Source organism: Rhinolophus hipposideros (assembly GCF_964194185.1).
Source record: "Rhinolophus hipposideros genome assembly, chromosome: 8".
Lineage (NCBI taxonomy): Eukaryota > Metazoa > Chordata > Mammalia > Chiroptera > Rhinolophidae > Rhinolophus > Rhinolophus hipposideros.
The window spans coordinates 20,184,893-20,329,071 of record NC_138054.1 but is presented as its reverse complement, the minus strand read 5'-3'; positions in this window follow the sequence as shown (position 1 = coordinate 20,329,071).

Sequence of the window (144,179 nt, the reverse complement as noted above, 5' to 3'; positions counted from 1 at the left end):
AAAATTTTTATCAATTCTTTTTTTTTGAGAGGAGATAGTCAGACCTTTAATAATTATAATAAAAAAATAATAAAAAGCTTATGAATAGCAATGCAACATTTTCTCCCACTCATTGATTCTTGTTTTTATTACTATCTGCTTTTATTTTTATCAATTCCTTCTACTTTAAAAATATTTATTTTTTCTAGCTTTTTGAGTTTGTTAATTTGCAGCCCGCTCGATCTCTAGTGTATTTTATTGTCTATACATTTCCTTTGGCTGTTGCTTTAGCCACACTCCATGTATTTCGCTGGATGAAGTTTTTGTGGTTGCTCAGTTATAAACAATTTATAAAGTGAGGTTTGTCTAATCTCAGAGTTCTCCCAGTGACTCTCCTCAGATCTTCTCATGCAAAACACCTTCACCAGATCCTGCTGTCCCTGCTAACGCTACACTTGGAGAAATTGTCCCCGCAGAGGGTCACTCTCCCTGCAGCATCCCCTTGTCCTCCATGACCCTTTTGAAAATAGCAGCAACATCCCCTCTAATTAGGGTGGACAAGGAGTGGAGCTTGCAAATGGGTATGTGTTTGTTAGCTACTGTTGCCAATATGAGAACTAGAGCTCTGAGAAAGACCCCTTGCCAGAACAACTAGTTAAAACAAGAATAGGATTGCATCTAGATTTCATCAGAATATTATGAGGTGCATCATTAAGCAAGGCAGGAGGTGGTTGGACTTGTGTAAATCGATTCTACTCATTTAAAGCAAGGAAGTTCAGGGTGAGCACAGGTGAGCTTCCTAAAGCTTTTGTTTCACATGGATGCCTGCTGGGAGGGTGCTTAAAAAAGTGATATAGCCCATTTGTTATTCTTTCTCTGTTCCCTTTTCTTCTTAAAATCACTTTTTCTTATCAACCTTCCTTCAGGACACTGTGATTTGGCGTTCCCCACATCCGCTTCCCTATGGCAATTTACCCTGAAGAAAGGATCTGGATATAAAAATATAATATGACATCTGTATAATATGTATATATGTATAATATGACAATATAAATGACTGATATTTAATATATTGCCTCACCTCAATTGACATTCATTTTAAAGGGAATGCACACCTTAAGTAGAAGAAAAGCAGCATGTGTTCATAGACTTTTCATCCTTAGTAGTGTGAGCGACGATGTGGATTGGTCGGAGATGCAGACTCCAACGAAGATAGGGGCTGAGCTGCTTACTTACTTTTTTTTTTTTTTTAAGATTTTTATGAAAATACAACTAACATGCAATATTATATTCGTTTCAGGGGTACATCATTGTTTTTCAACATTTATATACCTAAAGAAGTCATCACCATGATAAGTCCAACAACCATCCGACGCCGTGCCACACTATCACAATATTACTGACTATACCCCCTATGCTGTGCATTACAGCCTCATGTGTTATTTGTTTTATACCTGGAGATTTGGACCTCTTATTCCCCTACCACTTCCCCCCCTTTTTAATTACAGTTAACATTCAATATTATTTTATATTAATTTCAGGTGTATAGCATAGTAGTTAGACATGTGTATAATTTAAAAATGATCCCCCTGATTATTCTAGTATACACCTGGCACTATACATGGTTATTACCATATAATTGACTACATTCCCCATGCTTTACTTTTCATCCCCATGACTATTTTGTAAGTACCAATTTGTACGTTTTAATCCCTTCACCTTTTCACCCTGCCCCCAACCCCTTCTCATTTATCACCCCAACAAATGTAGTACCCATCTGACATCATACATAGTTATTACAATATTATTGACTATATTCCTTATGCTGTACCCTACATCTCCATGACTACCATGTAACAACAAATTTGTACTTCTTAATCGCTTCCCCTTTTTCCACCCATCTCCAATTCCCTCCCATCTGGCAACCATCAAAATGTTTTCTGTGTCTATGAGTTTGTTTCTGTTTTGTTTGTTAATTTTGTTCTTTAGATTTCACATATAAACGAAATCACATTGCATCTGTCTTTCTCTGTCTGACACTCTACTCGGCCCAATACCCTTCAGGTCCATCCATGTTATTGCAGATGGCAAGAACCCATTCCCTTCCCTGGCTGAGCAATATTCTATTGTATACAGAGGATGCCAAAAAAAAAAAAAAATGTATACACATTTTAAGAAAGGAATAACTGTATTAAAATCGTAACTCTCTCTCTGTCTCTCGCTCTCTCTCTCAATATATATATTGTTATTGACATATATATATATATCAATAACAACAGATGAATACAAGTCATGTGTATACCGTTTCCCCCTGAAAATAAGACCCAGATGGACAATCAGCTCTAATGCATCTTTTGGAGCAAAAATTAATATAAGACCCAGTTTTATTTTACTATAAGACCGGGTCTGATATGATATGATATGATATGATATGATATGATATGATATGATATGATATAGTACTGGGTCTTATATTAATTTTTGCTCCAAAAGATGCATTAGAGCTGATTGTCCAGCTAGGTCTTATTTTGGGGGCAACATGGTACACTTTTTGGAACCCCTGTATATGTATCACCTCCTTTTAATCCATTCTTCCATCAGTGGACACCCAGGCTGCCTCCCCATCTTGGAGGCATTACAGCATTGTAAACAATGCTGCAATGAACATATGGATACACATGTCTCCTTGAAGTAGCGTTTGGGTTTCTTTAGATAAAAACCCTGAAGTGGGATTACTGGGTCCTTTTTTGTCTCTTGTTATAACCTTTGTTTTAAAGTCTATTTTGTCTGGTATAAGTATTGCTATGCCATCTTAAAAAAAATTTTTTTTTGTTGTTTCCATTTTCATAAAGTATCCTTTTTCATTCCTTTGTGTGTGTCTTTCAATCTAAAGTGATTCTCTTATAGGCAGCATATGTAAGGATTGGTTTTTTTTTCTTATCCATTCAGACCTCCTATGTCTTTTTTGGGGGGGTGTATCCCACTCAGTGGGATTTGCCCCGGTGGGCTCTGGTGCCTATTGAGACCACCTTTGGGGCTAATTGGGTGATACTCTGCTGTCTGAGTCAACCTCCAAGTATGTTGGTTCTGGGACCTCTTGGGAGGGGATCCTGTGCAGGCCCAGGTCCCCCACTACTTGTGACCAGCCGGGGACTACGTGGTGGAGCTACAAAGCGATCTTACATTGTTCACAGCCTATGCTATTCCTGGAGGCACATGGAAGGTGCCACGCTGCGAACCAAGGTCTTCTGCCACCATTACCAGGCATGGGGTAGCTCCGCAAAATGCCAGGACACCCTAAGCCCTGCTGCCACCTGTTGGCTCCCTTAAGGCTCAGCCACTGATAAAACCTCATGTAGTGTTTGAGTTAAGTGAGGCAGGGTGCCAGGGAGTCACTAGAGTGGAAAGGGTTGTGATCACCAGGTTAATGTGGATTCTGGTTTGGTGTCAGGGCTGAGCCTGGAGCTACTCAGCAAAAGTGTCACAGCACAGTGAGGCCAGTCGCCTGGGGCCCAAGGACTCTGATAGTTTTCCAAGAAATTGCAATGCAGGACGGCCTGGCTGCTCAGGGAGAAAGTGCCTCTGGTGTTGGAGGAGTTGGGTGTGGTGGGATCCCAGTGAGTCAGCAGGATGGAGGTGTGGAGCTCACCAGGCCAATCAGATTGAGATTTGGCTGGAAGCGTAGGGGGCGGGCTCAACACAGGAAAGATGGCTCCTGCCTGCCAGCTGGATGGGAGAAGCACCCCACAGAGGAAAAATGGCGACTATCTCTCCTCTCCTCTTCTGAAGCCACAACACCTCAGTCTGCCCCCATATCCCTCTGACATCCCCCAAGTCACTGTCCCTCCGCTGGAGCCCAAGGTGAGTGCCTGAGTGAATGAGTCTGTGCCTGGGCCCTTTAAGAGGACGTCTGGGTTTCCTACCACCTTCCATCTCACCCAGAGGGTCGGAATGCCCACTGTTTTTCACAGCCAGATGTTGTGGGATCTCCTCTACCCGGCACCAGTACTCTGGGTTGGGGAGGCTACTTTACGGCTAGGGTTTCCCACTCCTCTGAGGAAACCCCTCCACCCCCTGCCGAGATATCCCTCCTGATTCTCAACCACCACAGGGAGGTTTGCGTCCTCTTCCGTGTCTCTGCCCCTCCTGCCATTCTGGATGTGGCCTCTTCTTCATCTCCTGAGTTATAAAGCTTCTGTTCAGCTAGACTTCAGGTGGTTCTCCATGTTGATTGTTCTATAATTTAGTTGTCATTTTAACGTGTTCATGGAAGGACGTAGGCACAGTATTTATCTACTCCACCATCTTGGCTCTCTTTCGGCTAATATCTTAAATGAGTGAAGAGGGCTGGATGTATATAAAGCAGTGGTTCTTAGCTAGGGATCTTTTCCCCCAAGGGACATTTGACAATGTCTGGAGACCATTTTGATTGTCCTAACTGGGCTGGAGGGCACTACTGGCATCTAGTTAGATGCAGCTAAACAGCCTACGATGTCCTATGCAGGACAGCTCCCCTGACAACCAAGGATTATCCGACCCAAAGTACCAATAGTTTTGAGGTTGAGGAACTGTCTAATAGAGTGGCATATGCAGTAAGTCTTCACTTGACGTCATCAATAGGTTCTTGGAAATTTTGACTTTTAAGTGAAATGAATTTTACCCTAAGCTAAGTAACAGAAACAAGATTTAAGTTCCTAGGGCATATTTCTGCTCACAGAAATCACCAAACTTCTAAAGAAAGACCCCCAATACTTCCAATATGAAACATTGACATAAATGTGAGCTATACATACATTTAAGAAGGGTGAATAAAAAGAAGTCAGACAATAATTTTCTAATCCACTTATTTCAGTTCAGGGTCCTGGTGGGCAGAGCCTCTCCTGGCAGCTCAGGGCACCAGGCGGGACTCACCCTGGACAGGACACCTTTCATTTGCAGTGTGCATTTGCACCCACACTCACTCAGAATGGCAATGTAGACATGCGAATTTACCTAATTGCACAACTTTGGGATGTGGGAAGGAACAGGAGTCCACAGAGAAAACCCATGCAGACATGCGGAAAATATGCACACTCCCCATAGATGGTGGCCCTGGCCAGAAATAGATTTTTTTTTCTTTCTCATCAATGTTATAACAAGAAGATGTTGAACAAAACAATGTTATTTGAGGGAGGACCTGCTATATTTGCTAATGACACTGGCCCCCTTTTTGGAAAGACAGCAGGGAGAGCTTCAGGATGCCAGCTGGAGACCACCTTCCCTGAATAAAGGGGTTCCCACTGCTCGGCAATCAAGGGTTATTGTCCCACAGTCCAGTGCAGACAGATTTTCTGACTTCCTTGGAAGATTAAAAAATGCAGATTTTTATGTGAAATTACATTTTATCGACGAAAAAACATTCAACGTAAGAGAAAGCTTGTAAGATTTTATTTGAGCCAAACTGACAAAAATTGCCAGGAAGCAAAATCTTAATGGATTGAGAAAATGCTCCGGAAAATGGCAGTTTGCAACTTATTTTATATGTAGAATCAAAAGAGTAGGGTTAGATAAAATCCACTGGTGGTAGATTAAGGGGGTGGAAGAAAGCAAAGCAGGGAAATCTGTGGGATTGGATAAAACTAAATTGGAGAGAAAGGTACTTTTTTCACATTGGTGGGTACAGGATAGTTAATCGTTCACTTTTCATAGCACATAGAGATGGTAATCAGGGGACAAGAATAATAATGAGAGATTCTACAGTTTTCTGCTCTGGTCCAGAAAAAGGGATTACTGACATTCCAAGAGTATGTTATCCTAGATGCAAAAAGACAATAGACAGTCTCATTTAAGGTAGAGATTGACCTTTGTCAAGGAAGCTACAGACTGAAGATGTGACTTCCTACCATGTTCACTTGGTGAACAACATAACTTCCCACTTCAGTTATGTTCAGCTTGTCAGGTTTAACACGTAGCCTCTTTTCCATCCACAGTTTTAAAATATCAGTAATGAATCGAAATGAACTAGTTGAGAGAGCCACACAAGATGACTGTGGGCTGGACTTGGCTTCTGGGTGGCTACTTGAGCTCTGAGCTGGACAGTACTGTTCCGGCAGCGTAGTTGTGGGTTGTAAATCCAGGGCTGAAAGGTAGGAGGACAAGGTTCTGCTCACCAGTCATACTGAGGCAGGCGATACAGTGCTTCTCCAAAAATAAGAGCTAGCCGGACAATCAGCTCTAATGCATCTTTTGGAGCAAAAATTAATATAAGACCCGGTCTTATTTTACTATTTTACTTATCTTTACTATAAGACTGTGTCTTATAGTAAAATAAGACCGGGTCTTTATAATGTAATGTAACATAATATAATATAATGTAATGTAATATAATATAATAATGTAATGTATTATAATTCCGGGTATAATATAATATAAAAGACTGGGTATCATACAATATAATATAGTATAACACTGGGTCTAATATAATATAATATAATATAATATAATATAAGACCAGGTCTTATATTAATTTTTGCTCCAAAAGACACATGAGAGCTGATTGTCTGGCTAGGTCTTATTTTCAGGGAAACATGGTAGAAGAGGTTCATTTCAGCTGCGAGTTTGTGTGGGGAAGTACTGCTGCTCTAAAATTGCTGTAGCACTATTTCATATAGCTTCCCCGGACATTTTTACCTTTTCCTCTTGTAAAAGTGTCTTGGATTCAGTATACACATTTCAGATTCTGGACTTTTCTCTTACTAATTCAAATACTTACCTGACAGAGCTGGTGGAAAGATAAAATTAGATGATATGCATGAAAGTTCATAATGTAAAGTTGTCTGGCACTAAAAGAAATGTTAGTGGACCCTAAATACAAAGATAATCCTTCACTTTTTGAATGGGAGTATAGGTATTTTTTTTTTTTTTTAACTGGGTAGAATTAGTGACCAGCTCCTGGGATAATGAGCTGAGTTCACTCGCTTGAATTTGGAGGGTAAACACATGTTCTTTGTGTCTGGGAGGTATGCTTGAGAGTTCCTTTGTCTCTCCCTGCTTTGGGGAAAAGCAAATTTGGCATGGTCTTTGAATGTCTGCCTCCCCCACACTTCTTTTTAGTATGGAAGCTTTGTATATTTGCCTTTTAAAAACAAGCACCATCTTCATACCTCCTGAAACCTAATTCTCATCCAGAGGCTATGTAATGAACAAAGCGGGTGGTAATACCAACGGGGCAGACAGCCCGGCCCACGCAGGTACACTGGCATGGCTGCACCGGGGAGGGAGGCCCTTTGTAAAGAACCCTTTTTATTGTGACTCTTTCACCTCCCCCAGCCCAGCCTGAGCCATGAGAAGAACATCATTGTCAATGAGACAGGCCAATTTTACCCATCTTACACAATAGTGCATTACAGACTTTCCAAGAAGACGCCATTCAGGGTGAATCACCAAATTCAGGATGAAAAGGTTTTGATTTGCAAAAGCACTCAAGCATTTCTCTTTAGAGCTGGAGATGACAGGGAAGGAACCGAGGTGCCTGCAGCTGCTTCACCTTTGGGCCAGGTGCACTGGCAAGCTCTCCACTGTGGAACAGGGCTAATGCACCCAGCATTCACAAGCGCCTTTGTCACACCCTGGGTGCCTGGGCCCATGAATGCCTTATTTAAGGCGGAAAAGAATGAGAAGGTGCTGGTGATGGTGGGGTATTGAAATGTGTAGAATTGAGTCAAAGCATGCACTGTGGGTTAATGGCAACTACAATTAATGTTACAATTTTCAAGTTCTCGATTGAATTTCATCAACACGGGAAAGAGGTGATGAGAGAGAACGTTAGGCGGAGGATTGCGTTATTTAGGATGACTTCAGCTACAAATAACAGAAAATCTACCTGAAATGACTTAAATCTTTCTTACTCAAAGTTGGGGCTCAGAACTGGCAGCATCACCATCACCTGGGAGCTTGTCAGAATTGCAGAATCCACAGCCCCAGCCCAGAACTTCTGTATCAGTATCTGCCTTTTAAGGCAGGTGGGATTGGGTCCTTTCTAAAGTCTTTTTCAAGAATAGGGTTTTGTAAATAATCTAAGTCTTTTTTTAGGTAGTAATTTTATCTTCAGTACCAGGTCACTTGATTGGAAATGTATATTTTGCAAAGGAAAGGGGTACGTAGAGAAAGGAAACTGTGCTTTAGGAAAGAAACTTATTTTCATGTCCTTTGTTCTCCAACACTCATGCCCCACCTCCAACTCTTACACTTGGAACCCTACACTTGCCATTTACTGTAGATGAGATTCTTTTTCACATTTGGACAGGTTGGTTTCCACTTATTTGTATACACATTATAGTTTGAGAAACACAGCCTTAAACAAGGACCTTTTGTTTTCTTCTTAATCTCAGATAATAAGTAGATGAGAAGTAAGCTATGCCAGGGGTCGGTTAACTCAGCAACTCAGTAATGTCAGGAAGGTCCCGGGTATTGTCCATTTTTCTGCTCTTCTATGCTATGTGTGCCTACTTTTATGGTCACAAGATGGCTGCAGAAGCTCCATCATCTCACACAGCTGAGTGAAAGGGTAAGAAAAAGGAAGCTCCCTCTCACATATGCCTTTTCAACAGCAAAGAAGCATTTTCCAGAAGCTACTTAGTAGATTTCCCCTCATGTTACATTTCTCATATCTAATTATCCAGAATTGTAATCACTTGCCAATTCTTAAAACAATCACTGGCAAGGGGATTCAAATAAAAATGATTAGCTAAGGTCAATGAACCTTTAACCTCTGGGACCAGGTAGGGACCTCGACTCCTTTGAAGGACATGGCAATTAAATATATGAACAAAATGGGATTCTATAACTTGGAAGAAGCAAGTGTGGGTAGGGGAGATAGCTGGTGGGAAAAGCAGCCGTGTGTGTGGCAAGAATTTTTTTGATGTTGTTCACATATATCTTGGGACATTAGCAGTTTCCTCTCGAATATTTGAGAGTTTAAAAAGAACCCTCAATAAGGTTTCCCTCTATGACAGACCTAAGAGATATTGTCCTAGTGACATGTATACCCTCGACAGTTTGTGCTATAGGAAATTCGTAATGATAGAATAGTGCAATGATAATATTTTAGAACTAGACAGTTAGAAGGGACTTTTTACATTAGTGTCGTGCCCTTACTCTACAGATGAACAAAGAGTCTAAATGATCAGTACGCTGGTCAGTTCTGTTGGGGCTGGGAATATAGTCCCCATTTAGGTGCTGTCATCTTGATGGAGGTAGTTCATCCTTTCAATTTGACATCTGGAATTTGAATAAGTAAATCGTTTTACCTTTCTGGATGATTATGTAGGATATATCACATAAAGGCCATTTTAATACCATCTAAGAGACATAGGATTTGATTAAGCAGGTCTTAGGATCCTAAATGCCACTGAACTGTGAGACCGAGTGGTCAGGGCTCTATCTACTGCAGTCTGTAGCACTCGACCCGTGTTTGTAGAACAATGAACAGAGTAGATAAATGAATTAAGTACATCTTGCTTTTACGAGAACTGTCACGTGACCTACCGGTAACATTCTTATGTGGATACACTGTTTTTACTGACTTACTCTGAATGAGTGGCACAGAACCAATAGATCCTGAGTTTGCATTTACTTTGAAAGACAAACTCTTACTTCTAAGGGGCTGAAAGAAAAGGCAAGTACGACATTAGACTGCATTACTAAACGTATCATGTTTAGGTCAAGGGAGGCAGTCTTCACACTGTCCTTTGTGCTGCTTCTGGCTACATTTGGGATGTTTTATTCCTTCCTAGCATCATGTTTTAAGGGAGACACTGGTTAAGTATACAGTGATGGCAATGAAAAAAATTAGGGTCAGACATTATATTAAACACATCTATTTTTTTCATTAAATCATTACAAAAATCTCTGTGAGGTAGACATATCAAAAATGAGAAAACTGAAGCTCAGAAAAATTAATTAACCTAAGGACAGCCACTAAACAGTGGAGCTGGGATTTGAACTCCGGACCATGTAACTCTGAAGTCCATGCCTTTAACCATAGCTAATCTTGTTAAGCATTTATTATACACTAGGCATTGTTCTCAGTGTATCATTTCTTTAATCCTTACAAAAAGACTATGAGGTGGGAAATATTTATTATTTCATTTTACAGGTAAGGAAACCAAAGCTTGGAGAGGTTGAGTAACCTACCTGTATCCTTACAGCTATTCCTGTTAGCCCTGGACATGAACCTGGTATCAGAGCTCCAGGTCTCACCATCATTGCTATTGCTTGCAGATGGTGGAGCACAACATTATATCCTATGTTGTTCAAGACTGCAGAATTAGGATTTAGAAGAACTTCCTAAGATTGAGTCTGTGCCAACAATAGACTTTTCTGCCTCAACTGCAAGGCAACTGGCAAGAGGTAATGACCATCATAGTCAAGGAGGTGTAGCTGAATTTACTGCATATAATTAGAGGAAGGATTGGGTCCTTTCAAAAGGATTTCAAGAATAGGGTTTTGTAAATAGTCTATGTCTTTTTTAGGCAATTTTATCTTCAGTACCACGTCACTCACTTGATTGGAAATGTATATCTTACAAAGGAAAGGGCTAGGTAGAGAAAGGAAACTTTGCTTTAGACAAGAAACTTATTTTCCTATCCCTTGTTCTCCAGCACTCCTGCCTCACCTCTAACTCTTACACTTAGGCCCCTACACTTACCATTTACTGTAGATGAGATTCTTTTTCACATCTGGTCAGGTCAGTTTCCACACTTTCCCTTTTAAGTAAGAGTTGGGCCAATGTTTACCTATAGTCATCACTTCCCCAGACACCAACATTTGATAATCTACATGTTTGTGTCTTAAAACTGAGAGTGAGTGTTGAAGATTCCGTCAATGTGAAGTTTGTGTAACACTTCACTGCAGAAAGTTAGTTGCTAAATTGCTGCAAAGTTGAGATGGTAGTCGATGGAAGCTCTGATCAGTCTTGAGTAATGTGTACAAATTCAATGTTTGCCTAGAGAAACATTTTCAAATATCTTGGTACAGTTTGGCTCCATTCTGGGGAGAAAGAGAATGATGCTTCAGCAACTTGAAATTTTACTCAGTGAAGTAATCCTGTCTTTCAAACGAGTGGGCTGGAGCTCAAAAGGCAAACTTCTCAGGCTAACACCGAGTACTTTACCTCTCTCTCTCTCTCTCTCTCTCCCTCCCCACCCCCATCTGCCTCCTTCTTTTTTTTCTCCTGCATTCTCCTTCCATTGTCTATCTTTTCACTTTGAAAACCTGGCGCTTCAAAATGCATCTGTAGCTGTTAATTTTTCATGTGTCTGATTTTATGGGTTTGTGGAGCTACTGAAATTAAATTAATTTTAAATGGGTTTTAATTACTAATGCTTTGGGCCATTGCCTTTAGCAAAGTCAACAAAACAATTAGGGTTACCTTAGTTTGTCTCTTTGAGGAATGTACTTCTTTGAGCTCTTACTAGACAGAACAGCTTTCTAACTAGAAAAATAAATAAATAAAATAAAACCTCTGCTATATTTGAATGTTTGAATTTAGTTTTCTTTCAAGAACAGCCACCTTTGATTTAGAAAACAGGATTTAAATTGTGGACAAAAGAGTTTTTGCTTGTCAATAACGTCTAGTATTTTTCAAAGTTTAGAGAGGGTCCTAGTAGTAATATTATGCCATATAAATGCTGACACAGAGGCTAAATTATGACCAGGTTTAAATACTGTTCTTAGCCCCATACACAGTGCTTTATATGTAACATTAGAGGAATCAGTTACTTCTCAACACAGTATTCTCTTGTAAATTAAGAGTAAGTAACTCATAGATCAAAAATGAAGGAATAATGCGATAATATTAGAAATAGCCTTTAAGTTTCTACCGATTGAAGGTGAAACAAAATAAAACAAAACATTGCAATGTCTGTGAATATTCCCCTCCCAGGAAGGAAGGCTGCACATGTTGTTCCCAGTGGAATGTTCTGTTCAATCAGAGACCATCACTTGAGTGGTTTGATAATAATCAGCTTAGATTGGCTGCAGATAAAAATGGGAAAGGTTGATTAAGTCATTTAGTCCTTTGACAATTTTGCAAACCAAGCGATTTCTATAAAGATCAGTCTTAAGCTGCCCAATGAATGGACTAGTCAGATAGCCAAAGTTCTGAGTTGCACCTATTGTACCTTCCCCCAGGAAATATTGCAAGACTTGGTGATTATCTCTGAAAATTAATGTCAAATTTCTTTTATCTAAATGTATGCTATTATCGTAAACGATTCTCTAGCAGTCTTTAATCCTCTTTCATCCCTTAGTTGAAAGTGTGGTAAAATACACCCAGGTAATAGAAACACCCATGGTTGCCCACTGGTTAATTCATTAACCAGTTCAATTAATTGTATAGTATGACAGATATAAGAATATTTCTAAGCAGAATATTAAACCTATATCTCAAGGTCAAAATATATTAATGTAAAAGATAATTAGACATGAAACAGGAAAGAGAAAAGTATTTTTTTCCTGCAAAGGTATTTTTTTCTTGCTAGTTTCTCTCTAGAATTTACTTTTCACTCACATTGAAAGCAGCTCCCAACAATCCTATTTAAATAATATAGCGTGTCTAAATGTGCAAGGCCAAATAAAAATACAAGCAACTATTTATTAATAATAATGATATATTATGTTTGTCTAATGTTTTAGTTTCCAAAGTGTTTCAACTCACTCTTCTTTACAATATCTGCTTAGTTTTCTCAAAAGGCTTTTAAAATAATTTATATAATCATCTTACCTTTATAACAGAAGTTATCTTTCATTTACTTAGCATGTGTTGGGGTTGTCTATTTGAAGATTTAAAAGGTAGGTGACATCTAAGAACACTTCTGAAACTCAGATTCCAGGGTTGTGCACAGATTGGGGCATGCACACACACACACACACACACACACACACACACACACACACACACACACACCATATATGCCCTTAGCTTTTTTATCTCTGTCCTGGCTGGTATTCCCAGTCAGAAATGACTTTTCTTTCAAGCCCCCTGATAACTCACATTATATGTACTTGCTTTCAGTGGTTGCTCACCTTTGAGGACTTTTCGTTAAAGGCTAAGCACCTGGATGGAAGAAAAATGAAAGAGCATGAGGAAAACAACAGAAGAAAAAAACATGGCTGTGTAACAGTGGGAAAGGCAAGTGACATCTCTTTTTCTTACGTGGCTGCTTCCAAAACTTGTGTTTTTTCTCTATTATATACAATTTAAGTTCCAGGAGATTCATAGAACTTTGAAATACATTTTGGAATAAAATTTCCTGTTCTGATTCATCTTAAATATAGATCACTATTTGAAAAAATAATAACTGATAACTTGTTTTCCCAAATAAACAGGAACAGTGGAATTGATCATGGGGAACCTTGAAAAGGAAGCAGGGGAGAAGGGTACTAGCAAGGTGAAATAAAGGTATTTGGGAGAGCTTCCCGTTGCTGAAAACGTGGAGGTGCTGGGAGGATTGTGGCATGCCTGGAGAGGGTGTGGAAGCTTCAGACCCTTCCCCTATACCTTGCGCTATGCAGCTCTTCTACCTGGCTGTTCTTGAGTTATAACCTTTTATAAGAAACAGATAATCTAATAAGTACAAAACAGGTGTTTGATAAGGACATAGATATAAGCACTCTTTAGATAGATGGCTTGAGATTACTAATAAATCACAGAACTTTAACAACAAAGGGGAACTCAATTCATCTTTAATTCCTTTGTCGATGCATCTTGGACAATTAAATGCACGTATAGGGGCCTCCAAAGAAAATTTATTCCCAATTATATTTTATCATTGTTGTACCCTTAATCTCCTCATTTTAGCCACACAGACCTTTTTCACTCCCCTAAACATTCAAGATTGCTTGCTGCCTCAGGCCTTTGCACATGATACACTTTGTTGAAACATTCACCAGCACTGACCCAGAACATGTTTGATCTGCCAGAACAACCCATGATACAGCTAGTTCTACAGATGTGGTGTGTGACACTCAGGTGGGCCCCTGGGACATGCTGTCAAGGGGAGTTCAGAGCAAGGCGATTGAATGCCATTGAGGAGGGAACCCTGGTAATAGCCAAGCAGCCAGAGGAGGCGTCAAAGGAGACAGAGAAATAGTCACAGAAATAAAATGAGTGTCAGCTTAAGACAATTTCTTAGGAGAAAGAGAAAGAGTTTCAAGCAAATATATACTACGAGTATTAAACACTGTGCTAAGCACAGTGCTGGCAGGTAGAAAGCACCTCCTGGGGGTTTTTACTCCTATTCACTCATTCATTTATTCACTCATCTATTCTTTCATTCGATTCTTCATTCTACAAATATGCACGTGTAGCTAAGAGTCAGGTGCTGATATCAGAAGTGAACAAACAAACACTATCCCTGCTCCATCATAAAGTTTATATTCTGGGGGAAGAGGAAGTGGGGTGAAGAGAGAGAGAAGAAACAAATTTAAAATAAACATATCATATAATATCAGGTAGTAATAAATGCTATGGAAACAACAAAGCGATTTAAGGGCTAGAAAAATCACATGGTGACATATCGGGGACACCAGGTAGGGAAACCTCTCTGATGGGAGATATGTAAGTGGAGAATAGAATAAAGTGAGGCCTGAGATGTTAGTTGTGCTGATTGATGACATCATGATGATGATGATGATGATGATGATGATGATGATGAGTATGGTGAAGAGGGTGGTGTCAGTGGTACCAAGGATGAGAGAGTTATAAGAAGGAGAAAGTGGTCAACAATTCAAATGCAACAGAGGTGTCAAAATAAAGGACAGGGGAGTGTTCACTGGATTGTTAGATTTGACAAGTGAAGGAGGTTAGTGACCCTAAAGAGAACAGTTGCAGTGACTTGTTTGTAAAGAAAATAAAACTGCGGATGATTAAGGAGTCAGAGAGTGAAAAGAAATGGAGAGATACTTTGAAAGAGTTCAGCAATGAAGGAAAGGGTGGCTATGGGAGTCATTAGACACAAATGATGTAAAAACTAGTTATCTGGATTTGTTTCCCTCTAGACCACTGTTTCTCAACCTTGGTACTATGGGCATTTGGGGCCCAATAGTTTTTTGTTGTGGTGGCTTTTGAGGGGACTGCCCTTTGCAATGTAGGATGTTCAACAGCATCTCTGGCCTCTGCCTCCTAGATCCCCTACACCCAGTTATGAAAACTGAAATTGCCTCTATACATAGCTAAATGAACCCTGGAGGCAAGATTTCCCACAATCAAGAATGACTGCTCTAGACTGAGGTGACCTGTGTATGCTTGAAATAATAGAGCAAGAACGTGGAGAAGGAAAGAAAAAAGCATATTGGAAGGGGAGGGTCTTAATGTGAGGAGTTACAGTCAGGAAGTTCAACATGTTTTCCTTGCAAGTGAGAAAAACCAGAACTACAGGGACTATTAGTAAATGCTTTGTTTTATGAGTTCAGCAACAAATGTCATTCCAAATTAAGAAGGGAGTCTTCAAGCTGAAAATTAAAATAAAAAAATATATTTATTATAACAATTTGGATACCAGCATGCAAACTTTCAAGGAAAAGCAGTATTATTTAAAAAGAGAAACCATTAATAGTAGAATTAAGACAAATGACCACATAGTTTGAACTGGAGAGTCAATCACGTGATTCACAAATCTCCCCTTAGCCTGGGAAGTCCTTAAATTGGGATTGAAGACAGATGTTTCTGACATGACTCATGCAGTTTTACCACTTTCTCATGGGCATGGACTGCGTTTATTCCTCTCTGTCTTCTGGTGATGTCAGTGTCTTGTTTACACAGGATGAGCCTGCCTACGGCAAAACTAGCCCTAAGTCATGTGATTCATGGTAAAAATTCACAGGCAGCCTTCTCTTTAGGTAGAATATAGTTGTAAACTCTAGAAAAATAGACTTGATTTCTGGGTTGAGTATATGAGCTGTAGATATTTGGGGATGTTCTAGAATAATAGAATTTCGGAGTTGAACAGGATTGTCCCAATGAACTTTGCAAACATTTTACAATTTCTCAGGTTGCCATTTCAAGCACTGTACATTAAAAATAAGCAAAAGTTGTGTCTATGCTAGGGAGAGAACAATATGAATACACTACTTGGCAGCTCAGTATTTTTTTCCCCTAAATTAAAGTCAAATGTTAACCTGAAAAGACAACTGGCATTTATTAAGAACCTACTGGAGAGAGAGCCATTGTAGTTATTTTATGATGTGATTTCCTTAAGCCCTCATGACAACTCCTTGAGCCAGGTATTACTCCTCCATCCGAGTGAGCAAAAGTAGCAATCACAAACAAGATCACGCGGCAAAACGCAACAATATATAGAAAACAGCTGTTGTATGTCCAGAGTTATCTTTGGCCATTCTCCCCTCAGTGATTTTTTACCAGTCTCTGATGAGATCTCAACTTCTTTTTTTAACAGTAAATACACAAACTAAACTACTTTTGGACTGATACTCAGGCAATTTAATTTGTCTAGCATATCTCTATCTAGCCACGTTAAAAAACATGATTTTGACTGTTTACTTCATGTCTAGCAGGGTACCTTTCAACCTCTCTAGCAACTCACTATGGAAATGACCCTTTGGAGAGTCATATCAGATGTCACTAAGAGGTAATTTTCTTTGAGATCTGAAATAAAAACTTGGATTTGGCCAGTGGCCTCCAAATGAGGAGATAGTTATGCTCTTTAATTTTGTGAAGGTTTTGCAAGCAAGCTTATTGTGTTGCAAGATTTGTTGGGATTTATTACATCCAAAAGAAAAAAGAACCTCAAAAAATTTGGATATTCTTATTTGGATATTCTTATTTCTTTTAAGTAATTGATTTCCATTACAAGGACCCTTTCCTTGAATGGGTAGTTCTGATCTAATCTATACTTTTTTTTTTTTAACTTTTAGATAACTGTTACTGTGTACTAACTATATATTTACATATATATGTATACTATATGTTTGTGTGTGTGTGTGTGTGTGTGTGTGTGTGTATATATATATATATATATATATATATATATATATATATGTTGTTCCAAATGTTTTGTTTGTTTCCTTCCTTTTCATTTGGCTCTTAAGAGCCCAAACAACCCACAATAACTTGCTGAGTATATTTAGCTGCAGGAAAAAAGGTCTCTGATAAGCTTCACTTCTCCCAAACATTAAAAAGGGACACACTGAAGTGATTAAAACGAAATTTGTGGATGTAAGCTTCAGGATATTCAGTGTAAAAGCATCCTGTGAAACTCTAATCCAGCATCTCACTCAGCTGAACAAGGGATTTCTCCCCAACGTGCCTGTAGATGAAATGATTTGAAGACACAGTTGGGTGGGCCAGTGGGGAAAGATCGATGAGTGGCTTCTGTGTCTGTGAGGTGGTCAGTGACAGAAGCAATTCCCTTCCCCCCACTCCCATGGCTGTATGTGCCACTCTTCCTCTATACAAAGACAATTTGCTTTTCATGTAGTAATGAAGAACAATGTTTAACAGACAAAGGAGCTTCTAGTTTATTATTGTGCTGTCTTTGACTAGAGCTAGATGCTGGGAAAAATGGTAATTCACAGTGTGAATGCTTCTTTTCCAGCCGTATGGGTTATGGCTGAGCGTGTACATTGTATATTGCAGATGGTACAATAGTGAACACTGTGAGAACGAGGAAAGAATGAATTGCAGCTTTTTTCTCCTTTGCTAGCCAAGAAGCCGGGAATTTCCTCACAATGATTTTTATTTATGTCTGTATATATATGGGCGATTCCTTAGCAATATACGCTGCTGGATTCTGATAAATGATTTTTTCGTGTTAGTTTTTAAAAATTCGTGTATAAAATCTACCCCAGTGCTCTTAGAACACCTGTGTTTGCCTGCTTTTCCCCCCCAGTAAACTGATACAAGGCACAGGTGGTGCCTCATTAACATATTTCATGCAAATAAAAACATGTTGCATGATTTCTTCTCTTTAACTATACAATCACTGAAACATGATTGTGCTGATTAATGCAACAAACTTTGGGAGGGGAGAAGTTCAGCACCTTTTGTCAGTTCCCTTATTCTGAAGGGATTTGCAGTCCATGTAAATTGATTTCAATGGAAAAGTAGTCGGAATGTCTCTTTCTTATGTAAGAAATGTATTTTCCTCTACTTAGTCTTTTCTCTATGTAGTAGGACACTCAGTGATATAGAATTGGAAAAAATGTAAGACCAAATTTCCTATGGTGACACAGGAATTAGAAACCCAGACGAGGAACCATCTCAAATAAGCACGCTTCTTTGTTTTGAGTCAGTGTTAGGATATTCTTATCAATAATTTCCGGAAAATGACGATGATTTGCTTTGGAAACAATGATGGAAAAATAGTGAATGTGTACCGGAATGCTTTTAGAGTTCTAAAATCATACTGGAAAATGTCCCTGCATTCCAGCACAACCTTAGACAGTACCATGCTGTACTGGGGGTGAGGGTGGGGGTCGATGGGATGGGGTATGGCAAATCTGTTTTTAAAAGTCTTTTTCAATATTATTTCTATGTTTTTAATTTATTGAATTAAAGCCAGATTTATTCAATTAAGATAATACACTTCAAGGTTAACTGCCATTTGCTGTTCATTTAGGCAAGCTATTGTACAGTTATGTAAATTTCATGAACAGAGACACTACTTGAGTGTCTTAATTACAAGCAAAAAGTGCCATTTAAATATGAATTAAGTGGATAGTTGCCAGTATTTCCTGTTCCTGTATTTTCTATCTTCTTAAAACCGAAGGGCTACCCAATGATCGGTACTATATCCGAAGATTTTTATTTTCCCTGTGAAAGACATCCCCACGACTCAATATTATTTTTAAAAAGTAGAGGAACATGTAAAAATGTCATTATCTCATTAATCATTAATTAGAGCAGTATGTGAATGAGAGAGTGCCAATTTTTCCCACTTGGCCACTGACAGGCATTTTCGGGTTGGTACTGAAATTTGAAAAGTATTCCATCTTCTCCAAGGGGGAATGATTTGCTACACGTGTAATTTGCTCAAAGTCACTATATACATGAATTCATCTTTTAAAAAAATACCCTCTTTTGAACCTACCCATTGATAATGCATGTAAACATTTTGTTTTCAGACTCAAAACACTGGATGTGCATAGTTTTCACTTCTTTATCTTTGTTAAAATAAACTTTTATTTTAAATTTAGAACTGTCACTATAGTTATGTTTAGCAAAAGTGACTCATGACCTGAGACTCTGCTGATTTCTGTGAACTAATTCTCCATGCATCTTGGACTTGATGACAAATACTGTTTTTGTTTGTCTCTATATTTTTGGATGGTTCCTGTGGACAAAAATGACCTAGAGACCAATCTGGCATTAATCACTAAGGAAGGGAAGGATCCCCAATTAGTTAATAAAAACCACACCTCGGTTCTGTGCAGTCCATTCCCAGCTCCTGTCCCAAGCAGAAGGCTGCCGTATGGGAAGATATTCCCAGGGCCCCCCAAGGTAGCTCCTACCCGCTCCCTCGGAGGAGTGAGAAGTTCACTATTCACTCAGTGCTTGCATCATCCTTTCCAACATGTTCCCACTGATACATTAAAGGAATTAATTGCTCATAATGATCTCACCATCTGTTAACAGAGGTTCATACCTACAGGCTGGTGGCATGCGGTGGTTCTATTCAGGGATCAGTCGGCAAAGCTGGGCGAGCGCTTTCCCACATGGCCCGCCTTGACGCGCTGAAAGGGGGAGGAGAGCTCGGTGCCGGCCATCTGCTCCTTGTCTTTCTGTGCAAGACCTTGATGCGGTCCAGCACAGCTCTGATCTGACTCCAGTCCGATTGGAATGTGGCTGATCTGAGAGCCTCTCAAAGCTGTGAAAGTGAGTCAAAAGGAGATGCCCATTGTCCGGCATGGCTGAAAGAAAATGATCACTTTAAAATTCATAACTCCCAGGTGCCTGCCATCTATTCATGGGAAAAACCCTCTGAACTTCTCTTCATTAAAGAGAGAGAGGGGAGTCTTGCTAAAAGGAGAGAAAAGGAAGTCGTTTGTGGGAATGTGCAGGGGATTTTCAGGCTAAACAAATGAGGAATTTGGAATTTTTCATTTGTAGTAAAAAGACTGTGTAGGGAAGGAGAAACTCTTATTTTCAAAAAAGGGCCAGGGGATGCCTTCCTGGGGCATGGCAGCAACGGATGAAGAACATTTTAATTTTCTCCAGGAGAATTCAAAGATCACCCTGCCTTTTTACTTTTATTATCTGAAGCTGAGAAAGTTTTCCCATTTGATTCTGGGTGACATTCTTCATCACTTTTCATCCTTATTCCACTGGGGTGCAATTGGTGTGGGAATTTAGGGGAAGAATAAGAGTCTGTGAAGTTCCTGAATATGGTACAGGACATCAGTGGACAAAGTGCAGTTCGAATATATCATGAGTTTCTCAGGAGGAGTTTATATGCACCCAATGAGGTATCTGTTAGGAGCAGAGTTCGGTCTGTGTCTTGAAAAACAGAAGAGCCACAAAGAAATAGTAAAGAAATAAAAGGAAAATCTCTATGCGCAGGCAACTGCAGATCTAGCTGAGTCCCAGAGCTGTGGCAACCCAGGACTGGTGGTGGCTCTTGCCTGTAGGTCATTGTAGAAAATTGATGTTGCATTAGCACCGCATAGGAATTCAAAGAGGATTGCTGGATTTAGAGCCAAACCAAAGTACAAATAGAGAGGCCTGTGTTCTGCCTCTTGAAAATCTTTTATCTTACAAATGATGACCTTAAGATGCTCAGAGTTATAGTTAGTCAAAAATCCTGTGCTAACACCTTAACTTACTGGCAATTTTCTTTCCACCACTTCATGGCGCCTCCCTTAATAGTGTGGGCTTTACAATTATTTTTGCTCAGCTTTCTCTAATTAAATATACGTCAGTATTACCAACCTTAATCATTCCTTTTAAAATAAATTCTGAGCTCTTAGGAAGATTATGAATACTAATATTCATCACTAATGTGCAAAATAGAAAATTGATCAAGTAGCAATATCACACAGAAAATATTGCAAAAAGGCAGAACCTATTGCTGAAAAATGGTGGTCAAGGCACATTCTCTTGGATCATCAATAACGAAATAAAGGAAGGAGGAGGAAAGAGAAGAACTGGCAATGATCAAAGCAGACTCAGAAAATCACTCCCTCAACAAGCATAAGTCAAAACTTGTGGATGATGGAAAGGAAATAGAAGAATCTAGAAATAACCCAGACTTCTGGAAATGAGAGATAGTATACCTAATAGAATAAGTACTGCTGGTCTTTCTCAACAAACAACGTATTAACCATATTTTTTTCTAGAAATTTATATTCAGTCTGTTGAGCATCTTTATTTTGCTTGATTTTTCCTCTGTGGGAGCATTACTAATTTTCAGTGCAGTGGATGGGAACATAAAATTCTCTTAGTAGAATTGTGACATGTTGTCTTTTCCCTACCCCCAAGAATTTTTTTTTCTCTTTGAAGTCTTTTAAACTCTTAAAAATAGTAATGTTCAGAATTCTGAGTTCAGTAGAGCACTGCTTTTCACCAACTTATCCCCAAGAGCTAAGTAATAGACATTCTGGCAGCATAGCCCAAGTAAGGCCCCAATGATTATTTGTTTTTATCTAGATTTAAGTAGAACAAAAGGTCAATGATAGATATTTTTTTCACTAATTCAATCTGGTTCTTAAGTGACTACTTATTTGACTCTATGCTTATGTCAGGATTGGTGAAACATAGGTGGATCCCCTTCTACCTATAAACAGAACACGTAGACTGATAGTTGGGATAAAGATTGTCAGCAGCCAAAAGGGAGTGGCTAACACTTTCTCAAGTATTTAAGCTTCAGTCTGGAGCTCTTGGGGAAACCCAGAGATTATTCCAGAAAAAGTGAAAAATACAGATAAACCAAAAGAAGAAATGAATGAAAAGTTACCCAGAATGCCCCTTCCAGGGATAACTGCTGCTAACTTTTTAGAGTATACTCTGAAAAGATGGGCATTTCTGACACTACAAACAAAAATGGCAATGTACATAAGGGTCAACTCAAAAGCTTTTCACTCTTCCCTTTTCAGTAAACAGGCATCCAAATCAATTTTTAATGCGTTCATATAGGTTTAGGAACTATCTGCAAGGCTTTCTCTGAAAGTTCTGAATGTCTCAGCTCTCTTCAAGATTGGATTTAGAACTCTGTAGAGATTTCAGAGTAGAACTTAAACAATTTTTGCCAGAGGAATATAGCTCATTAAATATTTGCTTAAAGACTCTTCCTACAGATACATAATTGAAAGCTTGTAGTAGGTTATATTCTCAATTGTTGCACTAAGAGGAATAAAGTTAATGAAAATGAGCCTTAAGAATGAGGTATGCAAAGGGCAACATCATCAAAATGGTGGCATGAGGTGAGCCTCTATAAAGCTCCCCTGGAATTTAAAATTAATCGAACAACAATAACTCCACAAAGGACTCCCTGCACAGCAGATAGGCAAGACGAAGAGGCCCACTACTAAATTCACCAAAAGGTGGGTGAATCGCCCAAGCAGGAGAGGAGGGAAAGGGAGAAGTGCGGAGACAGAACCGCGCAGGCGCAGGATGCAGACTTAGCTCAGTGATATGAGCTTGCTGCATCCCGGAACTACCGCACCTGTGGGAGAGGGAAGGACTCGGACTGCTAGGCCCACAGGACTGAGGGGACAGCATACAACATGGCTGAATCCAACGCTCTTGGCAAAGACCTTGCAGAAAAGACTGAAGGAAGAGGGCTGAAAGTGGTGGTTTAAGCCATCACATCCAAGCAGAGAACGGAAGCCTTAGGCACTGAGACTAGCCGCCCCCTTCCATCCTCCCATAGCTCGCCCCGCCCCCACCTGCCTGGTGCTGGAAGAGGAACAGTAGCAGTGTCAGATCAAAAGAACAGAATATTTGCTGTTCTGAGTACTGTGGACCGCAGACATAGATTCGCAACCCAACGAGTTCTGGCAAAGGGGAGGGAGCTGTGGAAGCAGGACCGGCTGTGGTGGTGGTCGCTGCCATTGCTCTGGGCAACCTCTCACAACTCACCATGCCCCTGGCCCCACCTATCTGGGCAGATCCCTGCAGGAGTAAACAGAACTGTTGAAACATATGGGCTCTGAATCTGGTGCAGAAAGAGCTTTGAAACTTAAAAAGCTCTCTGCATACCAACACGGACATTGCGCCCTGTGACGCAGGTGAACTATTAACAGAGGAGAAGTCCATCTCCCAGGGAATCCCCCCATTGTGTGAGAAGCTGGAATAGTGCAGAGAAAACATAGCACTATTGTGTGAGAGAGAAAAAAAGGCTGCAGTCAGAGAGAAAATAAAACATTCTACCAACAAGTACAGGATGACAAAAGAAGGACCTCTTCCTATCAACCTGTTGCAGAAGCCACTCCTGTAGATGTCTAGGAAGAGAAATAATAAATCAGTAATTGCCATGAATAACCAAGGCAACAAGATAGCTCAGAAAGAAAGTGAAAAGTCTCCAGAAAAGGAACTTAAAGATATGGAAATATGTGACTTCAATGACAGAGAATTAAAGACTGCAGTTCTGAAAAAACTCAACGAGATGCAAGAAAACACAGAAAGGCAGTTTACTGAACTCAGAAACACAATCAAAGAACAACATGAACGTTTTATGAAACAGATTGAAATTTTAAAAAAAGAACCAAATAGAATTTCTGGAGATTAAGAACGTAATAGAAGAAATTAAGAATGAAATAACCAGCTTAGGTAGTAGAGTTGACCAGATGACATCGAAGAGAGAAACCTGGAAATGACACAGATGGAAGAAGAAAGAGACTTGAGACTTAAAAGAAATGAAAGAACTCTACAAGAACTTTCTGACTCCATCAGAAAAAGCAATATAAGAATAATGGGCATACCAGAAGGAGAAGAAAGAGAGAAGGGAACAGAGAATATATTCAAACAAATTATTGATGAGAACTTCCCAAACTTGTGGACAGAACTGGATCCTCTAATCCAAGAAGTAAATAGAACATCTAACTACCTCAATCCCAACAGGCTTTCTCCAAGGCACATTGTATTGAAGCTGTCTAAAATCAATGACAAAGAAAGAATCCTCAAGGCAGCCAGGGAAAGAAGACGGTAAACTACAAAGGAAAGTCCATTAGATTATCATCAGATTTTTCAGCAGAAACTCTACAAGCCAGGAGGGACTATTGAAAGAGAGAGATTATGAGCCAAGAATAATATACCCAGCAAAGATATCCTTTAGATATAAAGGAGGAATAAAGACCTTTCCAGACATACAGAAGCTGAGGGAATTTTCTAATACACGACCTGCACTACAAGAAATACTAAAGGAGGCTATTAGACCACCATCAACAGGGACAATTTGTGGCAACCAAAACATAAAAAGGGGGAGATTAAAGGCCTGAACTGGAATATGGGAATGGAGAAAGTAAGTGTGCTGAAGAAAATGGAATACTCTAAATATCAAACTTTCTTTTACATAAACTTAAGGGTAACCACTCAAAAAAAAAAAAGAAATGAAATATATACTGCAATAAAAGAAGAAACAGAGGGAAACATCATAGAGCACCATCACACAGAAATAATAGACAACAACAAAAAGGCAAAGAAACAATGGAGACAACAGCCTTACCAGAAAACTAAAGATAGAATGACAGGAAATCCTCACATATCAATAATCATCCTAAATGTAAATGGACTGAACTCACCAATAAAAAGGCACAGAGTAGCAGATTGGATCAAAAAACTAACCCAACCGTATGCTGTCTCCAAGAGACACATCTCAGCTACAAGGACAAGCACAGACTCAAAGTGAAAGGGTGGAAATTGGCACTCCAAGCAAATGGTACCCAGAGAAAATCAGGTGTAGCCATACTGATATCAGATGAAACAGACTTCAGGGTGAAAAAGGTAACAAGAGACAAAGATGGACATTTCATAATGATAAAGGGGACTATACAACAAGAAGACATAACAGTCATCAATATTTATGCCCCCAATCAGGGAGAACCGAAATATACCAAGCAACTACTAACAGAACTAAAGGGAGAAATTGACCAAAACACAATTATACTAAAGGACTTAAATACATCATTGACAGCTATGGATAGATCATCCAAACAGAAAATAAATAACGAAATAGCAGCCCTAAATGACACATTAGATGAAATGGACATCATTGACATATATAGAGCACTTCATCCTAAAACATCAGAATATACATTCTTTTCAAGTGTACATGGAACATTCTCAAGGACAGAACATATATTGGGACATAAAATCAGCCTCAGCAAATTTAAGAAGATTGAAATCATACCAAGCATATTCTCCGATAGCAAGAATTTGAAATTGGATATCAACTGCAAAAAGAAAGCAGGGAAAAAAACGCAAATACATGGAGATTACACAACATACTTTTAAAGAATGACATGGTCAAAGAAGAAATTAGAGGAGAGATCAAAAGATACATAGAAACAAATGACAATGAAAATACATCCTACCAAAATTTTTGGGATGCAGTGAAAGCAGTTTTAAGAGGGAAATTTATATCATTGCAGGCCTATCTCAAGAAACAAGAAAAATCCCAAATAAATAACCTCACGTTACAACTTAAAGAACTAGAAAAAGAAGAACAAATGAAACCCAAGGTCAACAGAAGAAAGGAAACAACGAAAATCAGAGCAGAACTAAATGAAATAGAGAACAAAAAGACAATAGAAAAAATTAATGTGACAAAGAGCTGGTTCTTTGAAAAGATTAACAAAATTGACAAACCCTTGGCTAGACTCACTAAGATAAAAAGGGAGGAGACACTAATTAACAAACTCAGAAATAAAAAAGGGAAAGTTATCACGGACACCACAGAAATACAAAGGATCATCCAAGAATACTATGAAGGACTATATGCCACCAAATTCAATAACCTAGAAGAAATGGAAAAGTTCTTAGAAACATATAGCCTTCTAAGGCTGAACCATGAAGAACTGGAAAATCTAAACAGACTGATCACCAGTAACAAAATTGAATCAGTCATCCACAACCTTCCCAAAAGGAAATGTCCTGGACCAGATGGCTTCACTAGTGAATTCTACCAAAACTTCAAAGAGGATCTAATACCAATCCTGCTCAAACTCCTCCAAAAATTTGAAGAAGAGACAGTACTCCCGAACACATTTTATGAGGCCAACATTACCCTGATGCCAAAACCTGGTAAGGACAACACAAAAAAAGAAAACTACAGACCAATATCTCTGATGAATACAGACGCAAAAATCCTGAACAAAATTCTAGCAAATCGAATACAACAATGCATTAAAAAGAGTATTCATCACTACCAAGTGTGGTTCATCCCCGGGGCACAAGGATGGTTCATCATCCGCAAATCCATCAATGTGATACATCACATAAATAAAATAAAGGACAAAAATCATATGATTACATCAACTTATGCAGAAAAAGCATTTGACAAGATACAACATCCATTTACAATTAAAACACTTAATAAAATAGGTATAGAAGGAAAATACCTTAACACAATAAAGGCCATATATGACAAACCCTCAGCTAATCTCATAATTAATGGTGAAAAACTGAAGCCCTTTGCTCTACGTTCAGCAACACGACAGCGCTGTCCCCTTTCACCTCTGCTTTTCAACATAGTGTTGGAAGTCCTTGCCAGAGCAATCAGGCAAGAGAAATAAAAAAAAGGCATCCAAATTGGGAATGAAGAAGTTAAATTATCACTCTTTGCAGATGACATGATGCTATATATAGAAAACCCTAAAGACTCTACCACAAAGCTGTTGGAAACAATCAACGAATACAGTAAAGTTGCTGGCTACAAAATCAAGTTACAAAAGTCCATTGCATTTTTTATATACTAACAATGAAATCTCAGAAAAAGAAATACAAAAAACAATTGCTTTTGCAATTGCAACAAAAAGAATAAAATACCTAGGAATAAACTTAACCAAGGATGTGAAAGACCTACATGCTGAAAACTATAAGACATTTTTGAAAGAAATTGAAGAATACACAAAGAAATGGAAAGACATTCCGTGCTCATGTATTGGAAGAATCAACATAGTTAAAATGGCCATATTACCCAAAGCCATATACAGATTTAATGCAATCCCCATCAAAATCCCAATGGCATTTTTTAAAGAAATAGAACAAAAAATCATCAGATTTGTTTGGGGTCACAAAAGACCCCGAATAGCCAAAGCAATCTTAAGAAAAAAGAACAATACTGGAGGTATCACACTCCCTGACTTTTGGTTGTACTACAGGGCTAATAATAATCAAAACAGCATGGTATTGGCAGACAAACAGACACATATACCCATGGAATAGAAGTGAGAATCCAGAAATAAAACAACATAAATATGGACAGATAATTTTTGACAAAGAATTTAAAAACGTACAATGGAGGAAAGACAGCCTCTTCAATAAATGGTGCTGGGAGAATTGGATAGCCACGTGCAAAAGAATGAAACTGGACTGCTATCTGTCACCATGTACCAAAATTAATTCAAAATGTATCAAAGACTTAAGCATATGACCTGACACAATAACTGCATAGAAGAAAACATAGGTACTAAACTTATAGACCTTGGGTTCAAAGAGCATTTTATGAATTTGACTTTAAAGGCAAGGGAAGCAAAAGCTAAAATAAACGAATGGGACTATATGAAACTTAAAAGCTTCTGCACAGCAAAAGAAATCATCGACCAAATAAAGAGGCAACCAACTGAATGGGAGAAGATTTTTGCAAACAGTGCCTCCGATAAGGGGCTAATATCCAAAATATACAAGGAACTCATGAAACTCAAGAACAAAAAAACAAACTCCCCAATTGAAAAATGGCCAGAGAACCTGAAGAGACATTTCTCCAAAGAGGACATACAAATGGCAAATAGACATATGAAAAAATGCTCAACATCGCTAATCATCAGAGAAATGCGAATAAAAACCACAATGAGATATCAGCTCACCCCAGTCAGAATGGCTATCATCAACAAGACAAATAGCAACAAGTGTTGGAGAGGCTGTGGAGACTGGTGCAGCCATTATGGAAGGCAGTGTGGAGGTTCCTCAAAAGATTACAAATAGAATTACCATATGACCCAGCAATCCCTCTCCTGGGTATCTACCCCAAAAATCTGAAAACGTTTATCCATAAAGACACGTGTGCTCCAATGTTCATTGCAACTTTGTTTATGGTGGCCAAGACATGGAAACAACCAAAATGTCCTTTGATAGATGAATGGATAAAGAAGTTGTGGTATATATACACAATGGAATACTATTTGGTGGTAAGAAAAGATGATATAGGAACATTTGTGACAACATGGATGGATCTTGAGAGTATAATACTAAGCAAAATAAGTCAGACAGAAAAAGCAGAGAACCATATGATTTCACTGATATGTGGAATATAAACCAAAAACAACAAAAGAACAAGACAAACAAATGAGAAACAAAAACTCATAAACACAGACAATAGTTTAGTGGTTACCAGAGGGTAAGGGGGTAGGGGGGTGGGAGATGAGGGTAAGGGGTAGCAAATATATGGTGATGGAAAGAGAACTGATTCTCGGTGGTGAACACACAATGGGATTTATAGATGATGTAATACAGAATTGTACACCTGAAATCTATGTAATTTTACTAACAAGTGTCACCCCAATAAATTAAAAAAAAAAGAAAGAATGAGGTATACAAAGGTACCTCATTGAAATAATGACCACAATAACATGCTTTAGAACAACAGAATCCCAACAAACCACAAAACATCCATGAAGCACAGCACAGAATTCACGGTGGTTTGTATCTTTAGTAGATGTGGGTGAAGAATGCCGCTGGAGGGTCACAGAGAACAGTCTGATTCCTGACTATGTTATGATTTCTGGACTGTGGTCCCTAAAGTTTTGCCTTTAAGACTGAAATCCTTAGGGTGTTCTGACTCCCAGGGGAATATAACTCTGAATGTGTTTACATCAGCTTTGTTTCTAATAACTCTTTTTCTGTCAAATGCCATCTGAGACCTGGCATCTGACACCATCTAAGTCTGTCCTTTGTTTTCCAGGGTTTTCCCACAGACTGTTATTAGTGCCAGAAATGCCCATATTTTCTATAGATGAATGCATTTTCTTTTTTCCTTTCAAGGATCCTACAGGAAAATTTCCTCCTGTTTTTAATTATTCAGTTTCTGAAAATCGTTTTTCAAACTTGCTATTGCCATTGTAATCAATTTACATTTGCTCAATCATCTGACTCAATTCTTGTATTTGAAATTAATAAATAAAGATTTAAAAAGCACAAAACAAAAGCAAATACCACTTTAATGCTACACTACCCCCACCCTCCTATACTCACAAAAGCAGGGCTTGTGGGGTTAGCTCGTCTCTGGGTTTTATTATTTTCTCCCTCTCTTTTCTTTCTTAAAAACAAAACAAAACAAAACAAAACAAAACAGAAAAAACTGCATGGAAAGTAGAACTTTATTGGGGGCAAGAGGTTCAATGATTATTTTTCCCTCAAACAAATTAATCTTGTATAACCTGCATTATAAAGGCTATTTTTAAAAAGAGGAGGAAATAATCATTGGGGCCTTATTTGGAACTCTTGTGGGTTTGAGTTCACATTTGCACCAGCCAGAGATTTTCAATTAGCAGTGCCTTAGAAAACGGGGACCCCTGCCTTTGTCAGTGTCCTGTGGAAGAAGAAGAGCAAATAGATTGGAAATAGTCTTATGGCTCCAGTTCCTGGGAAAATGTAACAGGTGTTACAGCTCAGCTGGGTGTGAGATTTATGAAAAAAACCCACTCAGACTTTGCCCATAGAATTCTGCTTTCTAGCCAGGGCTTCAAGTAGGAAGAAACTAATGACTTCATTACCATCTCAATTCTGGGAAATGCCTGGTTCAGACCTGAATCATTAAAGGAAAGGTATAGCACTCTGGGTGACCTTACAAGATCAAAATGTTATTTAGAGCAATTCCATTAGTCAGAGCCATAAACCTGAAAGAACACACCCTTTAGGAATAACACGTTGGTCCTAAAATGAAAAAAAAAAACAAAAACACAAACAAAATAAAGCCATACAAAAAAGGAAAGAGAAAGAAAGAAAGAAAGAAAGATTCTGTAATCATCATGCTGCACTATGTCCTCCAGTCTCTTTGAAAAGCCTACACTTCCAGCACTTCTTTCCTTCACTCCGTGTTGTGACACATTAAATGGCTCTTGTCGCTTTCCCATTTCCAGTGGATTATAATTGGGGGGTGAGGAATGATGTCAAATTGCCAACCAGCGGAAGGTGAAATAAATCTCTTCAGTACTACTAGTAGTAACAGTAGTAGTACTTAACTGGAACCAATTAACAGTAAATTTTTTATTAGATAATTGCCTCTTTTATTAATCTGCAGTGCAAAAAGCATAGCTGCTGGGAGTCTGTCCCCGTCCTATTATCGCTACAAACAATCCTTCTTAGCCATTGTATTGTATTTTATTTTATGTTGCTACTCCAGTGAAAAAGAACTTGGCCAGTGAAAACGCAATTTCAGTAACCTTCTCACAGTCAATTTATCTCTAAATGCCAGTCCCCTAGTGGGGGGTCCTCCACCCCATATGACTCATTTTTATTATTCTCCCACTTGCTCTGTTTCCCAGAACACCTTTGAGGGGGAAAAAAAAAAAGGAAAGTCAAAAGACAGATTGTTCATAAGACCAGAGCTTTAAAAGTTGTGAACTTGCTTTAGAAAACCTCAGGTGCTCCCACCACATCCCCCTTCTTGAGAAAATAAACTTCACGTTTAAGTGTCTAATCACAATTTCTCTTCTAAAGTATGTGGTGATACCCACCCAGTAGATATGAGACCCTTTACGTCCTGGGGGACATGCTGAAACTTGAACTAGAGCTGGTCACCAAGAAGGAATTAGGCAGAGTTGCTCTGACTCTACAGGCATTAAAGCCAAATGAGATGACAGTGTTTGAGCAAAGTAATTTGGAGGAGGTGGGGCAGCAAATACTGCTGAGCATGGCAAAATTACCAATGAAGGGTTTCAATCCTTGGTTATTACCGCCCAAGCTGATACCTACCCATCATTGCAAATATTAATAAGGTTATAATATAGTTGGGGGCTTATTGTAGGGACTGTGAAGTAACCTATTTAATGGTCAAAGCAAATTGGTTATGATGTTTGGGACATTATTTCATGACAAAGGACTTAGGTTAGAGATTAGAAACTTCCTGAAAGAAATGTTTGTTAGAGAGTGGAGTATATTGCTAAAGAACTACCGTGTTTCCCCGAAAATAAGACCTAGCCGGACAGTCAGCTCTAATGCGTCTTTTGGAGCAAAAATTGATATAAAATCGCGTCTTATAGTAAAATAAGACTAGGTATAATATAATTAATATAATATATAACATAATACAATATAATATAATATAATATATAATATAATACTGGGCCTTATATTAATTTTTGCTTCAAAAGATGCATTAGAGCTGATTGTCCAGCTAGATCTTATTTTCAGGGAAATAGGGTATGTCAAAGGAAATCTTGCAGACATGTACTCAGATATACCTATAACCTTCCTCCACTTTCCTTTTGTATTTTGCTTCTACCTACTTCTCTCTTTGTTAGTGTAAACATGTATGGATGAGAAGGTGTAAAATCTTACATGAATCAGTTTTGCCATTTATAAATTAATTTCGCCTGTGTTATCTCACTTGGCTCTTCACACCAGTCCCTGGAGTTAAATAGATAAATAAGGAAACTAGGCTTAGAGAATTTGTTGCTTATGCTTAAAACCAGATCTCCTGGCAATTGATCCAATGCTCTCGCACTGTCTTGAACTCTTGAGGACAATCTGGCCTTTGGAAATGTTTGCCACGTATGGTTTTAATATAATCTTAAAATACTTCTTAGCACAGTTTCACACAGCAATTTAAAAAAATTCTTTGTGCTGAAAATAAAACATACACACACACACTTTAAAAAAACATTTTACTTACTATTCCTTCTTTAGACTCGGAGCAGGATTTTAACTAAAACATGGTTAATGTTATTATTAAGAGCACCTGAGGGATAGTGATTCATAAAAAATAACTTAAAGATCAGATGCAATATATGAACAACAGGATCTCTGGCTTCAATGGACAAGGAACTAAGGGAGAGAATGGTTAAGGGAGGAAAATGTTTTTTTTTCCTCTTTGTCTCCAAAACTATTTCTGATTAGTTCATTCACTTATTCTCTTCTTTAGATTCCGCATATAAGTGAGATCATATGGTACTTGTCTTTCTCTGTCTGACTTATTTCACTTAACATAATGTTCTCTAGTCCATCCATGTTGTTGCAAATGGTAAGAGTTCTTTCTTTTTTATGGCTGAGTAATGTTTTGATTATAACAGGAAAATCCTGAAGATATCCTAATGGGAAATCCACCCTACCCCACCCCCAAATGGCCATTGTTGTTCTATTTCCTCTCTGGCTTTGGAAAAGAAACCATCCTGGGTGCTTACTCAGTGAACACTCAGAAACAGTGAGGAATTTGATCTGAAGTCTTTGCTGAGTCAGAAAGCAGTCACAGGGTTAAACACCCTTGCTTGACTTGCTAAATCTCCAGTGAAGAAAAAAGCTGCAGGAGTTTGGACAACTGTTGAAGCTGCTAAGAGAATTATTGAGCTATGGATAAGCTACAGATGGAAAAAAAAATGCCAAAAAACCCCGTAAACTGAACTAAAACAGTTGTTCAAATTTGAGATAAAATCTGGTTTATAATGAGATTAATGAATTATGGTTGTAACTAAATACCAATAATAATTGTTGTTTTTAAAAAATGTTTGCAACATTCCTGGCACTGTATCAGCACAAGGAAAATAGAGATAAATCAGATACTCCCCTGCTTTGAAGGAGGTAATGAGATAAAGTTTGTAAAACATTAAAAATTGCACAGCACTGTACCAACACAAAGGATTAGCTGACGGTTGTGTATTGGGATGAGCTTCAGATTGGATTTTGCAGATCAACTTGCAAAAGCTCAGATATCAGATTGGTGCAAAAGTAATTGTGGTTTTTGCAATTAGTTTTTACCTTGTAAACCGCAATTACTTTTGCACAAACCTAATTCTTCTCCAGCTAAGAGACTTGAGGCTTGTTCAAAATAAATGTGCAAGGAATGAAACATTAACTAGACAGTCAGGAGGTCTGGACACCATTCCCGTTCTACTCAATGTTTTGAACCAGTCATGGACCTTTTCTGTTCACTATAAAGACCATTGAATTACAGAGTAACCTATCTTTGCATGAGAATCACTAGACCATTTTACAAAAATGGAAACTCTAGCAATATGAATTTCTTGACATTTTTACTCTTGCTAATGATGGGCTATTAAGTAGCAAAAGATGATGTTACTGAGGAATTATCAGGATGCAGTATGATTATTAGAAGTAGGTTTGAGCCTACCACCTTTTAAAAAGGTATTACTTTATTTTCAGCTGGCATGTTGAATCTGAACTGGTTTTTATTTTAGAAGTTGGCAGAACCAGGGACTGTGCTATGTTATTACTAGATATTATGTCTAGCTTGGAATTTTGGTGACATAATATAATCAGAGTGTTTGCCATCTATTTCCCCTTCATGCTTATTTTAGCCTTGCCAATATAAATGATAAAACAGCAAAATCAAACTGCAGTTTTATCCCAGTATCCATTTTATTTGACATAACTTTTCTACAGTAAATATAAGCTCAAATAATGAGGCAGAAAGATAAGATTAATTCATATTTACATGGTGCCTTTTCTTCTGAGGATTACAAAGCAGAGGTATAAAAGGCTTATTAAATTTATATTCCTCTACAGATCCAGTGCAACACTGTTACTCCCATTTTATAGATAGGCAAACTGAGGTGCAGATGTTAGAGTTGCATCCCATATTTTGGGTCTTCTAGATTATTTCCAGTTAGTTCATTTTTTTTTTTTTAATTGGGGAATGTTAGGGAACAGTATGTTTTTCCAGGATGTCAAGTCGTTGTTTTTCAATCTAGTTGTGGAGGGTGCAGTTCACTGGCCCATGTGGGAATCAAACTGGCAACTTTGTTTTTAAGAGCTCCCGCTCTAACCAACAGGAGCCATCCAGACCCCCCTTTTTAGTTAGTTTTTTAAAACAACAAAAAAAAGTGAACATTTTTTCCCATGAATTAAAGGGAAAAAAATGTTTATTTTTGCATGTTTCATTTTAGATTTTTAATTTTTTCACCATGACAAGATGGTAAGGAAAGTGACTAGTCATAAACATTTAGAGTAAATGTCAGTCGTTAATTATTGAAAGCTGTCAAATGTTGGAGGCATTTGAACAACTCAGTACATTGATATTGTATTTTGTATTTCCCAGGTGTTTAATGTCTCATTAGAGGTCACCCTCGTGGGTGGCACTAGCGAATTGCATTCAGGGGGCGTTCTCTCTATACCCCATTTCCACGAATATCATTGTACCTCAGATACAGCCTCACAAACTGAGTGGTGCGTTATTCGCTACGTGAAAGGCCATTTGTAGGGAAAGAGATTGCAGTGTATCTGACAGAGGCCGTGCTAAACATGGTGTTCACGTGTCTTATTATTATAGTTGAAGCTTCTCTCGCCATTCTGAATCTGCTAAGGCATAGGATTGTATAACTGCGAGCAGAGTTTTAGTGGTCCTTATAGAATCCTGTACCTGAAGGAAGAGGGATTAAAAAGGCCATTTTACTTTGCGCCCTTTCCCTACCCCCACCAACACACACCCTCACCTTGTGGCCCGTTTCTGGAGCTTTGCATAAACTTGGCCATTTTAACTGCCTCTCTAAACTATCTCTAATTGATAAGCTCATGGTCTGGTAACACATTACTAAACCCAATACACATTATCAGAAGAAGTGAAGATATAGCTGCCCAATATCTTGAGAATGTAAATGCTTTCCCAAAGTGTGGCGAGGCAGGGATTGGGGGGAACTTCCATAAAATCTCCATGTTCACAGTATGAATTTATTCACATGGAGAAATGTGAATAATCCTGTTTTAACAGGATTAAATTTTCACAATTATTTTTCATTGTATTCTATAATGTTCATAAATGCAGTTCAGTGACTTGTGATACTGAGTTTTGTGAATAAGAAATTTAAAAACTGATCGTAACAGAATGAAAGATTTAAAAAATGACCATCTCAATAGATACGGGAAAAACATTTGACAAAATTCAACATCCATTCATGACAAAAATTATTTGGTATACATAAAAGATCTAAAAACATCAAATACAAAGAAGCAGAGACTAGAATGGTGGTTACCAGAGATGGAGAGGTGGGAGAAATGTAGATGTTGGTCAAAAGATATAAAGATGCAGTTATGTAGGATGAATACATCTAGAGATTCAATGTACAAAATGATGACTATAGTTAATAATACTGTATTGAATATTGGAAATTTGTTAAGTAGATTTCATCTACTTTCATTACACACAAATAATGGTAATTCTGTGAGAAGATATGTTAATTATCTTGACTATAATAAAATGTTCATTATGTATATTAAATCATCATGTTGTACTCCTTAGGTAAATACAATTTTTATTTAAAAACTGGCTATGTAAAGGAAATCTTTTACAACTATGAGATGTTTGTTTTGTATCCAGTTGTCCTTAGTTGCAGATGTAAATATAAATACATTGTTGTTACCTGCCTATTTGCTTTTCTTGGGAACTGTAGGGATACTAATATTTCAGATGTTTGGAAAACTTATTGCTTAATTTGTGTTTTACCTAAATCAACTAAGTTTATATAAGTAATTTTTTTGGGGGGATCAGCTTTCTAAGGTTATTACTGTGTTTAGCCATAACCTATTTCTATGTTTAGTTATGTATCCAATCTTCCATTTATTTGTGTCATTTCCTATGTATGGGTATCTAGTACAGACAGAAGGAAAAGACTTAAAGTCTGAAAGTAGCAAATTCAGATTCCAGAAAATAACAAAAACTCATAATAATGGAAATTCAGTAATATGGAGCTGCATAAAATGCAAGGCTTCCATGTTGAAGGAAGAATGCTGAGATATGTGCACATTAATGTGACTTTTGTTGAGGACAAGGTTGGCGAAGAAATCACCTTCCTAGAGTGTCAACCTTTGATGATGAAGCATAGTCCGTTCCATGCATACTGTGAAGCCATGTCATGTAGAGAGAGAGCATGTAACTTGCAACTGGGTGACCTGGGCTGCAATTCTAGCTTTGCACTCACTAGCTCTGTAATCCTAGAACAATACTTTTTCTGAACATTGGAAATACACTTTCTCTAAACCATTATTCTCACTTCTAATATGGGGGAAATAATTCCTACTTAGAAGGAGTGGGGGAAACAAATGCACTATATTGTACTGTGATGTACTATATAAAATGTGTTTTCATTACTGTATTATTTTGGGCTCAGATATGAGAACTAGGTACCAAAAGAGGCAAAGTAATTAAAGTTTGCTACGGAATGTGGAAAAACGATTTTATTTCAGTACGTCTTATAGTCTGCATATTTTCACATATCATGCAGATTTTTCAGTGCTTAATTGCCAATAATTGCTTTATCTGGGGTGGAAAATGAATATTTAGTCTTCAAATTTGTAGATATCTGTTTTCCAACAGAAAACCATCTGGAGGGTAAGGAGGGCTCTTGCTGGCCTGGCCTCACTAAGTCCCAGCTGGTCCCTTGAGCAGGGTATTTTGAGAACTGATACACCCATGTGTGACAGTATCCATACATAAAAATGTGAACAATGTATCCCCCAACTTTTAACCTAAGTAGGTGCAACCTGTATTTTAATATATTTCTAAGATGTTTCTGCTCTACACCAGGAAGGGCTCATTTTTGTGGGGTCAGGCTCTTATCTCTTTCCTTCAAAATCTTATGACATTTTTCTCTTCTTGTTACACTTATCACATATTGCCCTGAACTCTAGTTATCCAAGTAACTGTCTTTCTAGCCCCATTAAGATGACTTTATATCATGTAGTCAGACAGTTCTGTCTCTTCCACTTCCCAGCTGTGGAATCTTGAGCAAGTTACTGAAATTCTTCAAGGCTCAGTTTCTTCATCTGTCAAACAGGGATAATATTTCCAAACTCAAAATGCTGTTGTAAGTATTAATTGGAATAATAGATGTAAAATATGGTACATACTAGTCATTTAATAAAAATTAGGGTTTTTTAAAAAAAACAAAAACAAAAACAAATTGTGTCATATTTATGTCTCCCACAGTGACTCAGTCATAGTAGAGATTCAATAAATATTTGTTGAGTCGAAGAATGGTGGTAACTTCTAGTGATCTCCATCTGTGCAATGGTAGTCTTCTTTCTTAGTCATGCATACATGGTTGCTATGGGGATTTGTATGACTGCACAGTTAAGCTAGTTTTAAAAAGTGACCAATTAGGCACAGTTAGTTCTTGCACCATAGCTTCTACTTTTATTGACTCCACGGCACTCTAGATTTCACTGAAGACTTTAATACACCTGGCAGCAGTGAAGCAAGACTGGGAGGAAAACTGCTATGTCTCTTGGGACTGGAAGAAAACACAACAGCAGCAGTGAAAATTCTCTGAAAATGCCAAGTAAGAAAACAAAACACATTCACTCAGTGGTACATTCTACAGTATTTTCTGAAAGATCTGCGGTAAGCCCAGCTCTAGCTCACTTATTTAAGTCCAGCTCTGGACTCACCATCCACCGTTAAATATGCTCCCCAAAGCACAGGCCTCTAACACCATCAGGAGAGCGGATAAGAGTTTGGAGCTTTCATATATTTGCTAAGACGTGGAATGGTATCATGATTGGCCTCATAAAGCAGGAAACCCTGCTTTAGAGTTTCCGTCGGCTCATTCTCAAAACTCGTAGAAACCATTGGAAAAAAATCTGCTATAGTCTTTTTCAAAGTAATCAGCATATTTCCACAAATTTTCACATGAAGCATAAGGAGACAAGAATGGAGTCCTAGTGGTAGAGCTCACTTTGTGAGTAGAAAGTGTGGGGCGGGGAATGAGGTGGTAAAGGTAATGGAAGGAGCATAACTGGGATCCATGCATAGAAATGTGAACAATCCATGGGAATAAGGTTGTTCACATTTCTGTACATGGATACCATTACTCCAACGACTTCATTAAATCCTTCTCTGACCTTTGACTTCTATTTTCCCCTCTCCAAACAACAACTACAAATAAACAAACAAGCAAAAAACATATAAAATCTCAAGAATCCCTTTAGTAGAGAGTCGCAATTATCCTGAATAGAAATGATAGTAGAAGAACCACGGAGAAGTATGAAGCCTGCTGTGATCTGACACTGTAGACATGAGTTCGATTTTTGGATACATTGTCAAAGTAGATGAAGAAAAGAACACCCAACTGATGGCATGAATGCCTCCTGACATTTTTTGTTGCAGGTAAGTAAAGGAAAAAGATATATTTGACATCAATAGAGCATTTGATGCCAAATGGAATGTCCCAGCATTACAATTCAGTGACCACTCCCACCATCTTTAAGAAGAACCCAAACTTATTCTCACTCGCTGGTTAGGAATCTTCTCAGAATGATCAGTGGCGTATGATTACAACTCTTGTACAGGGAACTGATTCCACACTCATTTAGGGAATAACAGAACACCCGAAAGGCAAGTCAGAGGACCTGTAGGACGAAGTGCCCCAAATTTGAGCCAAGATCCAAGAACTAACTGTGCCTAATTGGTCACTTTTTAAAACTAGCTTAACTGTCTGATGAATGCATCTCTTTGTCTATTTTCATTATAGCCTGTCTCAACTGTGCATATGTTCAACTCAATTGTCTAATGTCTAATAACATCATTGTTTTGCCTACTCCAAGTTCATAAGACCCCATTTACCTTCCATCCCTTGTTATGGCCTCATCTCCCAAGGGCAGGTCCTGCTAAGAGCCTATGACTCTAGAATGCTTCCCACCTATGTTCCATTCTGCCATTGTCATGGACAGCTCATCTTCTTCTAGGGGAAGCCTGCCCATATATAAGCCTACTGCAGGGCACGATTTTCCTGCTATACTCACTGGACTTGGGCCCATCTCTCTTTGGGAGCAGAGAAATACACTTTTAGTTTTAAAAAGCAAGGAGCTATTATTTTCTCTATCTCAGAGTCCTGGGCCTATTATAAACCACAGTGATGAAAGGTACTTTAGGACCAAGGAGAACTTGGGTCTAGATATGACATGTGTCCATTGACAAGATTTTTACAAAGTAACAAACAAAGGAGAAATTATGGAGAATCATTGCAGCACTATGTGTCTCTGTGAAGCTGTTCGGCATCCTTAGGGTTATGCCTCGCAATTAGTGATATTTTTGTTTCCTTAGAATGATTATGTGAAAGAAATCCTTTGTGATAGCTAAAATAACACAAAGACTGCTACATATTTTAGCAATGATACTAAAATTTAAACAAAATCAAATAATATATTTGTTTTTGTTCTTAATATTAGTTACTAAATGACAATAGTAATCATTATTAACTAGCATTTCATTATTTAATTTCTTATAATAACCAATTTTTACTACTTATTTTCCCTGCACTGTACCAAGCATATCACACATATGAACTCATTTAATATTCTTAATAAGCCCATGTGGTTATTATTATTACTATCCCTCTTTTCCAGATGAGGAAACTGAAGTGTATAGGGTTTAAATAAAATGCCCATGACCTTGCCCTTAGAAAACCTGTGAGTCAGGTACCAAACTGAAGCATTACAATTGCAGAACCTGTGCTCTCAATCTTGGGATGTTGATAACCAGACAGTGTTCTCAAAGGGTGATTTCTGTACTAAAGGAATTTATAGTGCACAAAATATAGAAAGACAGGAAAATGGAAGTCTATGTCATTGTGACTTGTCTACCGGTATTCATTTTCCTCCAATTATTTTGAGCTATAATCGACACATTACATTGTATTAGTTTACAACATAATGATTCGATACATGTATATATTGCAAATGATTACCACAGTAAGTTTGGTTAACATCCATGACTTCACGTGGTTAAATTTTTTGTGTGTGATGAGAACTTTTAAGGTCTAGTACTATTTTAGCAACTTTCAAATATGCTAAGCAGCATTGTTAATTATAGTAATAATGCTGCACATTAAATTTCCTGAGCTTATTTATCTTACAACTGGAAGTTTGGACCATTTGATCACTTTTACCCATTTTCCCACTTTCTTCCATCCCACCTCTGGCAACCACCAATCAATCTACTCTCTGTTTCTATGGGGTCAGTTTTTTTTAGATCCCATATATACGTGAGATCATATAGTATTTTTCTTTCTCTGTCTGACTTATTTCATTTAGCATAATACTTTCAAGATCCATCCATTGGATCTTGAAAATGTTGTTGCAAATGTCAGGATTTCCTTTTTATAGCTGAATAATATTCATGTGTGTGTGTGTGTGTGTGTCTCTGTGTGTGTGTCTTACATTTTCTTTATCCATTCATCTATCAGTGGACATTTAGGTTGTTTCCATGTATTAACTATTGTGAATAATGTTGCAATGAACATGAGAGCCCAGGTCTCTCTTCAAGGTACTGATTTCATTTCCTTTCCTTTGGGAATATTACCAGAAGGGGGACTGCTGCTGGATCATGTGGTAATTCTATTTTTACTATTTATAGGAACCTCCGTATTGTTTTCCACAGTGGTTGCACCAATGTACATCCCCACCAAAAAATGCACAAGTGTTTCCTTTTCTCCAAGTCCTCATTAACACTCGTTATCGCTTTTCTTTTTAATAATAGACATTTTAACAGCTGTGACATGATACTTCACTGTGGTTTTGATCACCAGTATCTCTGGTGATTAGTAATGTTAAGTAACTTTTTTTTTTAATTTTCTGTTTTTTTTTAATTAGTTTCAAGTGTACGAAACAATGCAATAGTCAGACATTTCACCCCTCTCAAAGTGTTCACCCCTCTCCCCCAATCTTTGCCCCTCTGACATCGTGTTAAGTAACTTTTCATACACCTCTTAGCCATTTGGATGTCTTCTTTGAAATAATGTGTATTCAGATCTTTAGTCCTTTTTAAAAAATCAGATTGTTTTCGTTATTGAGTTGTATAAACTCTTTATGTGTTTTGGATATTAACTCCTTATCAGATATATGATTTGCAAATATTTTCTTCTATTGGTAAGTTGCCTTTTCATTTTATTGATGGTTTTCTTCTCTGTGTAGAAGCTTTTTAGCTTGATGTCATCCCACTTGTTTATTTTCACTTTTATTGCCTTTGCTTTTGGTGTCAAATCCAAAAAATCACCACTAAGACCTCTGTCAAGGAGTTTACCCCTTATGTTTTCTTCTCGGAGTTTTATGGTTTTTTAATTTTCAGTGCTCATACAGAAATTTCAAAATTCTGGAGTTGAGATACGAAAAGCCAGTATTGTTAGAGGGGTAGTGATTCATTACAACTCTCTTCTCTTCATCAAATTGCCATGTTTAAATACAGTGTCACGTGAATGAGAGCATAATGTTACTTGCCATGAGCTGTCACGTGACTCCTCCACGTTGGGCACCAGTGCTCTGAGAAACAGATCATCAAATGTGTAGGCAAAGAAGGGCAGGACATACAAATCTGGACAGAAATACACTTAAGTGACTGAACCAACAGTTACTGGGGGCAAAGTAGAAGAATTTGAGCAGTTAGTACACCGTTGGAGACGATGGATGCTTCCTGGAACCTTGATTATTTTCCACCTGCTAAGATGAAAGGATTGTTCCGAAGGACAGAAAAGTGGCTTTCTATCTTGATTGTGCAGCGTTTGTTTACTACTTTAGCTTTGTCCTCAAATTGCAGACCAAGATGATTTTTTTTCTAGACATGTATTTTAAATTAATACCTTCTGTTCCCATTCCAAGTTGGCTCTTATTTGTTATATCCTCCAAACACCCCAATCTCTGCCATGCCATGTAGAAAAACATACTAAAAATGGTTTACACTATATTTGGAAAGCATGTTATTAAAAATGATAGGCAATTGTATCCTCTTGTTACCAGATCTCGTCCTCTTTTTGTGCTACATTTAGATGTTGGAAGGGAGAATGTGTCTTCATGGAAGAAGTGCTAGCTAGGTGTTGGTGTGCTTGGCTGTAGCCCCCAAGCACGAATCAGATTCTGTACCTACAAAGTAAGAATATGCTGGTTGGAAATAAAATTGGATTGGAAACATTGATTAAAATGGCAAAAAAGCAAATACAGTTGACCCTTGAACAATGTGGGGGTTAGGGGAGCCTATATTCCCGCTCCTCCCAACACCTGCAATAAAAAATCCATGTATCACTTTTGATTCCCCTAAAACTGAACTAATAATAGCCTACTGTTAAGTGAAAATCTTACCAAAAACATAGAAATAATTAACATATATTTTGTATGTTACATGTATTATATACTATATTCTTACAATATAGTAATCTAAAGAAAAAATGCTAGTAAAATTATAAGGAAGAGAAAATATATTTACAGTGCTGTACGTATTTATTTTAAAAATCCACATATAAGTGCATAGTTTAAACCTGTGTTGTTTAAGGGTCAATTTTTGTCCAAGTGGCCAAAATGAATATTTCCAAGTCTATCTTAATTGCATTTTCATGGCTCACAATTATTATCTAATCATTGTGTGTTCCCAAATGGTTGGTCAGGCAAAGAAGTAGCTACCCCTTAGTGGAGTAGGCTAATTTAAACAAACATCTCCCTGCCAAAGATTCTGGAATGAGAGATGTCCAGTTACCTATTATATGTATGTGTGTATATACACACACATATATATGATATATAATTATAATTATGTATAATTATAATTTATAATATATAAAATATATTATATATGGCTAATACATATATACTATCTGTTAACATGTGTATATTGTACATATACACACACGCACATGCACACACACATACACATACATAGAGGCAGCATAGGTAATATGTTTTTGAACTGAATTTCTATCATGCTCTTTTACCTAGTCACTCCTTCCCCAATCCTGGAGTAAAGGAAACTTTTTGGAGAAAGGAAAAGAAACTCTTCAGCTTTCCTTTCTAACAAGAATTTGATTTATCATGAAGCAGAAAAGCCATTTAGTTTTTTTCTTTGAATTTCATATCATGACTGTCATGAAACAATTGTTTAGTAAAGGCAAAAAATACAACTGCTTAGATTTCACATATTTGTTCATTGTTTTTATTTTTTATAATTTTTTAAATTACAGTTTATTGGGGTGACATGTTCATTGTTTTTAGATAGAAATTGAGGTAAAAGTTTGGATGAAATTTGAGCACTGGCTATTTGACATGCTATATATTTTCCTGCTCATTAGTCTACGCACATAAATGGAAAGCCTGTTAATTTCTATGGGCACACTACTATTTTGTTGTGTGTACTACATTTATAGAAGCTTTTCTGAAACTCTGTTAGCAATTTGAAACTATAAGTCCATATTTAAAAAATGTAGATGATTTCTTCTACTTAATAACCCCTGATCAGTTTTCTTTTCTTTTGATATTCAAACAAACTTTTCACAAAAAGCATCCAAGAAAAAACAAAATGAAACAAAACAAGAAATGATTATATAAGGAAAATAAGAACATATGCTAAGCATTGTTACAAAAATAATAAGCACGTCTGTGTTAAAAGTTTCATTACTATGAAATAGATCTTTTTCCCCCTTCACCTACTGAGACACTAGCAGTTTGGGACTTCTGAATTTTATTATGTTTGATAAGTTCCTATTGCATTAGTGAATTTTCATTTGGTTATAAAATTTTCCTGATAAAACACCATTGTTTCTGGGGCTATGAGACAAAGTATAATCTGATTTTGTAACTACTTTTATTATAACTGTAGCTAATGTGATGTTATGCACCATATTATTACAGAAATGCTTTGTGGTGTTTTCACTTTTGAAAAAGGGCAGATAGTCTCGGAGAAAGACAACAGGGAGACAAGGAAGATTTGAACAGATAAACAAAATATACCCTTAAAAAACATCTCAGCTCCACAGCAGTGTAGTGCAATTTGTCCTCCCGGGAATAAAGAAGCTGTTTCCTCCCTCACTATAAGGAAGACACACCCTGTGTCTGAAATCAGAAATCACCTGTCTAGGAGAATATCTGTCAACAGCGGTAGACAATGAAGATTAGCTTATTAGACTGGACTTGCTATCTCACTTAGACTGAGTTCATCACCAAGCCACTCAGCTACTAATTATAAGTACTATGCAAGATGGTGTAGATACATAGGATGGTAAAAACACCATCCCTATTGTTAAGCAGCTCATGGCATTTAATAATTACAACACAATGTAGTGGGAGATATGTAAATTAATAATTACAATTCAATGCAATAAGTGGTATAAAAGAGATATTGACACGGTGTTTTGAAGGTTGAATAGGAGCTCCAGTGGATGAGACAGGAGTGTGTTGAGTAGAAGGGAGGAAGTGGTGATTGGTAGAAATGTATACAAAGGCACTAAGGCCAGATGTGAAGGGCAGGACATGCTGTGAAAAATATTCTGGATTTTATTCCATGAGTTGGGGTGGGAGAGGTCGCTAAAGGTGAGAGAGGTGGTCCACGAAGGAGGAGCAATAATAGTTCAAGTTTGTTTTGGAAAGATGTCCCTGTGAATAGTGTGCAATATGGAGAGGAGCAAGGAACACCTGGGAAGAGTCAAACTTCCAGAGAGGAAGTTTGCCAATCTAAATTATGGTTGCACATCAGATTTGAGGAATGGACAGATTTATGAGTTTAAGCTAAAACCAATTGAATGGCTGTGGGAAAAGCGAGGTTCGAGGGAACTGAGTTGACCGACTAGGAAACTGGTTGGTCTCATTGATTGGTAAAGGAAAATACTGGCTAATGTGTTTGTTTGGGGATGGGTTAACTTTGGGATCACTTCCAGAAGGTCTAGGTGGAGCTGCTGAGAATGTTGCTAGGTATACACGTATACATTTGCTGCTCCAGAAAGAACCTGAACTTATGAGTTATCAGTGTATCAGTGGCAGGTAGAGTTTGGGAAATGGATGAAATAACTGAAGGAAGAAATGGAAAAAAGAAAAAAGAGCAATCTGAAGATAGAGCTCTCAGAACACTAATTTTCAGGAGGCAGAAGGAGAATAACTAGTGAAGAAGACCAAGAAGAAATGGTCAGAGCGGGAGGAGGAGAGAAGAGAGGAAAAGGGGAAGTAATAGTTTGGGGAAGAGGATTTCCAGATGGAAGGCTCCAACTAAACAGAGACTCTTGAGAAATTAAGAAAAATACAGATAGCAAGTTCTCAAGGTGAACTCTCAAGAGGAATCAGAGTGGAGGCAAAGGACTTTTTTCCAGAAGCTTGGTAGGCATAAAGATGGTAAGAGGCAGAGAGGGGGTAAGGGAAAGTTTATAACTGGTGAAACCCGAGCATGTATGCATGCTGAGAAAGAGAAAATAGTACTGAGGAGGTGTAATAAAAGGATTAGCTTTGCACTTGGAGAAGGATAGGTACTGATGTGAATGTAGAGTGGAAAGGAGGTATGTGATGGAGTTTGCATATGATATTTATCTTTTCTCTGTGAGACCAGTTATTCATCCCAATCCACTTACATGTGAAAGTTTGCCTCTTTGTAGCCACAGACTGACTCACCCCACATTAATCATGTTATGAACGTGTATCATTGTTCATAACAATTTCTAAGTGAGGGTTATGGCAAAGTCATCACAAACCCGCTACGTAGCAATGTTATAACAATAGCAGAACCCCCAAATCCAAACCTCTTAGCATATACTGTGTTTTTAATGAGTTAGCAGTACCGTATCAGCTTAGCGTACAAGAGATGAAAACAGGATGATAAAACTTGAATTAACAGATAACCTCATTACTTGAAGTTTTATTTTACCCAATCTTTAGCAAAGAGGCAAATCATAAATAAACATGTTCCTATGAAGTTCATGGAAATAAACTTTGTAAAATATCCTTCCCCACATTCATTTTCTATATCTGCTCCTGAAGTCCTAGATAGATATTATGAAATGTTATGATATCCCGAGGCACTGAAAAATATTGAATTGTTAAAAGGAAAAGATCACATTATGTTCAGTTTTCTACACAGTAAGGAAAGATGAGTTAGGCGTTTAAAGAAGACTTTCAGTGGGGTTGGAATACATAGAATTTTTTTGTTGACCTCAGGTTTAGCAGAAAAAACAATTTACCAGAACCTCTCATTTCCACCATTCTCTGAGCATTCCAGTTAATTTAAATTTTGTACATAGAAATAACAATTACTCAGAGTTGGTTTTTATTCTACCAAGAGAAGTTGTAGCTGGTCACTAGGACGAGTTTTCTATGTATAAAGTGCAGAGAGGTTTTCATCCTTGAACATGAATCTTTTCATAAATATTGTCCAATTCACTTTGAATTACTGAAACTATGTCATTCTACACCCGTGGTACATAAAACAATTCTCAATTGACAGGATTTTTCTTTGGAAAATCAATGTGCTTGATTCCAGGAAACTGAAAGGCAAACCTAACTTCGATTTTTCCATGATTTTTGCTCAGAACTATAAGATTGTCATAGTTAAAATTTTTGTTTAAGTTTAGAGCTTGGATGCATAGTGGCAAACAAATACTTTGGAGAAGCAAAATTTGGCTTACATATGTCAAATATTATTTTATTAATTAGGGTATCAGTTCTCATTTATATAAATTTGCAAATTTGGGAATTTTGCCCTTTTAATGGATAGTTTCTAGGTAAAAGAACTATGATTGCAAGGCCATTTGCTATATGGAAAAGACTATGACCTTTGGATCCAAGCAAATATGGATATGAATAACTAAAACTTACAAAATCTTTTTTTAAAATATTCTTTTTCTTTCCTTCTTTCCTTTTTTTTTTTTTTTAAGATTTCATTGGGGAAGGGGAACAGGACTTTATTGGGGAACAGTGTGTACTTCCAGGACTTTTTTCCAAGTCAAGTTGTTGTCCTTTCAATCTTAGTTGTGGAGGGTGCCGTTCAGCTTCAAGTTGTTGTCCTTTTAGTCTTAGTTGTGGAGGGCGCAGCTCAGCTCCAGGTCCAGTTGCCATTTTCTAGTTGCAGGGGGCACAGCCCACCATCTCTTGTGGGAATCGAACCGGCAACCTTGTGGTTGAGAGGCCGCGGTCCAACCAACTGAGCCATCCGGGAGCTCAGTGGCAGCTCAGCTCAAGGTGCCGTGTTCAATTTTAGTTGCAGGGGACACTGCCCACCATCCCTTGTGGAGGCGAGGAATTGAACTGTCAACCTTGTGGTTGAGAGCCCACTGGCCCATGTGGGAATCGAACCGGCAGCCTTTGGAGTTAGGGGCATGGAACTCTAACTGCCTGAGCCACCGGGCTGGCTCAAACTTTCAAAATCTTGTTTTCCTAATTTGTAATACTAATGTAATATTAATAATACCTACATAAAACATGGGGTTATTATATAGATTAGGATTAATTTACGTAAAACACCAAGTACATAGTATAGAGTATTCAATAAATGTTAGTTATTATTTTGATTATGTTAGTTCTTAATGGAACACTAGCAATTACATAAATACTCTTACAAAAGGAAAAATGTTTGGGGTCAAACATATTAGGATTTGGAAATGTTTGCCTTTGCAAGTGTCATTCATAGGTCATGTTTCTGGTTTTGGTTTTAGCTCTGCTACATAACATTGACAAGTCCTTCACCTATTCCAACCTCACATTTCTTACTTGTAATGCAAAGTGTTCATTTAAGATGAAATTCAATTGGCCTTTTCAGATTTAAAATGCTGTGTTTCTATATTTGTTGTATTTAGCCTAAAATATCCAATTTGGGGCTATCTCTAGTGGATCATTTCCTTCAACTATCAAAATATCTCCCATCTTGAAAACTATTGTTTTCTCTTTGCAGCCAGCAATCATGCCATTTCTCACAGTAAAAGTCTTGAAAGGGTCTAAGTTTGTTGCCTCTACTTCCTCACTTTTTAAAACATAATTTTTATATTTCGATTAGTTGACATACAATATTATATTAGTTTCAGGTGTATAACATAGTGATTAGACATTTATATAACTTACAAAGTGATCACCCCAATAAATCTAGTACATAGACACCATACATAGTTATTACAATATTATTGACTATACTTCCTATGCTGTACTTTAAATTCCCATGACTATTTTGTAACTGCCAGTTTGTACTTCTTAATCCTTTCACCTTTTTCATCCTGTACCCAACCCCCTCCTATCTGGCAACCATCAAAATGTTCTCTGTATCTATGAGTTTGTTCATGTTTTGTTTGTTTATTTATTTTGTTTTTTAGATTCCATATGTAAGTAAAACAACATGGCATTTCCATTTCTCTGTCTGATTTACTTCACTTAGCACAATACACTCTAGGTCCACCCATATTGTTGCAGGTGGCAAGATTTCATTCTTTTTTATGGCTGAGTAATATTCCGTTGTTCTAATATTCCATGTATGTTCCACATCTTCTTAATCCAGTCGTCTATTGTTGGACACTCGGGTTGCTTCCGTGTCTTGGCTGTTGTAAATAAATATGTCTTTTTGATTAGTGTTTTGGGTTTCTGCAGATGAATACTCAGAAAAAGAATCACTGGGTCCTTCTTTGTCTCTTGGTATAGTTTTTGTTTTAAAGTCTATTTTGTCTGGTATAGGTATTGCTATCCCAGCTTTTTTTTCCATTTCCATTATCATGAAATATCTTTTTCCCATCCTTTTACTTTCAGTCTCTGTGTGCCTCATTCCTCAGGGTGGGGCAGCATCTCTAGAAACCGTCTCTATATATAAAGCATCTCTATATACCTCATTGCTGAATATCACTGCAGTCACCTTTGAAGTCCTCCCCTTGGGAAGCTATGCACTGACACCAGTGCCTAGTCCACCCTTCAAAGCAATTGTGGAACTCTTTTTCTGGAATGGCCATCAGAGTTGTCATCGTATTACCCCTGATGTTCTGAATGTCATCAAAATGTCTTTCTTTCGATATATCCTTTATCTTCAGGTAAAGAAAGAGGTCATTGGGGGCCAGATCAGGTGAATAAGGAGGGTGTTGCAGTACAGTTATTTGTTTACTGGCTAAAAACTCCCTCATAGACAGTGCCCTGTGAGCTGGTGCATTGTTATGATGCAAGAGCTCCTTCAGGACCATTTTGGCACACACTTTTCTCATGCCAAGTTTTTCAGTTAAGATTTTCCTAACTGTTTCTCTATTAATGTTTATTTGGTCTGCTATGCTTCTCACAGTCAGCCAATGATTTTGAGGCACAATTTGATGAACTTTTGCAATGTTTTTATCAGTTCTGCTCATTACTGCCTGCCCTCACCACTTTTCATCAGTGACACAATCTCTCTCCTCAGAAAAACATTTAATCCATTTGTGCACTGCTGTTTTCCTCATAGCATTATCCCCATAAAGTTGGACTAAACATGTCCCTGATTTCACTTCCACTCTTGCCAAGTTTAACAACAAATTTAATGTTTGTTTGTTGCTCTAATTCAAGCTCAGGCATTCTTGCGATGGCACACAAAAACACACAACAACAATAATGAATGCCACTCAGCAAGATACTGCCACATGTTGACACGAACACAGCTGTGACACACTGATATACTAAGGTTATGAAACCTTACCGAGCTGTTTGTATAGTGCTGCCAATGTAAGCGCATGGTGGCAAGTTTGTGAACTTAATTGTCAGACCTTGTATCCCCTCCTGATTTTAACTGCCACACGTTGGTGTGGGACCAGTCTGTTTCATGTCTCTGCCACTCCTACCAGTCTAGAGCTGACTTATTCTGTATGTCCTTAGTTATAGGACTTCTGTTCAGCTAAACTTCAGGCAATTCTCAATGATGGTTGTTCTGTAGTTTGGTTGTAATTTTGATGTGGTTGTGGGAGGTAAATGCTGTGAATACAGCATCTTTTCTATCTTTTCTATCTTTTCTAACTCCTCCATCTTTTCGATGTCTTCGTTTTTCATTCTGACTTAAACTCTCTCCAGTTGGGCCTCTGTCCACACGTTTCACTAAAACTGCCTTTGTCAAGTTTGACAGTGATCTCCATCTTGCCAAATCCTTTGGTAAATTCTCCATCTTCATTTTACTTGTATGGTCTAGTTAACTGTACCCTTCTACTCAAAACAATTATTTCTTTAATCTTCCCTGTGCCACACTTCTTCTACTCACTGGACAGTATCCCCTGTTGACTTTTCTTCTTCTCAGTCTCTAAACCAATGTTTCTAATAGAAATACATCATGAGTCACATATTTGACTTAAATTTTCGTAGTCCTTATTTTCCACATTAATAAAATAAAAAGAAACAGGTGAAATTAGTTTTAATAACTTATTTTAATTAACCCAACATATCCAAAATATTACTTCAATAAATAGTCAATGGAAATAAAACGAGCTGCTTTACATTCTTTCTTTAAATGTATATACTGTGTTTCCCCGAAAATAAGACCTAGCTGGATAATCAGCTCTAATGCGTCTTTTGGAACAAAAAATAATATAAGACCCAGTCTTATTTTTTTATAATATAATATAATACAATATAATATAATATAATATAATATAATATAATATAATATAATATAAATGTAATACTGGGTCTTATATAAATTTTTGCTCCAAAAGACACATTAAAGCTCATGGTTCGGCTATGTCTTATTTTCGGGGAAACACGGTACCTAAAGTCTTTACAATCTGGTTGGTATTTTATACTTAGAGTGCATCTCAATTTGGAGTAGCATATTCAAGAGCTCAGAAATCATATGTGGCTACTAATAGCCACCATACCGGACAGTGCAGCTCTAAATGTTGGAGTGGTCCATGTCTCATTTTCGAAGCCTTTTGTATTCTGTGTACAGTCTATTTGGTTGACTCAGGTGAGCATATATTATCTATATGCTGATTCAGTCATTCAATGGGTATTTACTGGGTGCTTTTTATGTGCCAGGCTACTGTGCTGTAGGTACTAGGAGACACAAATGTGAACAAAATAGTCAGAAATCCCCACCCTAACAGAGCCTATTTTCAAGTAAGAGGGAGCAGAAAATAAACAAGATAACTGAGTTGATATTATTGCACAATAAAAGGTAAGTGCTGTGACAGGGATGGAGGAGTGGCTGAAAAGTAGGAAGTGAAGTTAAAGAGGGAAAGAAGAGTCAAATGATGTAAGGCTGTTTGTATACTAGTGAAAGAACTTTGGCTTTTACTATACTGAGATGGGAACCATTAGAAGCCTTTAAGAAAAGAAATACGTGATGTAACTCAGGTTGTGAAGATGATTTTGGCTGCTGTTTTAAGAATATAAAATATAAAATAGGGGGTGGTGGGCAACGTGACCTGGAGATGACAGTGGCTTTGATCTACCAGGGGGAAATGGTGAGAAGGTATCAGATTCTGAAAGAAGAGCTTCAGTCTGCATATATAATGTGGGAATTATCAACACATATCTACTGTGTCCAATAGGGCAGCCACTTTTCACATATAGCTATTCAAATTAAAATAAAATAAAATAAAATAAAATAAAATAAAATGCAGCTTCTCGGTCACACTAGCCGAGTCTTCTTTCAAGTGCTCAATATCCACATGTGGTAAGTGGCTAGTGCATTGGCCAGTGCAAACAGAGAGCATTTCCATCCTCAAAGAAAGTTCTATTGGGCAGCATTAATACAGGTGACATTTGGAGTTCTGTCCTCCTGTCTTTCAAATCAGCCTGCTAGATGCCTGCCCCGAATGATTAGATTATTCTTATATTAATATATGTCAAATAAACACTGTATACATAACGTGGCCAGTATTCTTGATTCCAGTCTTCAGCTGTCTGGTTCTCATTCCTCAGCCTGTTTGACTTCATTTTTTGCCATCCCAGTAAATGGAATTACCATCTATACTACTCTCCCAATCAGGAGGTCATTCGTGATTCCTACCTTTCTCTCGCACCCATCCCATCACTTCCAATCTACGAGCCGGTAGATTCACTTCTACCTCCAAGACGTATCCGATTATGACCACCTTTTAGCATCTCTACTTTCATCACATCATATTTCACTAGACAATTGAGATAGCGTCTAAGTTAGTGTTTTTCAACTGTTACTGTACATTAGAATCACCTGGGAGTTTAAAACCAAAACAAAGCAAGAAATAAAAAGGCCTGGGCTTTCCATGCACGCAGATGGGGCTTGGCTTTGTAATAGCTTCCCAGTTAACACCAAGGCTGAGGATCATTTTAACCCTGTCCTTCCCACCTCATTCCATTGTCTGCTTTCCACATAGAAGTTACAGTGACCTTTCCAAATAATAAATCAGATCATGGCATTCCCTCACTTGAAACTTTTTCATGATCTCTCACGGCTCTGAGAAGAATTTGAAGCTCTTCATCCTACAAGGTCTGGCCCTGCATGTTTCTCCAGCCTGATTTTGACTGGCCGACCCCAATCATTGTCACTTCTAAGAGGTTCTCTGTCCATCTCATCTTAACCAGCCCTTTCCTCCTCCCTCAGCACCTGTCCCAATCACTCTCCTTCCTGACTCTGTTTTGTCTTTTGTTTTTTCTCTCCTGTGTTCTCCTTCCCTCCCCTCCCCTCCCCTCCCCTCCCCTCTATTCCTCTCCTCTCCCCTCCCCTCTCCCCTTTCTTCCACTTACCCTCCCCTCCCCTCCCCTCTTCTTTTTTTCTTTTCTTTATGGACCATATTGCTCTCTGCAATGACCATATTTAATACTTTTCTGATCTATTGTTTATCTCCCTGACTAGAACATAAACTCCATGAGAGCAAGGAACTTTGTTGTCTTTTATCTATTTTATCTCTAGCACCTAGAATAGAACCTGGCAACAAAGAAATACTTTTTAATACCCCCTTTATTTGCTTCATTTAATACATATTTTTAAAGATTCTTTTTAGAATCTTCAGAGAAAAGACAATGGCAACAATGATTATGATGATGATAATGTACAGAGCAACAGCTATGACTTATAAGAGTACTTGTTATGTGCCAGGCACTGTGCTTATTCAATCCCAACAGTAGCCTCTGAGATGGGCATGATACACCCATTTTCCAGACGGCAACAATGGGGTTTAGAAAGGCTAAGTAACTTGATTAGGGCCACCCAGGTAGTAAGTGTGAGAAGCGAGAATTAGACAGGGATCCGTTTGAGGCCAAGGTCATACATGACTCTTACAAAAACAAAAACACCCCCGCCCCCAAACTTGTAGCCATTGAACAAATACTTATGAAATAAATAGAATAAATGGCAACTGGTACATTTGAAAGACTTGTCACCATTATCATTTAGTTTATGACTAGGAAAAACAACAAACATCTTCTATCCCTGTACACCTTTGGACCACTGTTGTGTCCTTTTTGCAGCCTGTCGGGGACTCCAGTGCTGTCTTGCATTCCTCTTTTTGCCAGTTATTTGTGCAACATCCAGTTCTAGCCTAAAGAATTCCATCTCCTAGCAGCTACCAGGGTTACTTGCAGCCTCAATGATCTTCCTTTGAGAGAGGGAAAAATCCCCTGACTTCCTAACACAGTCCAGCGATGCATGAGAAGGCCTTTGTCAAACTGTAGCGGGGGGAAAAGGAAAATAAAAATACCGTTCTCGTTCTTTCCAGTGTCTCCGAGGACTAGTGGAAAATGCTAATTCTGACAACAGTAAAATCATTTAAAACTCAAAGCACCTTTGAATTATGTTAGAGAAGAGATTAAAATCAGAAGTGGAGAAGGAAAATAATTATATTCTTCGAATCTAGCAGCATCTGATTCCCTCTGGCTCTGTTCTGGTTTATGACGCCCTAGATACTCTCGCAGGAATGATTTCGCTGTGACTCACTGTAGATATGCTTTGTGTTCAGGTGGCATGAAAAGATAGAGGGATGCATGGCTTTCCTTTATTCCCCCAGAATAGGCTGATAGGAAGTCGGAGCCTTCCTTCCTCTTTAAAAAGCCCCCAAGGTGCAGTGTTTTTATTTTTAATTACTCCGATGACTGTGCATAAGTGTGTTTACCATTTTAGATTTGAGTAGACGGGATGTATCTGGGTGCTCAATGAGATCAAGTTCAAAGTGGGCCCGGGCGCTTATAAAACAGGCATTCCTCCTTCCGAACACCCACACGCACAGGAGCCCCTGCAGCCTGGACTCCACTTTCCCGCATGGCGGGTAAGCAGTGGGCCTTTGGAATGCGCTCTGAGACCAGGGAGAGGCCCTCAGGACGCGCTGCCTGTCCCTAGGCACTCCTCGCTCCCACGTCCCCAGGCCTCTCCCGCCCCAAGTGAGGAAGCCTCGCTAATTCAGGCTTCCGAGGCATTTCTGCATTCTTCTCCCGCCAGATTAGGGCCTTCTCTGGGCGCCCCTTCTCCCTGCTCCTCTGCCAGGAGCGGGGGCGGAGCCGCGCCTGCAGGCGGCCCAGATGGTGGGGCAGCTCCAAGCAGGGACACTTTCTCAGGCTTTCAAAAAGAGCACTTTCTTTCCTGCCTAATATTTAGCTCCTTCAAATGCAAATGGAGAGGTTTCGCTCCAAGGTTAGCATAACAATTATGGGAAAGCTTTAAATCTGATGCGTTTGTTTACATGATGAAAGGCGGGCAAGATCCGAAAGCTCCGAGGCCCCGGCCTTTCAGCAACTATTTTCTAACTAGTGAGCTGCAAGTCAATTTTAGATTACAAAGAAAACCAATTTATATTGCAGCGTAGGCTAATTTTGGAGGGAGGTCTACATTATTATCAATTTTATTTTTAATGACCGCTGCTGGAATAGTGGGGTTCTCTCCCCTAACCCCCTTCTCTCCCGTGCAGTTTGGTTTGAGGTAATTGGTGTTAGTGATGGGCAGGAAAGTATTTGTTGCTGAGGACGTTGGGATGGGACCAGTGTAGGTAGAGAATTTTCGAGACTTGGTGGGGTTTTGGCATAGCATGCATAATCACATATTTTAGTTTGCTTGTTGAAGAAACTCATTTTATTTCTGATTTAGCTTCATTTTTTTTTTTGGCATTCAACGAAGGTTGTGTGGGTTTTTTTTTTTTTTAGATTTTGTTTTTTTATTATTGGGGAAGGGGAACAGGACTTTATTGGGGAACAGTGTGTACTTCCAGGACTTCTTTTCCAAGTCAAGTTGTTGTCCTTTCAATTTTAGTTGTGGAGGGCGCAGCTCAGCTTCAAGTTGTTGTCCTTTCAGTCTTAGTTGTGGAGGGCGCAGCTCAGCTCCAGGTCCAGTTGCTGTTGCTAGTTGCAGGGGGCACAGCCCACCATCCCTTGCGGGAGTTGAGGAGTGGAACCGGCAACCTTGTGGTTGAGAGCCCGTTGGCCCATGTGGGAATCAAACTGGCAGCCTTTGGAGTTCGGAGCACGGAGCTGCAACCGCCTGAACGACTGGGCTGGCCTCCCCAAAAATTATTTTAATGATGATGATGTCTCATTAGGTGGCTTGACATCAAGTTTGGCTCTGTTTACATGTTACTAAAATATGTGGATGAAAATATATCTTCTGTATAAAGTCATATATTGTACTAGCCACTTGACCATGGCTATGTGAGAGACAAGTAGTCAACTGAAATTACAGGAGAAAGTCTACTGAAGGCATTTTTTCATATGCATTAAGGAAATACTATATGACTCAAGAAATCATATGTAAATCATTATATGAAATAAATGAACACCTCTTTTGTTTATCAGGCGTCATAACGTGCTGGAGAACACCCTTCAAAGAGACAAGGGAGCTTCACCAGTTACTAATTTTGTGATACTGGGTGTTGAGGATAGATGGCAATGTTGTTGAAATATACTTTCTTGAGGAAGTCATTTTACCCTTCTCTCCTCGATAGCACGAGGGGGGATGATCTTTATGGTTCCTTCTGGATCACATGTATAACATTTGCTTTCGTTTACTTAAACCACATAATACTTACACATGCAAGAGGGTCAGCATTGGTTTAAACAGGTGACTCTATTATGATAATATTGTCAACATCTTTAAAATTATTGTGATCTCCTCTACATATGTTACAGTTTCCTTGGATTTGGGGAAAATGCTCTGTTGATTGTTTTTCATTATAAAAGAGTCAAATTTTCTTTGAGCAACTGCTTTTTCTAACTGATCATTCAAGTCATTGAGGAGACATTTAATTTAGGGATGGAGCAGAATTTCTTTACCCTTGCCGTTATCCTATGTCATAGCTGATGGCTTTAGTGCCAATAAAATGCTAAGGGCTCTGGTTTTTACTGGGCAAAACACTGAGTGGCAAAGTCATTCCTATTAAATATTAACATCATTTACTAAGAATACAATTAGAAATAAAATAAACTAGCATATAAAATTAGTATCTTAATCATCCTCTGCTCTTGCTCAGGTGTTTAAAATTTTCTTGGTCCTAAGTATAGAGTTAGGGTTTTAAGAGCATTAAACTGTCATCACAGAGAGGCAGTGGACATTTCCACAGGTATTTAAGAGAGTTGAATTGTTTGGAAGTCAAGTGAAGAGTGTAACAATAAATGTTTGTGTGTGTGTGTGTGTGTGTGTGTGTGTATGTGTCTATATTGTGAGTCCAGCAAAAGGAAATGGGAAATCAGATTGGAGAAAGTGGAAAATGAAAATAAATAAGGCTCTAGGGTATTTTCTAGTTCTGAAATAAAACCATGGTTTGAATCTAATAGGTCAATTATATATATAAATACAGTGTAGAGGGCAGATATCCAGAAATAACAGATTTTACTCTCCAGAGAGAAAGGGAGAATTAACCAGAGCAGAAGCCTTTGGAATGGGGGTATTCCATTAGATAAGAATGGTAAAGCTTGAGTTAATTTATTCTATGTACATATGTTTTATTTACCAATTCTCCTGCTGGTGTACACTTGGATCATTTCCATTTATTTTTGATATTACAAATAATGCTTCTATGATCATTATTATGCTTGTTTCCTGGTGCACAGGTGCCAGATTATCTTTAGGGCATCTCCCTTTTGTGATGCATTATTAATGTCTATTCCTTCTAGTCTGTAATTCTTGTTAACAAAATATTAACCCTAAACTGATTTCATGTGTTTACACAGTAAAGTTGTTAGTTGAAAGGTATGTAGCTCTTCAACTTTGCAAACTATGCTAAAATTGTTTTCCAAAAAGGATATACTCCTACCACCATATAAAATAGTTCCTGTTGCTTTGTATCCTTTCTAACATACTGCGTTGCCAGAATTTTAAATTTTGTCAACTGGAGGATGGTATCATTTGACCTCATTTTAGTTTTTAATAAATTTAACATCAACCATTTTTAAGTGTACAGTTCAGTAGTGTTAAGTATATTCTCATTGTTGTGAAATGCATCTCAAGGACTTTCTCATCTTGTAAAACTGAAACTCTATACCTATCAAACAACTCTCTGTTTTCCTCTCCTCTGAGCCTCTGGCAACCACCACTGTACTTTCTGTTCCTATGAATTTGACTACTCATACAAATGGAATCATACACTAGTAAAACACATACAGACATATACCCTTCAGGCCCATCCATGTTATTGAAAATGACAAGATTTCATTCTTTTTCTAATGGCCGAATAATTTTATATATATATATATACATATATATATATACACACACACACACATATATATGAAAGATAATGTAATATATATATATTACATTATCTTATATTATATATAATAGATATATAGTACTATATATAATATATAGTATAATACATAGTATAACATAATATATAGTATATAATATAATATAGTATATATATTATAGTACATGTATATAGTATATATAGTATAGTATATATATTATAGTATTATTAGTATATATATTATAGTATATACATATATATGTATATATAGTATATATTACACATATAATTATATATATTTATTATATATAATATATAGTATGTATAATATATAATATATATAATGTAGTATAATAGATAGTATAACATATAATATATAGTATATATAATATACTATATGTTATATATACTATATATAGTATATGTTATATATACTATATTATATTATACTATATGCTACATATATACATAATATATGGTATATATAATATATGTAATATATATAATATATATTATATATATACACAAACACACATAGTAATATATATACTATAATAATATATATCAACCATTGATGGACACTTAGGTTGTTTCCATATCTTGGCTGTCATAAATAATGCTGCAATGAATATGGGGATGTATATATCTTTTTGAGTTAGTGTTTTTGTTTTCTTTGGGTAAATACCCAGATGTGGAATTGCTAGAGCATATGATAGTTGTATTTTTAATTTTTTGAGAACTCTCCATACTGTTTTCCATAGTGGCTGCACCAATTTACATTCCCACCAACATTGGGTAAGGGTTCGCTTTTCTCCACATTCTACCAACACTTGTTATTTCTTGTCTTTTTGATAATAACCATGCTAACAGAAGTGAGGTGATTTCTCACTGTGGCTTTGATTTGCATTTACCTTATGATCAGGATGTTGAGCACCTTTTCATGTACATGTTGTTCACCTGTATATCTTCTTTGGAAAAATGTCTGTTCATATCTTCTGCCCATTTTTAATCAGATTGTTTGGTTTTTGTTGTTGTTTTTGTTTTTGTTGTTATTGGGTTGTATGAGCTCTTTACATATTTTGTATATTAGCCGCTTATCAGATACATGATTTGCAAATGTTTTCTCCAATTCAGTAGGTTGCCTTTTTATTTTGTTGATAGTTTTCTTTGCTGTGCAGAAGATTTTTGGTTGATGTAGTCCCAGTCATTTACTTTTGCTTTTGGTATCAGATTGAAAAATCTCCAAGATCTATGTGAAGGTGTTTACTGCCCATGTTTTCTTTGAGCAGTGTTTTTGGTCTCAAGTCTTACATTTAAGTCTTTAATCCATTTTGAGTTCATTTTTGTGCATGGTGTAAGATAATGACTGAGTTTTGTTCTTTTGCATGTGGCTGTCCAATTTTTCCAATGCCATTTATTAAAGAGACAATCCTTTCTCCATTGTATATTCTTGGCTCCTTTGTTGTAAATTAATTGGCCATATATGCATAGCATTTTTATGGGCTCTCTATTCTGTTCTGCAGATCTTTGTGTCTGTTTTTATTTCAACACCATACTGTTTTAATTACTATATCTTCATAGTATAATTTGAAATCAGGGAGTGTGAGATCTCTAGTTTTGTTCTTCTTCCTAAAGATTACTTTGGCTATTTGGGGGTCTTTTGTGATTCCATACAAATTTTAGGATTGCTTGTTCTATTTCTGTGAAAATTGCCATTGGAATTTGGATAGGAATTGCATTACATTTGTAGGTTGATTTGTGTAGTATGTACATTTTGACTATATTAATTTCTCTAATCCATGATCACGGAATATCTTTTCATTTATTTGTATCATCTTCAATTTCTTTTATTAGTTAGTGTCTTGCAGTTTTCAAAATACAGGGCTTTTACCTCCTTGGTTTAATTTATTCCTAGGTATTTTTTATTCTTTTTGATGCAATTGTAAATAGGATTTTTTAAACTTCTCTTTCTTTTATGTCATGATTAGTGTATAGAAATGCAACAGATTTTTGTATATTGATTTTGTATTCTGCAACTTTCTGAACTTGTTTATTAGTTCTAGAAGTGTTTTGATGGAGTCTTTAGGGTTTTCTATAAATAACATCATGTTATCTGCATATAGTGACAGTTTTACTTTTTCCTTTCTAATTTGGATGCCTTTGTATCTTTTTCTTGCCTAATTGCTCTGGGTGGGACTTCCAATACTGTTGAATAACAGTAGTGAGATTGGGCACCTTTGTCTTATTCCTGATCATAGAGGTAAAGCTTCTGCTTTATCACCATTGAATCTAAGATTAGCTGTGAGCTTGTCATTTATGGCCTTTTATTATGTTGAGGTATATTCCATTTATGCCTACTTTGTTGACAGTTTTTATCATAAATGGATGTTAAATTTGTCAAATGCTTTTTGTGTATCCTCTTTGAAGATATGTCTATCCAAATACTTTGCCCATTTTTAAATCAGGTTACTTGTTTGGTTTTTGTTGTTATTGAGTTATAGAAGTTCTTTATATATTTTGAATATTAACATCATATCAAATATATGGTTTGCAAATATTCTTTCCCATTCCATAGGATGACTTCGCATTTTGATGATTGTGTTATTTGATGATGAAGTTTTTAATTTTGGTGTAGTCCAATTTGTCTATATTTACTTTTTTTCACCTTTGCTTTTGGTGTAAAATTGGCATTTTGAAATTAATGGATTTGTTTTGTTAAGGAATATCGTGTATCTGTATTCATCAGTGAGATTGGCCTTTCATTTTCCTTTTTTATTCTTTTCCTGGTTTTGTATCAAAATTATACTAGTCTCATAAGATGACCTGAAGGTTGTTTTCCTATTTTATTTCATGAAATATTATGTGTAAGATTGGAATTATTTGTAGTAGGATAATGAATAGATTTTTCCTGGGCCTGTTGTTTCATTTATCTAATATTTTAAACAACTGATTAAATTTCTTTAATAATTTTAAAACTATTCAAGTGGTCTATTTCTTTTTTGATCCATTTGACAAGAGATATCTATATCTATATATCTATATCTGTATATCAGGAGTGCCAAAAAAAGTATACAAATGGACACTGATCTGCACCCTGATGTTTATTCTAGTATTCTTTACAATAGTCAAACATAAAACAACCTAAGTGTCCATGGATGGATAAATAAAATTTGATATATATTTATAATAGAATATTATATGGAAGATAATGGAATATATATATGTATGTGTATATATATATACATGTATATATATATATATATCTGCAAAAAATTGTATACATATTTACACATTTTAAGAAAGGAAAACTATTAAAATTATAATACTCAGTGTATACTTCTGTGGTGTCTGTTTTCACTTCTTCTCTTTAATTTCTGATTTTATTAATTTGGGTCCTCTCTCTCTTTTTTTTAATGAGTCTGACTAAAGATGTGTCGATTTTGTTTATTTTCTTTAAGAACCAACTCTTGGATTCATTGATCTTTTGTATTGTTTTTCTGGTTTCTATTTCATTTATTTCTGCTCTGATCTTTATTTTCTCCTTCTTTGTGCTCCCTTTGGGCTTATTTTGCTGTTCTTTTCCCAGATCCCTTAAGTGTGAAGATAAACTGTTGATTAGTGATGTTTCTGTTGCTTTAGGTAGGCCTGCAACGCTATGAATTTCCCTCTTAGGACTGCTTTCGCAGCATTCCATAGATTTTGGGTCGTCGTGTTTTCATTTTCGTTTGTCTCGAGATATCTTTTGATTTCTTCCTTGATCTCCTGCTTGACCCATTCATTATTTAGTAATAAGTTATTCAGCCTCCATGAATCGGTGTGTCTTCCAGTTTTTTTCCTGTAGTTCATTTCTAATTTCATAGCACTGTGATCAGAGAAGACAATTGGTATGATTTCAATTTTCTTAAATTTATCAAGACTTGTTTTGTGGCCTAACATATGGTCTATCTTGGAAAATGTTCCATGTGCGCTTGAGAAAAACATGTATTTTGCAGCATTGGGGTGAAATGCTCTGAAAATATCGATTAAATCCAAGTGGTCCAATGTATCATTTAAGGCTGTTGTTTCCATATTGATTTTCTGTCTGGAGGACCTGTCCCTTGTTGTCAGAGGTGTGTTGAAGTCCCCTACTATGATAGTGTTACTGTTGATCTCTGTCTTTATGTCAGTCAGTACCTGTTTTATATATTTAGGTGCTCCTATGTTGGGTGCATAGATGTTTACTAGGGTTATGTCCTCTTGTCAGATTGATCCCTTTATTATTATCTAGTGCCCATTTTTATCTTTTAATATGTTCTTCATTTTAAAGTCTATTTTGTCAGATATAAGTATTGCAACTCCAGCTTTTTCCTCATTTCCATTTGCATGAAATATCTTACTCCAACCCTTCACTTTCAGCCTGTGTGTGTCTTCCGATCTGAGGTGAGTCTCTTGTATCCAGCATATACAAGGGTCTTGCTTTCTTATCCACTCAGCCTCCCTATGTCTCTAGATTGGAGCATTTAATCCGTTTACATTTAAAGTGATTATTGATAGGTAGATAGTTATTGCCATTTTTAAATTTGTAGTTAGATTGTTTTCATCTTTCTTCTATTTACAGAAGTCCTTTTATTATTTCTTGCAATGCTGGCTTGGTGGTAATAAATTCCTTTAGCTTATTCTTTTCTGGGAAGCTCTTTATCTCTCCATCAACTGTAAATGATAGCCTTGCTGGATAAAGCAATCTAGGTTGTAGGCCTTTGTTTTCCATCACTTTGAGTATCTCCTGCCACTCTCTCCTGGCCTTCAATGTTTCTGTAGAAAAGTCATTTGATACTCTTATGGGAGTTCCCTTGTATATAACCCTCTGTCTTTCTCTTGCTGCTTTTGGGATTCTCTCTTTGTCTTTAAGCTTTGCCATTTTAACTATAATGTGTTTTGGTGTGGACCTGTTTGGGTTTATTTTGGTTGGAACTCTCTGCACTTCCTGGGCTTGTATGTTGGTTTCCTTCATCAGGTTAGGGAAGTTTTCAGACATTATTATTTCAAATATGTTCTCAATCCCTTGCTTCCTCTCTTCACCTTCTGGTATTCCTATGATGCGCATGTTGTTGCGCTTGATGTTATCTCAGAGGTCTCTTAAACCATCTTCATTGTTTTTTATTCTTTTTTCTTTCTGTTGTTCTGTTTGGATGGTCTCTGCTAACTTGTCTTCTAAATCACTGATTCGATCCTCTGCTTCATCTAACCTGCTGGTCATTCCTTCAAGTGAGTTCTTAATTTCGGTAATTGTGTTTTTAGTTCTAACTGGTTGTTCGTTATGATTTCTACATCCTTCTTTACGTCTTCTCTAAGCTCCTTAAACATTCTTATCACCAGTCTTCTGAACTCTGTCTCTGATAAGTTGGTTACCTCTGCTTCAGTTGGTTCCAGTTGTGAAGGTTTCTTCTGCTCTTTTATTTGGGACATGTTTCTTTGTTTCCCCATTCTGGCTGACTCTTTGTGTTTGCTTTGATGTATTAGGTAGATCCCCTAGAGTTCTTAGTTCTTGCTGGGTTATCTTATGTAGTATGTGTCCTTTATATTTGACTTGCACTACTTCGTTCTTCTCCTCTGCGTGTGCTCTGAAGGTGACTCTTGTGTTGTGTATATTGTCCTGTTAAAGAAGATCTTTAATTGCTTTTCGCTTGTGAATAGGTGGGGTTAACTCCTAGGCTGACTAGTTGTGAGACTTGGCTCTGCCCACCGCAGGGTCTTCTGCTGCGTGAGGATTGACCACTTAAATGTGGTTTGGCCTCTATGGGCTCTTGTGCCTGCAGAGATTTCCCTCTGGGTGTGTGACTTGTAGGTCAAACATGGTAGTACTCTGGTTTGGTCTGGAGTTGGCCTCTGGTTGTGTTGAATCTTGTGCCTCTTAAGCTGGGCCCTGGTGTAGGGCAATTTCAGAACAAAGCAAATCACCAAGCACAACAACAACAACAACAACAACAAAGAAAAAAAAATCAAATACATTCCCATGTAAAAACAACCGACAACCCACACTCAACACAGGCAAAGATATCAAAGATATAAAGACAAAACCAAACAAAGAAGAATGGAAAAAGAAAAAAAAGAGCAGCGCCGGTCTTGGCTTAAGCCCACCAAGTAATCTCCAGGTTGTCCTCTGATGCACCAAAGTCTCTTTTGTGTATTGTGCAGGCTGAGCCAGTCACCTGGTGCCCAGAGTGATGTTGGGACTGCAGATTTAGATGCGTGGGGCTGAGGGGTCTGGCTGATAGTTTCTACAAAGTCAGTGCAGTTTCTGCCCTTGCCTGCACCTACGCGCACTGAAAGTAGCACTACCAGCCCTCTGTCCAGTTCTCCTGAGTCTTAGGGCACTTCTTCTGTGTGTGTGCGTGTGCGTGCGTGTACGTGTGTGTGTGTGTGTGTGTGTGTGTGGTGGGTGGGAGATTTCTGAGCTGCTGAAAGCTGGGAACTGTGTCTGCCGCTTGCTGGTGATCTCTTGGAGTGCCTCTGCAGTTGTACTTGCCCTGCCCTAGGCAGGCCAGAAAGGGTGGGGGCTGGGGATGGAGGGGTCTTCTCTCTCCTAGCCCAGCCTCGTCACACTCTTCCCGCAGGCCAGAAAAGGTGGTGGCTGGGGGTGGAGGAGTCTCTTCTCTCCTAGCCCAGCAAAAATCACACTCTTCCCAACCTCGTCCCTGGGTCAGAGCTGCATGCCCGGTCTTCCCAGAGCCTCAGCACTAAGGCTCCTCTGTAATCTGACACTACTCCCCAGTTCAGGGGCCAGTGTAAGTTTCTGGAAGGGCAGGGGTAGGATTGAAAGAGCGGCAGTGGGGCCCAGGTATGGAGTCTGTGTTCTTTGTCTGCCATAGGGCCCAACAAGCTGCCCCCTCCCACCCCCCTCGTGGGAGCGATCAGCTGTGGGATGCAGGGAAGGAGCCCACCTCCTGGATTTTGTGTTCTCTGTTCTGCCCTGGGGTCCTGTGTGTCTCTGGAGCTGCAGGTGCCGGCCACATTACTGCTGCAGCCGCCGCCGGCCCCAATTCCACCACGGAACTGTGCGTTTCCACTCCGCTCCCTTCCTTCTTCCCCTGCTCGCCCAATTTGTGCACCTTCAAGTAATCCTTCCACTAGTCTCTTAGCTGTTCTGCGTGATGAGCAACGAGTTCTTTGATGGGTTATATGTCCTGTTTGTAATAAGATCTGGAGGAGAACTCAGAAAGTGAGTCCTGCTGCCACCATTCCTATGACGTCACCATACTCAATACATACTGATAACAAAAGATGAACACAAGTCATGTTTGACTTCTGCAATTACAAGAGATGCTCAAAGTGGTTACCATCAGTGTCCAGAGACTTCTGATTATGGGAAACTACTTCTTGAGCAACGTTGACCAAAGTGTCCACATGTATACACTTTTTTGTACCCCTGGTGTGTGTGTGTGTGGATATATCTATATCTATATCTATATCGATATCGATATCTATATCTATATCGATATCGATATCTATATCGATATTGATATCGATATCGATATCGATATCGATATAGATATATATATTCCCCCCTAAGAATCTATTTCAACATTTTTGGTAGCATAGAGTTGGTAATATTCTTTTAGTATTTTTTAATGTTTGCAGCACCTGTAGTTATATACCCTTTTCATTTCCATATTGTTTGTTTGTATGCTTTCTCCTTTATTAAAGAAGCTTTTCAGAGGTTGGTCAATTTAATAGGTCTTTTTTAAAAGGTCAGCTTGTGTCTGTGGTCCTTTATTATATGTTTTTTCTTCTATTTCATTATTTTCTGCTTTTATTTTTATTCTTTTCATATTCTTTATTCGAATCCTTATTTTTTAAAACTTCTTAAATTATTGGCTTAGTTTAGTATATTTGAGTTTTTCCTTGTAATATAGACATTAATTAAATGCATTAATTTTCTCTCTAAATATCATTTTACTGTCATTCTTGAGTTACTTAGAAGCATATTTTTATTTTGTAAGAATATGAGCATTTAAACAAGTTTTCCATTAGTATTGATTTCTGTAATTATTGATTATTATATCTTCACAGAAAAATTTATATTTTTGCAAATAATCCCCATATGGTTTAAGAAAATGTGTATTTTTTAGTTATTAGGAATAGTTTTATATAATTTATAATATTGAGACTACTACCGTGTTTCCTTGAAAATAAGACCTACCCGGACCATTAGCTCTAAAGCGTCTTTCAGAGCAAAAATTAATATAAGAGCCGGTCTTATTTTAATATAACATAAGACCCGGTCTTATTTTACTATAATGGACCCGGTCTTATTTTACTATAATATAAGACCAGGTCTTATATTACTATAATAATATATACTTATATATTTATATACTTATATACTTATAAGTATATAATATATACTTATATACTTATATTACTATAATATAAGACCCTGTCTTATGTTACTATAAGACAGGGTCTTATATTACATCTTACATAATGTAATATAAGACTGGGTCTTACATTAATTTTTGCTCCGAAAGAAGCTTTAGAGCTGGTGATCCAGCTAGGTCTTATTTTCGGGGAAACAGGTATTTATGCCCTATTTTTTAATTCATTTCTTCATTGTTTGTTAATGAAGGTGTTTTAAAATCTCTTATGATAACATATTTATAAATTATCATTATAGTTCTCTCAATTTTTATTTTATGTATTTTGAAACTATGTTTTTGGTACACTGAAGTTTTATTATATCTTTTGGTAAATTGAACCTTTTATACTGTTGTGTTTGCTTTATCTATAGAACATTTTTTGCCTTAGAGTATGTGTGTAGTTCTGACGTTAATACAGCCTTGTTTTATTTTTTTGTTGTCCTATGTAAACTATGTATAGATAGATATTTAATTTTCAGTCTGACACACCTTGACTTTTAATATGGAGTTTATTCCATTTAAACTGTTTATGATTAGTATACATTTGGATTTATTTAAAATATATTCTGTGTATCTTGTATTTTTCCATTTCCACTCTGGTATTTATTTTTATTTTAGTGCTTAACTTAATCTTAAATTAATCTCTGTCTCATCCAGCAACATAGTGATCTTAGAATACTTGAACTCCCATTATTTTTCTACTGTCTCCTTTGCTATTATTATCTAGTGGCTTTTTTTTTTTAACCCACAAAATAGATATTATAGTTTTAGATAGTCAATGTCTTTTAAAAAATGTTTACCCACGTTTTCTACTTCTTTTCTTGAGTTTCTCACCTTTCTTGTTTCTTATACTTTCTTTTTGGCTCATTTTGTTTTTCCTAAATCAAATCCTATAGGTATGTCTTTATTGAGCCACTATTAATAGTACATACTCAATGTTTGTTTGATGCCTTTATTTTGCCCATGTTCCTAAATTATAATTTTACTGTATAGAGAATTCTAGCTTGACAATTATTTTTCCTTAGCATTTTTGATGTTATTTTGTTCTTTTCTGATTTCTGTTATTAAAATCAGCTGTATGTCTAATTTTTATTTTTATTAATTTGCTTCTGGCTTCTTTTAAGTCTTTTTTTTTGTCTTTGATGTTGTGCAGTTTTTTGCATTCAGTTCAGAGATGATTTTCTCTTTATTCTGTTTTGGATATGTTGGGAATCTGAGAATTTGCATTTTTTCTTAATTCTTAAACAAATCTTAGCCAATATTTCTTTGAATATTGATTCCCATTCTTCCTCTTATTTCTTTCTAGTATAGCAATTAATGAATATTATATTATCTCTTTTTATTGCCCATTCCTTTAATTAGCTCTTTCGTATTTTTTTTTTCTTTATCCCTCAGGGCCTCATTCTGTATTATTTCTCCAAGTTTATCTTCTAGTGCACTAATTTTGTCTTTAGCTTTGTTTTTCTAGCGGTTTTACTAGTTTATTAAATATTTAATTTCAATGATTAGACATTTCATTTCTATAAGATCTATATGGTTATTTTTCAGTATAGGTCAAAATCACACTTATGACGACAAAAACATTTTATAATAATTCAAAGACTATTTTCTAAATATATTGTTGCTATTGTTTCCATTTAGGAGTATAAGGAACTATGATGAGTTTTTTTTCAAGTATTATAGAGAGGGCTCTTGAGAATCTCAAATGTAGCTGGAAAAAAAAATCAAACGTCCCAATTTACTGACCACAGGAGAACAGTGCACTCAGTACTCTTAGTTGGCCTGGGAAAATCAAGTCCATATTCTAATTCTGAGAATAAAAGTTTTATCTTGAGTGTTTTTGACCTTATCTCACTTATAAAGGTTAAGTTTCGGTATGCTTAATGTATAGAACAAAGGAAAAGGATGTGCATGACTTTACCTGGAAAGCTTGAATGTCTTGTTTCTTTCAAACTGATATTATTAATTATGAAGGCTGGATGTTGTCACACTGGTTTATAAGTATTTCCAAATGTTTGTGCTTATTTCCATATTTATGAGGCAAAAAAAAGAGAGATTACTTATAAAAGAGAAAATACTTTGGCAGTGAAGAAAAAGAAATAAGCTTTCATTCTAGGGAAATAGTGTATAAATCTGATTTCCTTTTTAGCAATTTCAGATTACTGGTTATATTTATAGTGGGTGGCAATTTTTAATCATTGAAGATAATAACCTCATGTTTTTTATTAGCTCCTTGGCTTTAACAGGCAATTCAAATAATGCTTTCGTTAATAGTTTTGTTGTTTCTAGTGAGAAGAAAACATTTTGTTATTATTCAAGAAAAGCATATTGCATCTTAATGATTTATTGTCAGTGAGTTTCTTGTCTTTTCTTATTTTGCATAGTGTCTGCCATTTAGAATTCAGAAGATTATTATTTTTATATAATTGATCATAAAATTCTAGTTTGATTATATAGCTATGATTTGATGCTTTGTTCTTTACAAATGCTTTATTCTTTTAAAATGACCATATTTTTTTGCTTGTAGAATTCATACACAGGTGTTTATCTCAATTTTTGTTAGCTTCTTTTGTGAACTGTCCCATTTTTAATTGAACTCACAATAATAGTTTTCTTCAAAGAAAGAGGTACATGAAAATTTTTGTGGTTTTTAAAGAACTAACACTCGATCAATTTGGTCCCTCGGTTCTTTCATATTTGAAGAAGCACAAATGTTTGGATATGGTGGAGGTCTATAGAACAAAGTTTCATAAATCAGAACATAGCAGAATGTATTTAATGGATTTAATCACTCAGAAATAAAGTCCTACATATTGTGGAAAAATGGAAAGTGAGCTCAACTAAAATATAACCTTGTCAACAGAAATAGGGTTCAGACTGACAAACTCATGGTCATATTTCTTTATCATAAAGAAATATGGGCTGGGAGTGAGAAAGGAGAAAGTGGGAAGAAATTATGAGCATATCACACCATGAATCTGAACACTAACTCCAACGTTAATAACCTTTAAAAAGTCTTAAACTTAAGAGTCTGGTCTTTCGGCATTTGATTTTTCCATCTTTTTTCTTCTCCTTATTTCATTGTTTTTTAACATTGGCTAGATTTCAGAGTTAGGGTAATTTTTGAAAATAAATGTGATATTCCAGTATACTATTGAATCAGACGTTTTAGGATAACTGCCATTTGTAAAATCCCCCCTAGATAAATATGATAATTGTGGACCACTGTTCCATTTCTTTTTAATACCACCTAAAATCTCTTACTTGTGTCTGTAAATGAGTTTATGTCAGAAGGGCAATCAATTCACAGTATTCCATCTCCCAGTTAACTATTGATCTAACCTAAACACTGTAGGATCTTGCTAGAGAGATGAAATACACATTAGTAAGTAATCTCCAAAATAAGGAATAAATTGAATTTTTGATTAGTTCTGATGTCTAAATAGATCTAGGTGAACAAAGTCATAGTCCTGATTTTGAAACCCTGCAAAGCAAATGCTTCATCAATGATTAAGGGGTATCCATTGACGACATCAAATTTCTATGCCTTTACGTGCAAATTTATTGTTCTTGTCAGTTTTCTAAGTAGAAAACAAAAGGGTTGTTTAGAAACATATTTGTGACCTTCATACAGAGTTCTGTGTAGCAGGAACCTTGTGAAGAAAATGCCCTTTTCTGTATAGATCTGTATACATGGAACTCAGTCATGAGAGAAATACATTCTTGGAAAAATATTAATTCATATTCAAATAATTTTCAATTTTCTTTTTTAAAAATGTATTCAGCTGGAACTTGTCAGCATTTCAACAGGAAGAAGTCACTCACTAATTAGTACTGAAGGTGGTGACTGAAATAATATGTGTGTGTGTGTGTGTGTGTGTGTAGGAGGAGGAGATAGAAATTAAGGAAGAGTAGATTTGTTTCCTTATTTAATTCCCATGTTCCCACACTGCTTTTCTCAGATTTATTTTTCTTTGTGATGAACTTTCTCAGATACGTTAATAAGATCTGATTTTTATACAGAATCTGGTGCTTATTTGTTTGATTTAAAGATAACAGAAATGTTTTGTTCTCTCATCTTAGGTTTAGGTCTCCGGAATGTTTGATAAATTTAGTCTCTTCTTTCTCTGGACTTTTGTCCAGAGTTTTAAGAGTGTAATAACTTTTTAGAACTAATACAGTTTATCATCTCAATAAATTCTAAATTAAGGATTTCTCTAATAATGTACAGACAAGAGGAAGTTTTGATGACCTTTAGAATGGGTCAATGATTACAGATTAGAAGAAGTTCAGAAAGTCCAATGAGGGGTTATCTCTCAAACTATTTAAAACAGAAAGCTGTGCCAGCCAGACCAGCAAACAAACAAATAGACAAATAAAAATTTAAGTGTTGTGGGGAAGGTGAAGCAACAAGAATTCTCGTGCATGGCTGGTAAGATGGAGACTTAGGAAAATTTTTGCCAGTGTCTAGTAAAGCAAAACATACAAATACCCTGTGATCCAGTGATCCCACTCTTATGTATACATTCCCCATACATACCTGCAGATGTATACCAGAATATATGTCTGAGACTTTTCAACGATGCCTTGTTGTGGGTCAGATATATATTCCAAATGTCCATCAATATGCAAATAAGTTGATTGTGACACATTCATGCATTGGAATAGTATGCAACAATGAAAAGTGAGCAAACTACAAATACACAAAATAATGTGGATCAATCTTAAAGATATGCCGAATAGAAGAAGCCATGCATGATTGAATATATTCTATATGAATTGAATTACATTAATAAAAAACAGGCATAATTCAGCCGTATTTTAGGTATACACAATTATATAATAAAATCTTAATGAAAGTCAAGGAAGTAGATATACATTTCAGGGGTATTGGTTACAGCTGCGGGGAAGGAAGATTTATATTCAAGAAGGGGCAAGTTTGGGATTCTGTTATAGTGTGTCTTACCTTGAGTGTGGGTTATGTTGCTTTTCATTTCAACAGTTCGTTAAAGTGTACATTTGTTTTATGCACTTTTTTTTCTACGTACATTTGACCCTTGAATAATGAGAGGGTTAAGGGCATCCACCCATGCAGTTTAAAATGTGCATATAACTTTTGACTCTACATTTGGCCCTTCGCATCTATGGATATAACTAATCATGGATGAAAACAGTATTTTCCTTTCGAGGTAGGAAATCTGCAGTTGTGAATCTGTTGTTGGGAATGCAAAGATACTGTTTTCATTGGCAGTTGGTTGAATCTGCAGATGTGAAACCTGGAGATATGAAGGGCTAACTTATTTAATCCTCCTGTAAGTGGACCTGCTCAATTCAAACCCGTGTTGTTCCGGAATGAAATGTATTATATTTGACAATTTAAAATAAAGGACTTTATTTATCTATTTTATTATTATTGGGGAGCGTCGGGGAACAGTGTGTTTTTCCAGGATGTCAAGTCATTGTTTTTTTTCAATCTAGTTGTGGAGGGTGCAGCTCACTGGCCCATGTAGGACTCGAATTGGCAACCTTGGTGTTATGAGCACTGCGCTCTAACCCACTGTGCAAATCGGTTACCCACCAGCAGCTCAGCTCCAAGATCAAGCTGTTGTTTTCAATCTAGTTATGGAGGGCGTAGTTCACTGGCCCATGTGGGAACTGAACCCGCAACCCTGTTGTTCAGAGCTCGTGCTCTAACCAACTGAGACATCTGGCAGCCATGGGACTTTATTTTTTACAAGTCCTTTATTTTTTTAAATGGAAATTAAGGCACAACGACAAGTGTGGACACAAAGAAAGTTTTAGGGTTTGACTTACATTTATAAAAGAAAGGACAGCCTCTGCTAATTGCATTTTGCTCTTCACTCATCCTGCTGAACCTTGTTATTATCACACATAGGGAAAGCTAAGGCATGCTGAGAAGACCCTCCACATTAATTTCAGGGGGATGATATAAGGTTGGAGAGGAAGCCTTAAGTCGGAATCTCATTACTTGGGCGAGGGTAAGTTAGATGCTTACTGCTACTATAGCATAGTTGTGTGTGTGTGTGTGTGTGTGTGTGTGTTCATTACACCATTCTGGGGAAGTGCTGGAATTCAGTACCAGTGAAACATCTAGTGTGTACCTTAACCGCTGAGCATAATGAAAGTAAAATGCTGGTAGGAACACATAGATTGAAAGAAATATGCTTTCACCTTGGTTGGCATGCTAGAGATTTGCAATCACATTTGGATTCTCAAAGTGCTCCTTGATTGGAGATTAGCATGTGGGAGAATTGACCTTTCTTGCAAGAGAGCCGTTGTTTTTGCACTAAATGTGTGAAAACCAAATTTCAAATAGCTGCCCTATTGCACTTCTCTTGTGATTCATATTATCACCCTTTTAGATTTCTCAGCAATAATGACACTTATTAAACTCATAGGGCCTTTTTCCCCCTTTTACCCTCCTCCAAGCGCTTGTTTTCTTCCATGGGGGCAAGACTTTGAACTAACAGAAAGCTTAATTTCTTCATATTTCTCATACTGTCAGTATGCAATTTCTTGATTGACTTGTGCTTGAGTCCCAAGAATGTCCATTTTAGAAAATAAAGGGAGCTTTTGGGATACTCTGTATAGAGGTTGTTCACTAATTCCTAGGGGCAAAAGAGCCCATATTTTGTTTTTCTCAGCTGTGAAATTTTATTGGTTTTGTACATTTTCTAAATATAGATCTTTTTCCAGCCTTGGTTTTTCTCATAAGAAATGTTTTCTATGTGTTGCCTTGCATACGAATACTGGTATGATGATTTTTTATTGTTATGACTATCAATCACAACAGAGTAGATTTAGATTTTGGTCAAATTCTTAACTTTCTTACAATTATTAAAATGAAAGAGAGTCATCTAACTGACCTGCATTTTGAAGAATCTTTGAGAAAAAAATTATCCAAACTGTTTCCCTACTCTGCAGTATTTCTAGTGTGGTTCACTTTAAGTGCTGTTTTGACTTGAGCCTGGGGTGGAGTGTGGGGAAAGCAGATAATCAAGATCAAGCAATTGTATTGTTCTATATATTCTAAGGTTCCTCTGTATTCTGTGTAGGCTACGGTATATGTAATTTTATTTTCCATCATGTGTGCTGTGTTTAATCTTATAACTAACTTTTATATTTGTAGATGATTTGAACTTATTTTAAATATTTGGAAGACATTCAGAAAGAATTGGAAACTTTCTACTTAATGGATGCCAACACAAAAATCAAATATACATAAGAAATCTTTTACCAAATCTAATTAACAATAATAATATATACCGATAGTAGGTTGAGACATTTTGATATTAAATGGTATCTTTTTATGTCTCATAGGAACATCTTATTTTGGAAGACTGGGATGGGGCAGAGAAATGTAAAAAGGCATTAACATGTTTAAATTTTAATTCCGGGGTTCAAGATTCCTAAGTAGCATTTGTGAAGGAAGGCTTTCTGCTTCACTGTTTCATCTGTATTATTCACATAATTTTAAGAGCACACCACAAAGTACATCATTCCAGTAACTACATACTCATTTTGTTCTAGGAGAAGCTTTATCTTTGAAAATCAATTTGTTTTGTTTTGTTTTCCCAATGCTGATTTATAAAAGCAGTATCTTCTTGGTTTCCTTTCTTTTCGTAAATTACTTGGAAAAAGCTGTTGTCAGTTACCCTGCATTTTAAAATGGCCCCTTGTTCCTGAAGAATCACACAGACAAGAGCACACACTGACTTTAAACAGTCTTATGAGCAAATTTGATGGTACATTTGAACCACTGAAAAACCATCTCACTGGGGATTTGTAGAGACTCTTATTTAGAGAATAGATAGAAGTATGCACATTCTTTAGTGTCACTGGGGAGTCTGAGTAAAATGCCATCCAACCTGACAGTCGCTGCCAAGAGCAATCCACACTTTTGCCATCTGGTAGAATATGAGACAGTCAGCAGCCTCCTGTGGTCCCTTTGCTGTCCTTAAAAAGCTGCCTCCATAGAGGGTGGCTTTTGCCATTTTTAAACATGTCTTACTGTGGAAAGGAGACAGGTGACCTGCCACTAGCATCAGGTTGGAGTTCATCTTGGTTTCATCAAGATTTGTTGAATGAGCTAAATGCTGACTGACACACGTGCAACTTTCTCAACAGAAACATGGAGGGTAAAGTGTGGACCACAGGAGAGAGAGGCAAGATTTGGGAGTAGGCATGGGCATCTCAACATCAACTGATTAACCTGTGCAACATGTAATTCCCAGATTGAGTTAACCATAGACAGGGAGATGTAGAATTATATATGAGGTGGGGAGAATGGTGCATTATGGGGATGTAGATAGTCTAGGGAGATGATAAATAGATTCAGAAGAGCATCTTCTCACCCTGCTAACATAAAGTTTGTTAATTGTGAATATAAAAATCCTGGAAATGATGCCTCTCATGCCATGACTCAGTCAGATTTCTCTGAATCCTGCATTTCCTCTGGTGTGGGTGACAGGAGCGCACAACAGCCTCTCAGTGCTGGTGGGATGTAGTGCAGTAAGTAGTCTTGTTGGGGATTTCCCTGTTCTATCACTGTGTGTATCTACATATAATTAGATATCAACACACACCCACACACATCTATACACATGTACACACTCACAAACCACTTGGTGGTGACACACAGGGATTTTCAAGATGCTAAAGAAAAGTGGGCAGAACACACACTCATGCTCTTTGTCATATTGTCCGGAGCAGGATGCCTGAGGCACAGGGTCAGTTCTCCGCCTGGGGGTGAACTTCGTTCGGGCGGTCTGTCTGAGGTGAGAAGCTTAGGCTGACTGCTGACCCATCTCAGCCTGTGCAGCTGACTAATAAGTAATTGTCTTCAAACCAACAGTGTTGAATGCTGTCCAGGTCTGTGGAAGGCTAGCCTATTTCCCCTCGAGGAAATTAAGGCTCAAACAAGTTTCTCTTTACTTTAACTGCTGAAAACTTGTTGGCACCTTCATCTGGAAAGAAGTACAGTAGGTCCTTTGAAAGACGCTCACCTTCTCTATCCCCTGTGTAGGGTTTCCAGGCAGGAATTCCCACCCGTTCTCAGGAATTCTCTCTGCTTTCCCGTTTCCAAATCCCGAGAGAAGTTGGTCAGGAAATTGGGAAAATCCGCTCCTTGAACCCAGTAATACCCACAATGGGAAATAAACATACTACTCACAGTGTATCTCTTAGACATTTTTCCTGTTTATCGCTAGGGTTTCCGGGTGGTAATTCCCGCCTGTTCTCGGGAATTTTTTTCGCTTTTCCGTTCCTGAATCCGGAGAAAAGTTGGTCTGGAAATAGGGAAAATATTTGGCTCCTTGAACTGAGGTGGTTGGTAGTATTGGCCATTACTATGTGGAAACGATTCATCGTGGAGAACAGAAAACAGTTTATCTCTCGGGATTTGGGAACGGGAAAGTGAAAAAAATTCCTGAGAACAGGTGGAAATTCCCTCCTGCAAAACCCAGCCCTGTGTCATGTGGGCCCCGACTCTGTAGAGGAACTTTGGCAATGAAGGAGGAATTCTGGCAATGAGGATGCCAATCACTGGATGGAGGGTATGTGTCTTGGTTCCTCTGCCATAGACCCTGGTCCCCCAGCTGGCAATTCCAGAACTGTTTCCTTTCTGCAATTCTGTGGCTGCAAAACTAAGATCCAGGAATAATGGAGGAGACAAAGCATTCATTCCCCTGCTCTGAATAGTAGCAGGAGAAAGTTGAGCTTGACTGCTGTGGCCCAGTGGATGCTGCTCTTTGTTAGAGGTACAGAAGATGCTTTATTTTGAGTCCTCTTTGAATCTGCAGTTTTGCCTATTCTAGTGCTGGGTCTTTAGAACAACCTAGGGTTAGTCAGTCTTAAGCAAAATTTTGACATGAACGATTTTTGTTTTTGGGGGGCTTGCTGCTCCTTTTAATTTGTTGTAATTTAAAAAATGCCTTTTACTCTATTTGGTGCCACCCCAATTTTTCAGATGACTTATTTTTGAATGTAGCCAGAGATCCCTCCTCAGTGGCTGAAAACATCAGATGACAAAAGCACAGCTATTTTGAGGATACAAAGACAGCTGAATCTCTTGAAAAAATCCAGAAGCATTTGCATTTAAAAAATGGAGATCTGGTTGCTGAGAAATCCAGAGGAATAGACCTTTATTGACAGATTGTTGGGTATTTTTACGCCTGGGCCAAGGAGCTATTTTGGGTCAAGGAAAGGTTCTTGAACTATACCATTTTGACACACTATCTTTATTTACTTGTAAGGTTAGCGCCTAGTCATAGATGTGACATATCCAAATGGATGGCGTTGTTAGACAAACCAGCTGAGGGTATGAAAAGTGTGTGTGACTTTCCCACGTTCAGATGAAAGTTACTCTTAAGCATGTAATTTTGCTTTTTATATTATCAGCAATCTCTAAAATGCTTTTGAGGCATTATTTTAAAAGACGATTAATTACAGGTAAGCATTAGTAAGGTATGAAAACAGCTTGGGCCTCATTGAGGCAGATATTTTTAGCTAAGCAGATCCTGAATGGAAACAATCCTTGTAGTCTCGTGGCTACCACCACCAGCATCACCATCCATAATAACCGTTGTACCTCTTTCCAGAGATGTCAGCCAGCGTCTGTCAGATAATTTGATTGCTCTCACAATATCTTGTTGATGACTGAAGGCAGTTGTGGTTTAAGAAATCATGATGATGATCACGTTCTCCATTCTGACTGTCTAGTTGTGCTGATGCCTCAGGCTTCTCCAGTTGCCTTTTCTCTCCACTTAGCATTGTGCAGCCACAGCTCAGTAAGTGGAAAGAACCCTGCAACCCTGAGTGGATGCAGAGCAAAGCTGTCTGTCCTCCATCAGTTGCCACTCAGCCTCCTCTTGGGGAACATTACACTTAATCTCAGTCCATTCTCTGGCTGTTGTCTTACCCTTTTTTTCCTCAGTATATTTTCTTTTTCATTCTCTTTCCTTTCCTAGCATTCCACTGCCACCCCCATCTCCATTCTCTGTTCTTTTTCTGTTTTCACTGGCCAGTTCAGATCTCTATTGTTCCTCAGTCTGTCTTGCCTTGGAAGATTACACAAGAAAACTAGTGACCTAGGGATGCATGTAGGGAACAACTTTTTAACTTTCAAAAGCGGGGAAGAATGCTCACTTCTATGATTTTAGGGCTCTTTTTTATTATTTGATATTTTTCTACTTTTGGTGACTAGTAGCATGCATTTAGCCACTTAGTAGATGGAAGTGACTGATTTATTTTCTAGTTCAGCTCCCTTATCCTCCCTCCATTGAGGTTCCATAAACATTGGCATAGGAAAAGAAGTCTTGAGGGTCTCAAGGAAGAGCTTTAGGGGTGGGTGCATTCAAGGGGTGTGGGGACAAAGCCCCCAAAAAACAGTTTCCAGGCTCTCAGCCTCACAATAGAAAGGTGCTGGCTTGGGTAGTAAATGGCCATCAACTGTGATCAGATGGCCAGCAGCTGTGGCTAGTTGGCCGTCAGCTGTAACCCGTAAGCCACTGGCCACTAATATAACGGTTGTGGCTACGCTAGCAGAGAGAAGATGGGGGCTAGCAAGAGCGGATTGCAGAGAGGCGGATGCCGCCAGTGAGAATATAGTGGTATGACTCCCCTACTTATGGCTCCATGGGTATTCCTTTTTGGCCTTACCGTGTCCTGCGTTCTTGGGCGGGGAGTGGGAGCTGAGACCCTGCACGACAAGGGCGGAGGTAGGAGGAAGGATTGAGGACTCTGTGGTGGTCAAGTGCATGCATCCACGCCAGTAGAATAATAGCCAATAGCCCCGGAGCATATTCTATATGCCAAGAACTGTTGAAAGCACTTTACATACACTAAGTGATGTAGAAGATAGGCAAGCAGAGCTCTGTATTACTACACTCCCTGTACTCTATGAAATCTTTAGTGTCTGCCTTTTTGTGTTTATTTCCCCTAAGGTTCTTGGTTAAAATTTCTTTTCCATCATTTTACATTCGTCATGCCTGAAATAAAAGGGTCAGGATTCATCCACGTCTTGGACAGGGGTGAGAAGGTCACCATGATAGTGAGAAGCTGTTCTCATGAAGGGCAGAATAAATTGCGGCTTTACAGAATTAAGTTAGGTAATAAAAAGCAGCCTTTCTCTATTTAAAACATTCTTCCTCATCTATCATTTTTAGGCTATCTGAAGATATTATAAAATGAATCATTTTTTTTTGGTAAAAACGGAATTTGTCTATATTCTGATAGTCATGGGGAAATTGGGAAGAAATGGCAAATCCCTGGAACAAAGTTTCTATGGTAATGGGAGGGTGGTGCGGTGGTGAGGTACAGATAAGGTCCTGCCTGTTGGCTGGAGTTTATTCTGGCCACTTTCAAAATAAAGAACTTCCAGGCATAGTTTTGGGAGAGATACTCATTTTTGAGGGAGGAAAAACATTTTTTAGTTGGTCAGAAGTTTGCAATAACCTCTTGTTTGTGAGAAATGATATATCTTAAAATACAAAACAAAAATAAACAGAAGCCCAAAGTACTTTCAAAAGGTATGAATTTTTTTTCACACGATAGAAACTTGATTCTCTACTAGGGAGATATTTTGATGTTCCCCTCTTCTTTTCAAAATAACCTTTCATATTCTAGTGCTTGCAAAAAATACCTTTGATTCTCACTTGGCCTGTTTCACTAAATTAGAAAATTTGGTTCCATTCTCTTAGCAGGTAAATAGCCTTAAAACCATTCATGGTTCTGTCAGGGTAGAGAAGAGCTGAAAAGCATTACATATGTTCCAAGTTAAGAGAGGCCAATCTTTTGCTGTTTTCAAGTGGTTCCTTCCCCTCCCTTCTTCTATTAAGGACTTGACCACAATAGAGCTTTAATCAGCTTCATTGATTTAAAGCTAATTTGCACTTGGCTTCAAGGTTAAGGTCCACAGCACAAGCTGAAGACCTTTAATTCAGAAGTCAGAATGAAAAGCCTTAGGTATATCATATTGTCTGCTGTGCATAAGAATGACAGCTCTTGATGGCTGTGAATTAACTATTGGGAAAAAAGGCACAAAGCCAGTTTTTCTTCTGTGTTAATATAACCTTTGCTAGCCCAGTAACATAGCATTGCTATCAACATTTCTGCTTCATCATGTAAATTGATGGAGTTGGCTGAAAATACTTTGGTATTGTGATGTTTGCTGCTGTCAATTTCTGCTTGGTTTCAGTTGGATTTCAACCTAATTGCCAAACTGATTCCATCTGTAATAACTTTTAACATTTATTTTTCCCAAAGGGAAAAAAAATGTCTTGTCTGTATTCTGCAATTAAGAAGGTGATGAAATATTCAGTGTATGTCTCCACTCTGACTAAATTCTTTTGTTAACATTATCAGATAAACTATAAAATATTAACCAGGCTCACTGTTTGAGCATGTGCAGATGGCATAATATTTACCAGGCATATTTTCAATACACATTTAATTTTATAAATTGAATTAACTATTACATGGTTAATTTTTCCTCTCTTTTCCAAATTGACACAACAAGCAACCGGGTTGGCTGTATGTACTACACTAGAACATTTGCAGATAATTACATAAGCTTAGCTGTGTATATAATAAATAACATTTCCTCCAAACTTAACCGCACAAAATCAAATCAAGCAGAAATAATGCTATTTTCTAAGCAAAATTATGCTGAGTAGCAATGCTCGAGTTCTTTGCTCTTTTTTTTTTTTTGACAGCTCTGTTTTTCAAATTTTCTGGAACATTTAAATAGGTAAGTTAATTTTACTCACCTCGCTTATCCTCCATGCAACTGACCTCAGATGCCCATAGCTATATCCTTTCTCCAGTCCAAATATACTAATTTAATAGCCACATAACACTTTACTTCAAGCAGATTTTCTCAGACTGTGGTTTGGACTTAATCAAGGTCAAATTCTAAGTGATGGTATAAAGCTCATTCTAATTAAGAACCCTAAGCCCTCCCACCCCCCCCTTTAATGATCAAAAGACTTGGTTATTGGTGATTTCGTAAAATATCTAAAAGGGTTTGCCTAGCTGAGCACAGATTCCTATAAAGCTGCTCTTCATTCAATGCCATCAAAGATCTCATGATCTATCTTGTAAGGAGAAAAACACGAAAGGACGCAGTGATAACCCAATGTGATAAATGTTATTGGAGGTGCATTGTGCATCATAGGGATTAGAGAAAGAAGCGTGTATGGCTAATTTGGGAAATCAGGGATGGTGATGGGGGGATAATTATAGCTGAGGTTCAAATGGTTGCCCAGGTGGACAGGGGCGTGTGGGGTAGAAAGGGCCTTTCAGGCAGAGAGGACAGAGTATGTGAAGTGATGAATGTTTGACTGCCATGGCAGATGTGTGAAAATGCACAGAGTATAAAGAAAAGAGAAGAAAAGGAGAAATAAGGAGGGTAGTTGCAGCTCAGACCCCAGAGATGGTATTAACTGGACCTAGTGATGTCATGATTCTATGGTCCATGCAACCACAGGAATAGGACTACTGAAGACTATGTGACAGGAGGCAAAAGGCAAGCGGTGGAGAGGACAGAGTCAAGAATGGTGTCTGAATTCCTTGAGGTCCCCAGAAATTACTTAGAGAGCTTTGTCTTAGGAGCAGAATGGGCTTTAGCTATGAGCGGGATGGGAAGGGCAGGGCTTTCACAACAATTCGTTTTGAGTATGAGACCTTGTTTTGTTCCGCAAGTTGGTGAATAGCTATTCAATAGCCACACACATGAATCATATTCAAGTTTACAGCAACTTCAAAGTCGTGGGATCCGATTTAATCATGTGTCACTATGCACTCATTTCCCCCATTAATTGTTTGTACACAGAATTAACTGAAGTGTCATACAATGTAAAATGATCAGTTCCAAAACAGAGCAAGCAGTTCTACCTGTGACCAGGAGTTTGTGCTTAATCCCAGAAAACTCAAGTCTTTTCCTGAGTGCAGAGACTAGGTGGGTGCTATGAGGGCCACAGAGGTGGATAAGGACTCGAAGAGCTTTCACTGGAGTTGGGGAAACAAAGCATGAATACATCACAGTTTAAATGACCAAAGTATTCAATTATTCAAAAGAACACAATTTAGCATTAGAGGGAATGGCTAGCATCAGAGGGTGCGAACAACAGAGAGGCAATATCATCGCGTGCACTTTTTTTAGAACGTATCCATCCAGAGTAATGTTGACAACCCACTTCAATGTATTCATGTAAGTTAAACATAAAACACATGTTTCATAGATAAGCTGAGACAATAATGATGGGTTTTCTCAAGTGAAGGAAGGGAGAGGAAGCTAAAAAGACACTTGTGTAATAGAAGTGCAATGCACAGCTGGGATGAGGCTAAAATTTGTTCACACAAAGAAGCAGGGACATACACAGGGACTGAATTTCCAAAAAAGCAAAAGGGGTGAGTTTGGGGAAACTTTGTTTTAATATCACTGTTTATGTACAGTATGTTATATTAAAACGTTAGTTTTTAATTCCCAAGGTAACTAAACAATCTCCCACAACCACACCTACTTTACAGAACACGATTGGCACCATCATCATTATTATCCTCAAGGGCAGCCTCAGGCAAAACTGTGCAGAAGACCAATGTTGGCGGCCCCCAGGCTCCCCCTTCCAGGCCTTCTCTGCTTTAGTCATGGTGGCCCACCCACTTGGGACTCAGAGCTATTACCACCTCCCTTACAATCCCCTGTGAACATCTGCTCTAGGAAAAACAAACAAATATGTTCACACCGAGGTGCTAAAACGTGAGAAGATTAATTTTAACTCTGTGCAGAGCATTCACATTATGGCTATAGGCAGAGTCTTGAACTAAAGGAAGCACGGTAGTGGGCATGTTGAGGCTTCAGCTAGTTCAGGAAATAAACAGCCTTAGTGGATGTCGAGATTTCCTTCCACCCCGAGCTCACATCACAGACATAATCGCTTGCTGTACCTACTGCCTTTATCATCTCTTATCTGTATTGTGATAACAGTCTTCTGGTTGGGCTTTTCACTTTTAAGCCTTTCACCATAACAGGGCCTAGTAAGCTAAAAAATTATAAATGTGTAAGTCAGAATGATGTTCAAATCTCTACCTCACTCAGTTGCTTCAGAATTCTCAAGAGCTCTAATTGTCCATTAGGACAAATTAGAATGTTTCAACCTAGTACGTCGTAATAGTGGAATATTCTTCAACTACTGTGAATAGCCCCTTTCATCCAAACTCATTTCTCTACACTGTCCAAGCTATCTAAATCCCAAAGTTCCCCTATACAGTCTGCTCTGCATAATGACAAAATGACTAACTGTATATATGACAGTGGTCTCATAAGATTATAATGTAGCTGAAAAATTCCTGCAATCATCATAACATGGTAGTGAACACATTCTTACATGTCTGTGGTGACGCCGGTGGAAACAGACCTACTGCACTACCAGTCGTACAAAAGTATAGTACATACAATAATGCACAGTACATACTACTTGATAATGACAATAAATGACTGTTACTGGTTTATGTATTCATTATACTGTACCTTTTATCATTATTGTGGAGTGTATTCTATCAACTTATATAAAAAGTTTGCTGTAAGACAGTATATTGTGCTCCACCTGCCTCATACATCTCAGGTTTACTGTGTCTCTCGGTTGCGTCATTTTCTTGTGTGCTTGGTATAATATCGTGTTATTTTGTTCATCATGGCTCTAAGCATACAAAGTCCACTGCCAATATTGCTAATGAGGCCAAATCAAGTGATTGACCTAGAAACAAAATGAAGAGTGAATAAGGACTACGACGGTGGAAAATCAGTGATGGTTATCGCTTGCTATCAGGCAGATCCCATTCCACCATAGCTAGGACCTTAAAGAACAAAGACAAAGTGACAGAAGGGGTTAAAAGATCTGTTTTGTCGAAGGCAATGAGACTAACAACAATTTGGGAAGGGATTATATCAGATATGGAGAAACTTCTAATGACTTGGATCGAAGATCAGACACAGAAGTGTATTCCTCTCAACATCAGGGTGATCCTGGCCAAAGCAAAAAGATTGTTTGTGATACTGAAAGAAAAGGCTGGACCTGACCACGGTGTTGAATTTACTGCTAGCTCTGGGTGGTTTAAATGATTCGAGGATTGTTGCTCATTATATAATGTGAAAGTGAGTGGTGAGTCTGCTAGTGCTGATATCAAGGCAGCTGAAGAGTGTTTGGAAACTCTAAATAAGCTGATTGTGGAGGAAAATTACTTGTCATAGCAAATATTCATTGTGGATGAAACCTCCCTATTCTGGAAAGAGATCCCTGAAAGGACTTTCATCTAGAAGGAGGTCAAGCAATGCTAGAATTCAAGGCTTTTCAGTACAGGATAAGCCTTGCTTAGGACAATGTTGCAGGCTACAAATTGAAACCCTTTGTGAGCTGGCACAATGAGAACCCTAAGGTCTGCAAGCATGTCAATAAGCACGCACTGCCAGGGTACTGCTGAAGCAATAGGAAGTCATGGACGACCCAGCTCCTCCTCCAAGATATCCTCCTGAATCGTTGTGCCAGCAAAATGGAGAAGGACTGCTTTGAGAATAACATACCTTTCAAGATTTTGCTTTTTTGATAATGCTTCCGGACATCTTATTGGTGGTTTTCATCCCAATATCAAAGTGGTGTTTCTCCTTCCAAACACCACCTCTAGCAGCTTTTAAGGTCTATCACCTAAGGAGGACCTTTGTTCAGGCTATTGCTTTAACTGAGGAAGATATTTAGAAGACACCGGTGCAATTCTGGAAGGGTTACAGCTACATCAAGAACATTGCTTGGGTGTGAGGTGATGTCTCCAAGGAGTATATGAGGACTCACCAAGGATGAGGAGGCTGCAAAACTCAACAAGGCTATGGTTGAGATGGCCAATAACTTCAAGTTGGGTGAGGATGAGACTGACATTAAGGAGGCCCTAGAGGGGGTCCCTGAGGAATTGACCAACGAGGAGTTGTTGAGACAAGGACAGGAACGCACAGCTGATGAAGAGGCAAGAGAAAAGGAAACTGCAGAGGAAAAGAACCTGCAAGGAAATCCAGAGTAGGGAATTTAGCTTTTGCAGACCTCAACAAACTCCTTTAAAAGTTTGAAAACATAGACCCCAACACAGAAAAGTTTTTATTAATAGAAAGGAATATTCATAGTGCATTATCTGCTTACAAGCAAATCTGTGATGAAGAAAAGAAATAAACCAAACAAACCACCAAGGACATTTTTTTTTTTTTCCAGAAAAGAGTGGCACCTCCTCAAGAAGAGCCTCAGGGTGGTCCTTTAGGAGGTCTTCCAGAAGGCATTGCTGTCACAGGAGATGACAGTTGCAGCACGGCATCACCCTGGAGACGTTCCAGTGGGATAGGGTGTGGAGTTGGGAGACAGAGATACTGATGATTCTGACCCTGTGTGGGCCTAGGTTAATGTGTGTGCTCGTGTCGTAGTTTTTAGCAAAAAAGTTTAAAAAGAAAAATATTTAAAAATAGAAAAATGCTTGTACAATAAAGATAGAATGAAAGAAAACATTTTTGTACAGCTGTTTTTATTTTAAGCTACGTGTTATTACAAAAGAGTTGAAAGTTTAAACAAATTTAAAAGTTTATGAAGTAAAAAAGTTACAGTAAGCTGAGATTAATTTATTATTGTAGAAAGAAAATATTTTTTTTAGTAAATTTAGTGTAGCCTAAGTGTACAGTGTTTATAAAGCCTATGTAGTATGCAGTCATGTCCTAGCCTTCAGATTCACTTATCATTCACTCACTGACTCACCCAGAGAAACTTCCAGTCCTGCATGCTCCATTCATGGTAAGTGCGTTATACAGGTTTACCATTTTTTATCTTTTTAACTGTAGTTTTACTGTATATTTTCTACGTTTAAATACAAAATACTTACCATTATATTACAGTTGCCTACAGTATTCAGTACCGTAACATGCTGTACAGGCCTGTAACCTAGGAGCAATAGGCTACACCATGTATCCTAGGTGTGTAATAAGCTGTACCATCTAGGCTTGAGTAAGTGTGCTCTATGATGTTTGCACAATGACAAAATCACCTAATGACACATTTCTCAGAATGATTCCCCATTGTTAGGTGAAGCATGACTGTAGTCTCATGTTTGCCATCATCTTTCCTCTAATCTGTGTCAGTTGTTTCAGAATATACTAGACTCACTTTACTCAACCATCTTTTCTTTCTAACCTTGCCCATCCTGATCATTCACATTTTCTGTACAATTTTGTGGCTTTCTTCAGGTTTTATGGCTTATTAGTAGGATTTCCTGATGCATTACTTTGGATGTGCAATATTTAATATTGCTGTTGGCTTGCAGTTCTTAGTAAACAGGGAATAGCCAACATTATCATGATAGCTTCCTTTTATAGAACATTTACTATACGCTAATATCTTTCATACACTATTGATAATCACAGCATGTAGTTGTCCGTATTCCTGCTTCAGAAATGTAAAAATTGAGGCAGAGAGGTTAGAAAACTTGATCAAATTTAGCTAGTAAGTGCAGAGCAAGGATTTTAGTCCTGTTCTCTTTGTTGAAACACTGCTTCTCTATCACTTCTCTATTATTCACATTTGTGCTGGTCTGTGTAGAGAGAAGGCTTGCTTTTGTTGTCAAGAATTTCTTTTATGAGTCTTGAAAGCCTAGTAAACACGGCTTTCTTAGGACCTGCCCTTTAAAATTAAAAACAGAAGATTTAGATACTATTAATGTGACAGGCATTTGCAAGCACTGCTTAATTCACCTCACATCAGTCTCTGGTCACATGACAGTAATATAATTTCACCCGATTATAGCCACACAAGAAACTGACAACCTGATGCCTTGGGAACTGACTCCTACAGTTAAATTCTCCAGTCCTCATTTTGAAGATTTATGCTATCATGTCATTAAAATATATTCCATAGCATCAAAAATAAAAAATTGCTTGTGGTGGTTATTATACATTTCTATTTATTGATCACATATTTGCATACAGTCAAACTTGTCTGGGTTAAGCATAAGATAGACTAGGAGATAAAATTAAAAAGAATAAAATATAACACTTTAATTGCATTTGTGGCCAAGGGACCTACATTATACAGTAACCAGTGTGTAACAGTGTACTTCATGTTCCATGATTTACCTTGCTGATAATTGCTTTGCACTCCTAATAAATTAACCCACAGAAAATCCATTCATCTGCATCTTCTTTTTATGCAGAGCTAGAGGAAAAAGGACCAGTATAGCAATTTGAGTGGCAATCATGCACTGATTGTAGCAAAGAAAGTAGCATGGTGAGAGTCTTAAGCATTCTGAAAGCATTTCTTTGTAAGAAGGAAGGAAGGAAAAAAGAGAGGGCTTTTGTTAATTTAGTTCTGTTTTTATCTTATTTGCTATGGAGAATATGTTATATTCTATGTCAAAAATTCTTGTTTAATACAGTGTATTTCCAGCCAGGTATTTTATTTTAATATCATTAATTTATTTTCTTTAAATATTCATAGAGAACTCTCATTATTATGTTTAGGATTCCTGAAAGGACTGTATAAATACGTTATTGTATTCCTATGGGATTTCTTCTATAAATAGTATTCCATAGTAAATCTTACATTTTAAGCTGCCCATTTTTTTGTTAGACTCTGTAATCAAAATCGTTTCTTTAATGTTATCTCCTTTTATTTTAACATTTTATTTACTCTCAATACGTTATGTTCTGCCTTATGTCTTGATAGCATGTAGCTCACCTGACCCTCATAGAAAACATAGTAGAGTAAACAGAATGTTGAAGGAGTGAGGAGACAGGATTTCTAGTTTCCACCCTGCAACTAAATTGGGTATACTATTGACCTTATTGTTTTACTTATCTGAGTCTCAGTTTTCTTTATCTTAACGTAAGTGGATTATAGGAGATGATCTCTAAGGTTCTTTACAAATTACAGGATATGCAGAAAAAATATTGTGAGTGATCAAGGTTCACAGAAGTGAATTACTTTTCCAGTTTTATAAAGATAGGTAGATGGGAAGAAAAGGATGAGATCTAGTTCTGCTTACAGCAAGATGGCAAACTTGATACCCTGACTGAACTGCCTGCAGAAAACAATGAAAAATGCTGCTTCGTATAGTTTTTTTAAAAGGCTGTTTAGATGCATCAAGGAACTAGCAAGAGAATAAGAATTACCTTGGTGTAATGTTTCGAGCTAAAATACAGGAAATCCAGTTATATTTGAATTTCAGCTAAACAATGAATATTTTTTCAGTATGAGTATATATTGCAAATATTATATGGGATATACTTATACTAAACATTGTTTGCTGTTTATCTAAAATTCAATTTGAGTGGGCATCCTATATTTTTATTTGCTAGGTCTGACAACCTGCTCAGAAACTGAAAACAAAGTGAAAGCAGGAATCCAAAGAAGTAAACTAGAGCCAAAGCTGCTTTTGCAATGAAGGTATTTGCTGAATTCAAATGATCTTGAGCTTTGGCTTTTCCATTCCCACAGAAGAGGGGAGTGGAACAGAATCTAATAGGAGATCCACTGAATAAAGCTAGGATCCCTAAAGGCTACATCCTCAATGTTGAGATAACTAGAGTTAAACTTGGTCCATGTCCTGGATTATATGTGTGGACGAGGGTAACAGTGATAGCAATAAAAATTTCCCATCTCAAACCTTAGTTTTGGCTGGGGGAAAGGGAGGAAGTTCATCCTGAAAGTGCATATCTGAATTATATACCTTGATAGTCTCAACAAACTCAAATCAATAATTTAAATTAAAGTGAACTTTAGTTAACACTATGAGCAGACATCTGGGAGAAGCAAAGGCAAATCCTTTGGGAAAAATCTCACATTCAACCCAGATCACAATTAATTCCCATATATTAATATCCAAGGAAGATATAAGCTCATGTATAAACATAACAAAACATACAAGGTAACATGGCACTATAAAGAAGAGTCAGCAGAAACAAAAGTTGGTAGAATGCTACAGACTTCAAATATTGGAGTTATCAGACAGAAAATATAAAATATATACAATCAATATGCTTAAAGAGATACAAAGGAGATTGAAAATGAGCAAGAGTCTTAACAATGATCAAGCAGATTTTTTTTTAAGTTGGGGAACTTAAGTTGAGGAACAGTATGTTTTCCAGGATGTCAAGTCATTGTTTTTCAATCCAGTTGTGGAGGGCACAGCTCAGCTCCAAGTCAAGTCATTGTTTTTCAGTCTAGTTGTGGAGGGCACAGCTCATTGGCCCATGTGGGACTCAAACCAGAGACCTTGGTGTTATGAGCATCTCACTCTAACCACTGAGCCAACTGGTCACCCACTGGCGACTCAGCTCCAAGCTCAAGGCAATGTTTTTAATCTAGTTGTGGAGGGCGCAACTCATTGGCCCATGTGGGAATCAAACTGGCAACCTTGTTGTTAAGAGCTTTCACTGTAACCAACTGAGCCATCCCGCCCCGATCAAGCAGATTTAGAAATTCAAATATAATTTTTAGATATAAAAATATGCAATATTTGAAATTAAACATTCAACAAAATGTTAAAGACAAACAGAGAATCTTAAAAGCAGCAAGAGAAAAACAGTTAGTTACCTACAAGGGAGCTCCCATAAGACTATCAGCTGATTTCTCAACAGAAACATTGTCGACCAGAAGGAAGTGGCATGAAATATTCAAAGTGATGTAAAGAAAGGGCCTACAACCAATATTACTCTACCCAGCAAAGCTATCTTTTAGATTTGAAGGACAGATCAAGAGCTTCCCGGACAAGAAAAAGTTAAAGGAGTTCATCAGCACCAAATCAGTATTACAAGAAATGTTAAAGGGACTTCTTTAATAATAATAATAATAATAATAATAAAAGATAAAAGATAAAAAGTATGAATAATAAAATGGCAATAACTACATATATATCAATAATTACTTTAAATGGATTAAATGTTTCAATCAAAAGACAGAGGAGCTGAATGGATAAGAGAACAAGACCCTTACATATGCTGCCTACAAAAAAGCCCACTTTGGATTAAAAGGCACACACGGACTGAAAGTAAAAAAAAAAAAGAAAAAAAGAAATGGAAAAAGGCATTTCATTAAAATGGAAACAACAACAAAAAATAGAGAAGAAAAGAAGATCTGGTATAGCAATACTTATACCAGTCAATATAGACTTTAAAACAAAAACTGTAACAAGAAACAGAGAAGGACTCAGTAATTCCATTTCTGGGTATTTTCCTGAAGAAACTCAAACACTAATTCAAAAAGACATACACATCCATATGTTAATTGCAGCATCATTTACAATAGCTAAGATATGGAAGAATCCTAAGTGTCCAACAATAGATGAATGGATTAAGAAGTAGTAGAACATAAAGGTACAATGGAATATTACTCATGCACAAAAAAGAATTAAATCTTGTCACCTGCAGCAGCATGGATGGCCCTATAGGGTATTATGTTAAGTGAAATAAATCAGACAGAGAAAGACAAATGCCATATGAGTTCACTTATATGTGGAATCTAAAGAACAAAATAAACTAACAAACAAAATAGAAACAAACTCATTAATACAGAGAACATTTTGATGGTTGCCAGATGGGTTGGGGAGATGAGTGAAAAAGAGAAGGTATTAAAAAGTACAAGTTGAAAGTTACAAAATAGTGATGGGAATGTAAAGTATAACATAAGGAATATAGTCAATAATATTATAATAACTGGTATCAGATGGGTACTAGATTTATTGGGATGATCACTACATAAGTTATATAAATGTCTAATCACTACGTTGTCCACCTGAAACTAATATAATATTGTATGTCAGTTGTAATTGAAATATAAAATAATATTTTAAAAGAAATAAGAAAAAAGTTTTTTTTTTTTTTTTTTTTTTAGGGTAGCATTGATTATTCCCTTTGGTTTATTTTCTTCTGTGCTTAAAATTTTCAATTATTCACAGAATAATAAGGTTAGAACTAATATGTAGTTTTCTTCTGCATTCATTACTATATCTCCTGTTATTTTAATCTCTTTATCTCTTTTCTTTGTATTTTAGTCTTCTGTTTTGCATCATTAATTTGGTTTGCTGAACTGTGTGAGCTCCTTCAGGTCAGGGAGTATGTCTAATTTGTATTTTCATAGTAAGTGCTTAATACAATGTTTGGTGCTTAATAATAAATGTCTCTAATATGAATATACTTTTAAAAATAAATGAAAGAATACATAAATAATTAAATTTGTAAATATAGATTGTAAAGGAAGATAGTTATTTGCATATAATTTTTTATATAGAAAACACTATAATATGCAGATAATCTGAATTAGCAAGAAAATTTAGCAAGGGGGATAGATATAAAATCAGCATACAAAAATCAATACATACATTTATTTATAGCTTAAAAAGAATTTGAAAATATTTAAAAAGGGAATAAAAGTTATAATAACCTCAAAAATATAAAGCATTTAAGGAAAATAATTTACAAAAGATAAGCATGACTTTTAAATGACTGGGAAAATTTTAAAGTTTTATGAGAACAAATTGAAAAAGCCCTAAGTAAATGGAGGATGACATAATACTTATGTTCTAAAAGGTTTATATCATAAAGATGTAAATTTTAGCAAAAATTCTGTGTAGGTTAAAACCATTTCCAATAAATATTGTAACATGGTTTTTTTGTGATGCTTTGTAAGTTTATCCTAAAATTTATATGAAAAAATATCAAAAGTCAAGCAGCGCCCAGAACTGATCAAGAATGGAAAACTTAGGTGAAGAAACTTTCTTGCCAGATACCAAGAATAAATATAAACAGAATAATTAAGACAATATGATATTGGCAAATGGACTAACAAAGAGCATAATGCTCTTAAACAGACCCTCACCTATCTGGAAATTTGATTTATGACCCAGTTGCTGCAGTGCACCAAGGAAAATATAAATTTTTCACAAATAACACTAGAACCACATCCATATAGTAATGTAATGAAATTAGACTTCATATTTTATACCATATACAGCTATCTCTTTCAAGCTGATTGAAGACCTAAGTGTGCAAGGCAAAACTGTGAAACTTTTAGAAGATAATGTCAGAAATGATCTTTATTATCTTATTGTAGGAGCAGATTTCTTTAAAAAGAAGCAAGAGCACAAACTATAAAAAAGTTTGATTTCAGTAAAATTTGGAAATTTGTTCATAAAAACACCTCCTAGAGAATGTGGAAATATAAGCTTCTGACTGAGAGAAGATATTTAGACATAGAACTAAAAATAGATTGGTATTCAGAATACATAAAAAATACATACAAATCAGAATGAAAAAGGGAAACAACCTGGTACAGAAAAAGTCTTGAACAGGTACTTCGCAGAAAAAACGTGGTCTATAAACAAATGAAAAGATGCTCAATCTCATTAATTTCAAGGGAATGTCAGTTAAAACCACAATGATATATCATTTCATACTTAGCAGACAGGCAAAAATTAAGAGGCTAGCAAAAACAATTATTGGTAAGTCTGTGGAGCAACCATAACATTTATACATTTTAGGAGGAGTGTATATTTGTGCTAGCACTTTGGAACACTATTGGGCATTATCTAGTAAGGTTGATGATACGCATATCCAGTAAGCCAGCCAGTCTACTTTTAGGTATATATCCTGGAGAAACTCTTGCACCAGAATAAAGGTAGAAAATCTTTAGAGTGGTAATTTTTATACTAGCAAAAAAACTGGAAGGAATGCAAATGCCCATTAATATTAGCCTGGATAAATGCATTGTGATATAATCATACAAAGGACTAATGTACACATATACATAGAATTTAAAGGAATGAGCTGCAACTACAATGTAGTATGGAAATGTAATGTTGAATGAAGAAAGCAAGTCGCATAAGACTGCAGATAAATACAAAAAATTCCACATTTCAAAATATGCACAACTAAGCAATGCATCATTTAGGTATGCAAACTGTGTAGTAAAACTACCAAGATACAAAGAGAATGATAAACATGAAATTCAGGAGAGTAGTTACCTTTGGAGGAAGAGAAAGGGGGTCTCTATAGAAAACAGTAATGCTCTACTTCTTTAATTGAATGGTGAATTTATAGGTCTTTATTTTACTGTGATTCTTTGTACCACAAATATTTATAAATGTTCCTTTGCATCTATTCAATATTTTAAGTTATTTTTACAAAATGGACCAACCCCCTGACCCCTGTTGCCATGCTCATCCTAGTGCACTATATACCTGGTCACTGGCTTTTCTCTATTTTGTATATAATAGAGCAATTAATCACACAAATACCACATTATTGTCATTGTATGATAGTTGTCATTCAGTTCTTGATCACCCAGCTATTTACCAAGTCTTCCAAATGCAAACCTTTTATGGCCTTTCAAACTAAGTTTCACTGTGTTCCTTGAGAATGAAAAACATTAATTAAAACAGGAATTGTGAAACAGCAACCTGTCATACAATGGAAAAGGAATCTACTGAAAAACCTGAAAGAGCTGGATGCTTGGGCAGAACAGTGTAACTAACGGTTAGGTGCAGGTTTGGAAGTCGGACACATGTGAGTTTTAATCTTGCTCCAGTATGTACTAAATGATTGACCTTGGCATGTTACTTACTTTCGAAGCCTTTGATTCTTCATAATACTTATGGTGTTGTGGGAATTATGTGGCCTGGTGTAGGGACAGCATTTATTTGGGTATCTAGTGGAACTTAGTATCCACTAATCCAGATAATTGGTACCAATCCAGATAATTGGTAGCTATCTACATTGCTATTTTAACTATATAAATTTTACTTTTACATATTTATTTTATTATAGTTATATAATAATAGCTATGTTATGCAAAGTTAGCATGTAGAGCTATGAGAAGTAAAAATATACTTCAAATTAGCTTTTATTACAAGTGTACAACTTCCAGCTTTCATATGCTTCAGAGAGTATTTTGTTATTTCCTGGGAGGGAAGTCAAATGAACAGACCACATTTCCCATCACTGCTATGTATTTATCATCTGATTTGACCTTTCGTAATCTCATTTTTCTCATCTGAAATATGATGATGATGGTGATGATGAAGCTGATACTTTCCCTTAACATTTCACTGGGTTTATGTGAACCTGCAGTGAGATAAAATGTAAGAAAATTAATTCAATAAATATATTATTATTATTATTATTCTCTAAGAAACATTTTTTGGGTACATTTTCTGTACTTTTCCAGGAACAAAAAGGCAAGTGCTCCAGTTTTCAACGTGTGTGATTATGTTTTCATGGCCTCTGGTCATTACCATTGAAACTGCATAAAAGTAGTTGTGTAAAATGTCACATAGCAACATGTCCCATCTGGTTAGCAACAGAAAGAAGAGAGGTAACCAAACATTAAAACAGAGAACCTATAGAAAACTAGAGTGAAAAAACCCCTCAAACCCTAAACCTGCCAATCTTTTTTCCTTAAAAAGCAAAACCAAACCCTGAAATAGTTGCCGGAAAAATATTATACCAAGATCCCTAACAGTATTGAGTTCATTTTTGTTATGAACCTCATCATGTAATTTCTTTAAATGGCAAAACTTTGAAGTGCCACAGTAATCTATATGACTTATTTAGTCCCTACATGATCGATGTGAGGTAAGAGGAATAAAATACCCTATAGGAGAATAATTCTCCTGTGTGACAAATTGACTTTCCAGAACACCAGGGAACAATTTAGTGCTCTGTAAGAAGCGAATTATTCAACGGTGTTGGGAAGAGTTCATTTACATCATAGCAGCAAGTAGTTTGCTACAAGAGAATTCCTTTTTCACCATAGATACTTTGGAGTAAATTCATTATAGGTTTACTCATCTTGGGGCCAGAAGAACAGTCTACTGCTGATGTAATGATGGATAATTATACTATATAATGTCTGCATTATTCATTTACCAGCTGACGGACCACTGTTATAAACAGGTATCCATCTATTTTGATATGCAAAGCATTTAAAAGTATTCTTCAGTTAGTACTTTATTTCCTCGACTCTAAAACACCATTCATTTAAAAAAATGCTGTTAATTGAACCCTGACCGAATGTGTACGTATTACTTAAGAATTTTTATTTCATACTGCTTGAAAGAACTCTTTTAGAGTTATTCAAATATAGAAGTTTTAATCACATATCACTTTTATACATTCATAAAAAGGAAAATAGAAGTAAAATATATTGATGAAGGTATTCCAAAAACATCTTCAAATTCCAAGTTTGATATTTCCGAGTTATTTTAAAATTCAGAGTCCTTTATACCCAGGTTTTCTCACAAAAAGTTTTTCTCTATGCATCCAGAGGACTAGTCAGTCAGGATATCTTTAAGACTATTTCACTATTGTCACTGGCATTAAGATTTTTAATCCCTTAAACACTATTTCCCCATCTTTTTAATGAGAGTGGTGTGTACTTTGCAGGACTTTTGTAGATAAAATTTTGCATTTAGAGGATCTAACTGACAGCCTGGCACATAGCAGTCGTTTAATAAACTGTAGCAGTTACTATTGCCATCATATAGGCAATGGTGGGCAATCGGAGGATTGTTCTTCTGAAAACAATAAGAAGAAAAACTGGTTTTGATGAGATTCACAGGATATGTAGCATTCCCAATCAAACTCCAAGTAACTGATGATAAATAAAACTAAATCAATCTTATAGGGCCACAAATGGATTTTGAGATTTTACCTTTAAAGTTAGTCTTCCTGAGGCCGAGTCAGTAAGCATCCAGGTGTTTGTTTATCTTGTGAATTCTCGTTTAAGTCTAGCTGGGTGGAGTTGAGTCATTCTTTTTTTTTTTTTTTTTTTTTTTTAATACATAAAATATGTTTTATTTTTATTTTTATTTTTTTTTAATTAAATTTATTGGGGTGACAATTGTTAGTAAATTTACATAGATTTCAGGTGTACAATTATGTATTACATCGTCTATAAATCCCATTGTGTGTTCACCACCCAGAATCAGTTCTCCTTCCATCACCATATATTTGATCCCCTTTACCCTCATCACCCACCCCCCACCCCCTTACCCTCTGGTAACCACTAAATTATTGTCTATGAATTTTTGTTTCTCATTTGTTTGTCTTGTTCTTTTTGGTTTATATACCACATATCAGTGAAATCATTCTTAAGGTATCTTGGCTCCCTTAGGAATTTAGCAGGACTGATTCCTATTTTTAAAGGTGGAGGGACCTTGGTGGTGATAAAAACCACCATTGCTGTAGGGACACCCACGCTATGCCAGATACAAAGAGGCTGAGGACTTTTACAATCATCATCTCTAATCTTTGCAAGAGTCCCTCTGAGGTGAGTAGTGTCTTTATCTCACCAGGGAGCTAACTAAAGCCTAGAGAGGTAAAGAAACCTGTTCTGGGCCCATACTTAGGTGGTGGCAGAACTAGGTCAGACTAGGATCTGTTGACTACAAGGCTGGCCCTCTCTTTCTGCACGTTACCAAGTTTTATTAAGTCCTCTTTTCTAAGAGTTCATTTTAGGTCATTCCCCATAATCTGTTTCATACTATTAGGCTGGCATTTGTTTGAGGTTAAGTCATGACTGAAGCGTCACAATCATATTCCTGCCCACATGTTATTCAGACTCAAGTGAGAGAAGTGTTCGTGCGCTATCTAAAGGTCTATGGTCTGGCAATCCATATTTTTCAAGTGAGAGGCATGGAGCTATTGATTTTACAGCAGAATTTTAAATCAAAACCAAGAGAAGTCCGCTGCCATCAAATTGTACTTATCTTGGAACTGCTTTGCAAAATCAATACTGTGTACATAAGTATGAATATACACATATATACTCACACACACACACACACACACACACACTACAAAAATGAAACCTTATATGAAACTTATATGAACCCTTCTATATGTTAATAATTTTTCCAAACATGATTTTTGATGGCTACATAATATTTCATTTAATTAATATCCTTAAATAAGCCTTAAATTAAGTAGCCTTTTTATATGTATTTACAATTATGAATACATGTGCTGAATATTGTTATGCATTATGTACACATGTATATTTCCTTAGGTTATATTTCTAAGAGTAGACTGTGTTAAAAGCAGGAATGTTTCTAAAGGCATTTAGCATATTGTATTATATTGGCTTTGAGAGAAATTGCAAATTATTTCCACAAGAGACCCGCTTCCCACTACCCTTGCCAATGACGAATTTTATCCTTTTTATGCACTATCAGTTATATAAGTGAAAATGGCAGCTTATTGTTTAATTTACATTTCATTACAACTGAAGTTGATATTTTCATACATGATATGTGTATATCTTCTATACATTTTCTATTCATGTTTTCTGCCCATTTTTCAATGTATATGTTGTTCATTTAATTATAGATTTATGAAAGCTTTTTTTTTTTTTATAAATTAAGGATTTACAATATGTGTTATAAATATTTTCCTAGTTGGTTATTTGCTTTCTAATCATATTTGTATTACTCTTGGAGTTCCTTTTTTCTCCTCCTCTTTAAAAGGTTTTAGTGTGGAGAATTAAGCAAGGTCTTTACATTATTTTCTCACAGGAATAACTGTCTTCGATAGCTGCCACTGAGCAGCATAAATCTAACATACTACCATATTCTTCAAAATCAAAATTAGGTCAATGACACTAAACCAAAAAGCCTTTTAGCCAGAAAAAAATGTTTTTGATGTGTCATATGTATTAATGTCAATATAACATGACAATAGTGTTGTGAAATGACATTGTGATTCACCAAAATATCATGTTGAGACATATACATACATTATGTTTCTAGATTGTGGATAGTAAAATTTCCTTATGCAATTTTATCTAGTGGACATGCTTTTCCTCTCTCCACCTCTTCATTCACTAAAAACACAGCTCAATCTGGGATCGCACAGTTAATAGCTTATATTTAATCATATTCTATACTGCAACGAGTATAGTATCTTCCCATAATGAATTCTCATTTTGTGAATGACTAATTCAAAGACAATTAAGTGGAAAAAGAGGAAAATCTTTTGTTTTTGGTTTTGAATAAAAGCAATCTAAACTATGAAAACATAAACCTGGCAGTATGTCTGGGATGTATTAAAGAATTAGAGCTCTAAGTTTCAAATTGGGATTAGTACACAGATCAAGACAATGAAACATGCTGAGATTAAGTGACTTGCTCAAAACTGCAGAATTTAGTCTGATTTCTTGAACAAGGTTGTTAGCAAGTTGGATAGCAGATTTGACCTATAACATGTCTTAAAGTATGGCAGCCACAGCATGTGCCTTGTAGACCTCCAACTACAGAGGGCAAAAATGACAAATGGTCCTAGCTGCTGGGTTCTGAGATCCACTGCCATGTTCCCACTGGCTTCCCCCAGATTGAGAATGGCAGAGAGACCAAGGCAGGCCCGTTCCTGTGAGACATAAAATTCCACTGATGACCAGCTTTGGTTCAAGAACTCCCCTACCAAGAAGTCTTGTCCAACTTCCCTGAGACCACAGGGCAGTCTAGAACGCTATCTTTCCTCTCTTTTCTTGGGATCAGATATGTATCCTGGGATCAGACGTACCTTGGTCTGATGGCTTTCCCTATTTTCCCATACTCTTTCCCCATTTTCTCATATAGGCATTTCCTCTAATAAAATCCTTGCATACTTAATCCTATATTGGCATCTGCTTCCTAGAGGACATGGACTAAGACAGAAATTGCTGACCAATTTTCTTATTTATTAAAGGTTCTAGATATTTTATTTCTGTCTCAAAAACTCTTTAAGAATCTTGTTAAATACTTCTTTCTCCACTAAATAGCAACAGGGTGCATGCACATAAAAACATGCATGCAATTTTACCAGATGCATGGGAACTTTGGAAACCATCCAAGGATCCTCTGAAAGTCCATTGCACACCAGGTCAAGTATCCCCTCAATACTTTCTGAAGACATTGATAGTTAGCATTGATAAAGACTAATTATGCTTTAAAGACTTTTATTTTCCCCCTTCTAATGCAGGCTGCATACCCATTCATACCCTGTGGTGATATTCAAATTATTTCAGTCAGTCAGAACAAGCACAAGCCTCTACGCCCTGTATTAATTCCCACTCTGTTCATTCTCATTATCTTTCTTTCATAAGTCTTAACTTATACATTCTAAATTTTCATTGAGAAATATTGAATAACTCTTGTGAAATGTCAACAGAGTACGTAGTCTTGGGTAGAGGAAAACACCAGGGAAAAAACAAACCCACAAAAATTAAAGACAAGAAAACGAGCAGTAAAAAGTTCCTCTTTTTCTTAAGAGTTAAATGCAAGTATGGCTTGCATGGTTTAAGTTTGAGCAGAGGTTTACACACCACAATTCTTTAAATAGACAACAAAAGATTTTCGAGGCAGCCATTTTTAATTGGTCCAATCTTCATTCATATCTTTTCTAAAACCCTAACGATTTGTGTTGAACTGCATGTCTACCTTCTTGTGTTCCAACTCTTTGGTTCACTCTGTCTGTTGTCTTTCCCATATGGTTCAAAAAAGCACTATGCATAATGCTTTTCTGTAGCATGCCCTTTGATTCCCGACATTTTTCTGAGGGCCTTAGCTCTATAACCATTACCTGATCTTGGTGCTTTCATCTAGGATTAGGTTTTGCACTTCTATTGATCTTCCTCTATGGGGTTGAATGTAGTAAATGAACCTCCTAGTTCCCAACAAATTTGCATGTAATTGCCTGTCCAGTCCTGAACTCTGAGTACTGAGCTGGAAGAATATACTAGCATTAAGAGAGCCAAAAATGTTTTTCTTTCAAAGACTCTGCTCCTTTGTAAATGTGGCATATATGGGAAGAATCAGAAAGCTTTCTCAAGATTTGAGAAAATGATGAGGTTGGGGGATGCCTGGAAATTATTACCGTGCTATCTAAATCATTATAACCTCACATGCACCTTTTTTGAATAAGTCTAGAGCTGGCATTAACCTCTTTTTGACCACTGACATGTACTGACCAACATTCATATATTCCCAAAGAGAACAAATACTTTAATTGCCTCTTCTTATAATTTTAGTTTCTTAAGACAGGTTTTACTACACAGTGTTAAAAATTGCAGTCTTGAACTATGACTCTGTTGGATTTAACGATTACTCACATTTGAAGCATTATTGTTGAATACTTTTGAGTCAAAATAATTTTTATTATATTTATTTATAAATATTTATAAATAAATATTTATTTATTTTATATATTTATATTTATATAAATATAAATATTTATATTTATATTAAAATATATATATTTATGTATTTATTTATATATTTTTATTTATATATTTATTTATATATATTTATTTAAATAATATATTTATATTTATGTATAAATATAATTTTTATTATATTTTATTTATATTTAATGTGTTATATGCACCCTCAAACATCTTCTGATCTGTTACAATGGATAAGATAGGGAACTTTTAAAGAAGATATAAAATTTACTACAGAGAGATGTCTGATTTTTATGCTTTCATTATAGTTAATTACTAAAATTCAGAGCTACCTCATGTCAAGGCTTGAGTTTTAATTTTGTTTGAAATGATGACTCCATTATCATCTATGAAATACACTCCTCATTGACTAGTGTCCTTACCTCAACCATATCACATAGCACATATTCTGTTGGCTTTAAAAGTTTTAGAGATTGATTTAGAAAAAAAAAAAGAAATGAAATAAGGTAATAATTGGAAACCCACTGGGGTGTCTCCTATCTAGTGTCTTGGAAACTCTTTTTTTTAAGTAAACTTTCGTATTCCTTTTTGGAGAACACAGGAGCTCTGCATTCTGATGGAATAATTGGTATGTGACTGGGAGAGGGGTTTAGGCTGCTCTCTCTGATGGGTTGATGAAGTCAGCAGGCTAAAGACATGCTTTGGAATGACCAAGAGGAATTATTTGGGAGAAGTATGATTTTTGAGGAAATGTTGAAAGGATTTTTTAATTGTACCAATAACTGATGAAGTTGAAGTATATTAGCACTGACAGGAATCCAGCTGAGTCTTTAGGAACATCATAACTTTCTATCATCCCTGTGAAAGTGGCAATGCTAATGTTGATCTCAGTTAAACTCTTAAGCATCCCCTTTTGGATTAGTTCAAAATGAAAAATATTAATACCATATCATAAAATTGTATTGAATATGAAAAAATAGACATATTTAAATTTATTTAGAATGAAGATTTCAGAAAATAGAACAAGTTTTCTTGTTTTAGACCACATCATTATATCAATAATTATTTTTGTCATTGTTACTGTATTAGTTGTATTAACGGGAAATCATATGACTATTAATAGTACTACCAGGCACAGGGGAAAGCCCTATATGTGACAATTCATTTGATTTTACAAAAATAGTGAGAATATGAGGTGTGGAATACTTTAAGATGAGGAAACTGAGCTTCAAGGAAGACAAGGGACCTGTCCAAAGGATAATCTCTGGCTTTGAAACCTGTCATCTGACACCATGTTTTCAATTTATAAAATGCTGGAACGTGTGTCACGCCAGCATTATACTGCATTGAAACCACATGGTAAAGTTGGCAGCGTCCCAGATTAGGAATTGGGAGATCTGTGTTCTAATTCTAACACTGATCTCACTTTGCCCATGAAATAGTTGTTTTTTCTTTAAACTAACAAACTAGTTAAACTTATATAGGCTAAAAAAAGTCATGCTTTTAAGACGGAGCATTTATCTCTCTGCACTGTATGTGACATTTATACTCCTGATTATGCTTCTGTCTGAATTGCCAGTTCTTTTGTAAGTTAACACAAAGAAATATGTTTAAAAATAAAACAAGAATAAAAGTTTACATAGATATTTTAAAAAACAAAATGGATTCTACTTAAAAGAAGATAATTTTTTTAAAAAGTAGCATTATTAAATTCTCCATCATTTGAGAATAGGGAAAGGATAGGGAGACCATGGCTAAGAGGCAGAACATGCCCAGCTCTTTGAAATGAGTTCCATACCCCGGGTTAAGACGCATCACAGCCTGTGATACCGATGTAACTAGCAGAATGACTGCTGGAAATATTTTGAAAATTTATACAGAAAGGCAATACTGTTGAATGGAAAATATTGACTGAATCATTCCAAAGGAGACAAAATATATGTTTTAAGACTGCAAGTGGATAGCCTGGAAACCTTCTGTAGTAGGTCATTAAAAGAATAGTTTGTGGAGGAACAGTCACAAGAAGCCAGCAAGGGTTCATCAATAATGAGTAATATCTAAGCAGCTTAGTTTATATTTCAGGAGACTTATTAGATTGATAGGTTTTGAAAATTTTAGAGATATACTATATTTGTATTTCTAGATTTAAATAGCAATACATATTTAAAAGTCCCAGAAGTTTTGCACGTACTTTGAATCAATGATTCTCTAATTTTTGGAAGTCTGATTGAGTAGATCTTGTTTGGGACCAATAATTTGTATTTTTTATTTTATATTTTCAGCTTTATTGAGGTATAATTGACAAAAAATTATTAGATATTTAAAGTGTAAAATGTAATGATTTGATACATGTATACATCAATAAAGGATTCCTCCAATTGAGTCAATTCAAACACCCACACATTTACCTTCCTTTATTGTGAGAATATTAAAGATCTACTCTTTTAACAAATTTCAAATATGCAATACAGTGTTATCTATTATAGACGCCATGTTATACATTATATCCTCAGACTTTATCTTGTAATGGAAAGTTTATACCACTTTACCAACCTCTCCTTATTTTCCTTACCCCAAGCCCCTGCAACCACTTTTTACTTTCTGTTTTTATTAATTCTACCTTTTTCTTTTCTTTCTTTTTCCCCCTGATTCCACATATAAGTAATACCATGCAGTATTTGTCTCTTTCTGTCCAACTTATTTCGCTTAGCATAATACAGTCGAGGATCATCCATGTTATCACAAATAACAGATTCTCCTTTTTTAAGGCTGAATAATAACATTGTATATATACAGAGGGTGCCCAAAAATGTATACATATTCTAAGAAAGGAAAAAATGTATTAAAATTGTAATACTCAATGTATACTGGTAACAAAAGATGAATACAACTCACATTTGACTTCTGCAATTACAAGAGGTGCTCAAAGTGGTTATCATCAGTGTAATTTTAATACAGTTTTTTCCTTTCTTAAAATGTGTATATACTTTTTGGGCACCCTCTGTATTTATATTATATATATAATATATATATTTCCAAGACAAATATATTTTCTTGAGTTATAAATATATTTTTCATTCGTTGACAGGCATTTTGGTTGTTTCCATACCTTGACTATTGTGAACAATGCTGTAATGAACATGGGACTACAGATATCTCGTTGAGATAATGGTTTTGAGATAATAGTTTTGTTTCCTTTGGATATATATTCAGAAGTGGAATTTCGGGATCATATGGTAGTTGTATTTTTAATTTCTTGAGAAACCTGCATACTCATTTTCATAGTGATTGTACTAGTTTACATTCCTACCAAGAGTGCACAAGGGTTCTCATTTCTACACATCCTTGCCAGCATTTATCTCTTGTCTTTTTGATAATAGACATGTTATCAGGTGTGAGGTGATATTTCATTGTGTTTTTGATTGGCATTTCCCTAATAATTAGTGATGTTGAGCTTTTTTTCATCTACATGTTGGCCATTTGTATGTCTTCTTTAGAATAATATCTATTCAGGTCCTTTGCCCATTTTTCAATTATTTGTTCTTTTTTTTTTGGTATTGAGTTGTATGAGTTCTTTATATATTTTAGACATTGACCCCTTGTCGGATATGTGGTTTGCAAATATTTTCTCCCATTCCATAGGTTGCCTTTTCATCTTGTTGATGGTTTCCTTTGCTGAGCGGAAGCTTTTCAGTTTGATGCAGTCCTACTCATTTATTTTGCTTTTATTGCCTCTGCTTTTGGTGTCAAATCCAAAAATCATTGCCAAGACTAATGTCAAGGAGCTTACCCCCTATGGTTTCTTCTCATAGTAGTTTGTTTTACCATTTCAGGTCTTACATTTAAGTCTTTAATCCATTTTTAGTTGATTTTTATGTATGTGTAATATATGATTCAGTTTTATGCTTCTTCTTCTTCTTCTTCTTCTTCTTCTTCTTCTTCTTCTTCTTCTTCTTCTTCTTCTTCTTCTTTTTTTTTTTTGCCTTAAACAACAGAAATTTATTATCTCACATATCTGGAGACTAAAAGTCCAGTAGGGTTTGGTTTCTTCTGAGGTCTCTCTGCTTGGCTTGCAACTAGATGCCTTCTCGCTGTGTCCTCACATATTCTTTCCTCTTTGTGTGCAAACTCTTGATGTCTCCAGTTTTATGGTTTTGCATGTGGCTGTTCATTTTACTCAATATCATTTATTGAGGAGACGACCTTTTCCCTATTGTATATTAGTGGCTCGTTTGTCAAAAATTAATTAACCATATATGCTTGGGTTTATTTCTGGTCTCTATTCTGTTCCATTGATCTATATGTCTTTTTTTTTTTTTAATGCCAACACTGTATTGCTTTGATTACTATCGCTTTGTAGTCTAGTTTAAAATCAGTAAGTGTGATGCCTCCTACTTTGCTCTTGTTTCTCAAGATTGTTTTGGCTATTCAGGGTCTTCGTGGTTCTATACAAATTTTAGAATTGTTTTTTTTATTTCTGTGAAAAATACCATTTGAATTTTACTAGGGATTGCACTGAATTTGTAGATCACTATGGATAGTATAGATATTTTAAACATATTAATTCTTCCAATTCATGAGCATGGAATATCATTCCATTTATTTGTGCCTTTGTGATTTGATGGTTTGGTGTACTTTGATTCCTTTTTCTTTACCTTGTCTGTCTACTACAAGTTTTTCCTTTGTGGTTATTATGAGGATTACATATCATATTTCATATTAATAATAGTCTATTTTTACCTGGCAACTTAATTTCAAATACATACAAAAGCTCTACATTTTATGTTTTGATGTCACAATTTACATCTTTTTACTACTATTATGTATCCATTAACATATTATTGTAGTTATAATTGTTTCAAATAATTTTTTCTTTTAATCATTATACTAGAGTTATAAGTAATTTATGCACAACCACTACAATATTAGAATATTCTGGATTTAACTATGTATTTTCTTTTACCAGTTACTTTGACCCTTTCATTTGTTTCTTGTTACTAATTAGTGTCCTTTGTTTCAGTTTCAAGAACTTCCTCTAACATTTTTTGTGAGGCTAGTTTAGTGGTGATGAACTCCTTCAGTTTTTGTTTGGAAAATTTTTATCTCTCCTTAAATTGTGCAGATCAATTTTACCTAGTAGAGTATTCTTGGTTGGCAGTATTTTTTCTTATAACGCTTTAAATATAACCATTCTACTTCCTTTTGGCCTGTAATATTCCTGCTGAAAAACCTGCTTAAAATGTTATGAGGGCTTCCTTGTATATAACAAGTTTTTTTTTTTTTTTTTTTTTTTTTTTTTTGCTGCTTAAGATTATCTTCTTCACTTTAACTTTGACAATTTAATGATAATGTGTGTCAGTGTGGTTTTATTTGGACTCTTATTTGGTACCTTCTGGGCTTCTTGAATCTGGGTGTCTATTTCTTTCCCCAAGTTAGGGAAGTTTTCAGCCATTATTTATTAAGTAAGCTTTATGTCCCTTTCTCATTCTCTTCTTCTTTTGGAACCCCTATAATGTGTGTATTTGTCCTGTTAATGGTGTCCTATAAATCCCTAAATCTATTGTGACTTTTTCCTTTTTTCCTCCTCCCTCCACTGATTAGATGAATTCTACGGCTTTTTATTTGAGTACTTTGATCCTTTCTTCCATTTGATCTAGTCTGTTGTTGAACCCTGTATTAAAAATTTCAGTTCACTTATTGTATTGTTCAGCTCTGTAGTTTCTCTTTGGCACTTTTTAGTATTTTCTATCTTGTTCAAATTCTCACTTTGTTAATATTTTGCTCTCCTAACCTTGGTAATCATTTTTGTGACCATTATTTTGAACTATCAGGTAAATTGCTTATCTCTGTTACATTACTATCTATTTCTGGAGATTTACCTTACTCTTTTATTTGAAACATATTCCTTTGTTTCTTCAGTTTTCTTGACTCTCTGTGTTGTTTTCTGATCATTAGATAAAACAGCCACTTCTAATCTTGACTGAGTGGTTTCATATAGGAGAGAAACCTTAACAATCAGCCTGACCTGAACCTCTCAAATCTGTGTGACTACCCAAGCTGCCTTCTTTGTTCTTACTTGCTTCCAGTATTTGAGGGTGTACCCATAGCCATCAATGTCCCAAAGTAGAGAGTGGCAATCAGCTCCAAGATACAGGTTGATTAGAAGCTGGACCCTCAGGCAGCAGCTGGAAATATGTGTTTTGATTTATTTTTGTTAACTTTGTTTTTTTGTACATTCAAGTAAACTATCTAGTAGATGGTTGGATGTTTAGAACAAAACCTTAGGAAAGAAAACACGACAGGAAATATTGATTGTAGAGTTCCTCCTAAGCCACATTTATAAGACAGGCTTCAGTTTTTACTACCTGTAAGAGTGACTTAATGAAACCAAAAAAGTATTTCTCATATAAAAGAATTCTGGAGATTTGTAGTTCAGAAAGAGAATGACAGCTCTATAAATATTTTGGCTCCTTCCAGCTCACTGTTCAATTGTCTCTGGTCAAAAACTGCTACTAGAGATCTAACAGTCACATCTTCACATATTATTTATCCATCGCAGGGAAAAAAGAAAGGTTTTGACCCTCTTTTTAAAAGAAACTCCTTAGAAGTATCACAGTTCTTCTTATATCTCATTTACTAGAATGTAGTCACCTGGCTTAAGTTAGGTTCAAAGAACCCTGGGTAACATAGAAACTTAGCTGGATGGACATTTGCCCTGCTAAAAATTGGAATTTTGTTTAAAAGGTGGGAGAATAGAGGATATTTGGAAGCAGCTATTGTCTCTACACAAGGGGAGTGGATGAGTTCAGCAAAGGAAAGTATACAAAACGAGAAAAGAAAGGGGCTAAAGATGGAATCTTGAAGAACATTCAAGCATTCTACCTCTTTGTAAATATTTCTTGTAGACTCTGTCCCCTTGCTTATTCCCATGGTGTAACATTTGCTTGGTATTCTCTTTTTTTCTGTCTAACTTTTGCTCTGTACTCCTCTCGGTGCCTGGTTTCTGAACTCAGAATATATGTACACAATACCAAAGACATGACTGAAAAAATAAAAATAGGTTCATTCTAAATGTTGTCAACACACACACACACACACACACACACATACACACACAAAGATGATAACCATGTGAAGTTATGGACATGTTAATTAGCTTGATTCTGGTAATTATTTCACAATGCATACCAAATCATCATGTTGTATGTCTTAATCATCAATTATACATTAATAAAGCTGGAGGGAGGAAGACTAATAAATGTGTTCACTGATATTGCAGGATGCAAGATCAGTAGACAAAAATCAGTTGTATTTCTACATACGGTACTAACTATGAACAATCTGGATATAAAACTAAAAAAATTCTATTTATAATAATGTCAAAAACTAATAAAATACTTAGAAATAAGTTTAATAAAAGAATTGTAAGACTTGTTGCTATGGTCTGAATGTTTGTGTACCCCCCCCCCACACACACACAAATTCATGTATTGAAATCCTAATGCTCAATGTGATGGTATTAGAAGATGGGACCTTTGGAAGGTGCTTAACTCATTAGGGTGGAATCCTCATGAATAACTGAGCCTCTAGAGAGAGATCCACAGCCCTTTCCTCCGTGTGAGCCCTCAGCTGGAAGGCACCAACTATGAACCAGGAAGAGGACCTTCCTTCACCAGAATGCACTGGCACCATGTCCCTGGACTCCCAGACTCCAGAACTGTGAGGATAAATGTTTCTGTTTATAAGCTACCCAGTCTGTGGTCTTTTGTTATAGCAACCTGAATGGACTAAGACACTTGTACACTGAAAACTACAAAATATCACTGAAAGAAAAAAGAAGAAGATCTAAATAAATGAAAATATATCCTGTGTTTATGGATAGGAAAACTTAATATTGTTGAGATCACAGTACTCCCCAAATGGATCTGTAGATACATACAATCTCTATCAAAATCCCAGCTTCATGTTTGGCAGAAATTAATTAACTGATCCCAAAATTCATATGAAAATGCAAAGGGCCCAGAATAACCAAAATAATCTTGAAAAACAGAACAAACTTGGGGGGTCTCACACTTCTTGATTTCAAACTTTAAAAGAAAACTACAGCAATCAAGACAGTGTGTACTGGCATACACACACATGCACACACATGAGTGTATGTGCGTGTGTGTGTATAATTATATGTAATGTAATTGATAATCCCAAAATAAATCCATACATTTAAGGTTAATTGATTTTCTACAAGGATGCTAAGGCCATTCAATGGGGGAACAAACAATCTTTTCAATAAATGGTGCTGGGTACATGGTGGGACAATTGGATATCCACATGTAGAAAAAAAAAGGTTGGACCCCCTAACTCACACCATATATAAAAATTAACTTATAATTCCAATTTAAAGAGTTAAACTATAAAACTTTAAGAAGGAAACATAATAATAAATCTTTTTGACTTTGGATTAGGTAATTTTTTTAAAGATATGATACCACCAAAAGCAGAAGCAGCAAAAGAAAACAATAGATAAATTAGATTTCATCAAAATTTTAAAATTTTGTGCTTCAAAGGACACTATTAAGAAAATGAAAAGTCAATCCGTACAATGAGAGAAAATGTATGTTAATCATGTATCTGATAAGGACTTGTTTCCAGAATAAAGAACTCTTGAACTCATTAATAATAAGAAAAATAACCAAATTAAAAAAAAATAGGTTCATTAAAACATATGGATATTTTCCTACACAATAGTCAAAATAAATTTGTTTTCTGAATGATGTTTTTCACTTCAAGTGACTTAAGATATTCTGAGCACTTTAGATTACAAATGTTCAGAAACACACTTCCCTTACTTGGTCACAAAATTTGATCACAAATTTTAAAGATGCTATCTCAAGCTTTCTGTAACCCCTGACTAGAATTTCCTGTTTGTAAATCTTGTTAAAGTGTTGGTGTTAAAACACCAACAGCAGGAAAAACAATGTCCTCATTTTCTTCTTAAAATTAAACAAATGAGACCCTCACATTTTTTTTTCTAAAACTTATTTTCAATCATTTTATATATATTTTTTTCATTTTCTTTTTTTTTAAATTTATTGGGGTGACAATTGTTAATGAAATTACATAGATTTCAGGTGTACAATTCTGTATTACATCATCTATAAATCCCATTGTGTGTTCACCACCCAGAGTCAGTTCTCCTTCCATCACCATATATTTGATCCCCCTTACCCTCATCACCCACCCCCCACACCCCTTACCCTCTGGTAACCACTAAACCATTGTCTGTGTCTATGAGTTTTTGTTTCTCATTTGTTTGTCTTGTTCTTTCGTTGTTTTTGGTTTATATACCATATATCAGTGAAATCATAGGGTTCTCTGCTTTTTCTGACTTATTTCGCTTAGCATTATACTCTCAAGATCCATCCATGTTGTCACAAATGTTCCTGTATCATCTTTTCTTACCGCTGAATAGTATTCCATCGTGTATATATACCACAACTTCTTTATCCATTCATCTATCGAAAGACATTTTGGTTGTTTCCATGTCTTGGCCACCGTAAACAAAGCTGCAATGAATATTGGAGCACACGTGTCTTTATGGATAAATGTTTTCAATTTTTTTGGGTAGATACCCAGGAATTGCAAATTTTTTGGGTAAATACCCAGCAATCCCATTCGGGATTGCTGGGTCATAGAGTAATTTTACTCATAATTTTTTGAGGAACCTCCACACTACCTTCCATAATGGCTGCACCAGTCTGCATTCCCACTAACAGTGTATGAGGGTTCCTTTTTCTCCACAGCCTCTCCAACACTTGTTACTATTTGTCTTGTTGATGATAACCATTCTGACTGGGGTGAGGTGATATCCCATTGTGAAACCCTCACATTTTAAAAGTTCAATGAATTCACACTCATGGCACAATTATCAAATTAGTATCACATAGAAAATTCATTTTTGTTTGTTCTTGATTTTGGGGTGGTTCTCTCCCATTGAGAGTTAGGAGTTTTCCTTTACTTGATCTGGAATTACTAATCCAGAATAGGCACCACGGAAAGGCTAATATGGAGAATCTTTTTATTTGTTTCAAATTCGAATTTTTATTGCCACAACATCTGTTACAAATTGGTGGTAGATGATAACAGAGGTTTTTGTAAAGCTCTTAATCTACTGATCATATGCAGTGGATTTGGAAAAGACCTATTATAATATACTTCATATGTATGGTACATTTGTATCAAAGCTCACAATCAGGAATTTCAAAATAAGCTGACTCAAAGGCAATCAATTAATGTACTTTAAACAATGCACCACAGAATTTCCAGTAACCAGATTTATTATAACATCATGTGTATTACAATGAAATCTCATAACTGTCAATTATATTTCTTTCATTTCATTAGCAGAGAGGCCTGATACTTTTGTACAGCTAACTGAGAATTCATGGCACTTAGTATACAATTGTATTATAAATTGCTTTATTTTTAAAAACGCCTGTTTGTGTCATGGCATGATTGATATTTTGGCAGAACTATGTAGAACTCTGGAAATAATGTTCATTACTTAACTGATTCATGTACAGGAAAGATTAAAAAAAAATGAAAAAAATATTTCCTGTGGAAAAAAATGGTAATTGCTTTTGGGACCTGTATGACTTTATAGTTATAGCTGGATAGGGGATCATTCTGACTATGTACCTTTATATATTTTCATTAATAAGTAAAAAACCCATGTGTTCATGCATTCATTCACTATACAACTGTTGTATGAATGCCTGTTAAGTGCCATACACTGAAATAAATACTGTGTATACTGTGGTAAATATAATAGACCTGGTCGAAGCCATTGGCAACTAATATTTCTATAGAAGAATCAGAAATAAACATGAAGATATCTTTATATTCGAAAACACACACACACACACACACACACACACGTTTCAGATATCAAGTTCCATATGAGTTGGTGCTAAACCAAGATTTCAAAAGCAAGTGGAAAAAATCATTCAGAAAAAATTAACTCCCACTACCAAATGAGGAATATAAAAGGGTACAGAAAGGAGAGAATGGGGACAGAGTATTTTTGGAGAGAACTTTGTGTGTTCTTTGAGTTCTCCTTCCCTACCTCAACTCGATAAAAGAGCAATTGACTTTAATTCTTCAATTTAAGAAGAACTGAGACAATCCTGAGAGCTGATATATGTTCTCCTCAGTGAGGAGACTTACTGAGTGGTTCAACTCTGACCTAAGAAAGGTAATGGGCATTAAATACACTGGCTGACTTGCTGGACAAGTTGAGCAAGAAGTGACTGCAATGTTATACAGCCTGCATTATCTGGTGTTGCTGAGACAAAAATATATAAGTGTTTTTCTGTGGACTAAATTTACGCCAAGTGAGAGAGAATATCAGCCTGGGATTAGCTGAGATTCTGTTTTAGATCAGATCATTCCTGAGGAGGCAAACAGATTTCAACAAACAGAATCTATCTAATTTCTTGATTTCAGAGGCAGAAACAGTGGCAATCAATGAGCAAGTACATCACCAGCTTCAAAGGAACTACAGGTGAAATTTGCCCCAGTGATGGGACTCTCCTAAGAACCCAGGAATGGACCCATAAGAGAGATTCATAAGAGAGACCCATAAGAGAGAGATTCTTTTCTTGCTAACTCACAGTAGTATCAGTAGAGTGAAAACTTATCTTTCTCCTTTCCTATGTTCCATGAAGGAGTCAGACACCACAGATGGGGCAGAAAAAGTATAAATGAAAAAGCACTTAGATTTCTGTCTTTGAATTTCCTTGTCTTTAAAGGTGAGTTAATAGCACTATATCGTAGAGTTGTTGAGAAGACTAAATGTTAAATGAGATAAATATATAAGGCACTTAAAATAGTGACTGACACATATTAAGTACTATACAAGGGTTAGGTATCATTTGAAAAAGGAGCAACAGTACCCAGATTCAATATCGAAGAAACAAAAGGAGGATGGTTTCAAGGACAGTGTCAAATACAAAGAAAAATGAGGGAGGACAACAAATAAAAAAAGAATAATGAATTTGTCCCAAATTGCTTTTATTTTGTATTGTAATCTGTACACACAGAGCAAGTCTCCATGGTCAAAGGGCGGTAAAACTATTAGAAATAATTCAAACAGGAAAGGAAACATAATACGCAGTTTTCTTTTCAGAATATTGTACCTATGTACCGGGGGTTCCGAAAATATGTACACATTTTAAGAGACATTATCTATGTATTAATTTTCAAAGTTGAATTGAATTACGGTAGCAATGTGTAGCATGACGTTCACTCAAAAGATGGCGGTAATCAAATAAATGCTAGAGTCATTCATTGTATTACAATGTTAACACAGTTTTTCCCTTTCTTAAAATGTGTATACAATTTTTTGGCATCCTCTGTTTAATACAGTGATTTAAACTCTCCACACCATTTTTCCTCTGGAAAGCAGATTTGTAAAGCAGATTTGGCTTTACACAAAACAAATATTTCCAAACTCATCCAGTTGTTTTGCTTAAAAAATTATTTTCCTCTCTTTATTGTAAACATTAACCTATAGGGAATAAAGTATGACATTGCTAAAGGGAAAGGGTGCTAATTATCTTTGTTAAATGATAAACATTGTAGCCAGTTTTCCTTAAATACATCCAATGTTCACCACTCCTTGTTTATCTGTATAAGTACCCTATATGCCATCACTTAGAGTTGTAGTTTCCAATGACTTTTTAGGTAGGTGACTCACTTCCATTACCATTCAGTACTACCCCATGGAGCAGTGGCTCCTGGCATAGGCTGAGGACTGCACAACTGTTGGGAGAAAAGGGATATGTAGTTTGGAAACTCCAAAATGATTCAGCTGGGGATCATCCCTTTCTTGCATGTCCCACACACCAGCGCCCCTCCCATCCCACCTCCATCTCCACACACAACTTGGGAAGCTGATAGTGAATGTCTAAGTTGACATAATGAATTAATATGTCTTTTTCTGTTAAGAGAAATGAGGTTACTATAACAGATTTTTATAATATTTTTATTGAGATACAATTCACACACAGGATACAATATACTCACTTAAACTGAACAGTGGTTTTTAGTATAGTCACTGATATGTGCAACCATTCCCACAGTCAAATTTAGAACATTTTTTTTATCACCCAAAGAGAAATCCTGTACCCCTTAGTTATCAGCCTCCTGACCCTTATACCCCTGTCCCCCTCCAGCCCTAAACAATGAGTAATCTTCTTTGTGTCTCTATAGATTTGCCTACTCTAGACAATTCATAAAATGGAATCACATATCATGTTGCCTTTTGTGACTGGCTTCTTTCACTTAGCATAATGCTTTCAAGTTTAACCATGTTGTACAACATATCAGTACTTTGTCCTTTTTATTGCTGAAAAATATTACATATGTATATGTATATACCATATTTGTTTATGCATTCATCTGTTGATGGACATTTCAGACATTTTTTTTCCTGGTCATTGCACTCAAATAGACAATGCATCAAATCATGTAATTAATTTTATTTTGGATGAAATTAATGGATTATTGGTATCTGTACATATACTCAACTAACTCAAGAGAGTGGTAAAACTTAGAAAATCAGACACAATAATGGAAATGTCATCATAACCATCACTGAGATGTAGGGCTAATCATGTTCAGTTGCTAAAACGTGAATATAGAGCCAGCAACCCTGCAATCAGTTAGCAGCGCTAAGTAACTTTCCAGGATTCTCGGAGCATTGGAGGCAGTTTGGCTATTCCTACCTCTCTGCTAACTAGCATTGATAGTTTATTTGCAGATTGAAGCACAAGTAAGGTTTAAATCAGCAAGAATTTTAAAAAATGGATTCTTTACTATTTATATCAATTATTTTCAACTGGAGCAAAGTGCTCTTTTGAAAAACATATCATCTTTTAAACCACCACCAAAATTTTAGGGCAAATAGGTTGTTGTTGTTTTGATTTTTATTTTTTTGTCTTAGCAGAGTATACATAAACATGCAATGCCTTGCTTAAATATTCATAGACTTGCAGCTCACAGTACAGTAACTTAATAATAAAATATTTTGAAGAGGGAACGATGCTGTGGAGCTTGCGATACCACTAATGGATTTGAAGAGGAAGCTAATGCATTGTAGGAGGAAGTGAATGGAGCTCTCGTGTGTAAAGGAGGATTATAAAATATAATTATGAAAAAGGAACAGTGGCAGGCTTGAGGAAGTTCTGTTGATATGCGGGTACTACAAACGACATGTTTTGTTGATGAGAAAGAAGGCCTAGATGGATATTTACTGTGCTAGCAATCTTCTCCATCCGGAAACATGGAATGCATTATAAAAATGGCCATTTTGTGAACTCCAGAGTGAAAATTAAATAGTGTAAGATGGAGGCTGACAAGACCCATGCAGCTTCTCCTTTCAAATAACAGTTGTCCAAGAAGGCTAAGCTTTCGTATCAAGGGCTTGATGAAGGTAAAGGTACTGGCAAAAAAACAAACAAGCTGATATATCTGTCAATGTAGAGGAAAAGTTTTTTTGTGTGTGTGTTTTTTTTTTGTAAAGGTAAGCAAGGAATTCTAGGAAATTAAATAATTCATGGTGTCTTGCTGGGAGTGGAGGAAGCATGAAGACTTTCTGAATATCACTTCCTGAGTGCAGCATTGACAACCTGTAACAAATTGTGGGCCTCAGTGAGAACAACTACTTGGGCCACAATTAGAATTTTGACTTCTCTTTAAGTTTTCAATACTCCTATCTTTACCTAAGGCTTTGCCTCCTCAGGCAAAATGAAGAAATGTTCTTAGAATATTTGATCTGACATTTATGGGGAAAAAAAACGTAATACTAAATAATCAATATATGTAAGAACATCAAAGAGACAGATTTTAATTGATACAATTTTAGTTTCAATCCATAATCCCTTCCCTTTATGGCAAATTCTTAGCTATATGCTTAAAGCTCAGTATTTTACTCCAGTCTTTAAACAAAGGCTATATATGAAATAGCAATATAGTTTATTTTTTAGAAGCACTTTAAGCAAATGAGTGTTGCCCTTTAATGCAAATATTTGGGAAGATAAATGTGTGTTCTAATAATTTTGACATTGTTTAAAACATTTATGAAATGCTGTGTTCTATAAAGAAATTGTTTAAAAATTCTGAAAAAATGCAAACACAAAATATATACAACACCAAGTTTAAATAGCTGTTAATATTTGCTATATTTAGTTCAGATCTTCCCTCTCTCCCTCTGCCCACTCCTCCCACCTCACTCCTTATAATAGTAGAATTCTACTGATATCCAAATTCTCAACCTCATTTATTCTCTCTCCCTCCTCTGAGGAAACCACTCTTGAGAAACTGGTGTGAACATTTTCCATGCATTTTTGAAGAGTGGTTTTAGGTTTACAGCAAAATTGAGAAGAAGGTACAGATATTTCCCACAAACTCCCTGTCCCTGCACATGCATAACATCCCCCATTATCAATAACACTCACCACAGTGGTACATTTTTTCTTTTTACCCAGGATGAACCCGTGTTGACATATCATAATTATTCAAAGTCCCTCCTTTACTTTAGGACTCACTCTTGGTGTTCTACATTCTATGGTTGTGGACAAATGTATAATGACATATATCTATCATTACAATATCATACGGAATATATTTACTGTCCTAAAAATCCTCTGTGTTTTGCCTATTTATGTCTTTCCCCTCTCATCCTTGGCAACCGTTGATTTTTTTGTCTTCTTAGTTTTGCCTTTTCCAGAAGGTCGTATAGTTGGAATCAAACAGTATGTGGCCTTTTCAGATTGGCTTCTTTCACTTAGTAATATGCATTTAAGTTTCCTCCATGTCTTTTCATAGCTTGATGGCTCTTTTTTTTTTCATGCTGAATAATCTTCCATTATTGGATGTATGAAGTTTATTTACCCGTTTACCTCCTGAAGGACATCTTGGTTGCTTTGGCAATTATGAATAAGTTTTGGCAATTATGAATAAAACCACTATATACATCTGTGTACAGGTTATTATGGACGTAAGTTTTTAACTCCTTTGGGTAAATAGAAAGGAGAGTGATTGCTGGATCATATAATAAGAGTATGTTTAGTTTTGTAAGAAATGGCTAACCTGTTTTCCCAGGGTGGCTGTACCATTTTGTATTCTCACCAGGTGTTCCTGTTGCTCCACATCCTCACCAGGATTTTGTGTTGTCAAGTTTCCCCCATGCATTTTTGATACTATTAATACTTATGAATATATGTGTGTATAATATTTATTTATAGTGTGATATTAAAATGTACATTTTTTATTCCTCTAAAGGTGTTCTTTTACAACTTGCTTTTTCCTCTCCACAATGTTTTAGTTTTATTTGTGTAGATATATGTTCACCTAATTAAATTGCTATATAGTAACCAATTATATTAGTAAACCATAGTTTATTAATCAGTTTTCCTCCTGAAGGACTAATTATAAATATGAATATACATCATATGTTAATAGTTATTCAAATTTTTATAATATTTTATATATTCTTTGCTCACTTTTTGACTGAAGTTTTTGTTTCTTGATTAAGAAATTCTTTCTATGTTCTGGGTAGTATTAATTTGTCAGTTACATGTACTAAAAATCTGCCAAACTTTGTGGTATATTTGTTTCTTTTTTGTTCAAAGAGTTTTATTAACATTGAATGTTTTATTGTATTAGAATAATTTCTTTTTTTGTTTAAAAATTCTCTTTTATCCCAATATCATATAGATCTATTCTTTGATATTTTATTATAAAAATTGCAGAGTTAGTTCCTCATGTTTAGGTGTTAACCTATTTGTATGTGTATGTGTGTGTGTGCACACGTGTGTATGTAATGTGGGGTAAGGGTCTAATTGTATCTTTTACCATGCATCACTAATTTCCATCACCATTTATTGAATAGTCTATCATTTCCCCAGTGATATGTAAAGCTATCTCTTTGATATACTAAGCTCACTTATATTCAATAGCCTGTTTTTTTCCCTTCACCTTCCCCCCCTTTCTTAATTTTTCAATTACAGTTGACATTCAACATTATTTTATATTAACTTCAGGTGTACAGCATAGTGGTTAGACATTTATATAAGTTAAGAAGTGATCCCCCTAACTAGTTGAATACCCAACTGGCATTTTAGATTGATATTACCATATTATCGACTATATTCCCTGTGCTTTACTTTATATCACCATGATTCTTTTGTAACTACCAATTTGTACTTCTTAATGCCTTCAGCTTTTTCACCGTTTCCCCCAACCCCGCCTCCCATCTATCACTCCAATAAATCTAGTACCCATCTGACACCATACGTAGTTATTACAATATTATTACCTATATTCCTTATGCTATACCCTACATCCCAATGACTACTTTGCTACTACTTTGTAACAAATAGTAACAACTATTTGTATTTCTTAATTCCTTCCCCTTTTTCACCTATTCCCAACACCCCTCCTATCTGGCAACCATCAAAATGTTCTCTGTATCTATGAGTTTGTTTCTGTTTCGTTTGTTTATTTTATTCTTTAGATTCCACATTTAAGTGAGATCTCATTGTATATGACTTTCTCCACTCACAATAATACCCTTCAGGTCCATCCATGCTGCCGCATATTGCAGGAACCCATTTCCTTCCATGGCTGAGCAATTTTCTACTGTACATACCATGTTTCCCTGAAAATAAGACCTAGCCAGACAATCAGCTCTAATGTGTCTTTTGGAGCAAAAACTAATATAAGACCTGATACATATTATGTTATGTTATGTTATGTTATGTTATGTTATATTATATAAGACCCAGTCTTATTTTACTATAAGTAAATTTATAAGTATATTTATAAATAATAAAAAAATAAAAAAATATTTATAAATTTATAAGGGTCTTATTTTACTGCCTCCACATCTTGGCCGTTGTAAACAAGGCTGCAGTGAACATATGGCTGCACATGTCCCTTTGAAGTAGTGCTGTGGGTTTCTTCAGATAAATACCCAGAAGTGGGATTACTGGGTCCTTCTTTGTTACTTGTTATAGTCTTTGTTTTAAAGTCTATTTGTCTAGCATAAGTATTGGTACCATAGCTTTTTGTTTGTTTGTCTACTTGGTCGCCAGAGCTGGGTATTCCAAGTATGTCACTTGTGTGGGTTGTGTGTGCCCCCCTGTTGTAGTTGAGACTTGATTATTGTTTGCACATCAATGGGAGGGATTGACCCTCAGGCTGATTCATTGTGAGGATTGGCTGTGACAAAAGTTGACAAGCTGTTGTGCAGGTGCTGATCCAAAGACAGGGTTCACTTTAGTGGGGCTCTTGTGCCCGCCCAGTCTGCCTTTTGGATGTGTCATCCTTGGAGGTGACTGGGTGATGCTTCAGCCCAATCCAAACCTGGCTACTGGGTCTGCCAGCCCCAGGGCCTTCTGGGAAGGGACCCATTTCAGGTCAAGTTTAGCCACATTGCTTGTCCTGTCCAGAACCAACTGGCATGAGCCACAAAACTATCCAGAGATGGCTGCCATCCACACTGTGCTTGGAGGTGCCTTGGGAGGCCAAGTCACAACCCAAGGCTGGCTGTCACTAGTGCTAGTCTTAGGGCTGCTTAGCCAGTAGTACTGGGCATGCTGAAGCCAGATGCTGCTTGTTTGGGTTTTGTGAACCTGTGAGAGATTTTATGAATGTCCACAGCATAAGCCAATACAGGCTGTTTATAGAGAAAAGCCACTAGAAGTGGCTTGGGTGTGCCTTAAAGTTGGTGGGCATGGTCTTACAGAATCACTAGGGTGGGGCAGAGGAAAGTTGGTAGCAACTTGATGGAGACTCATATATGGCATCTGTGTGCGTCCACACGCAGGAAGGGAGAGGGCTCAACAAAGAAACAATGGATTCTGCCAGCTCCTCCATCTGGGAGAAGGCTGGTCCTCTAGTCCATACTGTGAAGCTAGAGAGCTCAGTTCCTCCCCATATGTCCCTGGTGCCTTTTGAGTTGCTGCCCCAGTGCTGGAGCTCAGAGCAAGTGAGTCCATGAGTGAGTAAGTCCATGTGTGGTCCCTTTAAGGGGAGCACCTGGGAGTGTAGCTGCCCTCTGCTGTCTCACCCAGCCGCAATCTCTGCTGATTTTCACAGCCAGAAGTTATGGGGACTTCTCTCCCCAGCACTGAAACCCTGGGCTGGGGAGGGGCTGGGGCCCTTTGGTTCCCAGGGGGATACCTCCACAGCCGAGATATCCCTCCTGGTTTTCAATGGTCACACACAGGTGTGGGACCAGCCCGTTCTGCGTCTCTGTCCCTCCTACCTGGCTCGAGGTGGCTTCTTCTCTATATCCATAGTTGTAGGACTTTGGTTCAGGTAAACTTCAGGCAATTCTCAGTAATGGTTATTACGTGGTTTAGTTGTAATTGATGTGGTCCAGAGAGGAGGTGAGCACATCATTTACCTACTCCACCATTTTGACTGGAAATCTGACTCAATAGCCTGTTTCTAATTGAGCAAATAGGAGTGGAATTGCTCAGCTATATGGTAAGTGTATGTTTAACTTTCGAAGAGACTTATTAAAAAGCTTTTTATGGTGGCTGTACAATTTTGCATTCCTGCCAGCAATGTATGAGAGTTTCAGTTGCTCTACATCCTCACCAGCATTTGGTATGATCTGTTACTTATTTATGAATTTTTAATATTAGCCATTCAAATTGGTGCGTAGTAGTATCTCATTATGCTTCATGTGTTTGTTTTCCATTTGTATATGATTTTTTAAATGATGTGTCTGTTTAACATTTTGTGCACTCTTTTATGGGTTTGTTTGTTTTGTTATTGTTGAGTTTTGAGAGTTCTTTGTATATTTTGGATACAAGTCTTTTGTCAGAAATATGATTTGCAAATATTTTCTCTCAGCTGGTGTTTTGATTTTCATTCTCCTAACCATATTTTCCACAGAACAAAAAATTTTTAATTATGATAAAGTTCTAGTTATAATTTTTTTCTCTTCTTTATTGATTGTGCTTATGGTAATATGTCTAAGAATCCTTTACCTAACTCAAGGTTAAACAACTTTTTATAGTTTAAAATTTTACATTTACACCTATGTTCCATTCTGATTTAACTTTTGTAATAGGTGTGTAATAGGAATAGGTCATTGTTCAATTTTTTGAATGTAAACATTTACTTATTTTGAAATACTTATTGAAAAGACTACTCTTTCCCATTAATTGTCTTTGTACCATGTCAAGATCAATTGACCACATTTGTGTGGGTCTATTTTGATACTATACTGTTTAATAACTGTAGCTGTATATAGTACGTTGTGAAATTACATAGTGTGAGCTCTTGGATTATTTTCTCTCTCAAAACTGTTTTAACTATTCTAATTTCTTTGTATTACCATATACATATTAGATTCACTTGCTGGTATTTATAAAATTTCTACTGGGATTTTGATTTGGATCATGTTGAATTTATATGTCAATATGAAGAAAATTTTCACATTAAGGATATTGAGTCTTTTATCCCATAAATATGACATATCTCTCCATTTTTATAGATTTCTTTGAATTTTTAATCAATATTTCGTAGAGTTTAGCATATAGGTCTTGCACATATTTTGTTAGATTTATATCTAAGTGTAAATGGTACTGGTTTTTAATTTCTACTTCCAAATGTTCATGTGCAGTGCAATTAAATCACACTGAATTTATTTATTTGGAGAAAACTGTCATCTTTAAGATATTTAAACTTTTAATCAATTAATTGGGAACATTTCTCTTTTTATCTTAGTATACTTTATGTCTTTTAGTGTTTTGCTCCTTGTTCTTTATAATTTTGTGGCAATTGCAAACTGTATCATTATAAAATTTTATATATAATTGTTTCTTGTTGCATAGAAATACTATTATAGTTTGTATTTTAATCCTGTTCTCAATAATATTGCTAAACTCTGAAAGTCAGCACTCTTCAATAGAAGTGTAATGTAAACAATCTAAGTAATTTAAAATTTTCTGGTAGCTACATTCTAACACATGAAAAACAACCCAGATGAAATTAAGTTTATATTTGACTTAATACAGTACATACAAAATGTTATGATTTTAACATATAATCAATATAAAGTTATTAATGAAATATTTTACTCTTTTTTTGCTATATCACCAAAATCTGGTATATATTTTATACTCACAGGAGATCTTAAACTGATATTGGATAATGAGTTTTCAATGGTTGAAATTAAAAAATGTAGTTCGGCTAAAACAATAAAATTTACCTAAAGAATAATATTTAATAAGCAATATTTTGAATTGGGCTAATTTTAAATTTTACAGTTAAATTAATTAAAAATTCAGTTTCACAAGCCATATTTCAAGTGCTCAATAGATAATAAAGCTAGTGGTTACCTCATTGGACAGTGTAGCTCTAATTATTTCTAATATTTTTTATTTTTCTTTATAATATTTTGATCTTATTTTAATATTTCCTTTTCTTCTATTTTCTTTGAGTATATTCTATTGTTATTTTTCAATTAGCTGATGACTTTATTAATTTTCCTTTCATGTTAATATAATCAATTTAAAAACACTATAAGATTTTTCAAAGTACTGCTTTACATATATTTCATTGTCATTCAGTTTTACATTTGTTCTAATTCCATTTACATGTCTTCTATGGCTCATGAATAATTTAAGGATGCTTTTTCAAATTTCTAAAAATATGAGATGACAGTAACATTTTTATTATTTTAATTTTACTGCATCACAGAGAATTTAGATGATGTAATATGCATTCTTTGGTATTTGTGAGACTTGATTTTGTCCTAGTATGTGCTATTTTATCAGGTCAAGCTCTAAATTTATTTCATATATTTAGTTATTTTTTACCCAGTGTGGTCTATTACTAAAAGATATCCTTTTACAATGCCCTACTAAAACTGTTATTTTGTCTATTTCTTTGTAATTTTAGGAATTCTTTAATATATTTGAGACTACATTTCTGAAAGCACATAGTTCAGAACTGTCCTTATTCTTTCACAGTGGTCTTGATATCTATCTATCTATCTATCTATCTATCTATCTATCTATCTATCTATCTATCATCTATCTATCTATCTATCTATCATCTATCTATTATCTATGTATCCATCCATCCAGCTGTCTATCTGGAAGTCTGTCTATCTATCTAGCCTTCTGTTTAGTATTTGCAAGATATACTCTCTTCCATTTCTTTTTTTAAAAATTTATGTCTCATTAGATGTCTTTGTTGTTTACATTACTGTCTTTTTAGATGACAATACCAGCTTACTTTCTCCAAAGCAGACTCTGTGACTCAGATTTAGCTACAGCTAATTTATTTGGGAAGTGAAGCCAGGGAAGCTTAAGTGAGAAAATGGAGGAAATGAGATGGGTGAAAAGCCAATAAAGTTCGTGAAGAAAGGTAGATGACCTGAGTAGAGAACTGAGGCTCAGTCACCCTGAGTACCTTGTAAGAAACCTTCCCCTGGAGCCTGGGGAGTCTGGGAGAATTAAACTGACTCCATGTCTTAGAGGGTTGCCCTAAACTCCCTCACACCCCTTGACTGATTCTTTGTGAAGACAGAAAGCTTACAAAAGCCTTCAAGTAGAGATAGTAACCAGGTGATCTTGACAGGGAAGTGGGGAGCTCTCAGGGTACAGACAACCAACAGCAGCTAGAGAGTAACTCAGGTAGAGGAAGGGTTGTGGGGCTGGGGTCAACAGTGCTGGGTTTAATTTAACTATGTCTGGGTTTAATTTTGTAAATACAATTTGAGAATCACTGATTTGCAGCTGTTGGTTTTTGTCCATTTAGGTTTATTTGGATTCTCCTCCCCACCGCCCCCCCCCCCCCCGTATTTACTTTTCTGTTTTATTTATTACATTTTTCTTGACTTCCTTTTTTTCTGCTAGTATGTAGTACATGTATTGAATTTTGTTTATGCTCATTTTCCCCTTCTACTAGTTTTGAAAATAAAAGTTTTATTGTATGTTTTAATGGCTACCCTTAAAATTTGAATAGAAAATATTTAACCTAAAGTTATTTGTTATCTCAAACTTTCTCAAGACAATAATAGAAACTAGACTACTTTATTTGCAATCCCATGGCCTTCTGCATGTGAGTAATTGGTGTGCAATATTTTAATTTATACTTTGTCTTTATTATACCAATTTAGTTATTACTTTTATGCAGTCAGTGCTTGCTTATTAATTTATTCGCCATTGTTTCTCATATCACACTCCTTCCATGTGGGTTTGTTTTTTTTTTCTTCTTTTTTTGTTGTTAAATATGTCTTTTAGCACTTCTTTCACTGAAAATTTGTAAGTAGTACATTTTCTTAGTTTTTTTTTGACACAATGGTTTACTTTTCTCTCTTAAAAATGGTTAGTTGGATGCAAATTCTTGTGGGACAATTAATTTTTGTAAATATTTTTAATATATTGTTTTACTGTTATGTGGCCTTTATTATCTATCAAGTTTTTTTTCACCATTGTAGATAATCTACTCTTCCTTCTATTGGCTTTTAAATTTGTTTCTCATTTTTAGTATTCTTTGGTTTTACAATAATGTGTTTGGGTGTGGATTTATTTTTATTTATGCTGCTCTAGAGTCACTAGACATACATCTTCAATCTAAGGACTACGTGTTTCATCATTTCTCAAAACAGTTTAGCTATTATTTTTTTGGATATTGCCTCTCTTATTCTTCTCTTTTGAAGCTCCTATAAGCCATGTCCTGAAATTCGTTATTTTATCTATTGTGTCTCTTTATCATTTTTTTATATTTCTATCTTTGTGATAGTCAGTCCTTTATTCTGTCTAGTTTTCTCAGATCTATATTCCAACCTACAAATTCTCTCAGCTATTTTTAATCTGTTCTTTAATATATCTATAGAATTTTTAAATTCAATGATTAATGTTTTATTTGTGTAAGTGCTAACTCGTTTATTTCCAATACCTCATTTCTAGGCTAAGCAACTTAACAATTGCATTTCATGCTTTTTAATTATTTCACTTATTATTTTGTTCTCTTTCTGACCATTACTTTATCATCTGAAGTTCTTGCAATTCTAATCCTGATTAGTTTTGTACATGTTGGATTGATTTCTTTTGTGTTTGGTAATTTTTCATTGTGACCACATCTTTTAGGGGTGGCTTATTATTTCCATGACAATCCTTTGGGCCTAAGTTTTGGAAATGTCTAAATGTCCCAGGACTATCAGTAATTCATGACCAAGCTTTGTATTCATTCTCACCCTGAAGTTTCCTGGACCTTGTGGCAATATCTGAGCAAGAAGAAAGTATATCTGTGTTTGTATTTTCAAGAGGGCTTTTTGTTTGTTTTGCTGAACCTTCCTTGGTGTTTCTTATTCCTTCCCTATATCTACTGGCATATTTCGCCACTTGTCCTCTTTTCCTTGTATAGTCTCCCAGGAGTCCAGTTTTATGAGATAATTTTGCCCTAACTACCCTTTTGCATAGGCGATAGCCTTACCTTCAGTTATCACACGGATACTAAAATCCAGTCCTTAGGTGACCAAGACAGAATCCTCCCCCCTCCCCATATTATGCCCATTTCTTACCATTTTGATTTTTAGTTCTTTTTATTTCTAGCTTCTAGAGATGACCTTCTAATTCTTGAAAGCTCAACTAAGCATTCAACAAACTTTTGGTTATTTGTTTCCACTGTTTCTAAGGGACTATTTTGGGAGAGCCTTCAGACTTAGTTGATCATATTGCTGGAACTAGAAATCCTGCAGTAATTCTTTTGAAATAGATTTCAGAACACCCTAATAATCTGAAGACTAAATAATCTTATTAGTGAGCAGTCATATATTACATACTCAAGTTTGCAGATGTTCAAGTAACAACCCATAGGGACAAGCCACTAAATTTGTCTCTACTTTAAGATTTGAACTAGGGTTTTATGAGAATAGAGTGAATAGAATGTGTATTTTTCAATGTATATCATGCAATGCTGTCACATTATACGGAATCTGTGACATTAAGTAGACCAAACATAAAAACTCAATATTTGTACACTTTCCTGTCTGTCTGAGTAATGAATAATTTAGAATCATAACAAAGAGAATGCGCCCATCACATTTTAAACTACATTTTTGGCTGACCCAGGATTTGGAGAATTCTTGTCTTTCTATTTCTTCATTTTCCCCCCATGTATACCCTTATGTGAGATAATCTGACATGTGACTGACAATGATTTAAATAGAACTTAATTGGGTCAGCAGAAAAAAAATGTAGAATTCATCTTACTCAAACTCTGAAATGCTGTATTTTCTATTTTTGATGCACACCTGTGATATAGGGATGGAGTCACAGGTGTGTGTTAGGTTGTCTGACATGACAAAAGAAATCAAAAGTTGCTTATTGAGGGCTTCTGGTTAAGAAGGCAAAGTAGGTAAATACTGTGCTGCCTCCTCTCACAACAACATCAAAATTACAACTATACTATAGAAAAACCATCACCTGAAGTAAGGCTGAACAGAAGTTGTATAATTAAGGACAAACCGAAGAAACCACCTTGTGACTGGTAGAAAGGGTGGAGATGTGGAATGGGCCTGTCCCATATATATGTGTTGTGGTTAAAAATCAGGAGGAACATCTTGGCTGTGGAGGTGCCCCCTGAGGAGTGAGGGGTCCCAGCCCCACACCAGGCATTCCTGTCCAGTGTTTCAGTGCCAAGAAATGAAGTCCCTACAACTTCTGGCTGTGAAAACCAACAGAAATTGTGGCTGAGTGAGACGGAGAGCTGCTAGAGTACCAGGCACTTCTCTTAAAGGGCTTGCTCACAGATTTACTCACTGATAGACTCATTCACTTTGAGCTCCATTCTTGGGGCAGCAGCTCAAAAGGCACCAGGCAAAATGGGGAGGAAAAAAATTATCTGGCTTCAGGTTGAATTCTATAGGGATAGTTTTCTCCCAGACAGAACTGCTAGCCATTGTTGCTTTGTTGAACCGTCCCGGCTCTCAGCATACAGACTGAGGTGAGCACCATATCTGAGTCTCCATCAACCAGGCTAACACTGTTTTCCCCACCCTGATGATTCCCTGAGATCCTGCTCCACCCAATTTGTGGGCCCACCCAAGCCACTTCCAGTGGCTTTTTCATACAAATGACCTGTCTTGGCTCATGTTGTGGGCTGCTTTCCCAAAGTCTTTCAAAGGTTCACAAACCCCAAACAAGCAGAATTTGGCCTTGGTGTGCACTGTACCACTTACTAAGCAACCTCAAGCCTGACACTAGCAGCAGCTGGCCTCAGTTTGCAGCTTAGCCTCTCCCAGGGGCCTCCAAGCATCGCACAAGTGGGAACCATCTGAAATCACTTTGTAGATCTTACTAAGTGGACCTGAGCAGGACACAGATAGTGACTCAACTTGGCTTGCACAGCAGCCCTTCCCAAGGTGACCCAGAACCAATACATCAGATGGCCAGCTTCAGACAACACCAGAGCACTACCCAACCACCTCCACAAGTGACACACTCAAAAGGCAGACTTAGCAGGCACCCGAGCCCTGCTAAAATGAGTCCTGCGCCAGAGGGTCAGCCCCTGCATGACAGCTTCTCCACTGTAGTCACATCCCTCCCACTGATGTGCAAACAGCAACCAAGGCTCAACTATAACAGGAGGGAACACACAACCCACACAAGGGACACACGTGGAACACCCAACTCAGGTGACTAGGGTGCCACTAGGGTGCCACTGGGTCCCTCAGGACATTACTTCATAAGCCCACTCTACCAAGACCAAGAGACATAGTAGCTCTATCTAATACATAGAAACAAACACAGGGAGGCAGCCAAAATGAGGAGACAAAGAAACATGTCCTAAAAGAAAAAAACAGAACAAAGCTTCAGAAAACAAAACAAAACAAAATGGAAACAAGCAAGCTACCAGATGCAGAGTTCAAAACACTGGTTATAGGATGTTCAATGATTTCAGGGAGAACTTCAACAAAGAGTTAGGAAACGTAAAAATGGAGATAGGAAATATAAAAAAGAATCAGTCAGACGTAATGAATACAATAACTGAAATGAAGAATACATTAGAGGGGAGCAACAGTAGATTAGATAAAGCAAAGAATCAAATCACTGATTTGGGAGATAAGATAGTAGAAAGTACCCAACCAGACAGCAAAAAGAGAAAAAAATCCTTAAAAATGAGAAAAATTTAAGGGGCTTCTAGGACAACATCATTTATGTAATAAGGATACCAGAAGGAGTAGAGAGAGAGAGTAAGGAATTGAAAACCTTTATTATTATTTGAAAACCTTTATTATTTGAAAAACTGACGACTGAAAACTTTCTTAACCTGGTGAAGGAGATAGACACACAAGTCCAGGAAGTGTAGAGAGTGCCAAACAAGATGAACCTAAGAAAGCCTACGCCAGACACATCATAATCAAAATGCCAAAGGTTAGTTTTCTTCAAGGGAGCTCCCATAAGACTATCAGCTGATTTCTTAACAGAAACTTTGCAGGCCAGAAGGGATTGACATGAATGTTCATATTGATGAAAACTAAGGACCTACAACTACCCAGCAAAGCTATCACTTAGAATCGAAGGACAGATAAGGAGCTTCACAGACAAGAAAAAGCTATAGGAGTTAATTACCACCAAACCAATATTATAAGAATTGTTAAAGGGATTTCTTTAAGATGAAGAAGAAAAAAAAAGATAAAAAATATGAATAGTAAAATGGCAATAACTTCATATCAATCAACAATTACTTTAAATGTAAATGGATTAAATTATCCAATCTAATGACATAGCATGGGTGAATGGATAAGAAAATTAGAGCCTTACAAGAGACTCACTTCAGATTGAAAGATACACACAGATTGAAAGTAAGGGGATGGAAAAAGATATTTCATGAAAATGGAAATGTAAAATGAAAAGATGGAGTAGCAATTCTTATACCAGACAAAATAGACTTTAAAACAAAGGCTATAAGAAGAGACTGAAAAAGACCCAGTAATCCCACTTCTGGGTATGTATCCACAGAAACCCAAAACACTAATTCAAAAAGATATATGTATGTATGCATGTGTTCATTGCAGCATCATTTACAATAACCAAGATATGGAAGCAACCTAAGTGTCCATCAATAGATGAATGCAGTAAGAAGTGGTACATATATGCAATGGAATATTAGTCATAAAAAAGAATGAATTCTGTAACAACATGATGGTATTATGCTAAGTGAAATAAGTCAGACAGAGTAAGACCATATGATTTCACTTATATGTAGAATCAAAAAAACAAAATAAATGAACAAACAAAACAGAAACAATCTCTTATATAGAGAACATTTTGAAGGTTTCCAGATGTGTGGAGGTTTTGGAGGATGGGTGTAAAAGGGAAAGAGATTAAGAAGTATAAATTGGTAGTTACAAAATAGTCATGGGGATGTAAATTATAGCATAAGGAATATTATTAATAATATTGTAATAACTATGTATGATGTCAGATGGGTACTAACTAAATTCATTGAGGTGATCACTTCCTAAGTTATACAAATGTCTAATTATTATGTTGAAGACCTGAAACTAATATAATATTGTATGTCGACTGTAATTGAAAAATAAATTACTTAAAAAACCAAAAACAAACATAAAAACAAAAGTTGCTCGTTGCAACATACATATAATTACCATACAATTTAAAAAACAGTTCTTAAAATGACTACAAAAGAAAAAAATAGAAAAATCAGAAGCATTCAATTGGTATTGTATTAAACATTTAGCATTGTGTAATGCAGTGTGACTTTACTGGCCTTCAAGGTGGTCTTCTAAGAGTCATTCCTGAGTGAGTGATGTGTTACCACCTGACTGCCGAAGTGCAGTTCATGGTCAGGAAGGTTTCCTGAGAGGCTTTTGTCAACTTGCCTTGAAGAGGCAAGGTAGAGAGATGAAGAAATAAGCATCAAGCTTCTTACTATGAACAGTGATAGAAGCTTGTAAAACACTGAAAAAGTAGAATGGCTAAAACAAAGTCAAACAGGGATAAGGCAGCAGATTATAACTAAGAGAGGATGCACAGACAGGTACAGGCTTAGAGGCTTCTAATCTTGAAATTAGAGTATATTTGTTATAAGAATGATACATAAAACTATGCAACTCACAAAATCCTTGAAGGCAGAGACCGTTTAATTTAGTTTTTGTGTTCTTTATGGCCAGAAGAATACTTTATGTATAGCAGCAACTTGTTAGTTTAGTTAAGTAAATGGAAAGAAACTGTTGGGTGGAGGCAGCGCGCCATTGTATTTACCTGAATTATAGAACTTAGACTTTGCTATCTTATGTTATGTCTTTATTTGTCCATGTTTTTAGAGTTTACTAATTACTCTATTTTAATATTACCCAAGATGTTATATTTTTGTTTTAAATAAGTATAACCAACTGTCTACCCTTTTACTCTTCCCATTATTATCTATAACTGGAGGGAATCTACGTGATGAAATTTTACTATTTTAAATAGATACCACCATCCGCTTGGTAGAAGTGATCTGAATTGTAGATAAGGTATATTTTAAAACTCAATTCTGTATCAGTGACAAATATATCACATTGATTTAGAACTTGTTTATTTTAAGATGTGGCCTTTATTTCAAGATAATATGAGGGAATAAGAACTAAAAGGTATGGCCTGAACATTGACTGAATACTCTATACAAGGCTTTGTGTATGTGGAAATAATTTAGTCTTCTATTCAAAGAGCGACATGTACTTGTAGTTATTGATAATGTCGCCACCCCCTATTTTTGGGACCCTCTCTAGTATTCTCAGTTGGATAGGAGAGTTGCTGATTCTTTGTTTACTGCTTTTTTTTTTCTTTTTTTTTCCTTGGGGGACTAATCAATGTGATGTACATTTTAAGTTGCTTTTCCAGTGAAATAAAGGCTTGGGCATATACCACAAACACTTTCATCTTGTTTGTGGCAAATGGCTGGCCAATGTTTAAAAAGGTAGCATATAAAATTAAAGAGTTTTTTTTTATTATTATTCTGTGAAGATAATTGCTTACTAATGAATAAAGTCCCCATTTTTAATCTCATTTCACCATACATGACTGTATATTTTTATGATATATATTATATAAGTACGTGCAACTATTCATCCATTTATTTTTGAGTTATCTAATGACCTTACCCTGTGTTATAAGCAATGTTTTATGATACTAGATAATAACCATAATTGGACAATGAAGTTAGACATTTGAAAGAAATAAAAAGATCATTTAGAGAGAGAAACAGGAGAAATTTAGCAGAAACTTATTAGTTGGTTCCTGTAGCTAAGACTAAATTTGTCTCTCTGTTTCGCAAAGGACAAAACACGATGAAGGCTTGGCACAGAAACAATATAGAAAGCCTAGTGGGTTAGATGATATTTATTAAGTAGTAATTAGGGAGGCTACAAGTTATTTTGGAAAGAAAAGTACAACCAATTCTGGAAGGAATCTATCATTTAGATCTTTATGTAAAGGATATTAGGTAACATGATAAACAATTTATTCAGTTATTTTGTAACAGATTGCATAGTCCGTTTAAAGATGGAAGCTAACATATATTATATTGGCTAGAACAGCTAGTTATAACATGAAATTGTAACTCAGAATAGGCCTTTTTCTAAAATCTAGTTTAATAGAGTTGATGTATTTGTTTCTGATGACCAAACTTAATTCAGTGAAAAAGTTTCCTCTTGCTCCTTTAGTTCAATTAATAGAATTCTAATCAACTTCAGTATCAAATTAAGTCATGAGTAAATTATCTGACAAGACTAAGGGGAGAGCCACTTGTACTGTTTATTAAAAAGAGGTCAACATGTTTTAGATACCAGAAATATAGATGTTGTGAAATGTTTGGACGTGACTTTTATTTTTACCTATGGAGGCGGGCTGTGAGAATGGTTATAAATAAGGCTATTGTTATTTACTTTTTTTTAAAGAGTTAATCTTTTAATGTGCTTAAACAAGTGCTCAGAGAAGGTCCTAGCCTTCTGGATGTATAGTATGAAAGTTTTTAATCTAAAAAAAATAAATAAATGTAAGCACTGTTATTATCAGTTGGGTACCTAAACTATGAAAGAGAGTTATAGAGTATCTGACTTTAGAAAAACTTTCCATCCTCCTTTTGGGCTCATGGGCATAAATCAGTTCATGAGAAACAATATTTTTTAGCCATTAGCCTCATATGTGGTTAAATCAGACAGACCAAAATTCGAATCCCAAATTCATCATTCATTACCTGTGGAATTGTGGGCTAGGCACTCTTTTATTCCTAATTTTCTTTATCTATATAGTAAAAACAATAATACTATTCAGTTCAGAGTGCTATGTGAGAATTATGTATGGTAATGCACTTAGCATAATGCTAAGTATGAATTAGGTGCTCAATACCTGTTGTTTATAATGATTAAGTGAAACAATATTCTCCCAGGTAACTGAATGGGGTGATTGATATTTAAAAATCCTGCTCAATTGGAAAATGTTTGTGAAATACACTAGTTTTATTTTAACGTTGTTAATGCCAAAGAGTCATTTCTGTCAATTACTTACCAGGTCCAGCTATTTGTTCATATTATCCTAAGCTGGTGTTAATGAATGCACTGCATCAGCACAAGAAGGGATCTGCTAATTTATAATTGTAAGGATGGTGTGCTTTCAACCAATTCCTATAAAAGTCATATGAAGTTATTTAAAATACAAATGAAGAGCAATAATTCAGCGACCTTTATTCTGTTTAATTTGGAAACTCTTTGGGTGTTCACTGAGGTTTTAAAGTATGGACATTGGGCAGAGTCTGTTTAGGTGGAAAGTTTTCCTCATAAAGGGCAGGTTTCATATACTTGGTATGAAGAAAATTGAGAGGTTCAGGAATATTCTTCTGATAATTAGTGCGGAATTTATTGTTCTGTTGGCAGCTGGCAAGGTGTTTTTGTGTGAGTGTGTGTATTTGTGTGTGTGTGTGTGTGCACGTGTGGTGGAAGGGAAGGTAGAAATTTGCTGACCAATTCAGAATTTGTACTTTTATGTGTGGGCTAGTCATCATTTGAAAGGTTTCTTAATTCATTGAGCTGCTATAACAAATTATCATAGATTGGGTGGCTTACGAGTATAACAAAATATTAATAAATTTATTTCTCACAGTTCTAGAGGCTGAGTAGGCAATTTAAGTTGAAGGTACTGCCAGATTTAGTGTCTGGTGAGAGCCCTCTTCCTGGTTTACAGATAGCTGTCTTCTTGTTGTGTCCTCACATGGCAGAGAGAACTCTCTGGGGTTTCTTTTATAAGGGCACTAATTGCATGCATGACAGCTCCACCCTCATGACCTAATCATCTCCTAAAGGTCCCACTTCCAAATATCATCACACTGGGGATTAGTTTTCAACATATGAATTTTTTTTTTTTTTTTAAAGAGTGCTCTTCAGTGATACATGCATTTTATTTTATTTTATTTTTTTATTATTTTTTTTTGTTGTTGAGAGCCCGCTGGCCCATGTGGGAATCGAACCGGCAGCCTTCAGAGTTAGGAGCACGGAGCTCTAACCACCTGCGCCACCGGGCCGGCCCCCAACATATGAATTTTGTGGGGGACACAAACATTCAATCTATCACAAAAAAGGTTGTTCTTAGGCCAAGGGTACTACCCCAATCCAGAACAGATCTTTTTAAGGTAGTGACTCTCTAAGGAATGGAGAGAAGGGGCACCTACTTTTATGTTTCTTTTCTTTGGGGCATTATCTATGGGTAAGACTGATTCCCATTCACGTAGTCTTTCTGTTTCTATTTAAAATAATTTAAAAAGAAGATGAATAAGCATTTAATATAGTCAAATTTAAACAAGGGTAGTAAATGTTAAAGTAATAATGAAATTTTAACTTAAAACATTGACCAATCAGTCAACAAACCAAACAAAAACCTCCATTTTAAGAGCACCAAAGAGTATCCTTATACAAATTAAAATGGAAGAACAATCTTTCAAATGCCCTGTGCATTCTCAGTAGCAAAGCTGATTTGTTTACAGCAGCCAGTATAGAGTGAATTCTACTGACTGGCAGCATGCTAGGTATTTTATGAGCATTATTTCCAATCCTTGCAACAATAGCCAAAGGGCCCGGATGGGGGCAGATTTAATCTCATTTTAAAGATGGAGAACAATGCCAACAAAAAGCAGGACCAATCCTGGTGAAAAATACATTTGGGACCTCCAGCAACAGTCAAACTCAGAGCTTGCCTTGTATCACAGAACCTGGTAATTGACATGGGCGTCTTTTCTTCCTGTCAACCCTGATTGGAGAAGAGACATCTGCTGACTCCTGGGTCTCTCCATGTATGCCAGACATTGGCAAACTAGAGTCCATAGGCCAAATACTGCCTACCTCATATTTCGTATGAGGCTCGTGAGCTAAGAATTGTTCTTACCTTTTTCAATGGCTGGAAAAAGTCAACAGAAGAATGATATTGTGTGATACATGAAAAGTATATGAAATTCAAATTGCAGTGTCCCTAGAAAAGTTTTATGGGAATGCACTCATGCTTACTCATTTACACATTATTTGTGGCTACTTTGGTGCTATCGTGACAGAGAGGAGATGCAACAGAAATCCGATGGCCTGCAAAGCCTAACACATTTACTGTCTAGTGTTTTACAGAAAAAGTGTGCTAAGGTCTTGCTGTAGATTGTAAATTCCTTGAACACAGAAAAGATGTCTCCAGTAGGCATTAGACCCCTGGAGTCTAGCACAGTATCTATACAGTGAACTCTATAGATTATGTAAATGAATGAGTGTATGAATAAACAAATAAGTAAAAGAATAATTTGTACACCTGACACTAATAAAAAAATCCATTTATTAAGTAACAAAATAAATAAAGAAAAGAATAATCTAAAAAACTTTCAAGAACTGTTTTTTTCCAAATTTCCTTTGTAATTTGTTTTTGTGGATCCTTTGCAAGAGTCTTTCCCAGAAGTGTGTAGGATCTGCCCACCTCAAGTTGGTGAAGTGAGTGTGGTATTATCTGAAGCAGAACTGAAATGTCTCTTGCACATTGATCAATCCTTCGCCCTCCTCTTGCCTTTCTAGTCATATTTTTACCATGTTGTCTGTTCTTTCACCTGAAGCTACTTTTATACAGGTAGCCATCCAACAGCACATTTATCTTTTGTAGGAAAGTGTTATTTCTTTTTTTTATCTTCTTAGCTAGGCTCTGTGGGAGGACAAAGACACAGCAAAGAGAGGGTAGGCAACGCTTCAATCAAGGCCCTGGGGCAGATGCCAGAGAGGCAGGAGCTCAGGGAGCATTCTGATAGACTTTCTGTGGAACTTGTAGAATGGTGTGAGGCCCCTGGTAAATGTGTAAAGGAAACACTACTTTTCTATTTCTTGCAAGGCTTCTGACACCAAATATCTGGGTTTTCCTTACCAAGCCGTTCTTCAGTTCTCAACTGGGTGTCCTACAATTTAATTCAATTCTGACAGTACCTGGAGTTAGCAGAGACCCCATAGGTTAATGCCTCGGTTCCATAATACTTCTCCCCACTTCTGATGCCAGTCACAAGTCTAGGCTTTCTGTAATCCTGACTGATCAGCTATATATTGGGGGCTTCTCATCTCCTCTTCCTCAGGTTGGATAATTTGTTAGAATGGCTCACAGAACTCAGGAAAACACTTTACTTACTATTACTAGTATACAGAGGATACAATTCAGGAACAGGCAAATGGAATAGCTGCGTAGGGCAGGTGTGAGGAAGGAGTGCAGAGCTTCCATGCCCTTTTCGGGGGTGCCAGCCTCCCAGTACCTCGTTGTGTTAACCAACTTGGAAGCTCTCAAGAGGTTTATGTGAAGGTTCCGTTCCGTAGGCGTCATTGGGTACTGGTCACTGAGCTCAGTCTCTAGCTCTTCTCCTCTGCAGAGTTCAGGGGTGGGGCTGAAGGTTCCAACCCTCTAGTCACATGGTTAGTTCTTATGGCAACGCTTCCCCCCACCCCCCTCATCCAGCAAGCGTCACCTTATTAGCACAAACTTTGGTATGGTTGAAAGGGGCTGATTAAGGACGCTCCTCTCACCTCTGTCACTCAAGAAATTCCAAGGATTTTAGGAGCTCTGTGCCAGGAAGCAGGGACAAAGACCCGATATGTATTTCGTACTATTTCACAACATCACAATGTGGTGTGGGATAGATGTGCAAACTGAAGGCAGGGAGCATGGAAGGAAAGCTTTGATCTGGGAGGATTCTGTCAGGCACGGCCTGTCCTGCGGTCACGATGTTGAAGGACAGCCAGAGACAGGTTGTCACCTGTCTTTCCTACATACAGACCACAGGTAAGCTATGTTGTTGTCACCTCTGTATTGCAGAACACCTTAACAGACGTACAAGTTTGGTTCTAGGAGAGTGACCTAGGCAAGGAAGTGAAAAACGTGTTAATGAGAGCAATCTATGGTGTTTTAAGTGTGGACATTTTTACCTGGGTTTCTTCTAATGACTCATATTTTAAGTCCTGATCTGTCTCCCCAAGCTTCGAACCAGCTGTCTGCACTGAAACGCTTTGACGCATTACTGTACTGTACACCGGGTTGCTCATTTAATCAGCCGTGGTGCTGCTCTTCACATAGAGCATGACACATTTGATAGATTTATCACAAGACTGTGGGCTCTATTTTCTGCAGCACTGTGGCACCTTTTCCCATTAGTGATAGCAGGAGTGATGTTTATGCATGAAGAGAGGCTGTTCGATTGGGCAATTGTAACCTCCACAGGAGAAAGTACAGCTCCCACTTATCAAGTGGGGCTAATAGGGGATCTTCATATGCACTGCAGAATCAATTCTCTGTACATGGACCCTTGCTACAAAAATAATTGCTGCTCACTGGTGGTAAAGATCTCAGCAATGTCAGGGCCTTAATGGTGAGATTAATGTTCTACTGCTCCTGGGCTGGCCCAGTTCTCTTTAAAAAAAAAAAAAAAAAGGCCTGGTCTGAGAGCTCGATGAGATGTTTTTCCGGTGAAATCTGGAGTTGTGCTGATTTGCTATGTTATTTGGGTGGACGTTTTCTCTGTAGGTAATTTTCTCTCTATAGATTGTAATTAGCCGAAGCCACCAATGAATGGGTTGGGGTCCAGTCCCAGGTTCTGCTACTTAAATATACATGTAATTGTGGACACGCTGTTTCTTTTTTCCGAGTCTTGGTGTCTTCAGCTTTAAAATAAGGGAACATGGTTCTAAACATTTTGCTCATCTATTATACAGATATCACGTTATATTGAAAATATGTTTTGGTTTTTGTTTCATTTTTTTTCTTTCATACTAGACTGTGATTGCATCTCTTATCTCAAGAGCCTAGCACAGTTACTGTACATATAATATGGGCGCAATAAATATTTTGTTTACTGAAAATAAAACTTTGTGATTCTGTAACTATAAATCATTTGTGTACTCATTAAAAACAATGCAATTTCTTGGATGATATATTTATTTTTTCCTTTTTTGTATCAACAAAATTTAGAAAAACTTAATAGAATTCAATTTATTGCAATGGTATTGATACTATGTTACCTTATATTATAAAGTATTTAATAAAGAAAGACTTGTTGAGCACTAACTATCGGCAAAAGTAGTCAGAGAAATCATAGATGAATTTGACGAATAGATTAGGTAGAGGTTATCTTGATCTGTGAAGGATTGGTATGCTTGGTGAATAGGCAGAGAAAAGACAGAAAATCTCTGTAGATGAGAAAAAAATAAATATAGCTACAAATAGTAGAGAGAGTCTGTAGAATAACTAAGTGATGTGTTGATTGCAACCAAAATTGCAGTGGGAGAATTGAAGGAAATAAGGTTAAGTGTGGTAGCTAAGTAATGAAGGTCTTGGTTGACATTCATATATAGTTTAAATTTATTGCAGTAACAACAAGGTAGATACAGGAATTGATGGTCCTTTCAAAAAAACAGAATGTCACAGTGAAAGGTAGCTTGGAGAAAAGAGACTTTAAAACGTTCACCTGATTAAGAAAGCAAATATAATCTGATACCTTTCTTTTTAACAGGAAGCTCAGTTTCCACCCATTATGGGATAACTACATTCAAACTGATACTCCAACTTTTGTTAATGAGAAGTATGTTTAGAAAAAATTATATTCATTATGATATCAGTTCATCATCAGATTGAGTCATTTTTTACTTGCTCCTGGGTTCTCCACTGTTTTTCAAAAGTGTTTGTTTTTGTGATGGTTGATTTCATGTATCAATTGGACTAGGCTGTGATATACAAATGTTTGGTCAAACATCAGTCTGGGTGTTGCTATGAAGGTAGGTTTTAGATAATAGTAACATTTAAATCAGTAGACTTTGAGATAAGGAGATTAGGCTCACCCAATCAGGTGAAGGCCATAAAAGACTGACATCTCCTGAGGAAGAAGGCATTCAGTCCTGACTGGCTTTGGACTCTAGCTGCAACACCAACTCTTCCCTGGGTGTCCAATCTGCTGACCTACGCTGTAGCTTTTGAACTTGTCAGCCACCATAATTGTGTCAACCAATTCCTTACAACAGATCCCTCTGTAAACAGATAGATAGGTAGACAGATAGATAGAGAGACGCACATCCTATTGATTCTATTTCTCTGGAGACATCTGCCTGATTCAGTTGTGTTTTCATAGATAACCTGCTCTGATGTGATACTTTTAAAATCCAGTTGATGAACTCAGAAGTCACTGTGTTATAGTTTTCTGCCTTGGTCCCAATCCCTCTGTCATCCCGGCCCTTAGCCTTCAACTGTGTGATTAAAGAGAGTATATATTTCCTCTACACCATTTTTTCTTTTTCACTCTTGGAAGTGAAATTATATTGGGTCCTTAATATACTATGGGTTGGAAATACGACTCTTATGAAAGATATTCACCCCACTTCAGCAGGACCTAAAGAGAATCGAGCCAATTTGGTGCATGTAAAACACCAAAATATTGTTGCTACTCAATGACTTATTATAGCCTCCTCCTTATCTTTCTTCTTTGTTATTTTTTTTGAAAAAAAGTATTTTGACCTATTCCCACTTTCTCCTGTTGCCTTCTTCCTCTCACCTTACTCTAGAACTCACACCTTCCAGAGATGTAAAAGTAAAATGGATACTGTTTCCAAATGTTTTCTTTATTTTATAGAAAGCTTAACTTCACTGAAATATGTGTAAAGACACACTTGTAGCGTGTGCTTCAGAGTAATCCATCTTTTGAAAGTAGTGAAAACAGATAAGTTTGCTAAAATAAGAGCTGTTATGCTGTTTATGTGAGCATTTGTAACTACTGGGCAGCTAATTCTTCTCTGCTTAGGAGAACTATTTTGGCAAAGGTCTTCCTGTTCTGTGTTTGACCACATCAACTCATTTCCTTGGATTCTGCTTGGAGCAACGTGCCTGATTACAGACCAAGAGTTACTGAGAGGGAGTAGGATATACTTTGGGTTTTTGCTTGTCATCTATTTGGTTCTACGGTTTTTACTACGTTTTTGAAATTTTGAAGTTAGTATATATTCACTGCAAAAAAAAAAAAAGGGAACCTGAAAAATTAAACAATTTCAGCCATAGCATAACAGCATATAAATAGCAATTGTTAATAGTTATAGTATGTTTTATGTTTTCTTATACTCTTGTGTATGTGTGTGTGTGTAGAGAGAGAGAAATTGAGAGAGAAAAGGTCTGAATTGCTTTTGAGATAAAAGTAATCTCACAATTCTTAATACTGGGTGCAATCAAATTTCATCTGACTGTTTTTATTCATTAGGGTTGAATTCCAATCTTAGTTCTTTTCAGTGTCTTCTCCCTTCTGTTTTAGGCCTGAACAGAGTGGCAGCATTTCTGTAATCCAGGAAATCAGGAAGCGCCTTTGCTCTTCAGTTTGTTTAGAGGCTGTGCCTCCCAGCGCCCCTTGTCTGGTTCCGTGTGGGGACCTGCTATGGCTACTGGAGACACGGAGCTTAAGGTTCTGCTTTTAGTGGCCCTGCCACACACCCCCGTTAGAGGTCCTGCCACCTTCAACTTATTCTTCACGCACACTTAACCTTGTCATCTAGACTCTTCCACCGAAGATATTTGCAACCTTCTTGTCCTTTCCTCAGAGTCCTGAAGAATTCATTGTCTTCAAACTGATGTTTGTCCATCCCCAAATCAGACCACACTATCCTCTAACCCTCAGAAATACTCAGCCTTCTCCCCCATTCATTTGTATCACACCATTTAAAGTCTCCTCTAAACAACACCATGTTTCAGATGGCTAGGTCTCAGGCCCTTGGACCCCGCATAGGCCATTTAAGTTACCAGGAGTAAGAAGGCTGCAGTCTCAACATTTAAATCTCTAGAAATCCATCCTCAAAGGAGGTAGAGGAAGCTTCTTCTAGAAGTAGCATAAAATAGTAGGTTTTTGTTTTCATATACTATTGCACTAAATGCCAACACTTCAACTCATTTACACATAGACAACAACACTATTGGCATGATATTATAAGTAAAAGTTTGTATTTCTCTCTCTCTTTTAACTAACATATGACTATTTTCTCATGCAACTTTTTTTTTTTTTTTTTTTTTCAGTTTGCGTTGGTTGTGATAAATGGGCAGATGTTCAGGGTGTTAGCTTGTATATATTCAACCAATTTGTGCTCTTCACCTAGGTTATCTCAAATGCTTCATAAAGAAATAACATCAATCCCTTTTGTGGAGCACACAGCCCTATGGGACAGTGAGGAAAGAGCAAGTTTTCTGTTTCTGAACTCCACATGAAGAGTTCAGAACACTTGCCTTGATCTTTACTGAACCATCTGTGTTGTGTCTGATTAGCCTAATTACACACAAACAGAAGCTGAACCATTTCCTTTTCCATTTTCACTCTTCCTGTTCTTTGGTGGGTAAAGATACTATACATTCTTGACTACTCCGCTTTGAGAGTGAAAATTATTTTCTGTACCCTTGAATCTCACTGGTCCTATGACGACTTAACCAGTTGAATGTGACTTAAGTTATAGTGTGGCAATTCTGAGTCTAGCTTTTTCGAGGACTGAAAATGGTCATTTCTTCTCTCTTGGGATGCTTGCTCTTGAATACTCTCTTAGAACCCAGCTCCCATACTGTGAGATGCTCAAGTCACTGAGAGAGGTGTTCTGTAGGCATTCCCATCAACTGCTCATCTGAGCTCCCAGCCAACAGCCAGCATCTACCGCCAACCATGGCGCCGTCTTGGTGATTCCAGATCAACTGTGTCCTCAGATAACCGCAGGCCCAGTCAATATCAGAACTGCCTTTTCGATGCACAGAATCTGAAATGATAATAAAACATCTTTTGTTATATGTCAATAGCTTTTGTAATTGTTATAAAGCAATAAGGGAAATAAATTCTTTTGGTCTCTAGTACTTTAAGACCATAAATGTAGTTAATTATCTTTAACTTCGTACCTATTATTGGTTTCCATCTGGTGGGGCTATCTTCATAAAAAAGGCAAGTTCAGTTTCATAAATATTTACTGAAAACCTACTCTGGGCCAGGCAGAACAGCAAGTTTTGAAGATAAACAAGACAAAATCTGAATTAACAAGAGACAGAAAGTTTAGCAAAAAAAAGAAAAAAAAAAGTATAAGTGAATAATTACTACCTTGTGGTAAGTTCTATTAAAGAGATGATTTTTTTTTAATTTCATAAATACTTGCACATCTACTCCATGCCGGGTATGTAAGGCCCTGTGAACAGATAAAAATGGAAATCTTCCTCTGAACGAATTACCACCTAGTGGGGGAGAGTAAAAACAGATATTTTCAACATAATGTGGCAAGTGCTAAGACTGAAACTGAAGTATCTGGTAACTCAGTGATATTATGTGTATATTGCCCAGCATGGAGAATGGCATAGAAAAGATGTTCCGTGCATTTCATGTCTCTTCTTCCTCCTTTGATGGTGTGACAGATTATGTTTTCTAAAGATAGCTGCAGCAATATCTTCCATCCCTCACACCTTTGGCCGTGTGACACCTTGCAACTCCCCCATCAAAAGGAAGCATCTCATTGCATGCCCTGTGAAATTGGGCTGGCCTTCAGGACTCACTTGTCACCAGGAGAGTTTGGTGGAAGTGACGCTGCCTGACTTCTGACGCTGGGCCAGAGAAGGCTGAGCAGTGTCCGCCTGGATCTCCTGGAATGCTCATTTACTAGATGCTCCATCTCAGAGGGCTTGTTCTGAAACCCAGCTGCCAGGCTGTGATAAGCCCAAGTCCCATGGAGAGACTGCATGCTGGCACGCTGGTTGACAGCCCTAGCTGAGCCTGGCGTTTGGGTTATCCTTAACTTGGGCACCAGACATGTGAATTAAGGAGACTCCAGTTGATTCTAGCTCCTAACCTGTGTAGTCACTGTCAGCCCACTGGAGCCTTCCAGGCGCCATGCAGCAGAGACAAACCATCTCCATTGTGCTCTGTTCAAAATCCTGATCCGCAGAACCCAGGAACATAATAAAATGGTTGCTGTTTTATGTCACTTCGTGTTTTATGTCACTAAGTTTGGTGTGGTTTGTTACATAGCAATAGCTAATTGGAACAGATGGATTCCAAGAAAGAACCACTCTACAATGAACTATATTATTATTACTTTTTAAATTTATTGGGGTGACATTTGTTCATAAAATTACATAGATTTCAGGTGTACAATTCTGTATTACATCATCTATAAATCCCATTGTGTGTTCACCACCCAGAATCGTTCTCCTTAAACTACATTATTTTTAAATAGCATCTTTCATGGGGTCCTGGTATTTCTGGATGCAGGTCTTTGAGTTACCTCAGAAACTGAGAAAACATTTAGTCACTAATTTCTGAATTCAGATCACAGAGGTTTGGGAGTCCATCCCTGACTGAAATACTTTTCCTCATATTTAAACTTATAAGTCTACTTGCCTGATGAATATTTCATTTCTTCTGATAAGGACTACTTCTCTTCATCTTCAGATTTAGTGCAAATGGAAATATTGAAAACTCCTTATTTATTTGATATTTATATCATAAATCTGTGAGACATAACATTTTAGTCAGTGATTAGTGGGAGAATATGGCTTGGAATATTCAGAGACACTGGCTACCTCAAATATAATGTGTCTTGTGGCTTTTAATCACTATCTATCATTTGTAGGAAGAATTTGTCTATGTGAAGATTTGGAGAAAAATGCAATATTAAACTGCAAAGTTTCTTCCATTCTAGTCATTAGTCCTAGCCACTTAGTAACAATTAAACCATGTACATTTTTAGAATAGCAACTTGAAGATTGTCTAAGGAAGATACTCATTTTAATTATGTGAATTGAAAGAGGAATTTTTTTGTTGCTATTTTTCTCTTACAGTAAAGGAGAAATCATTAAAAATTGGAATACAGTTCTATTGAACATACAGGGGGAAAAGAGAGACTGTGTTAATATCTAAAACATTTCCTTTGTTAGACTGTAGTCTTGGCGGATGAGATAATTAAATATGAGTCTGTGTGGTGGTAAAATAGGTGACATAGAAGGAAAACAAGAAACTGCAGTAAATGGTTAATTGATGGATGCCAATTGTATCTCAGTCAGAATTGAATCAATGTCCTGGGAAAGTGAGAGGACTGGTTGTTAAAGAAGGGAAGGAGTGGAGCTGAGAGGACACGATGTATGTAAGCCTACTGTTGCCCCCACTTGATAACCAGATGCTGCTGGGCCTAGAGCAGGACAAAAAGAAATAAGGGAAAAAAAAAGAAACTTCCTGAGATCATTGTAGTTCTGGAATCTGAAAATTCACAGTGAAAGCTTGTCTGCAGAGAAAGCACACTCCTGGATTCCCAACTTTCAGATTCTTTGGAAATTTCATAGAACAAAAGGACTTGGTGAATGGGAGGAAAGCACAAATCATGACAGATACCTGGTCCACGGAAACTCTCCGGGTCTCAAGACTTCACAGTATCATCCTCATTGTTTCCTGTCCTCATCCTCAGATTTCTGTGTAATTTTTCTTTGATAGCTTTTGCTTGGCAAGTAATGCAGTTTTGTAAGAACCCTTCAGATTTTACCTGAGTCACCTAATCACATGTTTAAAAAAAGGCAGGTGTAATGGTAGCTCTGTGATTGTTCTGTCCCTCCCTTGTTCAGGTAGCTCACCGTTGAAATGTCTCAGGTCTTTCTAGATGAAGAAACAATGGAAGTTGTTGCTTGAGGCAAAAAAAGTTAAACCAATTTAGGATTTAGTCCATTACGTGCTGAAAGTGAGTTGGAATATATTTATACTTTTATATGTATCTTTTTGGGATATACACAAATACGTAAAAAAAAAAAAAATCAAATATTCCCAGGAGTTTTTTCCTAACAAATTAAGGACGGTTTTCACCTAATATTAAATTTGGGTTATTTTTGAGGAAATATTGCATGTCTAAGTATTGGTTAGTGAGAGTGCACATTTGCAGCATTTTTGTTCCATTAAAAATTTTTTTTTGAGCTTGCTTGTCAATTCAGTCACCAAGCTTCACTAAGCTTTGCTAATTTTGTGAAATTTGGAATAGTGTTTTGCCACTTTAGAGATAATCCCTGAAAGCTTCCTTCTTGTAGATGGCAATAAATCATTCTCTCCACTAAAAGCCTCGATGTCATTTGAAATTTATTACACAGAGTGAGTAGTGGACTTAAAAGCCATTTCATGTGTCTTATTACTTCAGTCATCTAATTTATGGGTTTCAGCTGCAACGGTAGTTGGAAAAAGTATTTTTTTTCCTCCTGATCAATATAAGTCTGGTTTTGCATTTATCTCCACTAACCCTCTCAGCCTGATTTCATCCACTTCCTCTCTTAGATTTTATAGCTTCTGCAGTCATTCTCCAGGTTTCATCATTCAAGGCAATGCAGGTCTGAAATGGAAAGAAAGTGCCAACCAGGCTGATGTAGATTGACTAAGCTTTTCCAGCTCTTAGCTGCACTTGTCAAAAGATATCTTAGTTATTATTAGTTCAGCAATCTTGCCCTAGGGAAGGGGAAGCTGTCAAAAACTCCTGTGTTTAATATGTACATCTCTGCCTTCATGGGGAGAATCTGAATGAAGCCGATTTAACACAGATGAGGGAAGCCTCAGTAACACACAATTAATACAAAGAATGGTAAGGAATTGGTACTCTTTATTGTCACATTGGAGGCATTTCTTTCCATCCACAATAGTCATTCTCAACTCCATAATGAAAGAAAGTATTAATAGATTAATCAAATGAAGAGAAATGTAGAAAAGTTATAGTCTCCTAAAGCAGCCTGGGGTCTCATGTGGAAAACGTACCCACACGGTATAACAATGATTGTACCACTGAAATGTCCAGGCCTAGACCTTGTCTTTGACTGTCATCAGGATGGTTGTAAAAGCCAAAGGCTGTATTCTTTGATTTCAATATCAGAAAAATAAGATGTGCATCCAAACATTCCTGTCCTGGGTTATTACAGTGAATACAACTAACCCTCATTGATCTTACATTTTCAATCCATTCAACCTCATGGGAAAATTCAAAATTTGTTCGAAGTCTATTACATGCAAGACACTAAAAGACAACTATACTTTCTATACAATTCTTAGTCAACATTGGGAAGTGAACATGTTTTGTCTTTGGACTCAGACATTCTCTTCTTTGTTCTTTTTTCTCTCCTCCCTAAAGGGTCTTACGGGTTGCCCATCCTCCCCTATTCTCTTGTGACCAAACTGATGGTTGCTGGCAAAACAGCCCTTTCTTGAGTTCTGGGATAGCACACTCCCACAACAGATCCAGAAAATGCCTCATACTTGTATTCTCATTTCCTTTGCATCTGTG